The 144,179-nt window shown below is 46.6% G+C and overlaps 1 protein-coding gene across 1 annotated transcript; it reads right to left on the bottom strand.

Moving 5' to 3' along the window:
- Nucleotides 1–43,084: 43,084 nt before the first annotated feature.
- Nucleotides 43,085–116,743, bottom strand: mc2r (melanocortin 2 receptor; the record flags this gene model as incomplete). The annotated part of the gene is made up of 3 exons (XM_080501267.1): nucleotides 43,085–43,622; nucleotides 87,073–87,418; nucleotides 116,680–116,743. 3 exons carry the CDS (start codon nucleotides 116,741–116,743, stop codon nucleotides 43,085–43,087), a joined length of 948 nt encoding a protein of 315 aa, XP_080357393.1.
- Nucleotides 116,744–144,179: the final 27,436 nt, after the last annotated feature.

Consider the following 144,179-nt stretch of genomic DNA (forward strand, 5'->3'; position numbering starts at 1 on the left):
TCCAGACACATCTCTGCTACACTGATGGATTTGAAATAAAACTTTTTTCAGTATTCATCAAAAGAGACAAATGAAGCATTTGTACCGTTTGTGTGCACGAGCAGATCTGTAACACTAAATCCAAGCTGATGCAAACATGAAGAAAACTGTGTTAAATGGAGGTTTTTCTATCTGTTCCGTGTAGTATTTGCTGTAATTGTGAGATCAAAAACAAAAGTGGGCGAACACACACGCTTTTTGTGCGAACCAGCAATTGTGTAAACTTGGTGTCCGTAGAGATTGTTTTAGTGAAGCGGAGCGCCACATCTCATACATGTCTGTGCTCTCATGCAAACAGGCTCATTGTTTTTGACTGTGAAGTGCTCAGTTCTTGTTCCCACGGAAACGGCAGCAGAAAATGCAGCATGTGACGTGACTCTGGACCGAAGCTCAGCCCGTGTTCGTACTGCTAAATGCATGCTAATGTGTAATGTGCAGCGAGGCGCAGGTCGTGCCAACCTGTGAAGACATTTCAATGTTAGCTCCTGCCGTTATGTGTCTTCAGATAAAGATTTTTATTCAAACGTGTCTGAATAAAAGCAGATGGTACAACTTGAGTCAATTCAATTTTTATTTCTATTGTGCCAAACACAACACAATACAGAGAAAAAGCAATCAATCTCACATGAGCAGCAGGAGATGGTGGAAAGAATAATTGTCTTTTAACAGGAAGAAACCTGCAGAACCAGAAGCAGAGGAGGAGACATAAATACTGTTCCTGTTGGGGTTAGGAGAGAGAGAGAGAGAGAGAGAGAGAGAGAGAGAGAGAGAGAGAGAGTTACTTTTGGAAAAGATGGGCACATTTTCTTGAATATAAATTAAAAGCTTTATTTGTATTGTAGTTTTTATTCTTAAAAAAAAATAAATCAGTGTTCGACACCTGATTGGTTACTGAGTTTTGATTCAGTTCAACTTGAGAGAGAGACAGCAGACCCCGGTGATGCTCTATTCACTTTAATAGACAGATTCATTCACTCCAGACGGATGACATCTGGAGACTAAAGGTCGATTCATCCTCCATAAGAACAAGAAGAAAGTTCTTCACTGGCCTAACCCTAACCCTAGCAAAGTGGAGCAGAGAAGGGTAGAATTAAAACATGCAAGCTCTGGAAACAGATGGAACTAAATGTGCTAAGACTGGGAACTTTTTCACTAAAACTCGCTCACAGTTAGAAACAGCAAATGGAACAGGTAAGATGTTTAACTTTCCCTCCAAACCACTGTTCAATTTAATTATCAAGTCAATGAATTCTGAGGCGTTGTGGCATATTAAATGATACAATTACATCATTTAAATAATAGTATGATGCAATGCTACATAACTGGGGAATTTTTTTTTTTGGCTCCTCAGAAACAAGATTCAGCACCAAGCAGGTCTGATCACAGGATAGATCATATTATTATATTCAATATAATGAAGAGTAGGATGGAGACCCGCTCCATATGAGAAATGCCCTGAGATTCTCGATGCTCTACATTAATGAAACTGACCTGAACTTTGTGAAAAGGAGATTTGTGCTGAGAAGTTTAGTGTGAGAAGCAGAGACAGTGGTGATGAGGGGATTGTTTCTGTCACTATGGAGGAACAGCTGAGCTGTTGGAACAGTTTATGAACAATTATTCCTGAATATATGAGAACTTTTCCAACAGTGCATTTCATTGAAAACAGACGAGGGAGTACTTTAACCCATAAGAAACTTGAGGCATTCTTGCTCAAGAGCACTGAGGAAGGAATCCACATGTCTTTGGACAATGATAAACAAAGTGGCAGAGACCAGTGCACTGCTCAGGGTTTAATAATGTTCCAGGGTCGGTCATGTTTCTTTGAAAAACAGATGATAGTGTTATAAGAAAGTACAATTTTTTGTTTAAAAATTTTGAATCTAATCATTTGTTTTTGTAAAATGTTTAATGTTATTTTATTGTAATGTAATATTTAATGTTTTTAATGTTTGGATATCTGTATCTGTATCTGTTCAACCATCTAAATGATCTGTATCTGTAAGGCTAGAAGATCGGGGCGTGAGCATGCGCAGTGAGTGATTCCAGTGTGACGTAATCGAGTGCAATCCAATTTGTAAAGTAAACTTTTCTGACTACAGAAGGGGAATAAACAACAAACTAAACTAAACAAAGGGTAAATTAAGCTAAATTATAACACTGGAAGAGAACACAATAGAAGACCTTCAAGCATACTTGGACGACTGCTACGACCGTCTCGTCATGTCCAAGACGCCGCAGACCTCATCTTCGAAGAGGAGCTGTGCTGAAAGCTCTCCAACATATTTGTATGTGTATATACATATATAAATGTATATATATATACACATACAAATATCCCAGCGTTTATAGTGCGAGTTCAAGATGATTAAGACTATAATAACATTGCAAGCCATGTAAATATATCTACATATATATACAAAGTATATATTTTGTATGTATATACAAAATATATAGTGCGAGTTCAAGATGATTAACACTATAATAACATTGCAAGCCATGTAAATATATATATATATATATATATATATACAGTACAGACCAAACGTTTGGACACACCTTCTCATTCAATGAGTTTCCTTTCTTTTCATGACTATTGACATTGTAGATTGACACTGAAGGCATCAAAACTATGAATGTGGAAACATGTACTTAACAAAAAAGTGTAAAACAACTGAAAATACACCTATATTCTAGTTTCTTCAAAGTAGCCACCTTTTGCTCTGATTACTGCTTCGCACACACTCTGCATTCTCTTGATGAGCTTCAAGAGGTCGTCACCTGAAATGGTTTTCACTGCACAGGTTGAGCCCTGTCAGGTTTAATAAGTGGGATTTCTTGCCTTATTAATGGGGTTGGGACCATAAGTTGTGTTGTGCAGAAGTCAGGTGGACACACAGCTGATAGTCCCACTGAAGAGACTGTTAGAATTTGTATTATGGCAAGAAAAAAGCAGCTAAGTAAAGAAAAACGAGTGGCCATCATTACTTTAAGAAATGAAGGTCAGTCAGTCCGAAAAATTGTGAAAACTGTGAAAGTGTCCCCAAGTGCAGTCGCAAAAACCATCAAGTGCTACAAAGAAAGTGGCTCACATGAGGACCGGTCCAGGAAAGAAGACCAAGAGTCACCTCTGCTGCGGAGGATCAGTTCATCAGTCACCAGCCTCAGAAATGGCAGGTTAACAGCAACTCAGATTAGAGAGCAGGTCAAAGCCACACAGAGTTCTAGCAGCAGACACGTCTCTAGAACAACTGTTAAGAGGAGACTGTGTGAATCAGGCCTTCATGGTAGAATAGCTGCTAGGAAACCACTGCTAAGGACAGGCAACAAGCAGAAGAGACTTGTTTGGGCTAAAGAACACAAGGAATGGACATTAGACCAGTGGAAATCTGTGCTTTGGTCTGATGAGTCCAAATTAGAGATCTTTGGTTCCAACCACCGTGTCTTTGTGCGACGCAGAAAAGGTGAACGATGGACTCTACATGCCTGGTTCCCACCGTGAAGCATGGAGGGGGAGGTGTGATGGTGTGGGGGGGCTTTGCTGGTCACACTGTTGGGGATTTATTCAAAAGTGAAGGCCTGCTGAACCAGCATGGCGCCACAGCATCTTGCAGCGGCATGCTATTCCATCCAGTTTGCCTTTAGTTGGACCATCATTTATTGTTCAACAGGACAATGACCTCAAACACCTCCAGGCTGTGTCAGGGCTATTTGACCAAGAAGGAGGGTGATGGGGTGCTGCGCCAGATGACCTGGCCTCCACAGGCACCGGACCTGAACCCAATCCAGATGTTTGGGCTGAGCTGGACCGGACCTGAACCCAATCCAGATGTTTGGGCTGAGCTGGACTGCAGAGTGAAGGCAAAAGGGCCAACAAGTGCTGAGCATCTCTGGGAACTCCTTCAAGACTGTTGGAAGACCGTTTCAGGTGACGACCTCTTGAAGCTCATCAAGAGAATGCAGAGTGTGAAGCAGTGATCAGAGCAAAAGGTGGCTACTTTGAAGAACCTAGAATATAAGACATATTTTCAGTTGTTTTCCACTTTTTTGTTAAGTATATAACTCCACATGTGTTAATTCATAGTTTTGATGCCTTCAGTGTGAATCTACAATTTTCATTGTCATGAAAATAAAGAAAACTCTTTGAATGAGAAGGTGTGTCCAAACTTTTGGTCTGTACTGTATATATATATATATATATATATATATATATATATATATATATATATATATATATATATATATATATATATATATATATATATACACATACATGAAAAGGATGTGGGCTGAATGGTTACTTCGAAACCCACAGTCACAGTTGACCGCGAAACAACTAGTAGCTCAGTGTTCCAACATCCACAAACTGTGAATGCAGCAGTTAGAGTGATCCCTACCACAACAATCACTGAAACCAATGAGCTGATATACACTTCAGCAGCAGTGATCCTAGAGATGCTTGGCTATAAGAGCAACCATGGGAGCCATGAGAAACAACACCCACCATGGAAAAGACGGCTGGAGGCTAAGATCAAGGCAACACGGAAAGAAGTGAGTCAAGAGGCCCAGAGAGGTGCAATGAAAAGACCGTTACCCAAGAGGTACACCCAGATGCCCATACCTGAAGCACTCGAAACTGCCAAACAAAGACTCCAAGCCTTGGCCAGCCGCCTAAAGAAGTACACGAAAGACATTGAAGCCAGGCGAATAAACAGGCTGTTCGCAACGCAACCTGCGAAAGTGTACGCTCAGGGCAGGGTACTAACAGCAGAGTAGACCCACCAAGGCTGGAAACTGAAAGGTACTGGAAGAGCATATGGGAGAAGGAGGCAGCACATAACTTTGGTGCTCAATGGCTGGTGTCTCTGAGGGAGGAGCACAGCAACATCCCTGAACAGAATCCAGTTACCATCACAGCGGCAGACATCCAAGAAAGAGTCTCAGGTATGAAAATCTGGACAGCACCAGGCCCTGACATGATCCAGGCCTACTGGCTAAAGAAACTCACAGCTCTCCATGAGCGCCTGGCAGCACAAATGAACCAGCTGCTCAGAGATGGGACTCACCCAGAATGGCTAACCGAAGGGCGAACAATCCTGATCCTGAAGGATCCCACCAAAGGTGCAATAACCTGCCTCTCCACAACATGGAAGCTCATGTCAGGCATCATCGCGGCTAAGATAAGCGGGCACATGGATCAATACATGAGCAAAGCACAGAAGGGCATTGATAGAGATACCAGAGGAGCCAAACACCAGCTCCTAGTTGACAGAACAGTCGCCCAAGACTGCAGGTCCCGTAATACCAACCTGTGCACTGCCTGGACTGATTACAAGAAAGCCTACGACTCAATGCCACACACATGGATCACTGAATGCTTGGAGCTGTACAACATCAACAGGATTCTAAGAGCGAGTGTTGCAAACTCGATGAGGTTGTGGAAAACCACCCTCGAGGCCAATGGTAAGCCACTTGCACAGTGTCCATCAAATGTGGCATACACCAAGGTGATCCTCTGTCCCCACTGCTGTTCTGCATAGGTCTGACCCCCCTAAGCCAAATAATCAACAAGACTGGCTACGGATACCGCCTCAGGAACGGGGCCACGATCAGTCACCTCCTCTACATGGATGACATCAAGCTGTACGCCAAGAGCGAACGGGACATAGACTCCCTGATCCACACCACCAGGATCTACAGCAATGACATTGGGATGTCATTCGGGCTTGAGAAATGTAGTAGGATGGTGACAAAGCGAGGCAAGGTAGTCCACACTGAAGGGCTCTCACTCCCAGAAGGAACAATAGCAGACATTGAGGACAGTTACAAGTACCTGAGAATACCACAGGCAAATGGAAACCTTGAACAGGCAACAAGGAAAGCGGCAACGGCCAAATACCTCCAGCGAGTGAGGCAAGTCCTAAGAAGCCAGGTCAATGGCAAGAACAAGTCCAGGGCAATAAACAGCTACGCCCTGCCAGTGATCAGGTACCCTGCGGGTATAATAAGGTGGCCAAAGGAAGAGATACAGACCACAGATGTTAAAACACGAAAGCTCCTTACCATGCATGGTGGGTTCCATCCCAAATCCAGCACCTTGAGACTGTATGCTAGCCGTAAGGAAGGAGGCCGAGGACTAGTGAGCGTGAGAGCCACTATCCAGGATGAAACATCCAAGCTCCGTATGTACATCAAGGACAGGGCTCCAACGGATGACATACTCATAGAAGGTCTCAGACAATGGCGAGATGAAGAGGTGCTGGAAGAGAGACCATCATGGGAGGACAAGCCCCTACATGGGATGTACCACCGGAACTTAACTGAAGTGGCTGATCTCAAGAAGTCCTACCAATGGCTAGAGAGGGCTGGCCTACAGCACAGAGGCCCTCATCCTGGCTGCACAGGAGCAGGCTCTGAGCACCAGAGCCATAGAAGCCCAGATCTACCACACCAGACAAGACCCAAGGTGTAGACTGTGCAAAGAGGCACCTGAGACAATCCAGCGCAGAACTGCAGGGTGCAAGATGCTGGCTGGGAAAGCATACATGGAACTCCATAACCAAGTGGCTGGCATAGTGTACCGACACATCTGTGCGGAGTATGGTCTGGAAACCCCAAGGTCACAGTGGGAGACCCCCCCAAAGGTGGTGGAGAATGACCGAGCCAAGATCCTGTGGGACTTCCAGATACAGACAGACAGGATGGTAATGGAGAACCAAGCAGATATTGTGATGGTTGATAAAGGGCAGAGGAAAGCCGTGGTGGTGGATGTAGCAATACCAAGTGATGGAACATCAGAAAGAAGAAGTACCAGGGGCTCAGAGAGGAGCTGGAGAGGCTTGGAACGTGAAGGTGACAGTAGTGCCCTCGGGGCAGGAACCCCCAAACTGGAGGAGTGGCTACAGCAGATCCCTGGAACAACCTCTGGTAGAGGACCAGGACCCTCAAGCTCCCAGGCCTCTGTTAGAGAACCTGGACCCTCAAGCTCCCAGGCCTCTGGTAGAGGACCAGGACCCTCAAGCTCCCAGGCCTCTGGTAGAGGACCAGGACCCTCAAGCTCCCAGGCCTCTGGTAGAGGACCAGGACCCCCAAGCTCCAATGCCTCTGGTAGAGGACCAGGACCCTCAAGCTCCCAGGCCTCTGGTAGAGGACCAGGACCCTCAAGCTCCCAGGCCTCTGGTAGAGGACCAGGACCCTCAAGCTCCCAGGCCTCTGGTAGAGGACCAGGACCCCCAAGCTCCAATGCCTCTGGTAGAGGACCAGGACCCTCAAGCTCCCAGGCCTCTGGTAGAGGACCAGGACCCTCAAGCTCCCAGGCCTCTGGTAGAGGACCCCAGCTTGGAATAGAAAAACAGGCCCGCGGAGGGAGAGAGGGGAATTTTGGAATTGGGATTTATATATATATATATATATATATCGCCATTGTCTGAGACTTTCGTTGAGTATGTCATCCGTTGGAGCCCTGTCCTTGATGTACGTATGGAGCTTGGATGTTTCATCCTGGATAGTGGCTCTCACGCTCACTAGTCCTCGGCCTCCTTCCTTACGGCTAGCATACAGTCTCAAGGTGCTGGATTTGGGATGGAACCCACCATGCATGGTGAGGAGCTTTCGTGTTTTACGTGTTTCACCTTGTTCTCTTCCTATATATATATATATATATATATATATATATATTTACCCTTGTTAGTGCTAAACATTTTCCGTTTGTCATGAGATTAAACCAGCCTGAGCAACAACAGAGCAAAACCAAAATAATCACAACAATGATAACAAAAGCAAAAACAAAAGGACATAATATAAAGAACAAAAAAAAGAAAAGAAGAAGAAAGAAAAAAAAAACCCAACATGATTTAATAATTGGCAGAACAAAAGCAGAAAATAAGAAAAATCAGCAGCAAATCTCGTCAATGAGGAGTGGAAGTGTGTGTGTGGGGGTGTGAGTGTGTGTGTGTGTGTGTGTGTGTGTGTGTGTGTGTGTGTGTGGTTTGTCCTCTGGATGTGAATGGAACTGTTGTGGGGGGGCCCGCAGCACCACCCCGGGGGCCGAGGCCACCAGGGCCGGACGCTGCCACTCCGGCACCCAGCAGCCCACCGGATCCAGGGAGGCCCCGACAAACCCCCCCGGAGAGCCACGCCCCGACAACCCCCCCGGAGAGTCACGCCCCGACAAACCCCCCCGGAGAGCCACGCCCCGACCCTGATGGCACCAGACGGAGCGCGCAGAGAGGACCCCCCCCCCCCAGGCCAGAGGGGCCCACAAGAGAAGGATAAAGGGTGCAGAGAGGACCCCCCCAGGCCAGAGGGGCCCACAAGAGAAGGATAAAGGGTGCAGAGAGGACCCCCCCCAGGCCAGAGGGGCCCACAAGAGAAGGATAAAGGTTGCAGAGAGGACCCCCCCAGGCCAGAGGGGCCCACAAGAGAAGGATAAAGGTTGCAGAGAGGACCCCCCCAGGCCAGAGGGGCCCACAAGAGAAGGAAAAAGAGTGCAGAGAGGACCCCCCCAGGCCAGAGGGGCCCACAAGAGAAGGATAAAGGTTGCAGAGAGGACCCCCCCAGGCCAGAGGGGCCCACAAGAGAAGGAAAAAGAGTGCAGAGAGGACCCCCCCAGGCCAGAGGGGCCCACAAGAGAAGGATAAAGGGCGCAGAGCCCCGGGCCCCGACCAGAGCCGCCAAGCCGGGACCGGCCAGTGACGCGGTCCCAGGCCACGCGGGCAGGGCCCCCCCCCCGACCCCGGCAGCGGTGCCCGCCGCAACTCCAGGGGCCAACCCCCCCCCCCCCCCCCCCCAACCCCTGCGGGACCGAGAGGGCCCCAGCCGCCGAGCCCCAGACCAGGAAGAGCGAAGGCCCAGCCAGGCCCGGCCGGAGGTCAGCCACCCTCCAACCCCCAGGAGCCCCAATGCACATTCCCACACACATACATTTATTTGGTTGGGAGGGGGCCCCACTCCCCAGGCCACCAGCCAGGCTCCCACCAGGCCACTACGAGATCTCATCCTCCACCAATCCAACTGTGAATAGGGAGGGAGAACGTTAAAAACATGCGCATGCACGCACACACAGAGACACACACAAATGCATGCACACATACACACTTATTACCAGAGACACACACACCTTCCACAGGACATCACACACTGATCTCACCACAATTCCCTCACACACACTCAGCTGGTTAGAACTCCAAGCAGAGAGGCGTAGCTATATTAATCAACAATAAAAAACAGTTCTCTCATAAAGATACAATCACAGACCCAGAGGGAAGATTTATAATTCTTCATATCTCTCTTCAGAACATAGAAATGTGTATCACAAACATCTATGGCCCAAATGTTGATGACCCCTCCTTCTATCACAACTTCTTCACCAGCCTCTCAACACACTCTGACAAAACAGTGCTAGTTGGAGGAGACCTCAACATCGCCCTCAGTCCACAATGGACAGAGTTAGTAAAGCACAAACACCAGACACTGGGACTCACCAGATAGAATCCAGCAGTACATGAGTGACTGATCTTTGTGACGCTTGGCGCACCTCTCATCCTACTCTTAAAGAGTACACCTTGTACTCAGCAGTGCACCAGTCCAATTCACACTTAGATTACTTTCTGGTGAGTAAATCAGTGATCAAAGACACCTCGGACACACAGATTCACCCCGTCACTACCAGTGACCGTGACCTGTCACTATGACGTCACTACCAGTGACCATGACCTGTCACTATGACGTCACTACCAGTGACCGTGACCTGTCACTATGACGTCACTACCAGTGACCATGACCTGTCACTATGACATCACTACCAGTGACCATGACCTGTCACTATGACGTCACTACCAGTGACCATGACCTGTCACTATGACGTCACTACCAGTGACCGTGACCTGTCACTATGACATCACTACCAGTGACCGTGACCTGTCACTATGACGTCACTACCAGTGACCGTGACCTGTCACTATGACGTCACTATCAGTGACCATGACCTGTCACTATGACGTCACTACCAGTGACCGTGACCTGTCACTATGACGTCACTACCAGTGACCGTGACCTGTCACTATGACGTCCACTATCAGTGACCGTGACCTGTCACTATGACGTCACTAATAGAACAATCACCCTCCTAGTAGACAATGGAGATTTAACCCTTCACTGCTCAAGGATCTAGACTTCCTCACATTCTTTAATCAAACAATGGACACTCTTTTTAGAAACAAACGACCTGCCTGGTGTTTCTCCTGGTGTCTTCTGGGAGACGCTAAAGCTGTCATGAGAGGAAGGATCATTTCTTACTCCTCATACAAAACCAAAAAGGAAAAACTAAAGGAAAAAGAACTAGAAGATCAAATCAAGACTATAGAGACAGCTCATGCTGCTTCCAATGACGACGCTTATTAACGGAGTTAAAGAGATTAAAAATGGATTTTAATGAAATAATTGAACATAAAACACAATTTCAACTACAGAGATTACGCTGGGAGAACTTTGAACATGGAAATAAATCCAGCAAACTCTTAGCCAATCAGTTAAAATGAAATAAAGAAAAATGTACAATCCCCTCAGTTAAAACTCAAAATGGTGAAATCACTTGTGACCCTCAGGAAATAAATACTACTTTCAGAGTATTTTATAAAAAACTTTACTCTTCATAAATTGACCTTCACAATCTGAACGAGAGACTTTCTGAACAGTTGACCTCCAAAATTAAAAGACGAACAGATCCAAGGCCTGGAAGCTTCTGTATCAGTAGAAGAACTGCATGAAGCTCTCAAGCTCCAGGACCTGATGGTAAAGCTCCAGGACCTGACGGTAAAGCTCCAGGACCTGACGGTAAAGCTCCAGGACCTGACGGTAAAGCTCCAGGACCTGACGGATACACTACTGAATTGTACAAAGAATTTTGGCCTTTAAGATAAGATAAGATGAGATAAGATAAGATAAGATAAGATACTTTACTCTCACCAATCTATTTTAGAACAGTTGATGAGATTAAAGAATCTTTATCTCTCCTCCACATATGAACTGTGCAAATATCAATCTTCTTCTTAAACAAGATAAAGATCTTTCACTACATCTAGCTATCGCCCAATATCACTAATCAATGTACATCTTAAAATAATCAGTAAAACATTAGCAAGCAGAATAGAAAAAATTACACCCCACTAACAACACACAGAATAATTAATCTTATAGACCACTCCACTAACCACACACACAGATTAATTAATCTTATAGACCACTCCACTAACAACACACAGAATAATTAATCTTATAGACCACTCCACTAACAACACACACAGATTAATTAATCTTATAGACCACTCCACTAACAACACACACAGATTAATTAATCTTATAGACCACTCCACTAACAACACACACAGATTAATTAATCTTATAGACCACTCCACTAACAACACACACAGATTCATTAATTTTATAGACCACTCCACTAACAACACATGCAGATTCATTAATCTTATAGACCACTCCACTAACAACACACACAGATTCATTAATCTTATAGACCACTCCACTAACAACACACACAGATTCATTAATTTTATAGACCACTCCACTAACAACACATGCAGATTAATTAATTTTATAGACCACTACACTAACAACTGTTAAAATGCCGACGGGATGAATGTTTTGACCTGTAGATAGTGGAAAGTTACTGAGTGCATTATGGGAATTGAAGTCTTTTTCTGTCTGTGTGAAGGTTTACCAATAGGAAACTAGTCTGCTCAGTGACGGAGATTACGTCACTGACGCCCCCTCTATCGGCGGCCAATGGGAAGAGGGGAGAGAGCGAAGCGCGGGTTTAACTTCTGCTTGCAGCAGAAGACGCTCTCTCTTACTTTTTCCTCCTTGTGCTGTGCTGACCTGTTTCATCCTTGGCTGTTTTCCTTCGCGTTTATCGGCTAAGTATAAGACAAATCTTTGTTAGCCAGTATTTCTGTCTTTTGTAATAAATTACTGTTGATCCATTTTCAAGGTTTGTAGTACTCTGACTTACTGTTTTTTTCTCCTTCTTCCCGGGAGATCAGTCCTCTCCTGCGTGCGAGGGAACACAGACAGGACAAATTGGCGTCACGAACAGGATTTTCAACTAAAGGGAAGAAAGGACGCATTAGTCTTTTGAACGACAGCTTTCGAACCGACGTGCTGTGGAGCCATCCCGGGAATATTGGAAAAAGGTGAGCAGTTTCCTGTTTCACCGAATAACTGCCCATTGGATACGATAAAATTGGCTCTGTAGCACGTGGTGTTAAAGGCCGTTCGATAGTCGCTAAATTATAGAATAAACGGTAAAAAATAAATTATAGAATAAACTGTAAAAAATATATTAGAGTTTAAAAACTTGAGAGTGGATTATACAGTTTTTTATATCCCAGGTGCCTGGGGCACGCTGAAGGAAAAAGTACTTAAAAGTGTTTTTTCGAAGCCTGGGGCTTGAGGTCAGGGACCTTGGGATCTATAAGTCCGAAACAAAAAACCGTACTGGGTACGTTAAATAGAGATTTTAAAGTCTCATACAATAATTAAAAAGTTCGGGGAACTTTAAACAAGATTCTGAAGAATTCAATAGTCTTAAGTTCAAGAAGAAACTATAAAAAAAAGGTCTGGGACCTGCCAAGTTTGGAGTTGTATTACTGGCAAACTTGGTCCGCGTCTGGGACGCGATAGTTTAGGAGGCGCTGATTAAGTAAACTGCAGTTATTTTTAATTTTTTAATTTTTTAATTTTTTAAAATTTTTAAATTTAAAAAAAAAAAAAATAAAATTCTCTTTCTTCTTCTCTTCTCTCTTCTTCATATTTTATTAACATAAAGGGATTGTGTGGGGAGGTTCGTGTGTGTCTTGCACCAGGCTCATGTCCTGAAAACACACATTTCTGTGGGGATATTGTGGGTTGGTATAGTTCTGTCGTTGTTTTATCAACAGTAGAAAAAGTAGTATCCAATCTGAGGTTAACTCCCAGGGTTACGGCGCATAGTGATTTCTGATCCTATGTAGAAGATTCCGTTTCCGGATTGATACTACCGGCATTGACCTCTACTGGCGAAGGCAATGAAGTGTGGCAATATATTTTTGTGTGATACAAAGTGGTGATTAGAAACAGAATCATGGCCACATTTAGTGCAACATGGGAGGAAGTGAAGAAATTCCTGTACTCTCCAGATAACGTACAGAGACCAGAAACTCTCAAACTCAGATTAAAACAATTTGAGAAAGCAGAGAAGAAACAGCCATGGTGGCCGACAACAGATGACACAGGACCATTCTTGGGTAGATTCAAAATACAGTTAAACGCTGAACAAGCAGCTCTGACTCATTACAGACTGCAAATTGAAAAGGAACTTGTTAAAAAGTCAATATTTTCAAAAGAAGGCAAATACATTGAGAAAACGAATGTATCTTCTGTCCGCAAATCAGTCCTGTTGTCGATCACAGAGGCCATGGCTAGAGTAGAAGGAGCTCACACCGATGAGGAGCCTCCACATAGTCAGACGCCCGTATATAAGGGTCCGTCTTTTCGAGAACCTTCCACAAAAGAAAAGGAAGCGTTTTCTGGTTCTGCACAAGCGTCAACCCTCACTGCACTGCCGCCACCTTATCAGACATCCACACCTCACTCTGACAAGTCAAAATTTTCCCCTAACAATCCATTTTTGATCTCATCGACACCTCCCCCAACTCAAAGCCTTTATCCAGTGATTGCATTTGATGGGCAAATAAATGGTCAAGGGAAAATTAAAATTACTCCCTCAGATGACGAAGATGAACTACTAGGTGGTGCCAAACCACCTCAAAATAGGCAGAGAGCATCTGACACTTTTTTCAAACCTGAACATTTCACACACAAACGTGAACAGTTTGAAGACAGGTCGTTAGGAGACGATTGCAAAAACGATGACGGAGAGTTAACTGGATCAGTGACAGAAACACAGGGCAGACTCAAAAACTATGGACTTGACTACTTAAAAAGACTGCAGTCTGACTATTCTGACATTTTAACGGACTTGGAGAGAGTTGAGCAGGCATTACATACATCTGGTCTGAAGGAGTTTGAAGCTCATGCTTTAGCACAAGAAAAGGCTCAGTTGAATGAATGTAGTCGCAGCCAGTGGAATAGAATCATGATTGAAGAAAGGAGACAAAAGGCAGAAAGTGAGAGAAAATATGCAGGAAATAGGGGTGTGGCAAGTGATCAGAGAAGTGGTAGCTGTGATGACAGGAGAGTAAGATCAGAGTGCGGTTCCCCTCTGCTGAGAGGAGCAGAAGGTGGAAGTGATCCAGGAAAAGGTTCTTTTTCCAGAGGTTTTGGATCAGGACTGTGGTCAGTTACTCCTGTGACAGGAAGTGATGATGTGACAGTGAAGATGGAAGTGACAGGTATACAGACTAGGCCTGCAGATCATCCGGTGGCTACACGCACACGTCTACAGACAAAACAACAGGCATACAATTCAAGTGACATAAATCAAGATGGAGGATGGGAGACACGCAGTAAAGACGGTACGGAGGTGGAAGAAGTAGTAACTAATGTCCTTCCTCTACTCCCCTCCACACCTGGTGACCCGCCAAAGTTTAAACCTTACTCAGAGGCTGACGTGTCAGGACTTTTGTTACGCTTACCGTCTATTATGCATGGAGGCGTGGCGTGGTGTAAGAAATTAATGGACATCACATCAGGGACTAGCTTGGCTATGGGTGATATAAGGGCTTTGTTGGCTCGAGCAGGTGTGACATCTTCAGTGCTGAATGACATAGAAGTGGCAGCAGGAAGCGCTGGTTCTCCTCACCACGCTCCACTTGTCCACCATAGAGGAAACCTGTTTCAGGAGGTTAGGGAAAGGTTTCCAACACAGTGGTCTCAAGCAGCAGTTGCTAAATTACCACTAGGGGAAAAAGAATCAGGATTGGTTTATTTACAGAGAGTTGTTGATGAATGGGAAACTGTGACAGGTGAAATTCCTCAAGGTGATCCCTCTAGGGCCTCTGTTATTTTTTTCAGACAAGCAGTGTTGTCCGGATTGCCAGCTTCTGTTGCAGAAAAGTTGAGAGATGAAGTCACAACTTTGAGTGCGTCACATGTGCACTTTTCTGCCTCATTAACACATGCCATAGATAGATACAGAGAGAAGACAGCTAAGACGACAGAAGCTACAGCTTCCGCTACTAACATGTTGTTGCAACTTCAGTTGAAGGAGGCTCAGGCTAAGGCTTTAGAGCCCAAACAGGGGAAAGTAAAACAGGTTGTTCAGGCAGTTCAGCCTCAGGAGCCATTTTCTCAGCCGGGTTCACAAAACCCATTTGGAGCTATGGCAATGCAACCAGTGAGCTATCAACAACAACTGCCCTACCAGAATAGGCTTCGACAGAGAGGTGGTTTTCGTGGTCGTGGTAGAGGAAAGAGAGGTCCACGTGATGATAGTGATGATTGTTTTATTTGTGGACAACCAGGACATTGGGCTCGCAACTGCCTTCAGGCGCCTGCTGAACATCAGCCTTATGTGTCTCAACCCTCTGGCCCATGGGCTGGTGGCTCGTTTCATTCCCGTAATCAGCAACAGGGATCCCTGGTACCTCATGTGGCTCCGGCACCACTGATGGCTCCGCAGTATTCACAACAACATCCACAATAGGGATGCCCGCCCCTGACAGTGGAACCACGTATGATTTTGACAGTAGGAGGTAAACAAGTGGAAGCTTTGGTAGACACAGGTGCAGGGCTTTCAACATTACCCTCTGATGTAGCACCTGCTCCTTCTTCTGTTACAGTCTCTGTGGTGGGGGTGTCGGGACAGAAACAATTGTTACCACTGTCAAAGGAAACTGTAGTTTCATGTAATGGACAAAAATTGACTCATGCATTTTTGATTACTGATTCGTGTCCCCGCCCGCTTTGTGGAAGAGATTTGCTTGTTAAGTTAAAAGCTTTGATTTCTTGTTCCGCTGATGGGATTATTGTGACTTTGCCAAACGGTACAGTGGTGAATACAACAAGTCCAGATGTGGACTGCTCCCTGTATGCGTTGCATCCGTTTGCTGTACCTGATGAATCAGCTGATCCCGCCCACATTTATTGGTTGTTGTTGGAACCTGAGACACCATCTACTTTGGGACTTATGCATTTTTTCTATCAATGGAAACCATGGATTGATGCGTGTGGACAATATGTGCCTCCTCCTGACCCATCTCATGTTACACTCTATTATTGTCGGGACTCTGATGAAACGTATCAGGAGCGATGGGACGTTTGTTCCTCCTCCATTGATTCGATTGTACATATGTCAGACATAATAGTGGGACCGGAAGGAGTTGCCGCAGTTGCTAATTTGTCACCTTCTCAGCTTACCTGGTACATGATGTCAGATACATCTGTGCCTCATTGCTCGTTGGCAGTAGGTGTAAAAAGCGAGGCAAAAAATTTGGGACCAATGTGTAGAAAAGCAGTAGCAGCAGTTGACTTGGTACCTACACAGATTTCATGTGTACATTATTCTCCATCACTTATGTACTATAAAATCATAGGCTCAAATACCAACACAGTAACACCTGCAGACACAGATTTGGAAAGGTTTCATGGTCAGGAGAAAACAGATCATCCATCAAGTGAACACATGTTATCTACTTTGCCTGACAGTTTGTGGTCAACACATTCATTTGATGTGGGTGTACTTAACGTTCCTCCTGTGCAGTTATCATTTTCCCAACCACACATTTACAAACCTCAGTACCACATGAAACCAGAAGCAGCAACTGGAATTAAAGACACTATTGAAGGATTGAAAAATGCAGGAGTATTGATTCCAACATATTCTAAATCCAATACGCCGTTACTCCCTGTAAAGAAACCAGATGGCTCATATCGTTTGGTACATGATCTCAGGGATATTAATGCCATATGTTCCACTCCATTGGAACCAGTGCCAAACCCCCTTGTGATTCTTAACATGCTCAAGCCAGAACATGTTTGGTTTTCAGTTATTGATTTGGCTAACGGATTTTTTACTGTACCTTTACATGACAACAGCAGAGATATTTTCGCATTTACCTTTGAAGGATGTAAATACACATATACTCGTTTACCTCAGGGTATGATGAATTCACCAGGCATCTTCAATTCATTGCTTAAATCTTCTTTGGAAGATGTCCCACTGCCAGAAGGAGTGGAAGTTGTACAGTATGTTGATGACATTTTGATCGCGGCTCAAACGCCGGTTGCTTGTTTGCAAGCAACTCACTCCATTTTAGAGCGTCTCGCTCATCATGGATACAAAGTTTCCAAAAAGAAATTGCAATGTTGTCGTCAGTCAGTAACATTTCTTGGACGACAACTGACTCCGTTAGGACGCAGTTTGACAACAGCACAGGTCTCCTCCTTGCTCCAGCTTGCTAAGCCTCAGACAGTTCAGGAAATGATGTCATTGCTTGGACTTTTCAATTTCCATCGATCACATGTTCCAGACTTTGTTACTCTTACTGACCCACTTAGACAACTCATGGCTACTGCAGGCTACAATGATTTAAAAGCACCACTAATTTGGACGACGGAAGCTGAATTAGCTTTCATACAAACAAAAACAGCGGTTGGCCAAAGTGCATCTTTGGCAACCCCAGACTACTGTAAACCATTCTACCTAGAAGTTGTTGAACAAAACGGTGTTATTAACGCAGTTTTGTTTCAACAGAGAGGGAATGGTAAGGCTGTAAATGACAGAGCGATTCTTTGTTATTATAGCGCAAAACTTGACACCACAGAGAAATCTCAACCTCCATGCACTAGAGCAGTTGCGGCTATTGCTAAGGCTATTGTTAAAACAGCACACATAGTCATGTGTCATTCATTGACCATTCTGTCAGATCATGGAGTAATTGCATACATAGACTCAACAGCATTCTCTATGACAGCCTTACGCACACAAAGATTGAGAAAAACTATTCTGCAACCACACATAACATTCCAAGCCCCAGATGATCTTGCAGTGTCAGGAGTGAGATCGTTTCCCATACATGATTGTGCCCCGCGAGTTGAGAGAGATGTAAAGTTCAGGCTAGACTTGAAAACAGAACCACTCTTAGGGGACAGAAGAGTTTTGTATGTGGATGGGTGTTGTCATAGGGACATGATGAAAGGAATGTTAAAAGCAGGTTTTGCGGTTGTGGAAAGAGAAGGAAGAGATTGGAAAACAGTAGTTGCTGAAAGTTTAGATGATGAAGAAAGAATGTCAGCACAGAGAGCAGAATTGAAAGCAGTGTGTAAAGCATTAGAACTACTAGAAGGTCAGAGAGGAGAAGTTGTAACTGATTCAATGTATGTTTTTGGACTATGCACCAGGGAACTGACTAAGATGGCAAGAGTTGACTGGAAAACGACATCAGGGACACCATGTAAACATTCAGACTTGGTACAGAGACTTGCATATGCTATTGTTGGGATTTATGGTTGGTAATTAGCATAAATAATTACTGTAAGTAATGGATTACTGAAAGTAATGGATTACTAAAAGTAATTTAGGAAAAATTGGAATTACTAATGAAGTAAACGGTTAGTTACTCACCAGCAACTCCTAGAGTAATTGAGTAATTACTCAAAAGTTAATAAATTATCAAAAATAATTTATTAATAAAAATTATTAATTTGCATAAATTGGTTATTTATCAAATAATAATTAAATCGGGGCACCACCAGCTAAGCTGGAAATAGCTAATACCAAATTTCAGTCTCGTTTGTCAAAAAGGGTTATTTAAGTAAAGTTAATATTTCTGTGTAAATATAACAATATTAAATAACAAGGAAGGTGTGAGCTTCGAGCACAGACTGTTACAAACCAGTGAATTGTCAACAATAAATACACAATGATAACCAAGAATCGATCAATTCAGTTAAAATGCGTTTATTAACAAAAAGTATTTATTCAAAAATAATTCATAAATTATTTATTAAAACAACACAATTAAGTAATAAACAATCAAACACGAAGATCTAATCTATTAAACAGCAAACACTATATACAAAGAAAGAGGGTGTGTGTGTATGTGTGTGTGTATGTGTGTGAGTGTGTGTGAGTGAATGTGTGGAAGCCTGAGTGGGATGTAATGACCACGAACGTCCACCAGGTGGCGGCAGGCGTTGGAGGGTCAGTGTGTGTGGGTGTAATGACCTCGAACGGACACTAGATGGCGGCAGGCGTCTAGTTCGAGGCAGTAACCGGAACGACCACTAGGGGCGCGGCGGCGCACGGAGGGAGAATGCAATGACTCGACTTGTCCACAGAGTGGCGGTCTTTCAAGAGATTGCAATCACCAACGCGGCCACCAGAGGCGCTTGGTGCACTCGTTCTGGACAGCGTGACGTCACTGTGCTCGTGCACGGCTCGTGAGCCTGCTCGGAGCGCGCCTGGGGGCTCGTGGCTGAGAAATCCCAGGGACAGTGAACTACACACGGTCACAGAAGCGGGTGCAGCAGCGCGCGGCTGCTTTTACGCGATCGTTTATGAGGAGGAGAGGAAAAATGAAAAGGAGGGAGGGAGAAGGGCAGTGGACAGAATTTGTCTAGCTGCACAGTCCCGCGGTGTGTAACTATGGAGCTGTACACACCAGTCCAGAAATGGTCTGTACAGGTTGAGAGAGAGAGCGAGAGAGAGAGAATGTTCGCGTGGATGTAAATCCAACGCGCAGACACAGATTGGTGGAAACAGGGATCGGCGTCCCTGACTTCAACACAATAATAAACACACAGCAATATTACAGTCACGTTATTCTCATTGCCTGCCCAGACTCTAAGCCTTACTCAGTTTGATGAGGGTGAACGTGCTGCCGGCGGCCGGGGAAAGTGCGTTGATTTCCCGGCTGGAGATTGTTTTTCTCTCTGGCGTCCCAGGGAAAACAAGCTCAAATGGTCTGTGGACAGGAAAAGTCCACAGGACGATCCGAGGAGGATCAAGCGCTTATTTTGAGGAGGGGGAGAAGAAGCGGCTTCAGGTCTGCAGGCGGGAGGGCGGTGCGGTGGCAGCTGCACACTCGGACTCCGGTGAAGAAGAAAAAAAAGGAAAAAGGGAAAAGTAGAAGTAGTTCCACGGTGGTTGTCGGCTCGTCCGGCCGGGTGTGGAACTCCGGGCCCGGTCAGCGGGCACACGTGGCACTTCGTCTCCGTGCGAAACGGATGCGTCCGTCTTTACGCAGGTTTCAACATTGGAGAGGCAGAAATCACCCCGGCGGGGGTGTTTTATACCTCTTGTTGTGGTTTCGTGTTACCGGTCGGCTCTGGGTCATGTGGACCAATCCTGACGGAGGGCCCGCCCTGGACATTCCAGCTGGTGAGGGGGAGCTCTCGTGCGCCCCCTGCCGTTGGCCTCTAGTATTGCACCTTGGAAGGGGGGGTCCAGGGGGTGATCACGTGACCAATGGCAGACTTTTTCAGTTGTAGGCATGTGGTCCTTTGTTCTCAAAACGTGGTCTCCCCTCCCCCTTCCATGAGGTTGAGCGGCCCCCAACATCCCCCCTTTGGTCCGAAGAGTGGGATGCGGATCTCAGGCTTTGGAGCAAACCTGGGCCGAAACGTCGATGAGTCTGTGAATGTCCCAATGTCCTGTGGAACACAAGGCCATTTTCTGTCCAACAGTTCATACATGAGGTTATTGTCCGAGCAGGGCAAGGCTAGTCTGGGCAGGGTAAGGCTAGTCTGGGCAGACCTACTATTCCTGTTCTAACTATCTAAGCCTTCATACATTTCATTTCTTACAAGTGCATCACCAGTGAACATGAAAGAGGTAGGAAAGGGCAGGAAAGTTGAAGAACAGGAGGGAGATGGGTTAGTAGGCAGCTCGAGGACAAGTTTACAAAAGCGGAGGTACCGGATACAAGGAGTAGAGTCTGACCTGTAAACTGTGGATGTGGTTGCACCAGTGAGCAAGTGTCCAAAAGCCACCAGCCGTCTGGGGCTTTTGGTGCACCTGCTCCGGTGAGGAGTGAGAGTGAAGTGTGGTGTGTGGAGGTGCACGTGTGTGTTCCCTTCCAATACCCCAACTTTCACTACAGAGGCTTAAAACTGTACACATTATTTCTGTTAATAATGGCTAAGTTTTGAAGAAATCACAACTCTTGGCTCTGTGGTTTCACAGAGGTTAAAATAGCACTGCCGAGACTGTCAGATGTATCTGTGAAGGTTGTATAACCGTGGTGGTGTTAGTCTTGAGAAATTGCTCAACCCGGGTTAGTGGAGCTAAGTAAGGTGGTTCTACCTGTACTGAAGCTGCTAACGGAGGAGCTAATCTCCCTTCGATCTCGTGTGAGATTTCTGACTATACACAGGGGTTATTTCTCCTAAACAATACTTGACTGGTCTAAGGCACGCTAAGTGGTGTTAACAGAGCTGGATATGAGTTTACAGTGACTATATTTCCCTGAACGGTTCAACTCAAGCTTTGTAACTGCTCATGTTGTCTAAGGAGGCAGGGTTAGATTTCTGATGGTGTCAGGGGTTAGTACATGCACCTGCTGGGAGCTGAGCATGCTGGCACTAAACCCTACTGATTAAAATCTGTTCTGCTCCTGGAATGGAGGTTCTCCCCCCCTCGCTAGGGGAGGAGTTAACCTTACTCCGAGGGAGTAAATCGATTGAGTGGCTCTGCGATGCAGGCCGTGACAACACTGACCTCTTCTGGCTGGTCCAGAAGGTGCAGTGTAAGGTCATTTCTCTACCAGTCATTCTTTGGAGGGAGTGGAACCTGTGGAGTGGTGTATGGTGGACCGATTGGTCACCAACACCCGTTGGAGGCTCACGTCTCCATCTGCACCACCGCTGTTGCCATACCGGAGTATGTGGGTGGTGCTGTGGTTGACTCGGTCAACCTGGGAAAATGACTAGGAGTGGTATGGTGAATGGAGGTTGGCCTCCATTACCAAAATGTCGTACAGGGCAACCATGACACTGCGTGTGGCATGTGTGCCTGTCTGAGTCGACCAAAGATGGGAAGCTCCAATGGGTGAACGCTTGGTTCAGAAGGAGGGCAGCAGCCGGAATGGCTGTGTCAAGATGGAGGCTCCCAAGTTGTGACACGTTAGTCGGGCTCTGAGGTTTTGACTGGCGTGAACTCTCCCTGCTGGGGGTTCAGTCCCATCAGCGCCACCTATGAGCCCAATGAATTCAACTTTGGTGTGGCATCCCAAACTATGCTGAGAGCAAGTTTGGTTCACGCTACCAGAAGTTGATAAAGGACGTGTCGTGTCTCGGCTAAATGTTCCTCACAGGTACAGTGACGCATGAGGAAGTCATCCACATAGATGAGATTGCCGTGAGCAGCAATGTTACTCATCATGGTGTGGGGAAGGATGGTAGACACCGATGGTGGGTCTAAGTAGCCGAAGTGGCACCGGTTCCAGGCGGACTGGCGGTTGCCAAAGGAAAAAACTAGCTGATACTGGTTAGCGGGGACCACCTTTGTGGTTCCGCGCCGCTTTACCACGTATACAGCTAGAAAGAGTATGTACTGGTGTACAGAAGATTGTGGTGCCTCGAGGTCAGTGGGGACGCACGCCGGAGGGAGGTCTGTGACCCCCCTTTCGTGCGAGACCCGCGCGAAGATCGTGTGATAATCGCGGAAGACCTCAATGAATGCATCTCCTCGTTTCTGCTGTGTAAAGCGCTAGCTTTAGCAGGGTGTGGCTCGGTCTTTGACTCGAAACCTGAATAAGGTTCTTCTGGTACAGACGCGGTCTGTTCACCTGAAGTGTCTGTATTCTCTGGTTGAGTCATCGGAGCCTGCACAACCAGGTCACCTTCAGTGCTCGGTTTTGTTCCATGGAGAACCTGTTTGAGGTTGACATGGTGAGCGCTGGTGATGGTTTTGGTTGTGGGAATGAGGAGAGCGGTGTCATGCGTGTCGTCACTGGTGAGGGACGACAGCAGGTTGTCAGTGAGAGGCACCATCAGTTCAAGATTGTGAAATGAACTGTCAGTTGACATCTCTAAAGGTGGAAATGCGGTCACTTTAATCTGACTGTGTGTCAGATTGTGGACCCGCGGGTTGGCTGAACGATTGTTCAGCTCCAGAAGAGATGTGTCACAGATCACCGGGTCGGGATCTGGACAGCGAGTCAAGGAGGCACATGAACCAGGGACCTTGGTTAAGGTCTGAAGTGACAATGCTGAAAGTGAGCGGTGGCTCGGAACTTTGAGCAGGCCGGCGTCGGTGGCCGATCTCTCGGACCAGCGCGCCAAAGGTGCCTCCGGAACCGAGGTTCCATCCATGTGTGCACCCCCCACGGTGTGGTGGGCGTGCAAAGAAGTACTCATGTAGAAAGAAGAACTCACGTCCTTCAGTGACAAGAGTAAAGAGTGGTGTGCTTGAACTGGATCTCGGCTCGTCACCTGCGGCGGATGCTGACTGTCAGGGAGCCTTGAAGTGGATTGGCTGGGGTCAAACTCTGGGAGAGACCCAAGTATTGGTAGGGGACCTCTAGACTGGATGGCATCGACTCTGCTGTTGAAAGCTTGATGGCCTGGTTCAGGGCCAAGGGGAGTCGGGCTGGTGACTTGGGACCACAGGCGCCATTGGTTGCAGTCCATCAGCACAGCCAGTCGGTTTAAGAGGTCCTGACCAATAAGCAGTTCCTCTGTGTTCAGGTCAGTGACATAGATGGGATGTGTCACCGACATGTCCTGGAAAGTTATGTCGACCCAGACACGTTTAGTGATGGGAGACACGTCCTGAGTGAAGCTTCTGATGTTTATGCTACACTCTTCCACCTGAAGTGGCTTTCCTAGGGCACGCATGGTTCTAGCAACCTGCGTGAAGGTGGCTGAACACATGAGGGTGATTCCTGACCCAGTATCAAGCAGGGCGAGGGTGTCTACACCCCCTACCATCACTGAAGTGTATACGCGGTTGGCAGTGCCATTGCGTACAAGATCACCCAAGAATGTCAAAGGGGGCTCCTCTATTGGTTCTGAGGGCCTCTTTGACCTCCTGGATCTCCTCCTCCTCCTCCTGACAAAGCAAACTTTGTGTGCGGAGGGGAGAGGCGACCGGCCTAGTCATGTGGTCAGGGGCCGGGAGTCCGGTTCCTCAGGGGAGCCGGGTTCCTTCTGACCAGGCGGGTTCAGGTCCTGCATCACCTCCTTGAGGCAGGTTTTGATCCACTGTGGGACGTCTGCGTCCCAGTGGTTTTGGGTCTGACCTCGGCCGTGAGACTTACCTCTCCGCTGGGAGTGGTGAGGTCTCGGTCTGCCTGATCTCTTACCTCTGTGCCGTTGTCCAACTCGTGGTCGAGGCTGTGGACATCTAACGGGTCCCCCATCCGCAGCAGGTGTGGGGGAGGGGACCTCGTGACCTACAGGTGACAGGTTCGTGTTTCCGGTCGCCTGCGTTCTCAGGACGCCTGCGTCACCATCATGGTTTTCACCTGAACTGTGACGCAGCTCCCACACCATCTGCGCGTGTTTGCGGAGGTCTTTCATGGTGGGGTTTGTAGTCCTGCAGAACAGAGCGACATCAAACCGCACACTGTTGTGGAGGTTGTTAATGAAGAGCGACTTTAAAGTCTGGTCTTCATCCAACCCCGGTGCACTGCGGCCTTGGAAGTAGGCGGCCCTAAGGCGCCTATAGTACTCTCTGGGAGGCTCCGCCTCCTTCTGAGTAATGGCAAGTGCACCAAAGGTTGCAGAGGCAGGATCATTGTACAGAGAATACTCTTCCCTAAGTGCATGACAGAGGGATGAGTAATGGTCTCTGATGGCAGGTGGGAGGGATTCCATGTAAACATGGACGCTCCTGGACGTCGTCTTCCAGAGAAGCTTCAGCTTCTCACGTGACGAAGGATGAGGCAGGTCGAGGAGGCAGCGTTCAACCTCCCGGAGGTAGTCCTCTATACTAACCTCCCGGTTGTTTGGGTTGAACTGCTCTATGTCCTCTGCAAGGGACTCAAGTTGGCGGGTCCGAAGACCACGTTCCCTTGGGGGACCGGAATGGTCCGAGTCATCTGAGCTGGACCCCCCTGGTTCTCTCCGGTGGAGAGAGTGAGGGTCATGATGACCAAGAGGGTCTCCAGTGAGTGGAGGACCAAAGCTGATAGCACGGTGAGGTGCTGCAGAATAACTCCTTTCATTCTCCTGGGCAGGAGTGAAAGAGCTGTGAGAGCGCATTGTGGTGCGGCTAAGCACCGGTGGATGTGTGTCAGAGCACACCGGGACCCTGCGGTCCTTAAAGTGAAAAGCTGGGGGGACTGGGTGTCGGTTCAGTGGGATGCAGTCAACTCCCACAACACTGGGCAGGTGTCTTGTGCCACGCCCCCCTGGCTGTGTGTCAAGCCCCCCCCTCGCCATGGCTGCGGGGAAGCTTGATGCAGTCTGTCCCCCTGACGGGACAGCTCCAAGTCTACACTCACCTGTGGTGGGCGGTCCACCTGACTGGACCACCTCAGGATTGTAGAGACCTGGAGGAGGCTGTCCACCTGACTGGACAGCTTCAAGAATGCGCATAACTGGGGTAATTTGTCCACCTAAGTGGACATTTTCCAGACTGCGGAGATGTGCTGCATCTCTGCTGAGAGCTGCACCAGGTTTTACCCCAATGTGGTTTGGCTCATTGTGCTGAGAGCCATAACCTGACTCATTGTCTGACGAATCATCAGATGATGCGTCTGTTTTGACTTCTTTCGCAGAAGTTCGGGTTAGTAACCCAATAGGTTCCGTATAAGGAGCCTGATGGTCCCTGGCCTGGATCTCCTGTCGCAGGCGGGAGTTCTCCAGCTTCAGCTGGGCACTGTTAATCCTCAGCTGCGAACTGTAAAGTTGCAGCTGGGAGAGCTGCTCTTGAGCTTCCAGAGCTTGCAGCTCGGCCTTGCGCTGGTAGAGCAGTGCAATGTGGCCTAACACATCCGGAATGGTGAGCTCTACCTGACCAACCGGGTTCCTCACATAGCTTAACAGCTGCCTGATCTCTGCTTCACAGGTCTCTAAGCTGTAGCTGTTGAGGTTTCTTCTCTCCTGTGTGGAGAGGCATAGGAGCCCAGCGACCACAGTCTGCAGGGCTGGGTCATGTGGCTCCCGAGGAGTCTCTGCTCCGAGCACGCAGTGTCTCTGACTACTCATGGTAGGAGTCACGCGAAAGCTGTGTTTTGAAAAGTGCCAAAATGTTGTTAATGCACAGGTGATGGTTACACCTGTAGCTTACAACTCTAATGGTTGCTAATTGCTCTAACTGTAACCTCTCTCAAGTTAACAGGGTGGAGTTAGCACCTTGGGTGAGCAATAGCGGGTTAGTGTACATTTATCTCTGACAGAAATAAAAGAATGCATGAAAATGCAAGAAAAAGAAGGCTTTACCACTTCACAAACACAATTGACTTTGCTTAGCAGTGCTGTAACGTGTTCTTCGAAAAACTAAGTTCTGAGAAAAACAAAGTTATCGGTTGTAAAACTAAACAGACAATTCTGGATAAATTATGCAGATATTGTGACAATACTGGCTTTAAAACAGCCTCACACGGGGCACCATTATGTTGGGATTTATGGTTGGTAATTAGCATAAATAATTACTGTAAGTAATGGATTACTGAAAGTAATGGATTACTAAAAGTAATTTAGGAAAAATTGGAATTACTAATGAAGTAAACGGTTAGTTACTCACCAGCAACTCCTAGAGTAATTGAGTAATTACTCAAAAGTTAATAAATTATCAAAAATAATTTATTAATAAAAATTATTAATTTGCATAAATTGGTTATTTATCAAATAATAATTAAATCGGGGCACCACCAGCTAAGCTGGAAATAGCTAATACCAAATTTCAGTCTCGTTTGTCAAAAAGGGTTATTTAAGTAAAGTTAATATTTCTGTGTAAATATAACAATATTAAATAACAAGGAAGGTGTGAGCTTCGAGCACAGACTGTTACAAACCAGTGAATTGTCAACAATAAATACACAATGATAACCAAGAATCGATCAATTCAGTTAAAATGCGTTTATTAACAAAAAGTATTTATTCAAAAATAATTCATAAATTATTTATTAAAACAACACAATTAAGTAATAAACAATCAAACACGAAGATCTAATCTATTAAACAGCAAACACTATATACAAAGAAAGAGGGTGTGTGTGTATGTGTGTGTGTATGTGTGTGAGTGTGTGTGAGTGAATGTGTGGAAGCCTGAGTGGGATGTAATGACCACGAACGTCCACCAGGTGGCGGCAGGCGTTGGAGGGTCAGTGTGTGTGGGTGTAATGACCTCGAACGGACACTAGATGGCGGCAGGCGTCTAGTTCGAGGCAGTAACCGGAACGACCACTAGGGGCGCGGCGGCGCACGGAGGGAGAATGCAATGACTCGACTTGTCCACAGAGTGGCGGTCTTTCAAGAGATTGCAATCACCAACGCGGCCACCAGAGGCGCTTGGTGCACTCGTTCTGGACAGCGTGACGTCACTGTGCTCGTGCACGGCTCGTGAGCCTGCTCGGAGCGCGCCTGGGGGCTCGTGGCTGAGAAATCCCAGGGACAGTGAACTACACACGGTCACAGAAGCGGGTGCAGCAGCGCGCGGCTGCTTTTACGCGATCGTTTATGAGGAGGAGAGGAAAAATGAAAAGGAGGGAGGGAGAAGGGCAGTGGACAGAATTTGTCTAGCTGCACAGTCCCGCGGTGTGTAACTATGGAGCTGTACACACCAGTCCAGAAATGGTCTGTACAGGTTGAGAGAGAGAGCGAGAGAGAGAGAATGTTCGCGTGGATGTAAATCCAACGCGCAGACACAGATTGGTGGAAACAGGGATCGGCGTCCCTGACTTCAACACAATAATAAACACACAGCAATATTACAGTCACGTTATTCTCATTGCCTGCCCAGACTCTAAGCCTTACTCAGTTTGATGAGGGTGAACGTGCTGCCGGCGGCCGGGGAAAGTGCGTTGATTTCCCGGCTGGAGATTGTTTTTCTCTCTGGCGTCCCAGGGAAAACAAGCTCAAATGGTCTGTGGACAGGAAAAGTCCACAGGACGATCCGAGGAGGATCAAGCGCTTATTTTGAGGAGGGGGAGAAGAAGCGGCTTCAGGTCTGCAGGCGGGAGGGCGGTGCGGTGGCAGCTGCACACTCGGACTCCGGTGAAGAAGAAAAAAAAGGAAAAAGGGAAAAGTAGAAGTAGTTCCACGGTGGTTGTCGGCTCGTCCGGCCGGGTGTGGAACTCCGGGCCCGGTCAGCGGGCACACGTGGCACTTCGTCTCCGTGCGAAACGGATGCGTCCGTCTTTACGCAGGTTTCAACATTGGAGAGGCAGAAATCACCCCGGCGGGGGTGTTTTATACCTCTTGTTGTGGTTTCGTGTTACCGGTCGGCTCTGGGTCATGTGGACCAATCCTGACGGAGGGCCCGCCCTGGACATTCCAGCTGGTGAGGGGGAGCTCTCGTGCGCCCCCTGCCGTTGGCCTCTAGTATTGCACCTTGGAAGGGGGGGTCCAGGGGGTGATCACGTGACCAATGGCAGACTTTTTCAGTTGTAGGCATGTGGTCCTTTGTTCTCAAAACGTGGTCTCCCCTCCCCCTTCCATGAGGTTGAGCGGCCCCCAACACTATTATGTTGCCTTTGGAGCTCGCAGTAAGAAAATGCGCAGCTCATACAGGAAAAACAGATGAGGACTCATTAGGCAATGATGCAGCCGATGTCGCTGCCAAAAGTGCAGCAGGTTTTGCACCTCATGATGTTTTGTTGGCAATGACAGAACAGACAGAAGACATTGATTTGGATAAACAAACTGATGAGAGACAGACTCAGACAATGACCCAAGGTGACCTTAGAATACTCCAAGAGAGGGCGTCGCCATGGGAAAGATCAGTGTGGCTGGAAAAGGAAGCAGTCGCAGAAGCCGACGGCATTTGGAGAACTCCCGAAGGTAAAGTTGTTCTCCCTCTAGAAATTGCCCATAGAGTAATTATGGAGGCTCATGGGAAGACGCATGTAAATAAAGATACAACAATGACAAGACTTTCACCCTGGTTTTTACCATATTTGAAAGAAAAAGTGCAAGAAATTTTATCTCAATGCCAGATATGTGGGAAAATGAATGTAAAACCAGGCTTTAAAACATCTCCAGGTATATTTCCTCTCCCAGAAGGGCCAGGCCACACATTAGTGATTGATTACACAGATATGGGAAAAGAATATAGAGTGAAAGGAATGAGGTATATGCTGGTGATGGTGGATGTATTCTCTGGCTGGGTGAGTGCATATCCCACAGCCAAGGAAACAGCTGCAGAAGTGATACAAAAGCTTATCACTAATTATGTGCCAGTTCATGGTTTGCCAAAAGTGATTAGATCAGATAATGGAACACATTTTAAAAACCATGACTTGAAAAAAGTGGAAGAACATTTTGGAATCAAACATAAATATGGCTCAGTTTATCATCCTCAGAGTCAAGGTTTGGTTGAAAGAGCTAACGGCATTTTAAAACAGAAACTTGCTAAAGTAATTACAGGCACAAATCTGACCTGGCTGGAAGCTCTTCCCATTGTTCTTCATGATATGAGAAACACACCACAAGCAGGACGAGGTGGGTTGACTCCGTTCCAGTTACACACAGGGCGTGGCTATCGTCTTCCGGCCGGAGACATACCACAGCCCGACGCGCATGCTTCACTACCGGTGTTTAGTCCTGAATACTGGACTGTACTAACAGACGCTGTCCAGTTTTGTGCTGCTTGCAGGAATCCCGGTCCGCTGCCCAAAGGTGCTGATACCAGAGATCTCAACTGGGTGTGGGTGAAAAGGTTCAGACGCCACTGGCTGAATCCAAGGTGGTACGGCCCTTTCCAGGTGACGGAGAAGACATCACACGCCGTGAGGGTCGAAGGACATCGAGGGTGGTTCCATCTTCATCACTGCGCCAAGGCAGATCCACCAGAGAGAGAGATCATCGTTCCTGACAACGACTGGGAATCCGACGACCAGGAGGGGCCAAGTGACAACGAAGGAGCATCCTACGCAGAATCGGCACCAGGAGGAAATCATCGCGACGACACCGACGACGGAAGAGCCCCAGGGGTGCAATACACAACCCCTGTTATTTAGAGAAAACATTGTTAGGTTCAAGCCGGTCAGGAGATCGCAAAACATTGCACAACACGAAGGATCAAAGGAGCAGCACTGATATAGAAAGACGGAAAGAATTAAACAAGAATTCATCTTCACAGAAGAACAGAGGATGAAGTGGCTGAAAAAACTGTTAGAAGGTTCTGGTCATAGCCAGAGGTCCAGTATGTGTGGATCATGGAAATGTTTATATAGATTAATACTTGCATTACTAATTGTCTTAACACCCTGGTTTCTGTACATGTCGCCGCCCACTCATCCCGCAGGTAAAGGTATTAGTTCTCTAACGAATGTGAAGCAGGTAAACACACTTACATCAGCTACACTAATAAGAACTAAAAGACGAGTCACAAATGACCTTTGTAGTAGAAATAGTGGTGGGGAGTACCATCTCACTATTCCACAAATATTCCTGCCCATAAATAGGATCACCACTATAGCCATCCAACCCACTCAATTACGTTTTATGGGACAATTGGGACGACACAGTAGACGTTGGTATATGACAAATACTGGACTAATGGGGGCAAGGGGAAACCTGGTAGCAGACGATGTGGGTGCAGATTGGCGGAGTCGGACAACCACTACATATGCTAGGTATCATAGGTCGATTATCACGCTAAAATCACCAACTTCAAATAGTGAATCAATAGAGATTAAGGTAGATTTAACTAACAACCGTACTATTTTCCCCCCTGGTTTCCCTAAAGGTGATTTTGGAGTGTGTTGGGACTTCCTCCTATGGGAATTGAGAGATAAGGGAGATGTACCTTTCCCAATAAAATTGTGTGATTACCTCTGCCAAAATAAAATAGGAGTTAAAGCTTGGATGTCTCCAGCAGCAAAAAATGTAGGAATTAGGACCATTAATCAAGTTAAAGAAGTAGATGAATATTTCAAAATAACAACAGGAATTTCAGGTGATGAAAATAATTGGTTGCTAATGGCAGAGCAGGCTGCTAAAATCTCTCAGGACACAATTAAAGGTTCATGTTTGGTGTGTATGCATGCTCGACCTCTACTTAAGGTAGTGCCGGCTCCAGTAAACTCAAATTGTATAGTCAACTTAATGAATCAAACTATACCTAGTAAAACTTGTAAGAAATGGGATGAAACTTTTCCCATAACTACAATGTCTAAACTTAAACCCCTATTTCATAGCATAGTGGCTAAACAAAACTTCACCTGTATTAAAGTAATTGCTGACAAAGTTGAACACGAATTAGGAGCACTTGATTCAACTTGGTGTGAAAAAACACTTCAAGTTCCCGTTGATTTCACGCCATTAGCTAGGTCAGATGTATGGTGGTGGTGTGGATCAAATAAAATTTATGATGGACTCCCAAGACAGGCTAGAGGTTTATGTGCATTTGTAACTTTAATAATTCCAGTAAAAGTCCTGCCTTTAAACGTAGATCAAATTTCTACTCTAATACAACGCACTGAGGTGCACCAAAAAGTCATTTTTAAACGTCACAAAAGAGATTGGAGAGGACAATCAGATCCGACTTATATAGATGCGATAGGAGTGCCTGATGAATACAAATTAGTCGATAAAGTAGCAGCAGGTTTTGAAAACCTACCAATTATCTCAGCGTTTTTCCCGGTAACACCTAATAAAAATGTAGACAGGATTAATTATATTCATTATAATGTACAACGTTTAGGCAATTGGACAGAAATGGGTTTTGCAGCCGTCCATGAACAGCTTCAAGCAACCTCAACTATGGCATTCCAAACCCGCATAGCTGTAGACATGCTCCTGGCGGAGAAAGGAGGAGTATGTGTTATGTTTGGTGATAAGTGTTGTACTTTCATACCTAATAACACAGCAGCAGATGGCACCTTAACTAGGGCTTTAGAAGGTTTGCGTACACTCAATAAAAAGATGAAAGATCATTCAGGAGTTGATACCTCCATGTGGGACGGTTTGGCTGACATGTTTGGTAATTACAAAGCTTTGGTAATGTCTGTGTTGATTTCTATTGCAGTGTTCACAGCTATTCTGACTGTTTGTGGTTGTTGTTGCATTCCATGTATTAGAGCGCTCCTTACTCGTTTGATTAATACTGCCATCTCCCCTGACAAACGGGATGTGGTAAACATGGCATTGTTAACTTCCACAGGTGAACCAGGTCATTTTGATCCGGAAGAAGAAATTGATCTGTTCCTTTTTAATGATCATTTGTGAAGTGGGATTAGCCCACTCCAAGAGAGGGACTGTTAAAATTCCCTCTTTTCCCTGGATGCGGTGCTAAACCGACCCAGTGGTGTAAAATAAGATCTTGTTTGAGATAAATAAATGATGTTAGTGATGTGATAGAAGCACATCAAGAGAGGGATTTATAAAAAACGTACTAAGGCCAAAGATAGGATGTTTTGTTTTCAGAGATTTCTACTGTATATGTGTTCTGCAGATATTGATTGTTTTTACTTATAGGTATTTCAAAGGGTTATGATGTTTGCATGACCTCTGAACTGTGATATTTGTTGTGTTGATTTATAAAAACTGTTAAAATGCCGACGGGATGAATGTTTTGACCTGTAGATAGTGGAAAGTTACTGAGTGCATTATGGGAATTGAAGTCTTTTTCTGTCTGTGTGAAGGTTTACCAATAGGAAACTAGTCTGCTCAGTGACGGAGATTACGTCACTGACGCCCCCTCTATCGGCGGCCAATGGGAAGAGGGGAGAGAGCGAAGCGCGGGTTTAACTTCTGCTTGCAGCAGAAGACGCTCTCTCTTACTTTTTCCTCCTTGTGCTGTGCTGACCTGTTTCATCCTTGGCTGTTTTCCTTCGCGTTTATCGGCTAAGTATAAGACAAATCTTTGTTAGCCAGTATTTCTGTCTTTTGTAATAAATTACTGTTGATCCATTTTCAAGGTTTGTAGTACTCTGACTTACTGTTTTTTTCTCCTTCTTCCCGGGAGATCAGTCCTCTCCTGCGTGCGAGGGAACACAGACAGGACACAACACACACAGATTAATTCATTTTATAGACCACTCCACTAACCACACACAGATTAATTAATCTTATAGACCACTCCACTAACAACACACTAAGATCAATTAATTTTATAGACCACTCCACTAACAACACACACAGATTAATTAATCTTATAGACCACTCCACTAACAACACACACAGATTAATTAATTTTATAGACCACTCCACTAACAACACACACAGATTAATTAATTTTATAGACCACTCCACTAACAACACTCACAGATTAATTAATCTTGTAGACCACTCCACTAACAACACACACAGATTAATTAATTTTATAGACCACTCCACTAACAACATACACAGATTAATTAATCTTGTAGACCACTCCACTAACAACACACGCAGATTAATTAATCTTATAGACCACTCCACTAACAACACACAGATTAATTAATCGTATAGTCCACTCCACTAACAACACACACAGATTAATTAATCTTATAGACCACTCCACTAACAACACACACAGATTAATTAATCTTATAGACCACTCCACTAACAACACACACAGATTAATTAATCTTATAGACCACTCCACTAACAACACACGCAGATTAATTAATCTTATAGACCACTCCACTAACAACACACAGATTAATTAATCTTATAGACCACTCCACTAACAACACACGCAGATTAATTAATCTTATAGACCACTCCACTAACAACACACGCAGATTAATTAATCTTATAGACCACTCCACTAACAACACACACAGATTAATTAATCTTATAGACCACTCCACTAACAACACACACAGATTAATTAATCTTATAGACCACTCCACTGACAACACACACAGATTAATTAATCTTATAGACCACTCCACTAACAACACACGCAGATTAATTAATCTTATAGACCACTCCACTAACAACACACACAGATTAATTAATCTTATAGACCACTGCCTCCACAATAAACAAAACCTCCTGAGATGCAGAAAAAGCTTTTGATAGGGTAAATTGGAAATTTCTACTCGCTACACTATGGAAATTTGGATTTGAACAAAATGACCTCTCCTGGATTAAAACATTGTACACCTCACCCAGTGCCTGTGTTAAAACAAATGATCAAACTTCCTCAAGGTTCAATCTCGAGAGAGGTACCAGGCAGGGGTGTCCACTCTCACCATCTCTCTTTGTAATTTTTATTGAACCATTAGCAGCAGCTGTTAGACAGAACAATAACATAAAAGTAATACGAACAGCAAATGTAACCCATAAAATATGCCTTTATGCAGATGATGTATTACTTTTCTTACAAAACGCACAGACCTCTCTTCCAGAAACAATAGAGTTAATAGACAGATTCTCTGCAATTTCAGAATATTCTATAAATTGGAATAAATCAGTTGTCTTGCCTATGAACTCTATTTTTCAGCACACATCAAATACCCCACTAAAACCAGGGAACATCAAATACCTCGGCATTAATATCTCAGCCAAACTGTCAGACTTGGTGCACTTAAACTACACCCCCCTTATTAAAACAATAGAAGAGGACCTCACTCGGTGGAGGACACTTCCTATATCACTTATGGGGAGAGTAGCAACAATTAAAATGAGGGTCCTGCCTAAAATTAACTACATCTTTTCAATGATTCCAACAAAACCACCAAAAACATACTTTAATAAATTGGATTCCCATATCTCAAAATTCTTATGGAAAAATAAACCATCACGTATAAGTTTAAAAACACTGCAGAACACCAAGGACCAAGGTGGCTTAGAACTTCCAAACTTCTATAATTATTATCTGGCCAATAAATGACTTTATGTTGTAAAATGGATTAATCAGAAACTTAGATGAAGGCTGGCTGGACATTGAAAAAACCTTCTGTGAAGATCTCCACATCAGAGACCTTCCTTTCTTCAGTCCTGTCATCAAAAAACACAACTGCTTTAAAAGCATCAATATAAACAATCTCTGACAGCTTGGTGGGAATTTCTTCAAACGAATGGATCGTCACTCATTCCCTGCAAACTCACACCTTCTGGAACAATCCTGACATCCTGCAAAGGAAGAAACCAAGAAACTTCACAAGATGGCAGAACAAGGGAAGAAGAACCTTGGAACACCTTCTCTTCAATAACTCTTTTATTCCATTTAATGATCTAATAGAAACTTATGGTATCAGTCAAAACAATTATCTGGAACATCTCCAGCTCCAGTCAATAATACAAACAAAGTTCAAACTAGAAGAGATGAACCTAAACTGACCTCAGACAAACCTCCTGAAGATCTCAGCTCCAAAACCACTTTCTAAAATCCTTTAATCCTGTCATGTTCCAATACCACAATATCCCTTCAAGCTCCAAATGGGAAGAAGATGTCAACATCAACACAGACCCAACGCTTTGGTCACTAATCTGTACAAACACATTCACAATGAGCAGAAACACCAATATACAGCTCAGACAATACAAGGTCCTTCACTAGTTCATTACAGGACAAAGATGTTCAAGATGCTCTCACTTCCTCTAACATATGTTCTAACTGCACAGCTGATCTCCTTGATACCTGTCTACACTGTGATCTCCCTGATACCTGTCTACACTGTGATCTCCTTGATACCTGTCTACACTGTGATCTCCATGATACCTGTCTACACTGTGATCTCCTTGATACCTGTCTACACTGTGATCTCCTTGATACATGTCTACACTGTGATCTCCCTGATACCTGTCTACACTGTGATCTCCTTGATACCTGTCTACACTGTGATCTCCCTGATACCTGTCGACACTGTGATCTCCTTGATACCTGCCTACACTGTGATCTCCCTGATACCTGTCTACACTGTGATCTCCTTTAAACCTGTCTACACTGTGATCTCCTTGATACCTGTCTACACTGTGATCTCACTGATACCTGTCTACACTGTGATCTCCCTGATGCCTGTCTACACTGTGATCTCCTTGATACCTGTCTACACTGCCATCTCCCTGATACCTGTCTACACTGTGATCTCCCTGATACCTGTCTACACTGTGATATCCATGATACATGTCTACACTGTGATCTCCCTGATGCCTGTCTACACTGTGATATCCTTGATACCTGTCTACACTGTCATCTCCCTGATACCTGTCTACACTGTGATCTCCCTGATACCTGTCTACACTGTGATCTCCTTGATACCTGTCTACACTGTCATCTCCCTGATACCTGTCTACACTGTGATCTCCCTGATACCTGTCTACACTGTGATCTCCTTGATACCTGTCTACACTGTGATCTCCCTGATACCTGTCTACACTGTGATCTCCTTTAAACCTGTCTACACTGTGATCTCCTTTAAACCTGTCTACACTGTGATCTCCTTGATACCTGTCTACACTGTGATCTCACTGATACCTGTCTACACTGTGATCTCCCTGATGCCTGTCTACACTGTGATCTCCTTGATACCTGTCTACACTGCCATCTCCCTGATACCTGTCTACACTGTGATCTCCCTGATACCTGTCTACACTGTGATCTCCCTGATACCTGTCTACACTGTGATATCCATGATACATGTCTACACTGTGATCTCCCTGATGCCTGTCTACACTGTGATATCCATGATACATGTCTACACTGTGATCTCCCTGATGCCTGTCTACACTGTGATCTCCTTGATACCTGTCTACACTGTGATCTCCTTGATACCTGTCTACACTGTGATCTCCCTGATACCTGTCTACACTGTGATCTCCTTGATACCTGTCTACACTGTGATCTCCCTGATACCTGTCTACACTGTGATCTCCTTGATACCTGTCTACACTGTGATCTCCTTGATACCTGTCTACACTGTGATCTCCCTGATACCTGTCTACACTGTGATCTCCTTGATACCTGTCTACACTGTGATATCCCTGATACCTGTCTACACTGTGATCTCCTTGATACCTGTCTACACTGTGATCTCCCTGATACCTGTCTACACTGTGATCTCCTTGATACCTGTCGACACTGTGATCTCCTTGATACCTGTCTACACTGTGATCTCCCTGATACCTATCTACACTGTGATCTCCTTGATACCTGTCTACTATGTGATCTCCCTGATACCTGTCTACACTGTGATCTCCTTGATACCTGTCTACACTGTGATCTCCCTGATACCTGTCTACACTGTGATCTCCTTGATACCTGTCTACACTGTGATCTCCTTGATACCTGTCTACACTGTGATCTCCCTGATACCTGTCTACACTGTGATCTCCTTGATACCTGTCTACACTGTGATATCCCTGATACCTGTCTACACTGTGATCTCCTTGATACCTGTCTACACTGTGATCTCCTTGATACCTCCCTACACACACTCTGGCAGTGTACACCAGTCCAAACATTCCAACAAAAGGTCTATGAAGACTTATCGTTATACCTGGACCCCCCCCCCCCCCCACCCCCCTCATTCCAGTTTCACCTGCACTTTGCCTGTTAGACGATCTCACAGAAATTAAAGGAGAGACAAACGAGTCCTTCACACTCCTGGTCTCCTGAAGCGTCGTAAAGAAGGCGATCCTCATGAACTGGGAATCCAAACATAATCTGAATATAAAGTTATTTAAAAACTCCTAGACCACATCACATTAGAGAGAATTTCTGCTTGTAGGAAAAATCAATTGGTACAATTTGAGTTGACGTGGTCCCCAATAATTAAATACACCATGTAGCCCTGTGGGGGGGTTGTTCAACCTTGGGGCTCTTGGGGCCATCTGTGGCTGGGGCGTTGTGGCTTGGGTGGTTGGCGGCCCTGCGGTCTGGGGGGGTGCTGGCATCTATCCTGGGGAGTGGCGGCCTGGCCTGGGGGGCACTGGGGAGGTTGTATGGGGGAGGGTCTGCTCTTGGTTGGGGGTGGTTCTTCTGGGCATCGGGCCCGGCTGGGCTGCCTGGCCGTCGCGAGCGGGTGTGGGGCTTCGGGGTCTTGGTGCCCTCTTTCTGGTGGGGGTGCCCACTGCGGCGCTGGGGGTGGGTCCTCTCGCCACCTCCCTTCCCCCGCTGGGGCAGGGTTGGCCCCAACTGCCGTGCTCCGGGTCTGGCTCGCTCCCGGATCTGGGGGGATGGGGGACAGTGGGGCTCCGGGTTTGGATGGACCCCTTTTTATTCACGGTTGGATTGGTGGAAGATGAGATCCCGTAGTGGCCTGGCTGGTGGCCTGGGGAGTGGGGGGCACCCCCCTCCCCACCAAATAAATGTATGTGTGTGTGTACGTGTGTCTGTGTGTGTATGCGTATGCTTGGGTATGGGTGTCTGTGTGGGTTGGGATTAGGTGATGGGGATGGGGGGGGGGGGGGGCATTGGGGCTCCTGGGGGTTGGAGGGTGGCTGTCCTCCGGCCGGGCCTGGCTGGGCCTTCGCTCTTCCTGGTCTGGGGGGGACCTGGTCTGGGGCTCGGCGGCTGGGGCCCTCTCTGTGCCGCTGGGGTTGGGGGGGTGGTGGGGGGATGGCCCCCGGTGGTGCGGCGGGCTCCGCTGCCGGGGTCGGGGGGGCTCCCTGCCCACGTGGCCTGGGGGCGCTGCACTGGCCGGTCCCGGCTTGGCAGCTCGGGTTGGGGCCCGGGGCTCTGCGCCCTTTATCCTTCTCCTGTGGGCCCCTCTGGCCTGGGGGGGTCCTCTCTGCACTCTTTTTCCTTCTCTTGTGGGCCCCTCTGGCCTGGGGGTGGGGGGGGGGGGGTCCTCTCTGCACTCTTTATCCTTCTCTTGTGGGCCCCTCTGGCCTGGGGGGGTCCTCTCTGCACCCTTTATCCTTCTCTTGTGGGCCCCTCTGGCCTGGGGGGGTCCTCTCTGCACCCTTTAACCTTCTCTTGTGGGCCCCTCTGGCCTGGGGGGGGGGGGGGGGGGTCCTCGGTGCACCCTTTATCCTTCTCTTGTGGGCCCCTGTGGCCTGGGGGGGTCCTCTCTGCACCCTTTAACCTTCTCTTGTGGGCCCCTCTGGCCTGGGGGGGGGGTCCTCTCTGCACTCTCCATCTGGTGCCTCCCGGGTTGGGGCGTGGCTCTCCGGGGGGGTTTGTCGGGGCCTCCCTGGATCCGGTGGGCCGCTGGGTGCCGGAGTGGCGGCGTCCGGCCCTGGTGGCCTCGGCCCCCAGGGTGGTACTGCGGGCCCCCCCACAACAGTTCCATTCACATCCAGAGGACAAACCACACACACACACACACGCACACACACACACACACACACACACACACACACACACACACACACACACACACACACACACACATATATATATGTAGCACTAACAAGGGTATTGTATGTATTGTAGCACGCAGGAACAGGAGTCGAAGGCGGCGTGTCAAAAGACAGTGCCGACGTTGGCAGTTTTATTTACATAAAGCCAGGTAGTAATCATCAGGAACAGAATGTGACTCGTTACTCTGCGGTTGCTAACTCACTAGCCACATTTGCTTGTGCACCAGTATAAACCGTCCCACTGGAACCAATCTACGTAACACAGGTTCCACGGGTGAATTATGTAACACCCACTACACAAAACCCCCCCCCAGAATTCACCCATAATCAAAGTCATTGTGTCGGAAGGGGATGATAACCCGACCCAAGTAGGTATGGACAGCAGGGGCCAAGGGGGGAACTGGGGCAACAGGCACAGCAGGACTGACCACGGAACCAGGCGGCAAGAGCGCTGACACAGTGGCAGGGAGTCCAGCCAGAGTAGGGGAAACAGTCACTGGGGGACGACCACGGTGTGGGGCCCGGGCCAATTCCACCGACCTGGAAATGTCCACATGAGCGGGCTGAACCCGATCCAGGGAAGTGGACGTAACAGCCCGCGGTGGGCGTCGTGGCGGATGAACACGAACCCCGCCGAGCGCAGGTCGGGGGACACCTGAGGAACCGGGGTACCGTGCTGTGATGTGGGGAGAGGTGCAAACGATCCGACGACCTCCTGCAGAGAAGACCGCTGCCCGGCTACAGACCATGGTGTCGTGGCGTCGGGGATGAACTCCCCAGGTACTCTCAGCACCTGGCCATAGACGAGCTCGGCGGACGACGACTGCAGGTCGTCCTTCGGGGCCGTCCTGAGGCCAGGCATTACCCAGGGGAGTTTGTCCACCCAGTTGCCATCCTTCAGGCTTGCACGTAGGGCCGCCTTCTTGGAGCGGTGGAAACGCTCACACAACCCATTCGCCTGGGGGTGATATGCGGTAGTGCAGTGTAGCTTTACCCCCAACTCCCTGGCGACGGCGTTCCAGATCTCCGAGGTAAACTGTGCACCCCGGTCGGAGGACAGGCCTGAAGGGGTCCCGAAGCGTGTGACCCACGTCCCGATAGACGCCCAGGCCCCGTCGGCAGACGATGTGGAGGCGAGGAGCACCGCTTCCGGCCAGCGGGTCGTTCTATCCACCATTGTGAGGAGATAGGTGAAACCGTGCGAGGGGGGAAGCGGCCCTACCAGGTCAACGTTGACGTGGTCAAACCTCCTCTCAGGAACAGCAAACGTCTCCAGGGGGGCCTTCGTGTGGCGGTGCACCTTTTGCGCGTTGACAGGCCACACATAAGTCAACCCAGGACCACACATCCTTCTTCAACCCCCTCCAGACGAACTTCTGAGCAATCCAACCTAGCAGAGGCTTTTCTGCCGGGATGGGAGAGACTGTGTATAGCCTCGAACGCGGCCCGCTGCCAACTGACAGGGACCAGTGGCCTTGGCTGGCCGGTAGAGAGGTCACACCACAACTTAACCCCCGAGCCGCCGACTGCGACTTCCTCCAGGTGCAGTCCAGTGTCCGCCTCTTTCAGTGACTGAACCTCAGGGTCGGAGGCTTGCTCCGCGCTCATACTTGCGTAGTCGAGACCCAGCTGCACCGTACTAACGATCGCTCTGGAAAGACAATCCGCGACCACGTTGTACTTGCCGGTGATGTGGCGGATGTCAGTGGTGTACTCGGAGATGAACGACAGCTGGCGCCACTGCATGAGTCCCACAGCTTGTTAACATGTCGGTAGGTGGCTTTACATGATGTCCCTGAACACATCACTCAAAGAGGTCAGCTCCTGCTATTAAAACTGGACCAACACGGCAGCCCCGACACAAACTTTCTCTTTTATCACTGAAAGTGTTTTGGGTTTTGAGTTTTTTTGGGTTTTGTTTTTTTGTTTCTGAAAATATTTGAAGTGAGAAATAAGCTGTGGAATTGAAAAGTTAAAACGTTGCTTCACAAAAGTATGCCTGCCATAAGTGAGCGTGGCCTGAGAGTTCGACAGTTTTTTCACGGAGTATAAACTCTCCTGCTGAAAAAGCTTTTTTTTCAGCTGGCTGACGTCAAAGCTAAAATTTTCTTCAGGTCCTTTATGGGTTCTTATGGGAGTCTGCAGGGTCCTTCAGACCACAAACTTCCAGGCTGTGGTCAAAGTATTACCATCTTGTCAGCTGTGTTCATCTCACTACAAGCATACATATTAAAATCAAGCATGTTGTGTTGCAAACAGGTTCTGCAAAATGTGAAAATATGATGAAGAAATGCTATTTTGGGATTTTAAAGGATTATAGGAGATTACATGGAAGACATGACACCCCAGGAGTGAAGGGTGGGACGTGTTTTTATTGACATGTCTCTTCATATTTGATTCACAACGTGACAATAAAGGTCTCAGTTGAATTGTTGAAATATGTAAGCTGCATTTAATCTTTTTTTATGTTCAGTAACAGCAACATCAGTATTTGACTGTGGGAAATAACTCGAAATATCCTCAATGCAAAGTCAAGGACACAGCGAGTCTCATCCTCCACTCCCTGTTCATAGTACTGTCAGGTTTGTGTTTCATTTCTTTACTCATACAGGGATGGCTGATGGTGGCAACTTCACACAGACTGGCACTTTAAACCAGGTCAAACGCAAGGCCCGTAGGGCAAAACCAGACTCCAATTCATGCCACCAAACCATGAAACAAATGTAAAAAATGTCAAAGAAAACATAGATTTTTAATGAATTGAAGTACATTTCTCAATATAAGCATACAGAACACAACACTGAGACCTGAGCTGAGATATTGGTGATGCTGCCATGATAGCTAGTTACCTCACTGCCCTCAAACTAGCCTCAAAGCTGTGTTGTCAGGCTGTAAAAACATGTGTAATGCAACAGTTATAACAGGTATATAAGTTATATAAATATTATATTGTATTTTATGGAAGCCACATTTTCATACATTTTCAACCGTTTCTGTACCTATCAATTTCGTCAACAATATTGACATTTCATCTCTTTTAATAATGTTGTCTCTTTTTTTAAGTCGTTTTACATGCCCCCCTTGATGCTTGCTTTAATTAGTTTTGCAGATTTACCAAAATATAAATTTCATGGAGCACAGAAATCTGTATAGCCTCATTGAGTTTATTGGGTAATGTTTATCCGCTTGGAAAGATAGCCCAAAATAGAGCCAGTATATTAATCAGCTTTAAAGACTAAAACAAATAAGGCAAAAATCGAGAAAAATTGGGTTAAAAGTAACAAAGAGGTATTGTGTCGAAAAGAGCTCAACCCCCTTTTTTTAAAGAAGATTTACAAGATTAATAAAAGATAGAAAAAATGAATACAGCTCAACTAAAGTGTTTAAAAATGTTAAGAAGAAACCAAAGAAGAAAAGCCCACAACCACAAACGACCTTTTCTGGTAGAGAGAGAAAAAAGTTTAAACCTTTAATAAGGTAAAATAACTGAAATGGCTAAAACAGGAAAATCAACAAATTAAAAAATCAAATCATGACAAAGCTAAAAGATCAAAATAATTGTATTTCAGAAATGTGGATCCATACCTGTGTTACCTTCGCTTTTAATGTCCAGATGAACTGTATCTGGTGAAAAGTGGTCAAGTCACCTCTTTGGTGGTAAACTTGCCTTCTTGGTAGTAAAGTCATCTCTTTGGTAGTAAAGCTGCCACTTTGGTGCTCGAGGTTGCAGACCTGAGTTCTAGGAGCAGAGCATCTTCCTGAAGGTGTGCCGAAGCTCGGCGCTGCGGAAGGCGTAGATGGCGGGGTCGAGGAGGGCGTGGCTCATCAGCAGCACCACGTGCAGCTGGAACAGCGAGCGGTAGCACTCGCAGTACGGGTTCATGGGGCACAACATGATGATGATGAGGTGGAGGAAGAATGGCGCCCAGCACACCAAGAACACCCCAAACAGGATGGTGAGCGTCAGGGCGCCCCGTGCGTTCCCGCCCCACCTCCACTGGGGATGGCACTTGCCCCCGCCACCGGCGCGGAGGGCCACAATCCTCCTGGTGTGGATGTGTGCCAGCATGAACATGTACCCATAGAGGAAGCAGATAATCACCAGGGAGACGATGAAGAAGACGACAAAGAGAATCATGATGAAGCTGAACTCGAAGAACCTCACCATCAGCACGGCCGACACGCTGCAGGTGGTCCAGATGACCCCCAGGATGGCGCCCGTACGCCGCATTGTCATGATGTTGTGGTATCGCAGTGCATGGAAGATGGTGATGTAGCTGCAGGGTGAACACATCAACTTGTTATTGACAGCGAGGAAACGTCTGAAAACGTCAAAAAAACTTTTCACTAAATCAACTAACAATCAAATGTTAGAAAAAATTTCCAAAATGTAATAACTTTTTCATTTCATTTTGTAATAAAGCCGCATTTTGTAACAAGAAGGCCGTTGCTGGGCTAATCCCCCGCCGGAGGGCTTTATATTTTCTCACAAAGCCAGCTCTAAGGCAGCACACTTGGTACACTAGAGGGTGTTCCATGGGTCCTAGTAGATCATTATGTAGAATCTGAAAGGTCTTCTTCATAAGCTATGTCAAAATACGTCTCCAGAGCCCAAAAGGTGTTTTTATGCACTTAGTGACCCTGTGACCTGATATGCAAATGAGGTCATGGTCACCATGGTGCCCCTTCTCCCCAGGTGGAGTGTCCATGTGTGAAGTTTGGTGACCGTGGGCCCAGGAACTGCTGAGAAATGAGGAGAAATGTTTATATGAAAATACATGTATTGCGCAACCACGACGAGCAAACTTCAGACCCTACCAATCTTCAAGGTCAAGGTCAGGTCACTTGGTGTACTGGAGGTTATCCCTGGAGTGTGTATCATGTGTGTATAAAATTTCAGAGGCCTAGCTCAAAAACCTAGGCCTCCAGAGCCCAAAATGTGTTTTTAAGCACTTCGTGACCCTGTGACCTACTTAATATGCAAATTAGGTCAAGGTCACCATAGTATCCCTTCCCCCTCTGAGATGTATCCACATGTGAAGTTTGGTCACTGTGGGCCCAGGGGTTGCCGAGATATAGGTAGAAACGTTTGAACGGACGGATATACGGAAGTACGGACGAACGGACGGAGACTGTTTCAAGATCCCCCTTCGGGGCCTATCAGCCAGGGCGGGGGATAATAAACTGCCCCAACGCATTTTGTAATAAATTTTGCCGCATTATGTAATAAGTTATTACATTTTGAGAAGATTATTACAAAATGCACTTGCAACTCTTTTATTCTCTAGGAAATGTAATAACATGGTGCATTACGTAATAACAATTCTAAAGCTTCACGGATACGGACAGGACCCGAGTGCAGGACTCTGGAAACAGGCTGGGTTCAATCAAGTCTTTTATTTGATGACAGCACAGACCGATGAATCGCAGGTTGCTCCTTGACATGAGGAGCACAGCAGACTTGACTCCAATGACTGGACAGACCGGACGAGACATGGACGACTAACACTGGACCGGACGGACGGGACATCGATAACAAACAAACCAACACTGAACAAACACAGACAGGACATATATAGAGCAGGGTGATTACAGGAAGTGGCCACAGGTGAGGTGCTGGACCGCCTAGACCTATGGCCCGCCCACTCTTAAAGGAGACCTCAACCTACACCCTGACAAAAGCATTGTTTATTTGTTTGTTAATTGTATTTTATTTTACTTTAAAGTATTTGTAAAAGTTAGGTCTATTATTAGTATCACTGTATTAGCCTAGTAGCAGTACTTAGCAATTACTATCAGTACACTATCCAAAGGTTGCATTAACAGAGAATATTCTGTAAATTCCAGATTTTTTTTATTGGATACCAAAACCACATCAAGAATAGTTATAAACATCCAACAAACCTTATTATGCTTCTTATAATACAGAACAAAACTCTGGGTATCAAAATGTAATCCATTCGTAAACATTAACATATGCACATACAAAATAGAAACGCCGATGAATAGGTAAAGAACAGCTTTATTTATGCATTTATAGAACCTTTCAACAACAATAAATGCAACCAACACATGCAGGCTTGCGGCCAATTTAAAATAATAATGAACCAATGACTCCCATACTCCCCCCTTGAACTGCAACCTTATCATGGTGGGGGAGGTTGAGCACCCGAATGACCCTCGGAGCTCTGTTGCCGGGGGGGCTTGCCCCCCCAGTAGGGTCTCCCAAGGCAAACAGGTCCGAGGCGATGGGTCAGACTAAAAGCAGTTCACAAGACCCCATGGACACACTCACGAGGAACAAGGTGACGTCGCCCGGTTTGGTGCAGCCGGGGCCACACCCTGGAGCCAGGCCCGGGGTGGAGGCTCGCACGCGAGCGCCTGGTGGCCGCGTTCTTGCCCGCGGGACTCGGCCGGGCTCAGCCCGAAGGGACGACGCGGGCCCCTCCTCCTCATCCTCCTGTGGACCCACCACCTACAGAGGCTGCCGTAGGGGTCGGGTGCAGTGTGGATTGGGTGGCAGTCGACGGCAGGGGCCTCGACGACCCGATCCCCGGACATGGACTCTGGTTTTTGGGACATGGAATGTGACCTCGCTGGGGGGGAAGGAGCCCGAGCTTGTGAGGGAGGCTGAGAGATACCGTCTAGATATAGTCGGGCTCGCCTCCACTCACAGCTTGGACTCTGGAACCCAGCTCCTCGACAGGGGCTGGATACTCCACTTCTCTGGAGTTGCCCGCGGTGTAAGGTGGCGGGCTGGAGTGGGCTTGCTTATTGCCCCACAGCTCAGCTGCCATGTGTTGGAGTTCACCCCGGTGAACGAGAGGGTTGCGTCCCTACGCCTACAAGTAGGGGACAGGTCTCTGACTGTTGTCTCGGCCTATGCACCGAACAGCAGTTCAGAGAACCCAACCTTCTTGGAGTCCCTGGGAGGGGTGCTGGATAGTGCCCCAACTGGGGACTCCATTGTTCTCCTGGGGGACTTCAACGCCCACGTGGGCAATGACAGCGAGACCTGGAAGGGGGTGATTGGGAGGAACGGCCTCCCCGATCTGAACCCGAGTGGTGTTCTGTTATTGGACTTCTGTGCTAGTCACAGTTTGACGATAACGAACACCATGTTCGAGCACAGGGGTGTCCATAAGTGCACGTGGCACCAGGACACCCTAGGCCGGAGGTCAATGATAGACTTTGTGGTCGTGTCATCTGATCTCTGGCCGTGTGTCTTGGACACTCGGGTAAAGAGAGGGGCAGAGCTGTCAACTGATCACCACCTGATGGTGAGTTGGATGCGCTGGACTGGGAGGAGGCCGGATAGACTCAGCAGGCCCAAACGTGTTATGAGGGTCTGTTGGGAACACCTGACCGAGCCCTCCGTCCGCACAGTTTTCAACTCCCACCTCCAGGAGAGCTTCTCACAGATCCCGAGGGAGGTTGGAGACATTGAGTCCGAGTGGACCATGTTCTCCACTTCCATTGTTGAAGCTGCTGCTCGGAGCTGTGGCCGCAGGGTCTCTGGCGCCTGTCGTGGCGGCAATCCCCGAACCCGGTGGTGGCAACCGGAAGTAAGGGATGCCGTCAAGCTGAAGAAGGAGTCCTACCGGGCACTGTTAGCTCATAGGACTCCCGAGGCAATCGACAGGTACCGGCAGGCCAAGCGAGCTGCAGCCTGGACCGTGGTGGAGGCAAAAACTCGGGTCTGGGAGGAGTTCGGAGAGGCCATGGAGGAGGACTTTCGGTCGGTCTCGAGGAAATTCTGGCAAACCGTCCGGCGCCTCAGGCGGGGGAAGCAGTTCTCCACCAACACTGTTTACAGTGGAAGTGGGGAGCTGTTGACCTCAACTGGGGACATTGTTGGGCGGTGGAAGGAATACTTCGAGGACCTCCTCAATCCCACCAACACGTCTTCCATTGAGGAAGCAGAGGCTGGGTTCTCAGAGGTGGACTCGTCCATTTCCCAAGCTGAAGTCACCGAGGTTGTTGTAAAGCTCCTCGGTGGCAAGGCACCGGGAGTGGATGAGATTCGCCCAGAGTTCCTTAAGTCTCTGGATGTGCAGGGACTGTCGTGGCTGACTCGTCTCTGCAACATCGCGTGGCGGGCGGGGACAGTACCTCTGGACTGGCAGACCGGGGTGGTGGTCCCTCTCTTTAAGAAGGGGGATCGGAGGGTGTGTTCCAACTACAGAGGGATCACACTCCTCAGCCTCCCCGGGAAAGTCTATTCCAGGGTACTGGAGAGGAGGGTCCGGCCGTTAGTCGAACCTCGGATTCAAGAGGAACAATGCGGTTTTTGTCCTGGTCGTGGAACACTGGACCAGCTCTATACCCTCTACCAGGTGCTTGAGGGTTCGTGGGAGTTCGCCCAACCAGTCCACATGTGTTTTGTGGATCTGGAGAAGGCGTTCGACCGCGTCCCCCGAGATGTCCTGTGGGGGGTGCTCCGGGAGTACGGAGTCCGGGGTCCCTTGTTGAGGGCTGTTCGGTCCTTGTATTCCCGGAGCAGGAGTCTGGTTCGCATTGCCGGCAGTAAGTCGGACCTGTTTCCTGTGCACGTTGGCCTCCGGCAGGGGAGTCCTTTATCACCGGTTCTGTTCATCACATATATGGACAGAATTTCTAGGCACAGCCGGGGGCCGGAGGGGGTCCGGCTTGGGGACCACAGAATCTCATCTCTGCTATTTGCGGATGATGTGGTTCTGTTGGCCCCATCAAGCCTGGATCTCCAGCGTGCACTGACACGGTTCGCAGCTGAGTGTGAAGCAGCTGGGATGAGGATCAGCACCTCTTAATCCGAGGCCATGGTTCTCGACCGGAAAAAGGTGGCTTGCCCCCTCCAGGTCGGTGGAGTGCCCTTGTCCCAAGTGGAGGAGTTTAAGTATCTTGGGGTCTTGTTCACGAGTGGGGGAAAGATGGAGCGTGAGATCGACAGGCGGATCGGTGCAGCGTCTGCAGTTATGCGGACGTTGTATCGGTCCGTCGTGGTGAAGAAGGAGCTGAGCCAAAAAGCGAAGCTCTCGATTTACCGGTCGATCTTCGTTCCTACCCTCACCTATGGTCATGAACTATGGGTCATGACCGAAAGAACGAGATCCCGGATACAAGCGGCTGAAATGAGCTTCCTCCGTAGGGTGGCTGGGCGTACCCTTAGAGATAGGGTGAGGAGCTCAGTCACCAGGGAGGAGCTCGGAGTAGAGCCGCTGCTCCTCCACATCGAGAGGAGCCAGCTGAGGTGGCTCGGGCATCTATTTCGGATGCCCCCCGGACGTCTCCCGATGGAAGTTGTTCCGGGCATGTCCCTCCGGTAGGAGGCCTCGGGGCAGACCCAGGACACGCTGGAGGGACTATGTCTCTCGGCTGGCCTGGGAACGCCTTGGGGTGCCACCGGAGGAGCTGGAGGAAGTGTCTGGGGTGAGGGAAGTCTGGGCAACTCTGCTCGGACTGCTGCCTCCGCGACCCGGCCCCGGATAAAGCGGTAGCCAATGGATGGATGGATGGATGAACCAATGAATATAAGTTCTACCTTAAACAACGTAAGTGTCTTCTGCTTGTTTAGAGAGCGGCTATGACCAGCAAATTTCTCCACTAAGATTAATTTTAAACAAATATGAAATTGCCTCAAAAGGCTAAACAAACAACAAAATTTCTATTTCCAAAATATATCCGTAATTTCAAATTATCCATGTCTAATATGTCTAATTACCAGCCAAGCCATAAACCACTTGGAATGTTTCCCAAACAGCTCCTTGAGTTTTAATGCCACACCACCAAAGAGCCCTGCTGCTTTGTACAACCTTTGTACACTAATTGTGTGCTTTCCAACGACGTCCAACCCAAGGCTTTGGCTTAATGTTTCCCTTAGATAGATTGATGGATGGAATCGATCTGCAATGTCTTTAAAATGTTGAGACACTCTGTTAAACGTCCCAAGCATTGACATGTCATCCTCAAGGGTCATTTTGATAATAGACTGAAACATTTCAGTTGGTAGGACAGGCTGAACAGGGGGTGTAGTCAGAACAGGGTCCTCAGGCTCATCAGGCTGGATAGGTGGGTCAAACTCATCTGGTGAGTCAGGCATCCAAAACATGCTCTATAAATGGTGTGACTGGTCCCTCCAAACTCAGATAATGTTCTCCATGCCCCTCTGCCACATGACCAAGTACTAGCACTGGATTGTTGTGACAATATATGTTTGACTCTGATACAATAGTTGAGACATTGATTCCCAGAGAGGAAATTACAAAAAACTGGACCTGGAAAATTTCAGATGCTCTTTGCAATGTAATGTGGTCACCATAGGTTCCAGTTCGGGCCATTCTTTCCAAGTATCCATCGCAGTCATTGCCCTCGACAAAGTTGAACAAGAGTGTTCCATTTCCATTGTATGGATAATTCCTGAGGTCTTGGACAATTTCATCTCTTAAGCTTTCTGGTGATCTAAATATTCCAAGGGTGGATAGCTGGTCAGCCATGGCTGCAAACTGACAATTTCCATCTGGGTCAGGGTCATAGCGAATGCTTAACTCCATGGACATAAATTCCTCTAGTCTGTCTGTGTGTGTGTACTGAAACAAAAGTGGGTTTAGGCCTCTCTTTGATGGTGCTGTCTTGGGTTTTTTAGAGTGTATCTTTTTTCGCAGCCGGGTAGCACTAGTTATATCCGACACGAAGAACCATTTTTGTGTTTGTCGGAGGGTCTTTGGGTCCCTAAAACTCACTTTGTATTTTGAGAGCTTTCGATTTTTTTTCACAATTGTACCACGCCTTACGTGATACTTCTTGGAGACTCGATGGGCACCATCCCTCATTCTGACCAAAACAGCATCCTTAACATTGTAGTGTTGTGATAGGTTTTGTTTGAATGCACGCTTGATCATTAGTTTAGCACAGTGCTCAGAGGCCTTCCGTGCCATTCTTCTCACCCTTTTTCGTTTAGTATCACATTTTTCTCCATGTCTCAAGGATGGTAAAGTTGAATGTTGATTCCTCACAGACTCCTTACAAACAGAAGATGGAGAACCTCATAAAGGATGCCTTATGCTGTTGCTTTTTCTTCCATAGTATACTTCAAATGGAGACCTCCAGCCTAAAACTTCTTTAAGATCCTCATTTAGCAGTCTTGAAATATACAGGTAGGTGCTTGACCCAGTTAACTCCGTTCCGTTGAAATTTCACCAGATCATATATGATCTTCTTTCTTAGCCACCTATGTGTCCTCTCAATCTTTCCTTGGCTTTGTGGATGATATGCTGAACTTTCAATTATTTTCACTTGCAGAGATGTCATTAGAATTTTCACTGCCCCTTTAAACTCAGTCCCTTTGTCATGTTGCAACACTTTGGGTGGTCCATGTTCACGATAAATCTTGTTAAGGTGTTTGGCAATTTCAACACTACTTTTTCTTTTCAATGGTTTCAGCCACATGTAACGACTGAACACATCCATCACTGTGAGAATGTAACGGTATAAAGCCTGACCACAACTCATTTTCATTTTTCCCATGTCCAATAGGTCAATTTGGTGTCGATCTTGCACTTCTTTGGCTTGAATGGTCATCAAAGGGGGCTTATTCAGAAACTTTGCAATTTGAAGTTGGTACCACTCAGTTTTGTTCAAGATTTCCTGCACCTTTCGTTCACTTATGCCACTATGATGCATTTTCAGTCGTTTGCTCAACTTTCTTGCTCCAGAACCCTTAGTATCATCGAGACCCTTTTTAACAACACAATCAACATTAGACTGTAGTTTTTTAACAACACAATCAACATTAGACTGTAGTTTTTTAACAACACAATCAACATTAGACTGTAGCCGGCTTGCCGGCACACAGCAGTGTCTGCCCATCCTCACTGAGAGAATAGACCCCTTGATTTCTCCAGAGAGAGAGACACCAAGGCATTTTGTTGAATTCTTGTGCGTTCAGAAACTGGAACATGAAACTCTCCTCTCAACTTGCGAACTATGACAATGTACATTTCCTCGGTCATTGCTTGCTTTTGTCCATGGCCTACAATGAGCCCCAGCAGGGTGCAGGTCAGGGTTAGAATTAGCAGACCTACAAGGGGGACAAAAGAGGGAAAATGTTTAACTCCCAAAACTAAACTGCATTTTGTGCCTTTTTTTTTGGCACTTTTATTTTATTTGTGGAATTTCATTTCAAGTACTAAAATATTTTATCTTGAATTAATATTTAAGAAGATATTTTAATTATTACAATTTTGATAACCCACCACCACCTGCGGCATCACAGTAATTCAAATTGCTTTATGAATGTTGATCTTATGTTATAGCCCGAGATTTGTCTCAATAAAGGATTCTATCATTAAAGAGGACGCTGCTTTTGTAGGAATACTGAAAAACAAGGTTTTAACAAATTTATTGTTTTCACACCTGTTTAACATTTTTAGCCTTTTAATAGCTATTTCAATGCTTACTATTTATGACTGAGTTAACCCTTTGGCCGCCAAATATATTACAAAAATGTATGAAATATTAATATACATTTTCCAAAAGGCTGTAACTTGAAACTGGTAAGAGATAAAATTATGCTGTAAATGAGATAAACTGTAACCACAAGCCTACGTTTGTGATGGGAGTAAATTTACCAATCTAATTTGCATATTAGGACATTCATTGTGATCTGGGATGTGTTGTTTAAATGATCACTTTATTTTTTGAGCAGTGTACTATTGTGTGTGTGTGTGTGTGTGTGTGTGTGTGTGTGTGTGTGTGTGTGTGTGTGTGTGTGTGTGTGTGTGTGTAGTTTTTTGCACATGCACAGTTTTCCTTCAAATGTGTTATTACCTGTCGGTCATTAAAAGTTATTAACTTTTAATATGTACTTAGAGGCATGGATTTCAGTTTTACTTTACAAACTGTTTTTAATGCAGTGAGCAAAACTTGGACAATGCAGGTTTAAATTCAGTCATATAATTTCTTATCAAGGGCAAAACATCTACATAACTTTAGATCAACTGCAAAATGTCTTTATACTTCCATATATTCAATTACACAGATAATATTTGACACAGTTTTTTCATACCTGGCATCATGTTGAACTCTGTTGGCTGTCTCAATTAAGCATGCAAGCAGTGCATGATCTTTGTAGACCTGATGCAGCAGCCAATCAGATTACAGCCCGCCCTCCCCTCCCTGGCTGAGTGACAGACCATGTAGAGCTTTGAATTTGGCCACAAGTTATTGGCCTATATAATTCAAAACGTGTACTGTCATACATAGATTTATTGGGCTACATAGCTCTCAGGGAAATTGCATAAAAAACAACAAAAAGTCACTCTTGTATAAATTCATTGTTTAACAAACAACAATAATTGGTATTATTACATAATGCACCATGTTATTACATTTCCTTGAAGTTGCAAGTGCATTTTGTAATAATCTTCTCAAAATGTAATAACTTATTACATAATGTGGCAGTTTATTACAAAATGAAATGAAAAAGTTATTACATTTTGGACGTTTATTACAAAATGCACCGTTATTACAAAATGCGGCTCAACAAGGTTTCCTGTGAAAATGCATTGTTTCAGAAATGTTTACTCAAACTATTTACTACAGCCATGGTGTGAGACAGAGCTCGAGCATTTCTACCTTGGGAGTTGTATTCTCAGTGACTCGGAGCACCGTTGTCATGTAAATACTCCCAAAATGCAATGAAGATTTTCTCTTTTTTCTTGAAAATCTTGTCACGTGAATGAGGCCTTGATGGTAAAAAGTATGGATGAGCGAGTACACCACTATCTGTATCTATATCTGTTCAACCATCTAAATGATCTGTATCTGTACTCTGAGTGGGCGTGGTTCAAGTGAAACTGGGTGGGGCTTAAATCTGTACATTATTTTAAGTCTGAAATTGATATGATTGATCAGAAGTTGCTTTATTTATTGTTTATTTGAAAATTATTTACAGAACAGCCTCAGAATTGAGAGCCAATGTTTATATATATAAAAAAACTAGATACTATATACTATATACGGTATTTAAAGCTTAATTTGTAATATTATATTTATTTTTATGAACAGCCATATACAATAAACATTAATATAGGCTACTTTGTGTGTTCAGCTATATGTGTGTATGTGTGTAAGTGGTCTGTAAGACTGTTTATTTTGTAATGATGTGTGTGAACCTGGTGATTCATGTAAACATCCAGAGGTGCAAACAGGAAACAATTTGTCAGCCTTGTTCACTGTATTCTTCTCAAAAGCACCGCGTTCAGTATGAGCAAAGTTTCCAACTGACTTTACACCAGCAGCCAAACTAAGAGCAAGCAGACGGTAAAAAAAACCCACAAAAAAAAACAAAATCCCAGACCGGAGTGGAGACAGTTTCCGATGCCACACGAGACGTTTTCAGCTCTGTCTCGTCAAATGCACCACGTACGTTACGAAACAAGTTCACCAAGTAACTTTAAATATCATACAAACCGAAACAGAGGCGAGCTGAAGAAAACCTGAGGTGTACTGAAGTAAGCAACACTCACTCTCTGTGTATGTGCAAGCTGCTGCAGTGATGTGTGTAGGGAGGAGCAGGCGATATGTGTGACTGGCCAATCACAGAGCGTGAAGACACTCAGTTACCAAATGAGGATTTCCCTTCAACACAAGCATGGATATGGACGAATTTTTCTCCTATCATGCTTGTAGTCATCAAAAATGCTTTATCCATACCGGCTACTCGTCTGAAACGAGTATCTGGCTCATCCCTAGTAAAAAGAATGAACCACATTATTGTGAGTTGCCCATTTATCTGTCTGTCTGCCTCTATCTAAGTTACTAATCATCTAATGTCTTCTGTAAACAAATCCATGTTTGGATATTTCCTGACTTCATTTGAGTAACTTGTCAATACATGTGACTAATCTAAATCTAAATAACTGTGATGTTGGATTTCAGCTCTTCTGTCACCACATTGTCTCGCATGTCCGGATGTGAACTGAGCAGCTGCTCATGATAATTGATAAAAACATGGTGTTAGTGTGATGATTTATGACCGAACATGCAGAAACCACTGCAGTGTACATTTAGCTGTACAGCCATAAATTACTGCCCAGTTTGCCAAATACTCCTTGTTCAGAAGGCCTGATCATTTGAATTTAAAGCGGAGGATCATTTATCACAGAGGCCAAAATAGGCAGACGAACACTTCAAAAGAGGCAGTTCAGCAGCTTGAAACTCCACTACGGCCTCACCTCCTCCACTATCTTCCTCTTCGTTGAAATGGAAGCTCTGGGGTACATCCCAAAAGTCCCTCCTGTCTCATATATCGACTTTTCCTTCACACCAGAAGTGTTTTGTGTAGCAGCCATGATAATAAATAAGTAAAGGATAGGAAGCTCAGTGCTTCCTTAAGAGCCTCCTTTAGCAAAGAAACCTCTGATGCATCCTTTACCAAAGGAGACCGGCTCCTGCTGCCCCACAATTCCTTGCGGTGACAACATTTAAAGGGACCCGCTCATCGAAGCGTTCAAGGAAAATCACGATGTCAGAAACCAAAGCAATAATCTGCATTGAACAACTTTAAATGATTGAAAACCCAAATGTGCTTGTTATAGTCCATTTTGGTAAACTTGTAGTTCTTTCCCTGCCACGGCAGACGTCATTAACTTACACATTATTATGACTGCCACACGTGATTACCTTTCACTAACTCCTTTAGGAAGCCTCCTATCGCCTTTCACTAACTCCTTTAGGAAGCCTCCTAACACCTTTCCTTAACTCCTTTAGGAAGCCTCCTAACACCTTTCCTTAACTCCTTTAGGAAGCCTCCTATCGCCTTTCACTAACTCCTTTAGGAAGCCTCCTATCGCCTTTCACTAACTCCTTTAGGAAGCCTCCTATCGCCTTTCACTAACTCCTTTAGGAAGCCTCCTATCGCCTTTCACTAACTCCTTTAGGAAGCCTCCTATCGCCTTTCACTAACTCCTTTAGGAAGCCTCCTATCGCCTTTCACTAACTCCTTTAGGAAGCCTCCTATCGCCTTTCACTAACTCCTTTAGGAAGCCTCCTAACACCTTTCACTAACTCCTTTAGGAAGCCTCCTATCGCCTTTCACTAACTCCTTTAGGAAGCCTCCTATCGCCTTTCACTAACTCCTTTAGGAAGCCTTCTATCGCCTTTCAATAACTCCTTTAGGAAGCCTCCTAACACCTTTCCTTAACTCCTTTAGGAAGCCTCCTATCGCCTTTCACTAACTCCTTTAGGAAGCCTCCTATCGCCTTTCACTAACTCCTTTAGGAAGCCTCCTAACACCTTTCCTTAACTCCTTTAGGAAGCCTCCTATCGCCTTTCACTAACTCCTTTAGGAAGCCTCCTATCGCCTTTCACTAACTCCTTTAGGAAGCCTCCTAACACCTTTCCTTAACTCCTTTAGGAAGCCTCCTATCGCCTTTCACTAACTCCTTTAGGAAGCCTCCTAACACCTTTCACTAACTCCTTTAGGAAGCCTCCTATCGCCTTTCACTAACTCCTTTAGGAAGCCTCCTATCGCCTTTCACTAACTCCTTTAGGAAGCCTCCTAACACCTTTCCTTAACTCCTTTAGGAAGCCTCCTATCGCCTTTCACTAACTCCTTTAGGAAGCCTCCTATCGCCTTTCACTAACTCCTTTAGGAAGCCTCCTAACACCTTTCCTTAACTCCTTTAGGAAGCCTCCTAACACCTTTCCTTAACTCCTTTAGGAAGCCTCCTATCGCCTTTCACTAACTCCTTTAGGAAGACTCCTAACAACTTTCCTTAACTCCTTTAGGAAGCCTCCTATCGCCTTTCACTAACTCCTTTAGGAAGCCTCCTATCGCCTTTCACTAACTCCTTTAGGAAGCCTCCTAACACCTTTCCTTAACTCCTTTAGGAAGCCTCCTAACACCTTTCCTTAACTCCTTTAGGAAGCCTCCTATCGCCTTTCACTAACTCCTTTAGGAAACCTCCGAACACCTTTCACTAACTACTTTAGGAAGCCTCCTATCGCCTTTCACTAACTCCTTTAGGAAGCCTCCTAACACCTTTCCTTAACTCCTTTAGGAAGCTTCCTATCGCCTTTCACTAACTCCTTTAGGAAGCCTCCTAACAACTTTCCTTAACTCTTTTAGGAAGCCTCCTATCGCCTTTCACTAACTCCTTTAGGATGCCTCCTAACACCTTTCCTTAACTCCTTTAGGAAGCCTACTAACACCTTTCCTTAACTCCTTTAGGAAGCCTCCTATCGCCTTTCACTAACTCCTTTAGGAAGCCTCCTAACAACTTTCCTTAACTCCTTTAGGAAGCCTCCTATCGCCTTTCACTAACTCCTTTAGGAAGCCTCCTAACACCTTTCCTTAACTCCTTTAGGAAGCCTCCTATCGCCTTTCACTAACTCCTTTAGGAAGCCTCCTAACACCATTCACTAACTCCTTTACGAAGCCTCCTAACACCTATCCTTAACTCCTTTAGGAAGCCTCCTATCGCCTTTCACTAACTCCTTTAGGAAGCCTCCTAGCAACTTTCCTTAACTCCTTTAGGAAGCCTCCTATCGCCTTTCACTAACTCCTTTAGGAAGCCTCCTATCGCCTTTCACTAACTCCTTTAGGAAGCCTCCTAACACCTTTCCTTAACTCCTTTAGGAAGCTTCCTATCGCCTTTCACTAACTCCTTTAGGAAGACTCCTAACAACTTTCCTTAACTCCTTTAGGAAGCCTCCTATCGCCTTTCACTAACTCCTTTAGGAAGCCTCCTAACACCTTTCCTTAACTCCTTTAGGAAGCCTCATATCGCATTTCACTAACTCCTTTAGGAAGCCTCCTAACATCTTTCTTTAACTCCTTTAGGAAGCCTCCTAACACCTTTCACTAACTCCTTTAGGAAGCCTCCTATCGCCTTTCACTAACTCCTTTAGGAAGCCTCCTAACACCTTTCCTTAACTCCTTTAGGAAGCCTCCTATCGCCTTTCACTAACTCCTTTAGGAAGCCTCCTAACACCTTTCCTTAACTCCTTTAGGAAGCCTCCTATCGCCTTTCACTAACTCCTTTAGGAAGCCTCCTAACACCATTCACTAACTCCTTTACGAAGCCTCCTAACACCTATCCTTAACTCCTTTAGGAAGCCTCCTATCGCCTTTCACTAACTCCTTTAGGAAGCCTCCTAGCAACTTTCCTTAACTCCTTTAGGAAGCCTCCTATCGCCTTTCACTAACTCCTTTAGGAAGCCTCCTAACACCTTTCCTTAACTCCTTTAGGAAGCTTCCTATTGCCTTTCACTAACTCCTTTAGGAAGCCTCCTAACACCTTTCCTTAACTCCTTTAGGAAGCTTCCTATCGCCTTTCACTAACTCCTTTAGGAAGACTCCTAACAACTTTCCTTAACTCCTTTAGGAAGCCTCCTATCGCCTTTCACTAACTCCTTTAGGAAGCCTCCTAACACCTTTCCTTAACTCCTTTAGGAAGCCTCATATCGCATTTCACTAACTCCTTTAGGAAGCCTCCTAACATCTTTCTTTAACTCCTTTAGGAAGCCTCCTAACACCTTTCACTAACTCCTTTAGGAAGCCTCCTATCGCCTTTCACTAACTCCTTTAGGAAGCCTCCTAACACCTTTCCTTAACTCCTTTAGGAAGCCTCCTATCGCCTTTCACTAACTCCTTTTGGAAGCCTTCTATCACCTTTCCTTAACTCCTTTAGGAAGCATCATAGCATTTTCCTTAACTCCTTTAAGAAGCCTCCTAACACCTTTCCTTAACTCCTTTAGGAATCCTCCTAACACCTTTCCTTAACTCCTTTAGGAAGCGTCCTATCACCTTTCCTTAACTCCTTTAGGAAGCCTCGTAACACCTCTCCTTAACTCCTTTAGGAAGCCTCCTAACACCTTTCACTAACTCCTTTAGGAAGCCTCCAAACACCTTTCCTTTACTCCTTTAGGAAGCATCATAGCATTTTCCTTAACTCCTTTAAGAAGCCTCCTAACACCTTTCCTTAACTCCTTTAGGAAGCCTCCTAACACCTTTCCTTAACTCCTTTAGGAAGCCTCCTAACACCTTTCCTTAACTCCTTTAGGAAGCCTCCTATCGCCTTTCACTAACTCCTTTAGGAAACCTCCGAACACCTTTCACTAACTACTTTAGGAAGCCTCCTATCGCCTTTCACTAACTCCTTTAGGAAGCCTCCTAACACCTTTCCTTAACTCCTTTAGGAAGCTTCCTATCGCCTTTCCTTAACTCCTTTAGGAAGCCTCTTTACACCATTCACTAACTCATTTAGGAAGCCTCCTATCACCTTTCCTTAACTCCTTTAGGAAGCCTCCTAACACCTTTCACTAACTCATTTAGGAAGCCTCCTATCACCTTTCCTTAACTCCTTTAGGAAGCCTCGTAACATTTTTCCTTAACTCCTTTAGGAAGCCTCCTAACACCTTTCCTTTACTCCTTTAGGAAGCCTCCTATCACCTTTCCTTAACTCCTTTAGGAAGCATCATAGCATTTTCCTTAACTCCTTTAGGAAGCCTCGTAACACCTCTCCTTAACTCCTTTAGGAAGCCTCCTAACACCTTTCCTTTACTCCTTTAGGAAGCATCATAGCATTTTCCTTAACTCCTTTAAGAAGCCTCCTAACACCTTTCCTTAACTCCTTTAGGAAGCCTCCTAACACCTTTCCTTTACTCCTTTAGGAAGCCTCCTAACACCTTTCACTAACTCCTTTAGGAAGCCTCCGAACCTCGGAACCTTTCACTAACTCCTTTTTGAAGCCTCCTATCTCCTTTCCTTAACTCCTTTAGGAAGCCTCCTAACACCTTTCCGTAACTCCTTTAGAAGGCCTCCTATCACCTTTCCTTAACTCTTTTAGGAAGTCTCCTAACACCTCTCCTTAACTCCATTAGGAAGCCTCCAAACACCTGTCCTTAACTCCTTTAGGAAGCCTCCGAACACCTTTCACTAACTCCTTTAGGAAGCCTCCTATCACCTTTCCTTAACTCCTTTAGGAAGTCTCCTAACACCTTTCCTTTACTCCTTTAGGAAGCCTCCTAACACCTTTCACTATCTCCTTTAGGAAGCCTCCTAACACCTTTCCTTAACTCCTTTAGGAAGCCTCATAAAAACCTTTCACTATCTCCTTTAGGAAGCCTCCTAACACCTTTCCTTAACTCCTTTAGGAAGCCTCCTATCACCTTTCCTTAACTCCTTTAGAAAGCCTCATAACATTTTCCTTAACTCCTTTAAGAAGCCTCCTAACACCTTTCCTTAACTCCTTTAGGAAGCCTCCAAACATCTTTCCTTAACTCCTTTAGGAAGCCTCCTAACACCTTTCCTTAACTCCTTTAGGAAGCCTCCGAACCTCGGAACCTTTCACTAACTCCTTTTGGAAGCCTCCTATCTCCTTTCCTTAACTCCTTTAGGAAGCCTCCTAACACCTTTCCGTAACTCCTCTAGAAAGCTTCCTATCACCTTTCCTTAACTCCTTTAAGAAGCCTCCTAACACCTTTCCTTAACTCCTTTAGGAATCCTCCTAACACCTTTCCTTAACTCCTTTAGGAAGCCTCCTATCACCTTTCCTTTACTCCTTTAGGAAGCATCATAGCATTTTCCTTAACTCCTTTAAGAAGCCTCCTAACACCTTTCCTTAACTCCTTTAAGAAGCCTCCTAACACCTTTCCTTAACTCCTTTAGGAATCCTCCTAACACCTTTCCTTAACTCCTTTAGGAAGCCTCCTATCACCTTTCCTTTACTCCTTTAGGAAACATCATAGCATTTTCCTTAACTCCTTTAAGAAGCCTCCTAACACCTTTCCTTAACTCCTTTAGGAAGCCTCCTAAGACCTTTCCTTAACTCCTTTAGGAAGCCTCCTAAAACATCTCCTTAACTCCTTTAGGAAGCCTCCTATCACTTTCCTTAACTCCTTTAGGAAGCCTCCTATCACCTTTCCTTAACTCCTTTTGGAAGCCTCCTAACACCTTTCACTAACTCCTTTTGGAAGCCTCCTATCACCTTTCCTTTACTCCTTTAGGAAGCCTCCTAACACCTTTCCTTAACTCCTTTAGGAAGCCTCCAAACATCTTTCCTTAACTCCTTTAGGAAGCCTCCTAACACCTTTCCTTAACTCCTTTAGGAAGCCTCCGAACCTCGGAACCTTTCACTAACTCCTTTTGGAAGCCTCCTATCTCCTTTCCTTAACTCCTTTAGGAAGCCTCCTAACACCTTTCCGTAACTCCTTTAGAAAGCCTCCTATCACCTTTCCTTAACTCCTTTAAGAAGCCTCCTAACACCTTTCCTTAACTCCTTTAGGAATCCTCCTAACACCTTTCCTTAACTCCTTTATGAAGCGTCCTATCACCTTTCCTTAACTCCTTTAGGAAGCCTCGTAACACCTCTCCTTAACTCCTTTAGGAAGCCTCCTAACACCTTTCCGTAACTCCTTTAGAAAGCCTCCTATCACCTTTCCTTAACTCTTTTAGGAAGCCTCCGAACACCTCTCCTTAACTCCTTTTGGAAGCCTCCTATCTCCTTTCCTTAACTCCTTTAGGAAGCCTCCTAACACCTTTCCATAACTCCTTTAGAAGGCCTCCTATTACCTTTCCTTAACTCTTTTAGGAAGCCTCCTAACACCTCTCCTTAACTCCATTAAGAAGCCTCCTAACACCTGTCCTTAACTCCTTTAGGAAGCCTCCTAACACCTTTCACTAACTCCTTTAGGAAGCCTCCTAACACCTTTCCTTAACTCCTTTAGGAATGCTCCTAACACCTTTCCTTTACTCCTTTAGGAAGCCTCCTATCACCTTTTCTTTACTCCTTTAGGAAGCATCATAGCATTTTCCTTAACTCCTTTAAGAAGCCTCCTAACACCTTTCCTTAACTCCTTTAGGAAGCCTCCTAACACCTTTCACTAACTCCTTTAGGAAGCCTCCTAAGACCTTTCCTTAACACCTTTAGGAAGCCTCCTAAAACATCTCCTTAACTCCTTTAGGAAGCCTCCTATCACTTTCCTTAACTCCTTTAGGAAGCCTCCTATCACCTTTCCTTAACTCCTTTTGGAAGCCTCCTAACACCTTTCCTTAACTCCTTTAGGAAGACTCCTAACACCTTTCACTAACTCCTTTTGGAAGCCTTCTATCACCTTTCCTTAACTCCTTTAGGAAGCATCATAGCATTTTCCTTAACTCCTTTAAGAAGCCTCCTAACACCTTTCCGTAACTCCTTTAGAAGGACTCCTATTACCTTTCCTTAACTCTTTTAGGAAGCCTCCTAACACCTCTCCTTAACTCCATTAGGAAGCCTCCTAACACCTGTCCTTAACTCCTTTAGGAAGCCTCCGAACACCTTTCACTAACTCCTTTAGGAAGCCTCCTATCACCTTTCCTTAACTCCTTTAGGAAGCCTCCTAACACCTTTCCTTTACTCCTTTAGGAAGCCTCCTAACACATTTCATTATCTCCTTTAGGAAGCCTTCTAACACCTTTCCTTAACTCCTTTAGGAAGCCTCATAAAAACCTTTCACTATCTCCTTTAGGAAGCCTCCTAACACCTTTCCTTAACTCCTTTAGGAAGCCTCCTATCACCTTTCCTTAACTCCTTTAGAAATCCTCATAACATTTTCCTTAACTCCTTTAAGAAGCCTCCTAACACCTTTCCTTAACTCCTTTAGGAAGCCTCCAAACACCTTTCCTTAACTCCTTTAGGAAGCCTCCTAACACCTTTCCTTAACTCCTTTAGGAAGCCTCCGAACCTCGGAACCTTTCACTAACTCCTTTTGGAAGCCTCCTATCTCCTTTCCCTAACTCCTTTAGGAAGCCTCCTAACACCTTTCCATAACTCCTTTAGGAAGCCTCCGAACCTCGGAACCTTTCACTAACTCCTTTTGGAAGCCTCCTATCTCCTTTCCTTAACTCCTTTAGGAAGCCTCCTAACACCTTTCCGTAACTCCTTTTAGAAAGCCTCCTATCACCTTTCCTTAACTCTTTTAGGAAGCCTCCAAACACCTCTCCTTAACTCCTTTAGGAAGCCTCCTCAGACCTTTCACTAACTCCTTTAGGAAGCCTCCTAACACCTTTCCTTAACTCCTTTAGGAAGCCTCCTAACACCTTTCCTTAACTCCTTTAGGAAGCCTCCTAACACCTTTCCTTAACTCCTTTAGGAAGCCTCATAACATTTTCCTTAACTCCTTTAGGAAGCCTCCTAACACCTTTCACTAACTCCTTTAGGATGCCTCCTAACACCTTTCCTTAACTCCTTTAGGAAGCCTCCTAACACCTTTCACTATATCCTTTAGGAAGCCTCCTAACACCTTTCCTTAACTCCTTTAGGAAGCCTCTTAATACCATTCACTAACTCATTTAGTAAGCCTCCTATCACCTTTCCTTAACTCCTTTAGGAAGCCTCCTAACACCGTTCACTAACTCATTTAGGAAGCCTCCTATCACCTTTCCTTAACTCCTTTAGGAAGCCTCATAAAAACCTTTCACTATCTCCTTTAGGAAGCCTCCTAACACCTTTCCTTAACTCCTTTAGGAAGCCTCCTATCACCTTTCCTTAACTCCTTTAGAAAGCCTCATAACATTTTCCTTAACTCCTTTAAGAAGCCTCCTAACACCTTTCCTTAACTCCTTTAGGAAGCCTCCAAACATCTTTCCTTAACTCCTTTAGGAAGCCTCCTAACACCTTTCCTTAACTCCTTTAGGAAGCCTCCGAACCTCGGAACCTTTCACTAACTCCTTTTGGAAGCCTCCTATCTCCTTTCCTTAACTCCTTTAGGAAGCCTCCTAACACCTTTCCGTAACTCCTCTAGAAAGCTTCCTATCACCTTTCCTTAACTCCTTTAAGAAGCCTCCTAACACCTTTCCTTAACTCCTTTAGGAATCCTCCTAACACCTTTCCTTAACTCCTTTAGGAAGCCTCCTATCACCTTTCCTTTACTCCTTTAGGAAGCATCATAGCATTTTCCTTAACTCCTTTAAGAAGCCTCCTAACACCTTTCCTTAACTCCTTTAAGAAGCCTCCTAACACCTTTCCTTAACTCCTTTAGGAATCCTCCTAACACCTTTCCTTAACTCCTTTAGGAAGCCTCCTATCACCTTTCCTTTACTCCTTTAGGAAACATCATAGCATTTTCCTTAACTCCTTTAAGAAGCCTCCTAACACCTTTCCTTAACTCCTTTAGGAAGCCTCCTAAGACCTTTCCTTAACTCCTTTAGGAAGCCTCCTAAAACATCTCCTTAACTCCTTTAGGAAGCCTCCTATCACTTTCCTTAACTCCTTTAGGAAGCCTCCTATCACCTTTCCTTAACTCCTTTTGGAAGCCTCCTAACACCTTTCACTAACTCCTTTTGGAAGCCTCCTATCACCTTTCCTTTACTCCTTTAGGAAGCCTCCTAACACCTTTCCTTAACTCCTTTAGGAAGCCTCCAAACATCTTTCCTTAACTCCTTTAGGAAGCCTCCTAACACCTTTCCTTAACTCCTTTAGGAAGCCTCCGAACCTCGGAACCTTTCACTAACTCCTTTTGGAAGCCTCCTATCTCCTTTCCTTAACTCCTTTAGGAAGCCTCCTAACACCTTTCCGTAACTCCTTTAGAAAGCCTCCTATCACCTTTCCTTAACTCCTTTAAGAAGCCTCCTAACACCTTTCCTTAACTCCTTTAGGAATCCTCCTAACACCTTTCCTTAACTCCTTTATGAAGCGTCCTATCACCTTTCCTTAACTCCTTTAGGAAGCCTCGTAACACCTCTCCTTAACTCCTTTAGGAAGCCTCCTAACACCTTTCCGTAACTCCTTTAGAAAGCCTCCTATCACCTTTCCTTAACTCTTTTAGGAAGCCTCCGAACACCTCTCCTTAACTCCTTTTGGAAGCCTCCTATCTCCTTTCCTTAACTCCTTTAGGAAGCCTCCTAACACCTTTCCATAACTCCTTTAGAAGGCCTCCTATTACCTTTCCTTAACTCTTTTAGGAAGCCTCCTAACACCTCTCCTTAACTCCATTAAGAAGCCTCCTAACACCTGTCCTTAACTCCTTTAGGAAGCCTCCTAACACCTTTCACTAACTCCTTTAGGAAGCCTCCTAACACCTTTCCTTAACTCCTTTAGGAATGCTCCTAACACCTTTCCTTTACTCCTTTAGGAAGCCTCCTATCACCTTTTCTTTACTCCTTTAGGAAGCATCATAGCATTTTCCTTAACTCCTTTAAGAAGCCTCCTAACACCTTTCCTTAACTCCTTTAGGAAGCCTCCTAACACCTTTCACTAACTCCTTTAGGAAGCCTCCTAAGACCTTTCCTTAACTCCTTTAGGAAGCCTCCTAAAACATCTCCTTAACTCCTTTAGGAAGCCTCCTATCACTTTCCTTAACTCCTTTAGGAAGCCTCCTATCACCTTTCCTTAACTCCTTTTGGAAGCCTCCTAACACCTTTCCTTAACTCCTTTAGGAAGACTCCTAACACCTTTCACTAACTCCTTTTGGAAGCCTTCTATCACCTTTCCTTAACTCCTTTAGGAAGCATCATAGCATTTTCCTTAACTCCTTTAAGAAGCCTCCTAACACCTTTCCGTAACTCCTTTAGAAGGACTCCTATTACCTTTCCTTAACTCTTTTAGGAAGCCTCCTAACACCTCTCCTTAACTCCATTAGGAAGCCTCCTAACACCTGTCCTTAACTCCTTTAGGAAGCCTCCGAACACCTTTCACTAACTCCTTTAGGAAGCCTCCTATCACCTTTCCTTAACTCCTTTAGGAAGCCTCCTAACACCTTTCCTTTACTCCTTTAGGAAGCCTCCTAACACATTTCATTATCTCCTTTAGGAAGCCTTCTAACACCTTTCCTTAACTCCTTTAGGAAGCCTCATAAAAACCTTTCACTATCTCCTTTAGGAAGCCTCCTAACACCTTTCCTTAACTCCTTTAGGAAGCCTCCTATCACCTTTCCTTAACTCCTTTAGAAATCCTCATAACATTTTCCTTAACTCCTTTAAGAAGCCTCCTAACACCTTTCCTTAACTCCTTTAGGAAGCCTCCAAACACCTTTCCTTAACTCCTTTAGGAAGCCTCCTAACACCTTTCCTTAACTCCTTTAGGAAGCCTCCGAACCTCGGAACCTTTCACTAACTCCTTTTGGAAGCCTCCTATCTCCTTTCCCTAACTCCTTTAGGAAGCCTCCTAACACCTTTCCATAACTCCTTTAGGAAGCCTCCGAACCTCGGAACCTTTCACTAACTCCTTTTGGAAGCCTCCTATCTCCTTTCCTTAACTCCTTTAGGAAGCCTCCTAACACCTTTCCGTAACTCCTTTTAGAAAGCCTCCTATCACCTTTCCTTAACTCTTTTAGGAAGCCTCCAAACACCTCTCCTTAACTCCTTTAGGAAGCCTCCTCAGACCTTTCACTAACTCCTTTAGGAAGCCTCCTAACACCTTTCCTTAACTCCTTTAGGAAGCCTCCTAACACCTTTCCTTAACTCCTTTAGGAAGCCTCCTAACACCTTTCCTTAACTCCTTTAGGAAGCCTCATAACATTTTCCTTAACTCCTTTAGGAAGCCTCCTAACACCTTTCACTAACTCCTTTAGGATGCCTCCTAACACCTTTCCTTAACTCCTTTAGGAAGCCTCCTAACACCTTTCACTATATCCTTTAGGAAGCCTCCTAACACCTTTCCTTAACTCCTTTAGGAAGCCTCTTAATACCATTCACTAACTCATTTAGTAAGCCTCCTATCACCTTTCCTTAACTCCTTTAGGAAGCCTCCTAACACCGTTCACTAACTCATTTAGGAAGCCTCCTATCACCTTTCCTTAACTCCTTTAGGAAGCCTCGTAACATTTTTCCTTAACTCCTTTAGGAAGCCTCCTAACACCTTTCCTTTACTCCTTTAGGAAGCCTCCTATCACCTTTCCTTAACTCCTTTAGGAAGCATCATAGCATTTTCCTTAACTCCTTTAAGAAGCCTCCTAACACCTTTCCTTAACTCCTTTAGGAATCCTCCTAACACCTTTCCTTAACTCCTTTATGAAGCGTCCTATCACCTTTCCTTAACTCCTTTAGGAAGCCTCGTAACACCTCTCCTTAACTCCTTTAGGAAGCCTCCTAACACCTTTCCTTTACTCCTTTAGGAAGCATCATAGCATTTTCCTTAACTCCTTTAAGAAGCCTCCTAACACCTTTCCTTAACTCCTTTAGGAAGCCTCCTAACACCTTTCACTAACTCCTTTAGGAAGCCTCCAAACACCTTTCCTTAACTCCTTTAGGAAGCCTCCTAACACCTTTCCTTAACTCCTTTAGGAAGCCTCCGAACCTCGGAACCTTTCACTAACTCCTTTTGGAAGCCTCCTATCTCCTTTCCTTAACTCCTTTAGGAAGCCTCCTAACACCTTTCCGTAACTCCTTTAGAAGGCCTCCTATCACCTTTCCTTAACTCTTTTAGGAAGCCTCCTAACACCTCTCCTTAACTCCATTAGGAAGCCTCCTAACACCTGTCCTTAACTCCTTTAGGAAGCCTCCGAACACCTTTCACTAACTCCTTTAGGAAGCCTCCTATCACCTTTCCTTAACTCCTTTAGGAAGCCTCCTAACACCTTTCCTTTACTCCTTTAGGAAGCCTCCTAACACCTTTCACAATCTCCTTTAGGAAGCCTCCTAACACCTTTCCTTAACTCCTTTAGGAAGCCTCATAAAAACCTTTCACTATCTCCTTTAGGAAGCCTCCTAACACCTTTCCTTAACTCCTTTAGGAAGCCTCCTATCACCTTTCCTTAACTCCTTTAGAAAGCCTCATAACATTTTCCTTAACTCCTTTAAGAAGCCTCCTAACACCTTTCCTTAACTCCTTTAGGAAGCCTCCTAACACCTTTCACTAACTCCTTTAGGAAGCCTCCTAAGACCTTTCCCTAACTCCTTTAGGAAGCCTCCTAAAACATCTCCTTAACTCCTTTAGGAATCCTCCTAACACCTTTCCTTAACTCCTTTAGGAAGCCTCCTAACACCTTTCCTTTACTCCTTTAGGAAGCCTCCTATCACCTTTCCTTTACTCCTTTAGGAAGCATCATAGCATTTTCCTTAACTCCTTTAAGAAGCCTCCTAACACCTTTCCTTAACTCCTTTAGGAAGCCTCCTAAAACATCTCCTTAACTCCTTTAGGAAGCCTCCTATCACTTTCCTTAACTCCTTTAGGAAGCCTCCTATCACCTTTCCTTAACTCCTTTTGGAAGCCTCCTAACACCTTTCCTTAACTCCTTTAGGAAGCCTCCTAACACCTTTCACTAACTCCTTTTGGAAGCCTCCTATCACCTTTCCTTTACTCCTTTAGGAAGCCTCCTAACACCTTTCCTTATCTCCTTTAGGAAGCCTCCAAACATCTTTCCTTAACTCCTTTAGGAAGCCTCCTAACACCTTTCCTTAACTCCTTTAGGAAGCCTCCTATCACCTTTCCTTAACTCCTTTAGGAAGCCTCATAACATTTTCCTTAACTCCTTTAGGAAGCCTCTTAACACCATTCACTAACTCATTTAGTAAGCCTCCTATCACCTTTCCTTAACTCCTTTAGGAAGCCTCCTAACACCTTTCACTAACTCCTTTAGGAAGCCTCCAAACACCTTTCCTTAACTCCTTTAGGAAGCCTCCTAACACCTTTCCTTAACTCCTTTAGGAAGCCTCTTAACACCATTCACTAACTCATTTAGTAAGCCTCCTATCACCTTTCCTTAACTCCTTTAGGAAGCCTCCTAACACCTTTCACTAACTCCTTTAGGAAGCCTCCAAACACCTTTCCTTAACTCCTTTAGGAAGCCTCCTAACACCTTTCCTTAACTCCTTTAGGAAGCCTCCGAACCTCGGAACCTTTCACTAACTCCTTTTGGAAGCCTCCTATCTCCTTTCCTTAACTCCTTTAGGAAGCCTCCTAACACCTTTCCGTAACTCCTTTAGAAGGCCTCCTATCACCTTTCCTTAACTCTTTTAGGAAGCCTCCTAACACCTCTCCTTAACTCCATTAGGAAGCCTCCTAACACCTGTCCTTAACTCCTTTAGGAAGCCTCCGAACACCTTTCACTAACTCCTTTAGGAAGCCTCCTATCACCTTTCCTTAACTCCTTTAGGAAGCCTCCTAACACCTTTCCTTTACTCCTTTAGGAAGCCTCCTAACACCTTTCACAATCTCCTTTAGGAAGCCTCCTAACACCTTTCCTTAACTCCTTTAGGAAGCCTCATAAAAACCTTTCACTATCTCCTTTAGGAAGCCTCCTAACACCTTTCCTTAACTCCTTTAGGAAGCCTCCTATCACCTTTCCTTAACTCCTTTAGAAAGCCTCATAACATTTTCCTTAACTCCTTTAAGAAGCCTCCTAACACCTTTCCTTAACTCCTTTAGGAAGCCTCCTAACACCTTTCACTAACTCCTTTAGGAAGCCTCCTAAGACCTTTCCCTAACTCCTTTAGGAAGCCTCCTAAAACATCTCCTTAACTCCTTTAGGAATCCTACTAACACCTTTCCTTAACTCCTTTAGGAAGCCTCCTAACACCTTTCCTTTACTCCTTTAGGAAGCCTCCTATCACCTTTCCTTTACTCCTTTAGGAAGCATCATAGCATTTTCCTTAACTCCTTTAAGAAGCCTCCTAACACCTTTCCTTAACTCCTTTAGGAAGCCTCCTAAAACATCTCCTTAACTCCTTTAGGAAGCCTCCTATCACTTTCCTTAACTCCTTTAGGAAGCCTCCTATCACCTTTCCTTAACTCCTTTTGGAAGCCTCCTAACACCTTTCCTTAACTCCTTTAGGAAGCCTCCTAACACCTTTCACTAACTCCTTTTGGAAGCCTCCTATCACCTTTCCTTTACTCCTTTAGGAAGCCTCCTAACACCTTTCCTTATCTCCTTTAGGAAGCCTCCAAACATCTTTCCTTAACTCCTTTAGGAAGCCTCCTAACACCTTTCCTTAACTCCTTTAGGAAGCCTCCTATCACCTTTCCTTAACTCCTTTAGAAAGCCTCCAAACACCTTTCCTTTACTCCTTTAGGAAGCCTCCTAACACCTTTCCTTAACTCCTTTAGGAAGCCTCCGAACCTCGGAACCTTTCACTAACTCCTTTTGGAAGCCTCCTATCTCCTTTCCTTAACTCCTTTAGGAAGCCTCCTAACACCTTTCCGTAACTCCTTTAGAAGGCCTCCTATCACCTTTCCTTAACTCTTTTAGGAAGCCTCCTAACACCTCTCCTTAACTCCATTAGGAAGCCTCCTAACACCTTTCACTATCTCCTTTAGGAAGCCTCCTAACACCTTTCCTTAACTCCTTTAGGAAGCCTCATAAAAACCTTTCACTATCTCCTTTAGGAAGCCTCCTAACACCTTTCCTTAACTCCTTTAGGAAGCCTCATAACATTTTCCTTAACTCCTTTAAGAAGCCTCCTAACACCTTTCCTTAACTCCTTTAGGAAGCCTCCTAACACCTTTCACTAACTCCTTTAGGAAGCCTCCTAAGACCTTTCCCTAACTCCTTTAGGAAGCCTCCTAAAACATCTCCTTAACTCCTTTAGGAATCCTCCTAACACCTTTCCTTAACTCCTTTAGGAAGCCTCCTAACACCTTTCCTTTACTCCTTTAGGAAGCCTCCTATCACCTTTCCTTTACTCCTTTAGGAAGCATCATAGCATTTTCCTTAACTCCTTTAAGAAGCCTCCTAACACCTTTCCTTAACTCCTTTAGGAAGCCTCCTAAGACCTTTCCTTAACTCCTTTAGGAAGCCTCCTAAAACATCTCCTTAACTCCTTTAGGAAGCCTCCTATCACTTTCCTTAACTCCTTTAGGAAGCCTCCTATCACCTTTCCTTAACTCCTTTTGGAAGCCTCCTAACACCTTTCCTTAACTCCTTTAGGAAGCCTCCTAACACCTTTCACTAACTCCTTTTGGAAGCCTCCTATCACCTTTCCTTTACTCCTTTAGGAAGCCTCCTAACACCTTTCCTTAACTCCTTTAGGAAGCCTCCAAACATATTTCCTTAACTCCTTTAGGAAGCCTCCTAACACCTTTCCTTAACTCCTTTAGGAAGCCTCCTATCACCTTTCCTTAACTCCTTTAGAAAGCCTCCAAACACCTTTCCTTTACTCCTTTAGGAAGCCTCCTAACACCTTTCACTAACTCCTTTAGGAAGCCTCCCATCACCTTTCCGTAACTCCTTTAGGAAGCCTCCTATCACCTTTCCTTAACTCCTATAGGAAGCCTCCTAAAACATCTCCTTAACTCCTTTAGAAAGCCTCCTATCACCTTTCCTTAACTCCTTTAGAAAGCCTCCAAACACCTTTCCTTTACTCCTTTAGGAAGCCTCCTAACACCTTTCACTAACTCCTTTAGGAAGCCTCCCATCACCTTTCCTTAACTCCTTTAGGAAGCCTCCTAACACCTCTCCTTAACTCCTTTAGGAAGCCTCCTATCACCTTTCCTTAACTCCTTTAGGAAGCCTCATAACATTTTCCTTAACTCCTTTAGGAAGCCTCCTAACACCTTTCACTAACTCCTTTAGGAAGCATCCTAACACCTTTCCTTAACTCCTTTAGGAAGTCTCCTAACACCTCTCCTCAACTCCTTTAGGAAGCCTCCTAACACCTTTCCTTAACTCCTTTATGAATCCTCCAATCACCTTTACTTAACTCCTTTAGGAAGCCTCCTATCACCTTTCCTTAACTCCTTTAGGAAGCCTTCAATCACCTTTCCTTAACTCCTTTAGGAAGCCTCATAACATTTTCCTTAACTCCTTTAGGAAGCCTCCTAACACCTTTCACTAACTCCTTTAGGAAGCCTCCTAAGACCTTTCCTTAACTCCTTTAGGAAGCCTCCTAAAACATCTACTTAACTCCTTTAGGAAGCCTCCTAACACCTTTCCTTAACTCCTTTAGGAAGCCTCCTAACACCTTTCACTAACTCCTTTAGGAAACCTCCTAACACCTTTCCTTAACTCCTTTAGGAAGCCTCCTAACACCTTTCACTAACTACTTTAGGAAGCCTCCTATCACCTTTCCTTAACTCCTTTAGGAAGCCTCCTAACACCTTTCCTTAACTCCTTTAGGAATCCTCCGAACACCTTTCACTAACTCCTTTAGGAAGCCTCCTAACACCTTTCCCAACTCCTTTAGGAAGCCTCCTAACACCTTTCCTTAACTCCTTTAGGAAGCCTCCTATCACCTTTCCTTAACTCCTTTAGAAAGCCTCATAACATTTTCCTTAACTCCTTTAAGAAGCCTCCTAACACCTTTCCTTAACTCCTTTAGGAAGCCTCCTAACACCTTTCACTAACTCCTTTAGGAAGCCTCCTAAGACCTTTCCCTAACTCCTTTAGGAAGCCTCCTAAAACATCTCCTTAACTCCTTTAGGAATCCTCCTAACACCTTTCCTTAACTCCTTTAGGAAGCCTCCTAACACCTTTCCTTTACTCCTTTAGGAAGCCTCCTATCACCTTTCCTTTACTCCTTTAGGAAGCATCATAGCATTTTCCTTAACTCCTTTAAGAAGCCTCCTAACACCTTTCCTTAACTCCTTTAGGAAGCCTCCTAAAACATCTCCTTAACTCCTTTAGGAAGCCTCCTATCACTTTCCTTAACTCCTTTAGGAAGCCTACTATCACCTTTCCTTAACTCCTTTTGGAAGCCTCCTAACACCTTTCCTTAACTCCTTTAGGAAGCCTCCTAACACCTTTCACTAACTCCTTTTGGAAGCCTCCTATCACCTTTCCTTTACTCCTTTAGGAAGCCTCCTAACACCTTTCCTTATCTCCTTTAGGAAGCCTCCAAACATCTTTCCTTAACTCCTTTAGGAAGCCTCCTAACACCTTTCCTTAACTCCTTTAGGAAGCCTCCTATCACCTTTCCTTAACTCCTTTAGAAAGCCTCCAAACACCTTTCCTTTACTCCTTTAGGAAGCCTCCTAACACCTTTCCTTAACTCCTTTAGGAAGCCTCCGAACCTCGGAACCTTTCACTAACTCCTTTTGGAAGCCTCCTATCTCCTTTCCTTAACTCCTTTAGGAAGCCTCCTAACACCTTTCCGTAACTCCTTTAGAAGGCCTCCTATCACCTTTCCTTAACTCTTTTAGGAAGCCTCCTAACACCTCTCCTTAACTCCATTAGGAAGCCTCCTAACACCTTTCACTATCTCCTTTAGGAAGCCTCCTAACACCTTTCCTTAACTCCTTTAGGAAGCCTCATAAAAACCTTTCACTATCTCCTTTAGGAAGCCTCCTAACACCTTTCCTTAACTCCTTTAGGAAGCCTCATAACATTTTCCTTAACTCCTTTAAGAAGCCTCCTAACACCTTTCCTTAACTCCTTTAGGAAGCCTCCTAACACCTTTCACTAACTCCTTTAGGAAGCCTCCTAAGACCTTTCCCTAACTCCTTTAGGAAGCCTCCTAAAACATCTCCTTAACTCCTTTAGGAATCCTCCTAACACCTTTCCTTAACTCCTTTAGGAAGCCTCCTAACACCTTTCCTTTACTCCTTTAGGAAGCCTCCTATCACCTTTCCTTTACTCCTTTAGGAAGCATCATAGCATTTTCCTTAACTCCTTTAAGAAGCCTCCTAACACCTTTCCTTAACTCCTTTAGGAAGCCTCCTAAGACCTTTCCTTAACTCCTTTAGGAAGCCTCCTAAAACATCTCCTTAACTCCTTTAGGAAGCCTCCTATCACTTTCCTTAACTCCTTTAGGAAGCCTCCTATCACCTTTCCTTAACTCCTTTTGGAAGCCTCCTAACACCTTTCCTTAACTCCTTTAGGAAGCCTCCTAACACCTTTCACTAACTCCTTTTGGAAGCCTCCTATCACCTTTCCTTTACTCCTTTAGGAAGCCTCCTAACACCTTTCCTTAACTCCTTTAGGAAGCCTCCAAACATATTTCCTTAACTCCTTTAGGAAGCCTCCTAACACCTTTCCTTAACTCCTTTAGGAAGCCTCCTATCACCTTTCCTTAACTCCTTTAGAAAGCCTCCAAACACCTTTCCTTTACTCCTTTAGGAAGCCTCCTAACACCTTTCACTAACTCCTTTAGGAAGCCTCCCATCACCTTTCCGTAACTCCTTTAGGAAGCCTCCTATCACCTTTCCTTAACTCCTATAGGAAGCCTCCTAAAACATCTCCTTAACTCCTTTAGAAAGCCTCCTATCACCTTTCCTTAACTCCTTTAGAAAGCCTCCAAACACCTTTCCTTTACTCCTTTAGGAAGCCTCCTAACACCTTTCACTAACTCCTTTAGGAAGCCTCCCATCACCTTTCCTTAACTCCTTTAGGAAGCCTCCTAACACCTCTCCTTAACTCCTTTAGGAAGCCTCCTATCACCTTTCCTTAACTCCTTTAGGAAGCCTCATAACATTTTCCTTAACTCCTTTAGGAAGCCTCCTAACACCTTTCACTAACTCCTTTAGGAAGCATCCTAACACCTTTCCTTAACTCCTTTAGGAAGTCTCCTAACACCTCTCCTCAACTCCTTTAGGAAGCCTCCTAACACCTTTCCTTAACTCCTTTATGAATCCTCCAATCACCTTTACTTAACTCCTTTAGGAAGCCTCCTATCACCTTTCCTTAACTCCTTTAGGAAGCCTTCAATCACCTTTCCTTAACTCCTTTAGGAAGCCTCATAACATTTTCCTTAACTCCTTTAGGAAGCCTCCTAACACCTTTCACTAACTCCTTTAGGAAGCCTCCTAAGACCTTTCCTTAACTCCTTTAGGAAGCCTCCTAAAACATCTACTTAACTCCTTTAGGAAGCCTCCTAACACCTTTCCTTAACTCCTTTAGGAAGCCTCCTAACACCTTTCACTAACTCCTTTAGGAAACCTCCTAACACCTTTCCTTAACTCCTTTAGGAAGCCTCCTAACACCTTTCACTAACTACTTTAGGAAGCCTCCTATCACCTTTCCTTAACTCCTTTAGGAAGCCTCCTAACACCTTTCCTTAACTCCTTTAGGAAGCCTCCGAACACCTTTCACTAACTCCTTTAGGAAGCCTCCTAACACCTTTCCCAACTCCTTTAGGAAGCCTCCTATCACCTTTCCTTAACTCCTTTAGGAAGCCTCCTAAAACATCTCCTTAACTCCTTTAGAAAGCCTCCTATCACCTTTCCTTAACTCCTTTAGAAAGCCTCGAAACACCTTTCCTTAACTCCTTTAGGAAGCCTCATAAAAACCTTTCACTATCTCCTTTAGGAAGCCTCCTAACACCTTTCCTTAACTCCTTTAGGAAGCCTCATAACATTTTCCTTAACTCCTTTAAGAAGCCTCCTAACACCTTTCCTTAACTCCTTTAGGAAGCCTCCTAACACCTTTCACTAACTCCTTTAGGAAGCCTCCTAAGACCTTTCCCTAACTCCTTTAGGAAGCCTCCTAAAACATCTCCTTAACTCCTTTAGGAATCCTCCTAACACCTTTCCTTAACTCCTTTAGGAAGCCTCCTAACACCTTTCCTTTACTCCTTTAGGAAGCCTCCTATCACCTTTCCTTTACTCCTTTAGGAAGCATCATAGCATTTTCCTTAACTCCTTTAAGAAGCCTCCTAACACCTTTCCTTAACTCCTTTAGGAAGCCTCCTAAGACCTTTCCTTAACTCCTTTAGGAAGCCTCCTAAAACATCTCCTTAACTCCTTTAGGAAGCCTCCTATCACTTTCCTTAACTCCTTTAGGAAGCCTCCTATCACCTTTCCTTTACTCCTTTAGGAAGCCTCCTAACACCTTTCCTTAACTCCTTTAGGAAGCCTCCAAACATATTTCCTTAACTCCTTTAGGAAGCCTCCTAACACCTTTCCTTAACTCCTTTAGGAAGCCTCCTATCACCTTTCCTTAACTCCTTTAGAAAGCCTCCAAACACCTTTCCTTTACTCCTTTAGGAAGCCTCCTAACACCTTTCACTAACTCCTTTAGGAAGCCTCCCATCACCTTTCCGTAACTCCTTTAGGAAGCCTCCTATCACCTTTCCTTAACTCCTTTAGGAATCCTCCTAACACCTTTCCTTAACTCCTTTAGGAAGCCTCCTAACACCTTTCCTTAACTCCTTTTGGAAGCCTCCTAACACCTTTCCTTTACTCCTTTACAGAAGCCTCCTAACACCTTTCCTTAACTCCTTTAGGAAGCATCCTAACACCTTTCCTTAACTCCTTTAGGAAGCCTCCTAACACCTCTCCTTAACTCCTTTAGGAAGCCTCCTAACACCTTTCCTTAACTCCTTTATGAATCCTCCAATCACCTTTCCTTAACTCCTTTTTGAAGCCTCCTATCACCTTTCCTTAACTCCTTTAGGAAGCCTTCAATCACCTTTCCTTAACTCCTTTAGGAAGCCTCATAACATTTTCCTTAACTCCTTTAGGAAGCCTCCTAACACCTTTCACTAACTCCTTTAGGAAGCCTCCTAAGACCTTTCCTTAACTCCTTTAGGAAGCCTCCTAAAACATCTCCTTAACTCCTTTAGGAAGCCTCCTAACACCTTTCCTTAACTCCTTTAGGAAGCCTCCTAACACCTTTCACTAACTCCTTTAGGAAACCTCCTAACACCTTTCCTTAACTCCTTTAGGAAGCCTCCTAACACCTTTCACTAACTACTTTAGGAAGCCTCCTATCACCTTTCCTTAACTGCTTTAGGAAGCCTCCTAACACCTTTCCTTAACTCCTTTAGGAAGCCTCCGAACACCTTTCACTAACTCCTTTAGGAAGCCTCCTAACACCTTTCCCAACTCCTTTAGGAAGCCTCCTAACACCTCTCCTTAACTCCATTAGGAAGCCTCCTAACACCTTTCACTAACTACTTTAGGAAGCCTCCTATCACCTTTCCTTAACTCCTTTAGGAAGCCTCCTAACACCTTTCCTTAACTCCTTTAGGAAGCCTCCTATCGCCTTTCACTAACTCCTTTAGGAAGCCTCCTATCACCTTTCCTTTACTCCTTTAGGAAGCATCATAGCATTTTCCTTAACTCCTTTAAGAAGCCTCCTAACACCTTTCCTTAACTCCTTTAGGAAGCCTCCTAAGACCTTTCCTTAACTCCTTTAGGAAGCCTCCTAAAACATCTCCTTAACTCCTTTAGGAAGCCTCCTATCACTTTCCTTAACTCCTTTAGGAAGCCTCCTATCACCTTTCCTTAACTCCTTTTGGAAGCCTCCTAACACCTTTCCTTTACTCCTTTAGGAAGCCTCCTAACACCTTTCCTTAACTCCTTTAGGAAGCCTCCGAACCTCGGAACCTTTCACTAACTCCTTTTGGAAGCCTCCTATCTCCTTTCCTTAACTCCTTTAGGAAGCCTCCTATCTCCTTTCCTTAACTCCTTTAGGAAGCCTCCTAACACCTTTCCGTAACTCCTTTAGAAAGCCTCCTATCACCTTTCCTTAACTCTTTTAGGAAACCTCCTAACACCTTTCCTTAACTCCTTTAGGAAGCCTCCTAACACCTTTCACTAACTACTTTAGGAAGCCTCCTATCACCTTTCCTTAACTCCTTTAGGAAGCCTCCTAACACCTTTCCTTAACTCCTTTAGGAAGCCTCCGAACACCTTTCACTAACTCCTTTAGGAAGCCTCCTAACACCTTTCCCAACTCCTTTAGGAAGCCTCCTAACACCTCTCCTTAACTCCATTAGGAAGCCTCCTAACACCTTTCACTAACTACTTTAGGAAGCCTCCTATCACCTTAACTTAACTCCTTTAGGAAGCCTCCTAACACCTTTCCTTAACTCCTTTAGGAAGCCTCCTATCGCCTTTCACTAACTCCTTTAGGAAGCCTCCTATCACCTTTCCTTTACTCCTTTAGGAAGCATCATAGCATTTTCCTTAACTCCTTTAAGAAGCCTCCTAACACCTTTCCTTAACTCCTTTAGGAAGCCTCCTAAGACCTTTCCTTAACTCCTTTAGGAAGCCTCCTAAAACATCTCCTTAACTCCTTTAGGAAGCCTCCTATCACTTTCCTTAACTCCTTTAGGAAGCCTCCTATCACCTTTCCTTAACTCCTTTTGGAAGCCTCCTAACACCTTTCCTTAACTCCTTTAGGAAGCCTCCTAACACCTTTCACTAACTCCTTTTGGAAGCCTCCTATCACCTTTCCTTTACTCCTTTAGGAAGCCTCCTAACACCTTTCCTTAACTCCTTTAGGAAGCCTCCGAACCTCGGAACCTTTCACTAACTCCTTTTGGAAGCCTCCTATCTCCTTTCCTTAACTCCTTTAGGAAGCCTCCTAACACCTTTCCGTAACTCCTTTAGAAAGCCTCCTATCACCTTTCCTTAACTCTTTTAGGAAGCCTCCTAACACCTCTCCTTAACTCCATTAGGAAGCCTCCTAACACCTTTCCTTAACTCCTTTAGGAAGCATCCAAACACCTTTCCTTTACTCCTTTAGGAAGCCTCCAAACACCTTTCACTAACTCCTTTAGGAAGCCTCCTATCACCTTTCCTTAACTCCTTTAGGACGCCTCCTAAAACATCTCCTTAACTCCTTTAGGAAGCCTCCCATCACCTTTCCTTAACTCCTTTAGGAAGCCTCCTAACACCTCTCCTTAACTCCTTTAGGAAGCCTTCTTTCACCTTTCCTTAACTCCTTTAGGAAGCCTCATAACATTTTCCTTAACTCCTTTAGGAAGCCTCCTAACACCTTTCACTAACTCCTTTAGGAAGCATCCTAACACCTTTCCTTAACTCCTTTAGGAAGCCTCCTAACACCTCTCCTTAACTCCTTTAGGAAGCCTCCTAACACCTTTCCTTAACTCCTTTATGAATCCTCCAATCACCTTTCCTTAACTCCTTTAGGAAGCCTCCTATCACCTTTCCTTAACTCCTTTAGGAAGCCTTCAATCACCTTTCCTTAACTCCTTTAGGAAGCCTCATAACATTTTCCTTAACTCCTTTAGGAAGCCTCCTAACACCTTTCCTTAACTCCTTTAGGAAGCCTCCTAACACCTTTCACTAACTCCTTTAGGAAGCCTCCTAACACCTTTCCTTAACTCCTTTAGGAAGCCTCCTAACACCTTTCCTTAACTCCTTTAGGAAGCCTCCTAACACCTTTCCTTAACTCCTTTAGGAAGCCTCCTAAGACCTTTCCTTAACTCCTTTAGGAAGCCTCCTAAAACATCTCCTTAACTCCTTTAGGAAGCCTCCTATCACTTTCCTTAACTCCTTTAGGAAGCCTCCTATCACCTTTCCTTAACTCCTTTTGGAAGCCTCCTAACACCTTTCCTTAACTCCTTTAGGAAGCCTCCTAACACCTTTCACTAACTCCTTTTGGAAGCCTCCTATCACCTTTCCTTTACTCCTTTAGGAAGCCTCCTAACACCTTTCCTTAACTCCTTTAGGAAGCCTCCGAACCTCGGAACCTTTCACTAACTCCTTTTGGAAGCCTCCTATCTCCTTTCCTTAACTCCTTTAGGAAGCCTCCTAACACCTTTCCGTAACTCCTTTAGAAAACCTCCTATCACCTTTCCTTAACTCTTTTAGGAAGCCTCCTAACACCTCTCCTTAACTCCATTAGGAAGCCTCCTAACACCTTTCCTTAACTCCTTTAGGAAGCATCCAAACACCTTTCCTTTACTCCTTTAGGAAGCCTCCAAACACCTTTCACTAACTCCTTTAGGAAGCCTCCTATCACCTTTCCTTAACTCCTTTAGGACGCCTCCTAAAACATCTCCTTAACTCCTTTAGGAAGCCTCCCATCACCTTTCCTTAACTCCTTTAGGAAGCCTCCTAACACCTCTCCTTAACTCCTTTAGGAAGCCTTCTTTCACCTTTCCTTAACTCCTTTAGGAAGCCTCATAACATTTTCCTTAACTCCTTTAGGAAGCCTCCTAACACCTTTCACTAACTCCTTTAGGAAGCATCCTAACACCTTTCCTTAACTCCTTTAGGAAGCCTCCTAACACCTCTCCTTAACTCCTTTAGGAAGCCTCCTAACACCTTTCCTTAACTCCTTTATGAATCCTCCAATCACCTTTCCTTAACTCCTTTAGGAAGCCTCCTATCACCTTTCCTTAACTCCTTTAGGAAGCCTTCAATCACCTTTCCTTAACTCCTTTAGGAAGCCTCATAACATTTTCCTTAACTCCTTTAGGAAGCCTCCTAACACCTTTCCTTAACTCCTTTAGGAAGCCTCCTAACACCTTTCACTAACTCCTTTAGGAAGCCTCCTAACACCTTTCCTTAACTCCTTTAGGAAGCCTCCTAACACCTTTCCTTAACTCCTTTAGGAAGCCTCCTAACACCTTTCCTTAACTCCTTTAGGAAGCCTCCTATCGCCTTTCCCTAACTCCTTTAGGAAGCCTCCTAACACCTTTCACTAACTCCTTTAGGAAGCCTCCTAACACCTTTCCTTAACTCCTTTAGGAAGCCTCCTAACACCTTTCCTTAACTCCTTTAGGAAGCCTCCTATCGCCTTTCCCTAACTCCTTTAGGAAGCCTCCTAACACCTTTCACTAACTCCTTTAGTAAGCCTCCAAACACCTTTCACTAACTCCTTTAGGAAGCCTCCTATCACCTTTCCTTAACTCCTTTAGGAAGCCTCCTAACACCTCTCCTTAAATCCTTTAGGAAGCCTCCTAACACCTTTCACTAACTCCTTTAGGAAGCCTCCTAAGACCTTTCCTTAACTCCTTTAGGAAGCCTCCAAAAACATCTCCTTAACTCCTTTAGGAAGCCTCCTAACACCTTTCCTTAACTCCTTTAGGAAGCCTCCTAACACCTTTCACTAATTCCTTTAGGAAACCTCCTAACACCTTTTCTTAACTCCTTTAGGAAGCCTCCTAACACCTTTCACTAACTACTTTAGGAAGCCTCCTATCACCTTTCCTTAACTCCTTTAGGAAGCGTCCTAACACCTTTCCTTAACTCCTTTAGGAAGCCTCCTAACACCTTTCCTTAACTCCTTTAGGAAGCCTCCTATCGCCTTTCACTAACTCCTTTAGGAAGCCTCCTAACACCTTTCCTTAACTCCTTTAGGAAGCCTCCTAACACTTTTCCTTAATTCCTTTAGGAAGCCTCGCAACATTTTTCCTTAACTCCTTTAGGAAGCCTCCTAACACCTTTCCTTAACTCCTTTAGGAAGCCTCCTATCGCCTTTCACTAACTCCTTTAGGAAACCTCCTAACACCTTTCCTTAACTCCGTTAGGAAGTCTCCTATCGCCATTCACTAACTCCTTTAGGAAGCCTCCTAACACCTTTCCTTAACTCCTTTAGGAAGCCTCCTAACACCTCTCCTTAACTCCATTTGGAAGCCTCCTAACACCTTTCACTAACTCCTTTAGGAAGCCTCCTAACACCTTTCACTAACTCCTTTAGGAAGCCTCCTAACACCTTTCCTTAACTCCTTTAGGAAGCCTCCTAACACCTTTCACTAACTCCTTTAGGAAACCTCCTAACACCTTTCCTTAACTCCTTTAGGAAGCCTCCTAACACCTCTCCTTAACTCAATTAGGAAGCCTCCTAACACCTTTCACTAACTACTTTAGCAAGCCTCCTATGACCTTTCCTTAACTCCTTTAGGAAGCCTCCTAACACATTTCCTTAACTCCTTTAGGAAGCCTCCGAACACCTTTCACTAACTCCTTTTGGAAGCCTCCTATCTCCTTTCCTTAACTCCTTTAGGAAGCCTCCTAACACCTCTCCTTAAATCCTTTAGGAAGCCTCCTAAGACCTTTCCTTAACTCCTTTAGGAAGCCTCCTAAAACATCTCCTTAACTCCTTTAGGAAGCCTCCTAACACCTTTCCTTAACTCCTTTAGGAAGCCTCCTAACACCTTTCCTTAACTCCTTTAGGAAGCCTCCTAACACCTTTCACTAAATCCTTTAGGAAGCCTCCAAACACCTTTCACTAGCTCCTTTAGGAAGCCTCCTAACACCTTTCACTAACTCCTTTAGGAAGCCTCCTAACACCTTTCCTTAATTCCTTTAGGAAGCCTCCTAACACCTTTCACTAACTCCTTTAGGAAGCCTCATAACATTTTCCTTAACTCCTTTAGGAAGCCTCCTAACACCTTTCCTTAACTCCTTTAGGAAGCCTCCTAACACCTTTCACTAACTCCTTTAGGAAGCCTCCTAACACCTTTCCTTAACTCCTTTAGGAAGCCTCCTAACACCTTTCACTAACTCCTTTAGGAAGCCTCCTAACACCTTTCCCAACTCCTTTAGGAAGCCTCCTAACACCTTTCCTTAACTCTTTTAGGAAGCCTCCTAACACCTCTCCTTAACTCCTTTAGGAAGCCTCCTAACACTTTTCCTTAATTAGGGACCTCGCCAACGGGTGGGCCCTAGGCCCAGCCAACGGCAGGTCTCTTTTGGATTTCGTCGTCGCCAAAAGTGCGGGCCCTCCGAACCCCCTAAACACGCTCAAAAACTCACCAAATTTGGGAGACTCGTCAAAAGTGTGGCACTCCACAATCTCACGTCAAAAAATTCCCAAAAAATCCAAAAATGGCTCTCTAGCGCCACCTAGAAAATTGCAATCGCCCGCCACGGTCCGTAGGAATGTCGTAGAGAAATGTCGCGAATACGAAATTTATTCGTCTACTCGACCCCTACGACTCACGTGCTCTAACTTTTGACCTAACTCCAACAGGAAGCCGGCTATTTGCCTTTCAATGTAAGGTGTTCGCCCAAAAAAGGGAAAAAAAGGCCGAAACGGAAAATTTAACTCCTCATAGGGCGAAGGTCGCATCGGTTCAATTGAGATATACAAAAATAGAGGAGATTGTTTACTACTGAACTCTAGAGGGAAATTTTCTTACCTAGTCCAGTTTAATTTTTATTAGCCGTCCAAGCTCCCCACCCCCTAATCGCCTTTTTGGCTCCTGTCATCCATTAACATGGGGAAACCGAAATTTCTCCCCCAAAATCAACGATTTTAAAGTCCCCGAACTACTCTTAACTGTTTGCAAACCGTGACTCTCAGCCACAAACCGAGGGCATCGCCACGCCCACGAGACCCTGCCGAACAAGAGGATGTAACATATGTGGGGAAAATTCCAAAACAAGTCCCCAGAATGACGAGTTAAAGCGACACAGTAACATTTTTCTCGTCCGAAATCTTAACACTATAGCGGATGGAACCAAATCTGCCGTTCCTGCCAAACAGCGCCCCCTGGTGTCCAAAGTTTACCTCTGACTGCTTCCAAACCCAGACAGTATTAAAGAGGACAAAAATTCCTACAAAAGTATGGTATTTTTGTCCAAATACTCCCCCGATAAGTATAGATTAAGAGCAGTTGTTCGCAAAATCTTCTAATATAATCCTCCCTGTCTCACACTCTGACGTCAGAGTGTCCGCGCTCGCCGCAGCTGTGAAATTCTCCACTGTGATTGGTCAGTGCATCACTCCATATATGGGCAGCTTCCTGTAGCTTCAGGCTCATCACTGCTGTGTGATTGACAGCCTGTCATATCCTGCAGTTTGACCTGAGAGTGACCTCACCAGTCATTCTCAGGTCAGGTTACTCTCATGTGACCGGACCTCACTCTCATGTCTCATGTTCTCCTGTCATGAGGACATGCAAAACCTGTACGAGGTCTGGCCTGAGACATGTAATTCATGTCGGTGAAAGTTTGTGAAAAACCTTCATTGATGCATCATTCACACCTTCGTTCACGCCGACAAAGGCCGGGCCTCCTAGGCCCGGCACTCCACCAGGTCAGTCTCATGTCCCACACTGACCTCCGTAGGAGGCCTGGCCTGAGGCCATATAATTCATGTCGGTGGAAGTTTTTGAAAAACCTTTATTGTTCCATAAGTGCAGTGTCATTCACACTAGAATTGAAGTAAGACCAGATTTGGGATCGGGGCAACCTGGGGAGTACCACACTGAGATTTTCAGGTGTATCCGCTAGCTTGCGGCATAGCATGCCCATTAGCATGCTAGTAAACATTGTTCGATTGAGCTGAAATTTGGTAGGTTGCCTAATGGGGGTGCTGCGGTCACACATCACTAGCTAATTAGCTGGTTCCGACGCCGTTTTTTCAAAATAAAAGTACTAATTTTTTTTTTTTTTTTTTTTTGCTTAAATAATATTTTTTTTAATTAACCGTTCATAGCCACCCCCCCGACGGGCAGTCTCGAGGTCCCGACCAATGCTGCTTGCAGCTTTAATTCCTTTAGGAAGCCTCGCAACATTTTTCCTTAACTCCTTTAGGAAGCCTCCTAACACCTCTCCTTAACTCCTTTAGGAATCCTCCTAACACCTTTCCTTAACTCCTTGAGGAATCCTCCTAACACCTTTCCTTAACTCCTTTAGGAAGCCTCCTAACACCTTTCCTTAACTCCTTTAGGAAGCCTCCTATCGCCTTTCACTAACTCCTTTAGGAAGCCTCCTAACACTTTTCGTTAACTCCTTTAGGAAGCTTCGTAACATTTTTCCTTTACTGCTTTAGGAAGCCTCCTAACACCTTTCCTTAACTCTTTTAGGAAGCCTCCTAACACCTCTCCTTAACTCCTTTAGGAATCCTCCTAACACCTTTTCTTAACTCCTTTAGGAAGCCTCCTAACACCTTTCCTTAACTCCTTTAGGAAGCCTCCTATCGCCTTTCACTAACTCCTTTAGGAAGCCTCTTAACACTTTTCCTTAACTCCTTTAGGAAGCCTCCTAACACTTTTCCTTAACTCCTTTAGGAAGCCTCCTAACACTTTTCCTTAACTCCTTTAGGAAGCCTCCTAACACTTTTCCTGAACTCCTTTAGGAAGCCTCCTAACACTTTTCCTTAACTCCTTTAGGAAGCCTCCTAACACCTTTCCTTAACTCTTTTAGGAAGCCTCCTAACACCTCTCCTTAACTCCTTTAGGAATCCTCCTAACACCTTTCCTTAACTCCTTTAGGAAGCCTCCTAACACTTTTCCTTAACTCCTTTAGGAATCCTCCTAACACCTTTCCTTAACTCCTTTAGGAATCCTCCTAACACCTTTCCTTAACTCCTTTAGGAAGCCTCCTAACACTTTTCCTTAACTCCTTTAGGAAGCCTCCTAACACTTTTCCTTAACTCCTTTAGGAAGCCTCCTAACACTTTTCCTTAACTCCTTTAGGAAGCCTCCTATCACCTTTCCTTAACTCCTTTAGGAAGCCTCCTAACACCTTTCCTTAACTCCTTTAGGAAGCCTCCGAACACCTTTCACTAACTCCTTTAGGAAGCCTCCTAACACCTTTCCCAACTCCTTTAGGAAGCCTCCTAACACCTCTCCTTAACTCCATTAGGAAGCCTCCTAACACCTTTCACTAACTACTTTAGGAAGCCTCCTATCACCTTTCCTTAACTCCTTTAGGAAGCCTCCTAACACCTTTCCTTAACTCCTTTAGGAAGCCTCCTATCGCCTTTCACTAACTCCTTTAGGAAGCCTCCTAACACCTTTCCTTAACTCCTTTAGGAAGCCTCCTAACACTTTTCCTTAATTCCTTTAGGAAGCCTCGCAACATTTTTCCTTAACTCCTTTAGGAAGCCTCCTAACACCTTTCCTTAACTCCTTTAGGAAGCCTCCTATCGCCTTTCACTAACTCCTTTAGGAAACCTCCTAACACCTTTCCTTAACTCCGTTAGGAAGTCTCCTATCGCCTTTCACTAACTCCTTTAGGAAGCCTCCTAACACCTTTCCTTAACTCCTTTAGGAAGCCTCCTAACACCTCTCCTTAACTCCATTTGGAAGCCTCCTAACACCTTTCACTAACTCCTTTAGGAAGCCTCCTAACACCTTTCACTAACTCCTTTAGGAAGCCTCCTAACACCTTTCCTTAACTCCTTTAGGAAGCCTCCTAACACCTTTCACTAACTCCTTTAGGAAACCTCCTAACACCTTTCCTTAACTCCTTTAGGAAGCCTCCTAACACCTCTCCTTAACTCAATTAGGAAGCCTCCTAACACCTTTCACTAACTACTTTAGCAAGCCTCCTATCACCTTTCCTTAACTCCTTTAGGAAGCCTCCTAACACATTTCCTTAACTCCTTTAGGAAGCCTCCGAACACCTTTCACTAACTCCTTTTGGAAGCCCCCTATCTCCTTTCCTTAACTCCTTTAGGAAGCCTCCTAACACCTCTCCTTAAATCCTTTAGGAAGCCTCCTAAGACCTTTCCTTAACTCCTTTAGGAAGCCTCCTAAAACATCTCCTTAACTCCTTTAGGAAGCCTCCTAACACCTTTCCTTAACTCCTTTAGGAAGCCTCCTAACACCTTTCCTTAACTCCTTTAGGAAGCCTCCTAACACCTTTCACTAAATCCTTTAGGAAGCCTCCAAACACCTTTCACTAGCTCCTTTAGGAAGCCTCCTAACACCTTTCACTAACTCCTTTAGGAAGCCTCCTAACACCTTTCCTTAATTCCTTTAGGAAGCCTCCTAACACCTTTCACTAACTCCTTTAGGAAGCCTCATAACATTTTCCTTAACTCCTTTAGGAAGCCTCCTAACACCTTTCCTTAACTCCTTTAGGAAGCCTCCTAACACCTTTCACTAACTCCTTTAGGAAGCCTCCTAACACCTTTCCTTAACTCCTTTAGGAAGCCTCCTAACACCTTTCACTAACTCCTTTAGGAAGCCTCCTAACACCTTTCCTTAACTCTTTTAGGAAGCCTCCTAACACCTCTCCTTAACTCCTTTAGGAAGCCTCCTAACACTTTTCCTTAATTCCTTTAGGAAGCCTCGCAACATTTTTCCTTAACTCCTTTAGGAAGCCTCCTAACACCTTTTCTTAACTCCTTTAGGAAGCCTCCTAACACCTTTCCTTAACTCCTTTAGGAAGCCTCCTATCGCCTTTCACTAAGGCGATAGGAGGCTAAAACATCTCCTTAACTCCTTTAGGAAGCCTCCTAACACCTTTCCTTAACTCCTTTAGGAAGCCTCCTAACACCTTTCCTTAACTCCTTTAGGAAGCCTCCTAACACCTTTCACTAAATCCTTTAGGAAGCCTCCAAACACCTTTCACTAGCTCCTTTAGGAAGCCTCCTAACACCTTTCACTAACTCCTTTAGGAAGCCTCCTAACACCTTTCCTTAATTCCTTTAGGAAGCCTCCTAACACCTTTCACTAACTCCTTTAGGAAGCCTCATAACATTTTCCTTAACTCCTTTAGGAAGCCTCCTAACACCTTTCCTTAACTCCTTTAGGAATCCTCCTAACACCTTTCCTTAACTCCTTTAGGAAGCCTCCTAACCCTTTTCCTTAACCCAGTGACATCATCCAGGGGTTATCCACAGAGAAGGAGAGAGGAGGGACTTTTCGGACGTACCCCTGGAATCCTCGTTTTCGGTGGATTTATGGAATCTGTCTTGGGCCTCATTTACACATTTTCATGTGAAAACAGAAAACTTTCAAAAGGTTTTTGGTGTACGTTTACACAACAACAGTGCTCAGAGTTCCTAAAAACACAACTTTTAGAAAATGCTCTGAATCCATCTGCATGGAAACGGGGAAAACACAACTTTTCCTGAAACACTGCTACTGCGTATGCACACGGAGAATGTAGTAAAGAGTTCTTCTGAACATGCGAGCAGATGGACTTGGGATTCCTGGGACTCGGTAGTTTCAATGTTGAGTCATCGTAACAACAATCCATCTGGGTGGTCTGTCCATACGAATGTCCGTGTTCTCACTATTGTTAACATGTACACTGTATTGTTCTGGGTGGGTGTGTGGCATCATTACAGAAACAAACTCCAGAGCCAACTTGTGGCCTGGCAATGCCAGCTATATCATTATATCATTTTCAGTGTTTCTGCTATTTCAAATGGACATTGTTTTCAAAATGTTGCTGTGTAAACACAAGTGATGAGTTTTCACTCGTGGAAGCGGGGCCTGGAGGTCTGTATATCTACCGGTCCATGGCGATGGCCAGGAAGCTGAAGATGGAGCCCACAAACGACATGCACAGCAGGGAGTCCATCACATCGTCCAGCTTGGTCTCAGAGGAACCTTCCTTCGTCAGCTGTCCGACGTCGGCGAACGCGATCATCAGGTTCTCCCAGGTCTTGGTGAGGCTTGCAATGGTGTTGAAAGCAGCCAGGCTGCAGATGAAGCAGTACATGGGCGAGTGGAGGTTTCTGTTCCAGATCACAGCCACTACCACCAGGAGGTTCTCCGCCAGACTGACAACTCCCATGGTGAAGAAGACGGGGAATGGCACCCTCACCTCAGGACAGTCTGACTGGTTCAACGACGACACTGCGACAAGAAATATCTCTTTAATGGCAACAAGACGAAAAGTAACCCCAGCAAAAGCAAGCATTCAACTGAAACATGTGGATTAAAATAAATGGTACAGTTAAAGTGGAATCAGTCTTCTTTACTTCCTTAATAAGGTTGGGAAACACTTTAAAATAAAAATGTTTTATTAATTAATTTAAAAAAAAAAAATAATAATAATAATAATATATATATATATATATATATATATTTACAAATCTTTATAGAACTTCTCTTCAAATTAAAAATCATTTTTAATAAAAATTCATTTAAAAATTATTTTAATCCTTAATTTTTTTATGCTTAAGGCAGACCTAGATGTTGTTAAAGTCCCACCTTGTTACTAATATATGCTATTATATATTACATCGCATACTTTTGTATAATTTAAAATGTACAGTAGTGTCAACAACAGCTATAATATCCCAACTCAGTGGATGGATGGATGGATGGATGAATAGATGGATGGATGGATGAATAGATGGATGGATGGATGGTCATTTTAGTTATTTTTGAGCAGTTATTTGGACACCCTGATAATATGGAGTTATAATAGTCTACTCTCAAAGTAATAAACGCGTAGATTAATTATTCGGCATCATTCTGAATTAGCATGTTTCTAATTTTGGAAACATTGCGTAGGTTAAAAAAAAGCAGTCCTGCAGATTTGTTTAATGTGAGTTAAAGGATAAATCCTGGTCAAAAATAACTCCCAGGTTCCTCACAGTAGTACTGGAGGTCAAAGTAATACCATCCAGTGTGACTACATCTATAGATAATTTGTTTCGCAGATGTTTTGGCCCAAATATAATAATTTTAATGTTATCTGCGCTCAGGAGCAGGGAATTACAGCTCATCCAATCCTTTATATCTTCAAGACGAGCTTCTAGTTTAGAAAGTTGGTTATTATTGTCAGGTTTCATAGATAAACAGATTTGTGTGTCATCTGCTTAACAATGGAAGTTAATGGACTGTTCTTTTTAATGATATTCCCTACAGGAAGCGTATATAAAGTAAAAAGTATAGGACCTAAGACAGAACCCTGTGGAACTCCATGTTTAACCTCAGTGTGGAGTTATCGTCAACATGAATGAAGTGGAACCTGTCTGGTGAATATAATCGGAACCAATTGAGTGCAGTACCTTTAAGCCTGATGATGTTCTAGCCTCTGATCCACAAACTGGATGCATTGAAGGTCATGCCAGACATAACTCACACACACACTCTCTCAAGTAGTATTCTGGACTTTGTGGACACATTTCCATCAACAGACCAAGAAATATACAAATCATTTTCCAGATTGGCCTGTGTTCAGTGTGTTCCAGGTAATCTCTCCTGCTGAGACCAGGAGGGAAATCTCAAACATCACAGACCGGGTTCAGCTGTTTGTTATCCAGCGCCTGTGTTCAGCCCTCAGGATCTGATGGCTTTTAGTCGTCTATATTTATTATTATTACCAACCAGGAAACTGTCACACCAAATACTCAGACTCTCTTAAGTGGATTGGGCTCACGCTCGCTCCCTCTCAGGACCGTGTGACAAGACGAGTGCTATCTTAGAACCGCAGGGCAAGAAAGAAGCCAGAGCTGGAAACTGTCAGCGGAACAGGAACTGCATCAAACTGGGTCACACTAACATGCGATCGCTAGATTGGCTCGATTGGTCGGAGTGGCATATTTTAGGGGATGCCTGGGTGAAGAAGAAGAGCATCCAACCCAACATGGATGCGGTTTAATCAAAGCAATGCTTCAGGTTTTTTGAAAACTGAGGAAACCCCACTTTCTGTCATGCTTTATGGCAGAACATACAGTAGAAAAACCAGCCTGTTTTCACCGCAGGCTGGTGGCTAGCTCACAGCTCGTTGATGACCTCCTGTCATGGCACCACATCGGTCTTTCTTGCAGTATTCACAGAAAGAGCAGAAAATCAATGAGTCACAGAGTTTCCAGGGAGCCGGTTGTTCTTCTGGAGATTACCATGATCGCAGTTACTGGCCTTTAGAAATCCAAACCCAGTGTGGTTTCTTTGTTAGTGAGGAAAGTCTCTTTACTTGATATTTATCTGTCGAAATACAGTAATGCGACATGATTTACAAGCCCAACAAACTCTTTTCTCTTCAGTGAACATGCAATGTGATTTGACCAGGAGAATTACATCTATATATTCTCCAATAGGTAAATTTATCCAGAGTCCAACAGGTCATTTAGTTTCATGTTTTGTAATAAGACTCTTTGCAATTTTCATGGTCTGCAGAGATAAGATGATTATAATAATTATTTAATGAATTCCAAATCCATGTGATCCCTCTTTGCACTGGCAATCCCAAAACAATCTCACCACTTTGTATTGGAAATGCTTTCAGTCTGACATAGCTTAGCAACTCAATAAACCCTTTTCTTGCCTTCATTCAATTTATTAATTCAACAGTAGCAACAAACAATTCAAATAGAATTTATTAAACCATGTTCCATTAAGTTCAATGTAACAAAAAAGTGGTGTTATTAAGAACATCATGAGCTTGCTGGTGTTTGGCTTTATCGAGAACAAGGCGACCATATATGGTCCCAAAAAACCTGCACTGCATGTCTGTGAGCAAGACCCTCAGATCCCCCCAGCTCCCCTTGAGTGCTGCTCTGTGTGGCTGAACTGATGGATCAATTCGGTATGGATTTCCCCTCGGGATTAAATACAGTGCTATCAAATAAAATACATATTTTCTCATTTGTTCTTGTTTTTGCTTAAAAACTATAATACAATTCTTAAGAGATAATGACAACTACCATAATGGCATTGTTTAAAGTTTCCAAAAATTGCTGCGTAAACTTTGTTTTTCATAATGAAAACTACACACATGTGCACATAAAGAACAATGCACTATAAACGAGCATTTATATGGACAGATGACCAAGTTGGATTGTTATTATGCTGACCCTCAATTCTAAAACTACCAAGTCACAGGAGAATGTGGACTGGGAGTCATGACACTCTCTACACGTAAAACTATTCACTACAACTGTGGTGCATAGTAGCAGTGTTTCAGAAAAGTTGCCTTTTGAGTGGCTCCAAGTATCATTTTTGTATAAAAGGTGTCTGATTATCCAACAGATGAACAAGATGCCACAGATGTCATTGTTTTGAGTTGAACAAGAGCCGCTTCAGTCAGAAGCGGTCAGGATAAATTGAATGTCATTTGCTTGTCTGTTTGCTTTTGGGCATCAGAAATTAGTTTTTCTCCAATAAATCAGAGCGCTTGTGGTCAACTAAGGGCCTCGTAGGCCATCATCCTGAATGTTTTAGCTCCCTCCCTGCTTCAGTGCCTCAATCTAATGATGATGTCACCATCAAGCTTGTAAAATCACCAGATAATGAGCCCCTTGTTGTATTCAAGTGTGATGTAGTTGTGAGACAGCTAAAACATGCAGGATGCAGCCCCCAAGGTGGAGGGATGAGCACTTGGGATGAGCCAGATACTCCGGTAAGGACAATGCATTTTTGACGAGTACGAGCATAACGAGTAAAACTCGTCAATATCCATGTTCGTGCTGAAGGAAAATCCTCATTTGGTAACTGAGTGTCTTCACGCTGTGTGATTGGCCAGTCACACACAGAGCCCGCCCCTCTGACACACACATTTCTACCGGCAGCTCAGAGAGTGACTGTTGCACTCAGTACACCTCAGGTTTTCTTCAGCTCGCTTCTGTTTCCGTTTGTATGGTATTTAAAGTTACTTGGTGAACTTGTTTCGTAACGTATGCAGTGCATTTGATAAGACAGAGCTGAAAATGGCTCATGTCACGTCGGACACTGCCTCCACTCCAGTCACATTTTTTTTTTTTAATGAGTACCACTGAATTATAGGAACACTGCAGTCACCCTTAAAGTAATTTTTTTCATCTTTGTTTCTTTGGGTGAATGATTCAGTCACGTTATTTGATATTACTGCTTCTACTTTAGACAAGCAACAGAAAACGATGCTGACAGGAGTTCACTGTTAATTAAAAAAATATATTTCATTACAGGAGAATGTGCTGTAAATGTCAGTGTAATGTTTTAATTAGCTCAGTGCGAATGCTGTTAGGTGAAAAGACCAGCAGTCAAAATCTGAAGAAAATATTTGCTGAAGAGACAATCACACTGTTTTCTTTACAAATGTTTCTTCAGTTTCCCTGGGTAGACATTATGTGAGCAGAGTAGAAATGAGCTGCTCTGACTTTTTTTCTTTGTTTAATTTTTTTCTTCTGTCAACTACTTGACATGCTAATGCTAATGACTAAACATTCAGACCAAACAGACAAGAGTTTTAAAAATGATTTAATGGTCGACTACACCTTCATAATGAAATAACTGCAACACAAGGGAGCTTCTAGATGAGTCATATAATGTATAGCGAACATGGTACAAACAAGTGTGTGTAATATTAGCATGGGTTTCAATAGGGATGTATATGGTACGTATAAAACAATGTTCATGAGTACGAGCATGGTACGAGTAAAACTTGTCCATATCCATGCTTGTGTTGAAGGGAAATCCTCATTTGGTAACTGAGTGTCTTCACGCTCTGTGATTGGCCAGTCACACATATCGCCTGCTCCTCCCTACACACATCACTGCAGCAGCTTGCACACACACAGAGAGTGAGTGTTGCTTACTTCAGTACACCTCAGGTTTTCTTCAGCTCGCCTCTGTTTCGGTTTGTATGATATTTAAAGTTACTTGGTGAACTTGTTTCGTAACGTACGTGGTGCATTTGACGAGACAGAGCTGAAAACAGCTCATGTCGCGTCGGACACTGCCTCCACTCTGGTTGCGTTTTTGTTTTTTACCGTCTGCTTGCTCTTAGTTTGGCTGCTGGTGTAAAGTCAGTTGGAAACTTTGCTCGTACTGAACGTGGTGCTTTTGAGAAGAATACAGTGAACAAGGCTGACAAATTGTTTCCTGTTTGCACCTCTGGATGTTTACATGAATCACCTGGTTCACACACATCATTACAAAATAAACTGTCTTACAGACCACTTACACACATACACACAAAGTAGTCTATATGTTTATTGTGTATTGTAAAAATAAATATTACAAATTGAGCTTTATATGCTGTATATAGTACATCGTTTTTTTAATGTATATACAACATTGAATCTCAATTCTGAGGCTGTTCTGTAAATAGTTTGCAAATAAACAATAAATAAAGCAACTTCTGATCAATCCATATCAATTTTAAACTTAAAATAATGTACAGATTTAAGCACCACCCAGTTTCACTTGAACCACACCCACTTCCAGTTTAGGCCATGCCCACTCCGAGTTCAGATAAAGATACAGATAATTTAGATGGTTCAACAGATACAGATACAGATAGTGGTGTACTTGCGCATCCCTAGTTTTCAATTAACTCATACTGATATTAATTTCCCAAATGCTGATCATCAGCTTCGGTATATGCTCATACAATAAATAAATTATTACATTGATAACATTTGTCATGGTAAAAGGTAGCACATGTAACTTCTCACTTCTTTGAAATGCTAATGCTAGTCAAGCAGAGGAGGTGATAATTAGCAGTTATCATCAAACAGCAAAAGTTTGAAATTGATTTAATGGTAAATTATACAGTACATATGACAAAATAAGTCTTATTTGATTTTAGAATGATTCTATTCTCTTCACTGCTAATGCTAGTCAGTTAGCTTGTGTTCTAGTAGCCAAAGGCAATGTTTTCAAGTGACAATGGAAGACTTTCATAGAGTTTTGGAATCCATTTACATGTGTTGGGTCCACTCAACCTCATGGAGGGGGGAGGGGGGACCACGTTTTGAGAACAAAGGACCACATGCCTACAACTGAAAAAGTCCCATTGGTCATGTGATCCCCCCGGGACACCCCCCCCCCCCCCCCCCCCCCCTTCAAGGTGCAATACTGGAGGCCAACGGCAGGGGGCGCACGAGAGCTCCCTCACCAACTGGAATGTCCAGGGCGGGCCCTCCTTCAGGATTGGTCCACATGACCCAGAGCCCACCGGAAACACGACACCATAACAAAAGGTATAAAAAACCCCCGCGGGGGTATTTCTTCCTCTCCAATGTTGAAACCTGCGTAAAGACAGACGCATCCGTTTCGCACAGAGACGAAGTGCCACGTGTGCCCGCTGACCGGGCCCGGAGTTCCACACCGGGCCGGACGAGCCGAGAACCACCGTGGAACTACTTCTACTTTTCCCTTTTTCCTTTTTTTTCCTTCTTCACCGGAGTCCGAGTGTGCAGCTGGCAGCGCACCGTCCTCCCGCATGCAGACCTGAAGCCGCTTCTTCTCCCCTCCTCACAAGAAGCGCTTGATCCTCCTCGGATCATCCTGTGGACTTTTCCCTGTCCACAGACCATTTTAGCTTGTTTACCTGGGACGCCAGAGAAAACAAACTCGCAGCCGGGAAATCAACGGATTTTCACCGACCGCCGGCAGCACGTTCACCCTCGTCAAACTGAGTAAGGCTTAGAGTCTGGGCAGGCAATGAGAATAACGTGACTGTAATATTGCTGTGTGTTTATTATTGTGTTGAAGTCAGGGACGCCGATCCCTGTTTCCAACCCATCTGTGTCTGCGCGTTGGATTTACATCCACGCGAACCTCCTCTCTCTCTCTCTCTCTCTCTCTCTCTCTCTCTCTCTCTCTCTCTCTCTCTCTCTCTCTCTCTCTCTCTCTCTCTCAATCTGCACAGATCATTTCTGGACTACTGTGCAGTCCAAGACAGTGTGCAGAGCTAGATCAATCTTGTCCACTGCCCTTTCTCCCCCTCCTTCCTCTCCTTTCTCTCTTTTCCTCTCCCTCACTAAACAATCGCGTAAAAGCAGCCACGGCTGTTTCTCCATGCGCTTCTGTGACCGTGTGTAGTTCACTGTCCCTGGGATTTCTCAGACACGAGCCCCCAGGCGCGCTCCAAGCAGGCTCACGAGCCGTGCACGAGCACAGTGATGTCACGCCGTCCAGAAAGAGGGCGCTGAGCGCCTCTGGTGGCCGCGTTGGTGATTGCAATCTCTTGAAAGACCGCCACTCGGTGGACAAGTCGAGTCATTGCATTCTCCCTCCGTGCGCCGCCGCGCCCCTAGTGGTCGTTCCGGTTACTGCCTCGAACCAGACGCCTGCCGCCATCTAGTGTCTGTTCGAGGTCATTACACCCACTGACACTGACCCTCCAACGCCTGCCGCCACCTGGTGGACGTTCGTGGTCATTACACCCCACTCAGGCTTCCACACACCCACACATTCACTCACTCACACACACACACACACACACACACACACACACACACACACACACATACACACACACACACACACACACACACACACCCTCTTTCTTTGTACATAGTGTTTGCTGTTTAATAGATTAGATCTTCATGTTTGATTGTTTATTACTTAATTGTGTTGTTTTAATAAATGATTTATGAATTATTTTTGAATAAATACTTTTTGTTAATAAATGCATTTTAACTGAATTGATCGATTCTTGATAATCATTGTGTATTTATTGTTGACAATTCACTGGTTTGTAACAGTCTGTGCTCGAATCTCACACCTTCCTTGTTATTTAATATTGTTATATTTACACAGAAATATTAACTTTACTTAAATAACCCTTTTTGACAAACGAGACTGAAATTTGGTATTAGCTATTTCCAGCCTAGCTGGTGGTGCCCCGATTTAATTATTATTTGATAAATAACCAATTTATGCAAATTAATAATTTTTCATTAGTAAATTATTTTTGATAATTTATTAACTTTTGAGTTAAACTCAATTACTCTAGGAGTTGCTGATGAGTAACTAACGTTTACTTCATTAGTAATTCCAATTTTTTCTAAATTACTTTCAGTAATCCATTACTTACAGTAATTATTTATGCTAATAACCAACCATAAATCCCAACACATGACAATTTTGCTAGGATTCACTGAAATCACAACTTTTTGCAAATGGCCCCCCAAGACAAAACATTTTGAAAACATTTTTCTAAAATTCTGCTACTGCGCATGTGCACTTAAAGTCCTAGTGAAATGAAAATTTGACCTCCAAAACACTCTGGCTGTCGCTTCTAGGGACATTTTTTATGACAACTGGTCCAAGGGTAAAATGTTACAACATGGCAATCTGCGAGAAAATAGCCGATAAACAGCGCTAGTTTCGCTGCTCGGTGAACCGCTTCTGACCAGTCCGGAAGTAGCAGACGATAATAGCATGACATCACAAGTAGGAGACACGCTGGGCCCAAGTTGTGTTTACATTATGGAGGATCAGAGTTTTGACCACGAAGAGGCTGAATTTAACCATATTTCATCATCATGGTCATTTCAAACCCAGTGATTGATGAAGAAGACACAGAAGGTGGTTCTGCCATCGGTGACCCCGTCTGGAACATGTTTGAGGAAGCAGAAGACGCTTCGTCCTCCATTCGTCCTCGTCTCCTCGCCTCAGCAGTTTTCACCTTTGAGGCTTTGAGGCTCCTGACTTTTGGCAGAACGACCGGCTTCCTGGATCCAACATGTCCAAGAGCTAGAAGACTGTGGAATCACCGAAGATGAGTCCAGGTATTACTTGATGGTCGCAGCCTGAGACCAGCAGTCCACTCGTCAGGCCATGAAGCTGTCTGTCCCTCACCGCTCTCAAGCTGCTCCTGCTCTGGAGGACAGACTGTCTGCTGAGAGGGAGGACAGACTGTCTGCTGCTGAGAGGGAGGACAGACTGTCTGCTGAGAGGGAGGACAGACTGACACTGAGAGGAAGGACAGACTGTCTGCCGCTGAGAGGGAGGACAGACTGTCTGCTGAGAGGGAGGACAGACTGACACTGAGAGGGAGGACAGACTGTCTGTCGCTGAGAGGGAGGACAGACTGTCTGCTGAGAGGGAGGACAGACTGCCTGCTGAGAGGGAGGACAGACTGTCTGTCAGCCCTGCCTGGTTTGGGAGACGACTCGGCTGTGGACCTGGTGGACAATATGCTGTCGCTGCTGGTCCAGACCAGGGTGGATTCCTTGTCCCTCACATTTTCCTGCACCAGCTACTGCAGCCTTGACTACAGTAACTCCTGGTGTTTAGTCTTGACTACAGTAACTCTGGTGTTTAGTCTTGACTACAGTAACTCCTGGTGTTTAGTCTTGACTACAGTAACTCTGGTGTTTAGCCTTGACTACAGTAACTCCTGGTGTTTAGTCTTGACTACAGTAACTCCTGGTGTTTAGTCTTGACTACAGTAACTCCTGGTGTTTAGTCTTGACTACAGTAACTCTGGTGTTTAGTCTTGTCTACAGTAGCCCCTGGTGTTTAGTCTTGACTACAGTAACTCCTGGTGTTTAGTCTTGACTACAGTAACTCTGGTGTTTAGTCTTGTCTACAGTAGCTCCTGGTGTTTAGTCTTGACTACAGTAACTCCTGGTGTTTAGTCTTGACTACAGTAACTCCTGGTGTTTAGTCTTGTCTACAGTAGCTCCTGGTGTTTAGTCTTGACTACAGTAACTCCTGGTGTTTAGTCTTGACTACAGTAACTCCTGGTGTTTAGTCTTGACTACAGTAACTCTGGTGTTTAGTCTTGTCTACAGTAGCTCCTGGTGTTTAGTCTTGACTACAGTAACTCCTGGTGTTTAGGCTTGACTACAGTAACTCCTGGTGTTTAGTCTTGTCTACAGTAGCTCCTGGTGTTTAGTCTTGACTACAGTAACTCTGGTGTTTAGTCTTGTCTACAGTAGCTCCTGGTGTTTAGTCTTGACTACAGTAACTCCTGGTGTTTAGTCTTGACTACAGTAACTTCTGGTGTTTAGTCTTGACTACAGTAACTCTGGTGTTTAGCCTTGACTACAGTAACTCCTGGTGTTTAGTCTTGACTACAGTAACTCTGGTGTTTAGTCTTGTCTACAGTAGCTCCTGGTGTTTAGTCTTGACTACAGTAACTCCTGGTGTTTAGTCTTGACTACAGTAACTCCTGGTGTTTAGTCTTGACTACAGTAACTCTGGTGTTTAGTCTTGTCTACAGTAGCTCCTGGTGTTTAGTCTTGACTACAGTAACTCCTGGTGTTTAGTCTTGACTACAGTAACTCTGGTGTTTAGTCTTGACTACAGTAACTCTGGTGTTTAGCCTTGACTACAGTAACTCCTGGTGTTTAGTCTTGACTACAGTAACTCTGGTGTTTAGCCTTGACTACAGTAACTCTGGTGTTTAGTCTTGACTACAGTAACTCCTGGTGTTTAGTCTTGACTACAGTAACTCCTGGTGTTTAGTCTTGACTACAGTAACTCTGGTGTTTAGTCTTGACTACAGTAACTCTGGTGTTTAGTCTTGACTACAGTAACTCCTGGTGTTTAGTCTTGACTACAGTAACTCTGGTGTTTAGCCTTGACTACAGTAACTCCTGGTGTTTAGTCTTGACTACAGTAACTCTGGTGTTTAGTCTTGTCTACAGTAGCTCCTGGTGTTTAGTCTTGACTACAGTAACTCCTGGTGTTTAGTCTTGACTACAGTAACTCCTGGTGTTTAGTCTTGTCTACAGTAGCTCCTGGTGTTTAGTCTTGACTACAGTAACTCCTGGTGTTTAGTCTTGACTACAGTAACTCCTGGTGTTTAGTCTTGACTACAGTAACTCTGGTGTTTAGTCTTGTCTACAGTAGCTCCTGGTGTTTAGTCTTGACTACAGTAACTCCTGGTGTTTAGTCTTGACTACAGTAACTCCTGGTGTTTAGTCTTGACTACAGTAACTCTGGTGTTTAGCCTTGACTACAGTAACTCCTGGTGTTTAGTCTTGACTACAGTAACTCTGGTGTTTAGTCTTGTCTACAGTAGCTCCTGGTGTTTAGTCTTGACTACAGTAACTCCTGGTGTTTAGTCTTGACTACAGTAACTCTGGTGTTTAGTCTTGTCTACAGTAGCTCCTGGTGTTTAGTCTTGACTACAGTAACTCCTGGTGTTTAGTCTTGACTACAGTAACTCTGGTGTTTAGTCTTGACTACAGTAACTCTGGTGTTTAGCCTTGACTACAGTAACTCCTGGTGTTTAGTCTTGACTACAGTAACTCTGGTGTTTAGTCTTGACTACAGTAACTCCTGGTGTTTAGTCTTGACTACAGTAACTCTGGTGTTTAGTCTTGACTACAGTAACTCCTGGTGTTTAGTCTTGACTACAGTAACTCTGGTATTTAGTCTTGACTACAGTAACTCTGGTGTTTAGTCTTGACTACAGTAACTCCTGGTGTTTAGTCTTGACTACAGTAACTCTGGTGTTTAGCCTTGACTACAGTAACTCCTGGTGTTTAGTCTTGACTACAGTAACTGGTGTTTAGTCTTGACTACAGTAACTCCTGGTGTTTAGCCTTGACTACAGTAACTCTGGTGTTTAGTCTTGACAACAGTAACTCCTGGTGTTTCGCCTTGACTACAGTAACTCCTGGTGTTTAGTCTTGACTACAGTAACTCCTGGTGTTTCGCCTTGACTACAGTAACTCCTGGTGTTTAGTCTTGACTACAGTAACTCTGGTGTTTAGCCTTGACTACAGTAACTCCTGGTGTTTAGTCTTGACTACAGTAACTCTGGTGTTTAGTCTTGACTACAGTAACTCCTGGTATTTAGTCTTGACTACAGTAACTCCAGGTGTTTAGTCTTGACTACAGTAACTCTGGTGTTTAGTCTTGACTACAGTAACTCCTGGTGTTTAGTCTTGACTACAGTAACTCTGGTGTTTAGTCTTGACTACAGTAACTCCTGGTGTTAAGTCTTGACTACAGTAACTCTGGTGTTTAGTCTTGACTACAGTAACTCTGGTGTTTAGTCTTGACTACAGTAACTCTGGTGTTTAGCCTTGACTACAGTAACTCCTGGTGTTTAGTCTTGACTACAGTAACTCTGGTGATTAGTCTTGACTACAGTAACTCTGGTGTTTAGCCTTGACTACAGTAACTCCTGGTGTTTAGTCTTGACTACAGTAACTCTGGTGTTTAGTCTTGACTACAGTAGCTCCTGGTGTTTAGTCTTGACTACAGTAACTCCAGGTGTTTAGTCTTGACTACAGTAACTCTGGTGTTTAGTCTTGACTACAGTAACTCCTTATGTTTAGTCTTGACTACTGTAACTCCTGGTGTTTAGTCTTGACTACAGTAACTCCTTATGTTTAGTCTTGACTACTGTAACTCCTGGTGTTTAGTCTTGACTACAGTAACTCTTGGTGTTTAGTCTTGACTACAGTAACTCTGGTGTTTAGTCTTGACTACAGTAACTCTGGTGTTTAGTCTTGGCTACAGTAACTCTGGTGTTTAGTCTTGACTACAGTAACTCTGGTGTTTAGTCTTGACTACAGTAACTCCTGGTGTTTAGCCTTGACTACAGTAACTCCTGGTGTTTAATCTTGACTACAGTAACTCCTGGTGTTTAGTCTTGACTACAGTAACTGGTGTTTAGTCTTGACTACAGTAACTCCTGGTGTTTAGTCTTGACTACAGTAACTCTGGTATTTAGTCTTGACTACAGTAACTCTGGTGTTTAGTCTTGACTACAGTAACTCCTGGTGTTTAGTCTTGACTACAGTAACTGGTGTTTAGTCTTGACTACAGTAACTCTGGTGTTTAGTCTTGACTACAGTAACTCCTGGTGTTTAGTCTTGACTACAGTAACTGGTGTTTAGTCTTGACTACAGTAAGTCTGGTGTTTAGCCGAGGGGCACTCCTACGTTTTGGATGTTGTGCTGTTTTGTTTTGGGTTTTTGGCGGTTGCGAAATAAAATAAAATTCAACTCAATTCATTTCAAACTTTATTTGTATAGCCCTTTACAATAACCCAGTGGTGCCCAAAGTGCTTTACAACAAAGCTTTAAAAACAATACATTAAGAAATAAATACAAGAATAATACATGAAAACAATAAATAAAACACAGGTGCTGACTGGGTGGAGCGACGGTGCTGCAGGTTGGTGAAGTTTCCAGAGACTCATAAAACAGAGCAAACAGAGTAAAATAAAATGCACTGCCCTAGACAGAGTTAAAAGCCAACTTAAAAAAATGAGTTTTGAGCTTTGATTTAAAAAGGCCGAGATCAGTGTTGGTGCAAATATCGGGGGGCAGTTTGTTCCACAGTCTGGGAGCAGCAACAGCAAGAGAGCGTCACCCCACTGTTTATATCTCCACCTTGGAATGTCTAGAAGAAGCTGACCTGAAGAACCAGGGCCCTGCCAGGGTACGAGAGTTAAAATATCAGACAAGTAAGAAGAACCAGGGCCCTGCCAGGGTCACTAGAGTTAAAATATCAGACAGGTAAGAAGAACCAGGGCCCTGCCAGGGTACGAGAGTTAAAATATCAGACAGATAAGAAGAACCAGGGCCCTGCCAGGGTACGAGAGTTAAAATATCAGACAGGTAAGAAGAACCAGGGCCCTGCCAGGGTACGAGAGTTAAAATATCAGACAGGTAAGAAGAACCAGGGCCCTGCCAGGGTCACTAGAGTTAAAATATCAGACAGGTAAGAAGAACCAGGGCCCTGCCAGGGTCACTAGAGTTAAAATATCAGACAGGTAAGAAGAACCAGGGCCCTGCCAGGGTCACTAGAGTTAAAATATCAGACAAGTAAGAAGAACCAGGGCTCTGCCAGGGTCACTAGAGTTAAAATATCAGACAGGTAAGAAGAACCAGGGCCCTGCCAGGGTCACTAGAGTTAAAATATCAGACAGGTAAGAAGAACCAGGGCCCTGCCAGGGTCACTAGAGTTAAAATATCAGACAGGTAAGAAGAACCAGGGCCCTGCCAGGGTCACTAGAGTTAAAATATCAGACAAGTAAGAAGAACCAGGGCCCTGCCAGGGTACGAGAGTTAAAATATCAGACAGGTAAGAAGAACCAGGGCCCTGCCAGGGTCACTAGAGTTAAAATATCAGACAAGTAAGAAGAACCAGGGCCCTCCAGGGTCACTAGAGTTAAAATATCAGACAAGTAAGAAGAACCAGGGCCCTGCCAGGGTCACTAGAGTTAAAATATCAGACAGGTAAGAAGAACCAGGGCCCTCCAGGGTCACTAGAGTTAAAATATCAGACAAGTAAGAAGAACCAGGGCCCTCCAGGGTCACTAGAGTTAAAATATCAGACAGGTAAGAAGAACCAGGGCCCTGCCAGGGTACGAGAGTTAAAATATCAGACAGGTATGAAGAACCAGGGCCCTGCCAGGGTCACTAGAGTTAAAATATCAGACAGGTAAGAAGAACCAGGGCCCTGCCAGGGTACGAGAGTTAAAATATCAGACAGGTAAGAAGAACCAGGGCCCTGCCAGGGTCACTAGAGTTAAAATATCAGACAAGTAAGAAGAACCAGGGCCCTCCAGGGTCACTAGAGTTAAAATATCAGACAGGTAAGAAGAACCAGGGCCCTGCCAGGGTCACTAGAGTTAAAATATCAGACAAGTAAGAAGAACCAGGGCCCTCCAGGGTCACTAGAGTTAAAATATCAGACAAGTAAGAAGAACCAGGGCCCTGCCAGGGTACGAGAGTTAAAATATCAGACAGGTAAGAAGAACCAGGGCCCTCCAGGGTCACTAGAGTTAAAATATCAGACAAGTAAGAAGAACCAGGGCCCTCCAGGGTCACTAGAGTTAAAATATCAGACAGGTAAGAAGAACCAGGGCCCTGCCAGGGTACGAGAGTTAAAATATCAGACAGGTATGAAGAACCAGGGCCCTGCCAGGGTACGAGAGTTAAAATATCAGACAAGTAAGAAGAACCAGGGCCCTGCCAGGGTACGAGAGTTAAAATATCAGACAAGTAAGAAGAACCAGGACATTGATGCCATTAAAAACAAACAACAGAAGTTTAACATCGATTCTGAAAGGAACTGGAAGCCAGTGGAGAGACAACAGCACAGGGGGAATGTGTTCACGTCTGGATGAGTTTGTTAGAAATCTGGCAGCGGCATTCTGCACTAGTTGAAGACGTGAAATGGAAGACTGGCTGAGGCCCACATAAAGACTGGCTGAGGCCCACATAAAGACTGGCTGAGGTCAACATAAAGACTGGCTGAGGCCGACATAAAGACTGGCTGAGGCTGACATAAAGACTGGCTGAGGCCCACATAAAGACTGGCTGAGGCCCACATAAAGACTGGCTGAGGCCTACATAAAGACTGGCTGAGGCCCACATAAAGACTGGCTGAGGCCCACATAAAGACTGGCTGAGGCCGACATAAAGACCGGCTGAGGTCAACATAAAGACCGGCTGAGGCCGACATAAAGACCGGCTGAGGCCCACATAAAGACTGGCTGAGGCCCACATAAAGACTGGCTGAGGCCCACATAAAGACTGGCTGAGGCCCACATAAAGACTGGCTGAGGCCCACATAAAGACTGGCTGAGGTCAACATAAAGACCGGCTGAGGCCGACATAAAGACTTGCTGAGGCCCACATAAAGACCGGCTGAGGCCGACATAAAGACTTGCTGAGGCCCACATAAAGACTGGCTGAGGCCAACATAAAGGACCTTACAGTCCAGTCTGGAGCTAATAAAAGAGGTATGGCCTTCTCAAGATCCTGTTGATTCAGGAACGGCTTCACTTTGGCCAGGAGACGGAGCTGATAAAAACTGGCTTTGACCACAGAACTAATCTGTTTATCAAATTTAAGCCCATTATCAAACGTTACCCCAAGATTTGTAACAAGTGGTTTAAAATAGGGGGCCAGAACACCAGAGTGTGTTTTAAAAACATTTGCCATAGGTGATGTGCCAAACAAGATGCATTCTGTTTTTGTGTCATTTAAATGCAGAAAGTTCTGCGCTAACCACTGCTTCACATCAGTAAAACAATCCATTAGCCTTGTAAGAGCAGTGCTTTCGTTGGGTCTTATGGGTAAATATATCTGCAGGTCATCTGCATAGAGGTGGAAGGACAGATTGTGTTTTCTTATAATTGATCCCAGAGGTAGCAGATACAAGGAAAATAGAACAGGGCCGAGAACAGATCCCTGTGGCACCCCACAAGGGAGAGATGCACGTGAAGAGCAGAGGTCACCAATCATTACAGAGAAGCTCCTGTTTGCCAAGTATGACCTAAAGCATTGGAGGGCGGTGCCACGGATGCCAGCATACTGCTCTGGGCGAGATAGAAGGACTGCATGGTCGACTGTATCAAAGGCTGCTGTGAGGTCCAACACAGCGGGGTTCCCAGCATCCAAGGACAAGGCAATGTCGTTATGCACCCTTAGTAGTGCTGACTCAGTGCTATGTCTGGATCTAAAGCCAGATTGGAACTTGTCAATAGCACAATTTGGCTCTAAAAATGTCTGTAATTGGATAAAAACAACTTTTTCTAAGACCTTAGAAATAAAAGACAAATGGGAAACAGGCCTGAAATTGGACAGCACAGAGGGGTCAAGGTGCGGTTTTCTAAAGAGGGGCCTAACCACAGCATGTTTGAAGGCAGCTGGGACAGACGCTGAACTAAGGCAAGTGTTTATAAGAACAAGCAGACTTGGCCCAACAGAATTAAAAACCTCCTTCAAAAATGTTGTTGGAATTATATCTAAGGGACAGTTAGTGGGTTTCATGCCATGAACCACCTTAGTGAAAGACGGCAAAGAGATTGTCTCAAACTGCTGGAAAACAGCAGGTTGCATAGAAGGAGGGGACGTCCCTAAGGTATTACTGATAGTCTGCCTGACTGAAGCCACTTTGTCAGTAAAAAAGGCTAAAAACTCTTCACAGGTTGCGGTGGAGGCATCAGACAAGACAGTGGGGCGAGGGTTAATAACAGAGTCAATAGTGGTAAACAACACTCTTGGCTGATGAGAACTGTTGGCTATAATGGAGGACAGAGATTTGGACTTAGCCTCCTTGAGAGATCTCTGGTAAGCAACCAAACTATCCCTCAACCAGCCGAGAGATTCATGCAGTTTGTCCTTTTTCCACCGTCGTTCAGCCTGTCTACATTGCTGTCTGAGCAGACGGGTGTGATGGTTCAGCCTGTCTGCATTGCTGTCTGAGCAGACGGGTGTGATCGTTCAGCCTGTCTACATTGCTGTCTGAGCAGACGGGTGTGATCGTTCAACCTGTCTGCATTGCTGTCTGAGCAGACGGGTGTGATCGTTCAGCCAGGGATCTGTCTTGGTTTTGGTGTGTTTTTGCCGAAACGGTGCAACAGAGTCCAGAATTGCAGAACATGTTGAAAAAAAGTTGGACAGCAGGCCATCAGGACAAGAAGGAGAGACCAGCCTCCTGTCAGCATGTAGATGAGAGTCACTGAAGGCAGCGGCAAACTCTCCAGCCGTCGATGAGGTGAAGATACGGCGTCTGCGAGCTGGAGAAACAGGCTGATTGGTAGGTGGGGGGGCAGCAAAGTCAAAAACAATGGGGAAGTGATCCGAGATCGCTGTATCCACTATTTCTCTGAGGGAAACTGAAAGTCCATGAGAGATGACAAGGTCAAGGGTGTGCCCGTGCTCATGTGTTGGTGCACTTATGGACTGAGTGAGACCAAAGGAGTCCAGGAGGCCTTTAAACTCATTAGCCTGCTGATTTGCTGCACAACAAACATGAATATTAAAGTCTCCACAGAGCAATAATTTCTCACATTTTGATATAAAATCAGACAAGAACTCAGAGAACTCTTGAATAAAGTCCTTATTATATTTGGGAGGGCGATAGACTGTGGCACACAACACGGGGCAGGCGAAGTCGATCACAAACAGTTGCAGTTCGAAGCTGGAAAAATTACTAGCTGTTATCATTGGGCATCTGAAGCTCTCCTTAAATATTGCAGCAAGACCGCCGCCACGACCAGCAGCTCGCGGGGTGCTAAAGAAGGAACAGCCGGGGGGGCGGAGCTCGGAGAAGGCGCCTGGTTTCACCTGGTTTCAACCAGGTCTCTGTCAGCAGGAGGAAATCCAGGTCATGTGTTGTAAAACAGTCGTTTAAGATAAATGACTTATTTGTGAGAGATCTGGAATTAATCAGCGCCATATGAGTTGAGCATCGGTCAGTCTGGAGAGAGAAGCGGGTGAGCGAGCGGAGATTCCCCGGCACACCGCCCCGCTGGGAGGTCCGTACAGGCCGACAACACGGGAGCAGCTCCCCGGTGTCCCCGAGAACCGGCCGGAGCCACCGGCGTCTGTACTCCGCGGAACTCCGCAGATCGTAGTCCCGATAATCCGTGGAGGATCCAGCTCGTAGGCAAAAGGGCTCGGGACGGGAAGAAGCCAGGGAGGATTTCAGCCTGTTGAGGATTCCTCCTCGTTTTCCGCGTCTTCTGCGGCGACCGTTGCGGGGTATCCAGCAGGAGAGACGCCATAGATGTGGCGGTATGGACGCCAGGAAAGGCAGAGGCATTTTTGAATAGTCATCAGAGCCGCGGATTGTCAGTTTTCCCAGAGACTCGCGAATATTAAGAAGTGTCAGGCAATCGTACACCTGCAGCGATGACACACTCCACAAGGCAGACAGCAGACATAACAGCAACACACTTAGCAGAGGGAGACGGCCAGCCCAACACAGAGGCGCCATCTTGGAAAATCTTCAGTGCAGAAGACACTTCTACCTTCAGAAGACACTTCTAGACAGGTCTACCTTCAGCTCCAGCATGTCCTTCATCCTGCCACATTGGATATTGTTTTTCCCTCCTCCTTTTCATCTCTCTGGTCTCTTCCAGGCTCAATCTTTCATCAAGGCTCATAAAACGCCGACTATAACTTCACAACACTGTAAAAACTTCGATATTTAAGACGGGAAACAATGTTAGCCAATATGAATGCCACACAACAGATTGAGATCTTGTCCAACTCTTGACGTCCCGCATAGGCTCCGCCCACAATGGCCACGAAGAAGAAGGATTCCCTCAATTTCGTCGGCTGGAGATTCAGAATTCAAATAACTTTGTTATGTAACAACAGTGGTGGGGCAGAGTCGGAGAAACCTTTCAAGTAGAACCCTAACTATCGATTTTTGCATAATAGGGTGTTACATTTCCCTAGGCCTTTAAGGGACAATATGAACAGTGTTTGCCTCTGTTGTGTCATGACTACCAGTCCAGCTTGTCCTGAGACTTGTTAGTTTTATAGTTGACAGTCACTGTAATAACCCAACTTGGTCGTCTGTCCATACAAATGTCTGTGTTCTCCAATTGTTAATGTTGATTGTAAGTATTGTTCTCTGAGCACGTGGATGTGCTTCATGACAAAAATATCTAACAACACCAACTCATTGCTGGCATTGTAACAACCTCCTTCTCATCGTTTCTGTCGTTGATGTGTAGAAGGACTTTGTTTGCAACACATTGTTGTCAGCCTTTTCTGACACAAAAAGGTAAAAACAATGCAATTTAAAGAAATGTAGATGAACAAATCTCATCTCCATCAGAAAAAAGGACTTTGGGTCAGCAGCAAGCCACTAAATGTATTTTTAAACTGAACTGCAGGTAAAAGTAATTACAATTATAAAACTGAAATCTCCTCTTGAAGAGAGGTCCTTTTTTGTGTGATTCAGAGGAGATGCTGAATCTTTGCAGAACATCTTTCTAAGAGGATTATTAAATATGAAGGCAGCAGGGGAAAGCTAGACAATGCCATGATGCATCTCTCTGCCCCTGAGCAACAATTTTGCTTTTGTATTGGTCCAAAGTAGCTCCTGCCATGTTTTCCACTGCAAAAACGTGATGAATGAGCTCCAGCAAGACACAAAAAAAATAAAATAAAAATGGGCCCAGAGACAAGAAGCTTTTTATAAGGTCTGCTCTTAATGCCCTGTGAGCTGCTCACAGCCTCACAGGGATTTATTGATGGCATAATGAGCCAGTGGAATTATCTCTACTGCAGCCATAAACAGTTAAAATAATGTTTTTTGTTGGTTTGTGTGGCCAATAGTCAGAAGCCATTAAACGGAGGGTCAGATGAACGCAGGCACATATTGCATTCAACATTAAATTGATTCCATGGTCTGGCGAGGCCCTTCTGTTGGGGATCAATCACGTTAGTCCTGTGATTTTCTGATATGTAACACTTAAACATCCAATCATGTTCCCCCTCATAGAGCTCTGCCTCTGAACTGAGTCTCACAGTCCACTCTAATCACAGTTTTATTATATCTACACTGACGCCTTCTACTCGGGGGATAACTGTGCATGTGCTGCTAGATCAACACTAAGCAGTGTGGATTTCTTTGAAGTTTCTCTCTAAGACAGTCTGTGAATGTCCCTTTCTTTGCTGGTTGTAACCAAACATGATCAATCACTGGATACGCCTTCGAGAAATGGACTGAACATATCACTGAGGGTTAAAGGACATTAGAAAGAACAAGGCGACAGACATCGCCTCTGATGTTATGTCATTGTTGGGTTTGTATGATTCCTCAGGAAAAGGCGGTTAAGTGTTGCACTTTATCAACCTCCACTCAGATACAGATACTGATGCACATTGTGCTTGAAATCTGTGGTTTTGTGTTGAGCAGTGAGACCATTTCACGAACAGCTCATGTGCAAACACAGACTGACAGTGTCTCGAAGGCAGACTACCTGCACCTGATGCAACCATCAAGGCGACAACTGAAGGCAAACTATACTGGAAGTAAGACTCAACGGAACGGGTTTCCCTGTTTCCACACTGGCTCTGGTTGCACATGAAGTTTCATGTAAAACACATTGTCACGCCCCACTCCTCAGAGGCCTCCTAGGGGCGTGGCTGGGTGTTCTCCCTCTCTTGTCTCTCCTCCCCTTTTGGTTGCAGGCTGTGTTTAAGGAAGTGGAGCTGCTGAGGGATTAATCTCCTGATTCAGTTCAGCTGCGACGACCGGGTGGAGCTCGTTGTCTCCTGATCAGCTACACCTCTTAAACGGTGCTGGACTCCACTCGGCGCTGGATCCTAACACTCCCTGAGTTAGTAGACCTGCGTGTGCGTTGTCCCAGTTTAGTCTTCTACTAACGTCGTTTCCTTTGCTTCCCCTTTGAAGACTCGCCAGCCTCAGCTTCCTTGGTTCCTGAACCACTGTGACCAGATCTAACTCTTGCCCCAGTAGCTCCTGCCTCAGCTAGCCGCCTTGACCTCCTGCCTCCGGAGCCTGCAGCACCTTCAGTTCATGCTTGTTAAAAGAATAAACTCTTCCAAGCGTACTCATCTGTCTCCCGCTGGTTTCTCCGCACCTGAGCCTCTGAAGTCCCACCGTAACACACATCCTTTTGGCATTTTTGTTCCAGAAAAGTTTCACATTCATATGGCAATGTGTTGAAAAGGATTACACAAATATGGTGGAAATTGTGTAGTTTGCATGCCAGGCCACAAGTCGGTGCTGTTGTAATGAAACCACAAACGCATGCAGAGAACATCCATCCATCCTCTATCCTGCTTATCCAGTTTAGGGTCACAGGAGCCAATCCCATCGATGACAGGTTGCCAGTCTGTGTCAGGACACACGCACACACACACACACGCACACACACACACACACACACACACACAAAACATGCAAATTCCACACATAAAGGCAATGTTGGGAAGGTTCAATTTCTACATAAAGTAGTTCAAGGTTCAGTTCACAGATCTTAAAGGACCCATATTGTCTATATTTCATGTTTCACAGTCCATCCTATGCTCATGTGGAATAATAATCTGGGTGATGCAGTATACAACACTCAAAACTTGTGAAATTATAGCTATTTGTTGAATTGAGCTGATGTCACCTCTCATGAAACGGGTGGTTCTCAGCTCCTCTGCCCCCCCGCCTGCATGGAGACTGCAGCCCAGCTCACAGCCCGCATTCTCCTCTCTGCGTCATGTTAGTCTTTTATTGTGGGAATAGCAGCAGGTTTCCGGATGAGCTTCTGAGTAAGTCCAGTTTCAAAGTACCCGTAGTCCCAGAAGCAGTCTTTGGTGAAGTACGTGTTGCTCGCAAACAAACAGATTCTTTCGCCGTGAGGCGAGAGCGCCGAGCATTGCGTTAACATGTGGCCCATGCAAAGAATAATACAGTATGAATATAACCAATGTACACAGACATTCGAGTGGACAGATGTCAACGTTGGATTGTTATTGTGGTCACTGTCAAAATAAAACTACCAAGTTCCAGGAGAATGTGGACTGGGAGTCATAACACTCTGGAGGAAGCGTTGTTATTGTCCAACTATTTATCATGGCTGTGGTGCATCCACAGTAGCAGTGTTTCTGCTGTCTACAAGGAGCCTGAGCATTTTCAGAAAGTCAGTTTCCCAGGTTACCATGGAGCTGGAGTTGAAGCATTTTCAAAAAGGGAGTCGTTTTTGAAAAGTTGTATGTTCAGTTGCTCTGAGCAGCGGTGTCGTGTGAACAGACAACCAAAATGCTACAAAATGTTTACGTTGTCACTTAAAAAGATTGTTGTGTAAATGGTATCTATTTTGTCCAGCTCTGCCCTCGGCCTCCCCTCGTCTTGTGTTTCACTGGTATCACTGTGTCAGAATATTTGATAAGGCTGCCTTTGGCTGGAGAAGGAACCTTGATGGTTGATTGGTGTGACCGTGGATCAGTGTGACAGCTGCTCAGCCTCAGAGACCGATTGATGGCCTTCTTAAACTAGTGGTGGGCGGATCGATCCAAATATCGATAATATCGATACCCAGATTGTTATCGAGATCAAATGATACCAGTGGAATGAGATCGATACTTCGTGTCAGGTTCTCGATGCTTGCATGCTGCATGCTCTGAGCACAGCTGAGCATGTCACTTGGCTCCTCCCCCTCCCCCTCTCCCTCTCCTGTTTTCATTTACAGCTTCACCTGAGTCAGGTGGCAGGCAGCAGCACACTGGAGATAGTGGAAGAATGGCAGAGCCTGACAGGAAGAGCAGTGCGGTGTGGCTCTATTTTCAAACTGAAAATGAAACAACGGCAAGTTGTGTCATTTGCAAATCATTTGTACGACACAGTGGTAACAAATCTAATTTATTCAAGCACATGAAAATTCATCCCAATGAAAATGAGTCCTTCACACTCCTGGTCTCCTGAAGCGTCGTAAAGAAGGCGATGCTCATGAACTGGGAATCCAAACATAATCTGAATATAAAGTTATTTAAAAACTCCTAGACCACATCACATTGGAGAGAATTTCTGCTTGTAGGAAAAATCAGTTGGTACAATTTGAGTTGACGTGGTCCCCAATAATTAAATACACCATGTAGCCCTGTGGGGGGGTGGTAGTTCTGCCTCGGGGCTCTTGGGGCCCCGTGGCTGGGGCGTTGTGGCTTGGGTGGTTGGCGGCCCTGCGGTCTGGGGGGGTGCTGGCATCTATCCTGGGGAGTGGCGGCCTGGCCTGGGGGGTGCCGGGGGTGGGTGTGGGGGGGGTCAGCTCTGGGTAGGGGGTGGTTCTGCTGGGGTGGGGTGGGGGTGCTGGGAGTTGGGCCCCGGCCGGGCTGCCGGCCGGGGCGGGCGGGTGTGGGGCTTCGGGGCCTTGGGGGCTGGGTGCCCTCCCGGTCCTGGTGGGGGTGCCCGCTGCGGCGCCGGGGGTGGGTCCTCCCTCCGCCTCCCTCCCCTCGCTGGGGCGGGGGTGGCCCCTTCTGCTGAGCTCCGGGTCTGGCTCACCCCTGGATCAGGGGGAGACGGAGGGCAGTGGGGCTCCGGGTTTGGATGGACAGCTGACTGGAGATGACCCCCGGGGGGGTTTATATGGGACAGGGGCCGGGGATGTGTGTGTGTGTGTGTGTGTGTGTGTGTGTGTGTGGGGGGGGGGGGGGGGGGAGGTATACGAGTGTGGATAGGTCTGCACGGGTAGGTGTGTGTAAGTGTCTACGTGTGTTTGTGTGTGTGGGGGGACGGTGAATGTGAGCGTAGGTGTGTGTACGTGTGGGGGTGTGTAATAAATATATAAGCATGGGTGTGTGTATGTGTATGTGAGCATGTGAGGGTGGGGGGGGGGGGGTCTACGCTCCCTAGCCACTGGCCTCCGGCCGGGCTCGTGCTGGGCCATGCAGGTCTTAGACTCTGCTCTTCGGCCGTCGGGTGGGGTGGGGGGGTGCTTCCTGTCCGGGTCCTCTTGTGGTGCCTCGTCGGAGTGGGTGTTAGTCCCCGTGTTCCAGGCCGGCCACTTCGGGGTGGGGCGGGATGGCGCGGGGGGTCCAGCTGGGCTAAGTCCTAGCGACGGGGGGACCTTCTCCCTCTACCTCACCTCACCTCATTCAACAATAGGGGCCAGTGGACGGGGCCTAGGGTGGGGGGTCCAGGTCACTTAACTGTGGTCTGCCCCTCCCCCGACTTTGCGCCGCCCACAATTTTAACTACACTTAGTCACGCAGGGTCTTAAGGGGATCAGCTGGCTTTCAGGGCAGCGGTAGAACGCCCCCCCCCCCCTCTTCAAAACTCAAATACACACATCCACATGCACCCAACACCCCACAGGGTGGAGGGGGGGGTGGGGGCTCCCCCCAGCACCTCCTGCTGTGGTCCCGCCATGTTCCGGGGTGAGTGCGGCTGGAGTACGGGGGGCACGCTCGCTCGGGCGTGGCACCTCCGGGGGGGCTGGGTAGTGGTTCTCCCTCCCTATTCACAGTTGGACTGGTGGAGGACGAGATCCCGTAGTGGCCTGGTGGGGGCCTGGCTGGCGGCCTGGGGAGTGGGGGGCACCCCCCCCTCCCAACCAAATAAATGTATGTATGTATGTCTGTATATATGTAGATATGCATGTCTGTGTGTGTATGTGTATGCTTGGTGTGTGTATCTGTGTGGGTGTGTATGTATGTCTGTGTGTGTGTATGTGTATGCTTGGGTATGGGTGTGTGGGTGGGCTGGGATTAGGTGATGGGGCGGGGGGGAGGGGGGGGCATTGGGGCTCCTGGGGGTTGGAGGGAGGCTGTTCTCCGGCCGGGCCTGGCTGGGCCTTCGCTCTTCCTGGTCTGGGGGGGGAGCTGGTCTGGGGCTCGGCGGCTGGGGCCTTCTGTGTCCCGCTGGGGTTGGGGGGGGTTGGTGGGGGGATGGCCCCCGGTGGTGCGGCGGGCTCCACTGTCGGGGCCGGGGGGGCTCCGTGCCCGCGGGGCCCGTGGCCCGGGGCTCTGCGCCCTTTATCCTTCTCCTGTGGGCCCCTTTGGCCTGGGGGGGGTCCTCTCTGCGCGCTCCGTCTGGTGCCTTCCGGGTCGGGGCGTGGCTCTCCGGGGGGGTTGTCAGGGCGTGGCTCTCCGGGGGGGTTGTTGGGGCGTGGCTCTCCGGGGTGGTTTGTCGGGGCCTCCTTGGATCCGGTGGGTCGCTGGGTGCCGGAGTGGTGGCGTCCGGCCCTGGTGGCCTTGGGCCCCGGGGTGGTGCTGCGGGCCCCCCCACAACAGTTCCATTCACATCCAGAGGACACGTGGGCAATGACAGTGAGACCTGGAAGGGGGTGATTGGGAGGAACTGCCTATCCGATCTGAACCCGAGCGGTGTTCTGTTATTGGACTTCTGTGCCAGTCACAGCTTGTCCATAACGAACACCATGTTGGAGCACAGGGGTGTCCATAAGTGCACGTGGCACCAGGACACCCTAGGCCGGAGGTCAATGATAGACTTTGTGGTCGTGTCATCTGATCTCCGGCCGCGTTTCTTGGACACTCGGGTAAAGAGAGGGGCAGAGCTGTCAACTGATCACCACCTGGTGGTGAGTTGGATGCGCTGGACCAGGAGGAGGCCGGATAGACTCGGCAGGCCCAAACGTGTTATGAGGGTCTGCTGGGAACATCTGGCCGAGCCCTCCGTCCACCCAGTCTTCAACTCCCACCTCCGGGAGAGCTTCTCACAGATCCCGAGGGAGGCTGGAGACATTGAGTCCGAGTGGACCATGTTCTCCACTTCCATTGTCAAAGCTGCTGCTTGGAGCTGTGGCCGCAGGGTCTCTGGCGCCTGTCGTGGCGGCAATCCCCGAACCCGGTGGTGGAAACCGGAAGTAAGGGACTGAAGAAGGAGTCCTATCGGGCATTGTTAGCTCATAGGACTCCCGAGGCAATCGACAGGTACCGGCAGGCCAAGCGAGCTGCAGCCCGGGCTGTGGTGGAGGCAAAAACTCGGGTCTGGGAGGAGTTCGGAGAGGCCATGGAGGAGGACTTTCGGTCGGCCTCGAGGAGATTCTGGCAAACCGTCCGGCGCCTCAGGCGGGGGAAGCAGTTCTCCACCAACACTGTTTACAGTGGAAGTGGGGAGCTGTTGACCTCAACTGGGGATATCGTTGGGCGGTGGAAGGAATACTTCGAGGACCTCCTCAATCCCACCACCACGTCTTCCGTTGAGGAAGCAGAGGCTGGGTTCTCAGAGGTGGACTCGTCCATTTCCCAAGCTGAAGTCACAGAGGTTGTTGTGAAGCTCCTCGGTGGCAAGGCACCGGGAGTGGATGAGATTCGCCCAGAGTTCCTTAAGTCTCTGGATGTGCAGGGACTGTCGTGGCTGACTCGTCTCTGCAACATCGCGTGGCGGGCGGGGACAGTACCTCTGGACTGGCAGACCGGGGTGGTGGTCCCTCTCTTCAAGAAGGGGGATCGGAGGGTGTGTTCCAACTACAGAGGGATCACACTCCTCAGCCTCCCCGGGAAAGTCTATTCCAGGGTACTGGAGAGGAGGGTCTGGCCGTTAGTCGAACCTCGGATCCAAGAGGAACAATGCGGTTTTCGTCCTGGTGGTGGAACACTGGACCAGCTCTATACCCTCCACCAGGTTCTCCTGATGGTGGAACACTGGACCAGCTCTATACCCTCCACCAGGTTCTCCTGATGGTGGAACACTGGACCAGCTCTATACCCTCCAGCAGGTGCTCCTGATGGTGGAACACTGGACCAGCTCTAAACCCTCCACCAGGTTCTCCTGATGGTGGAACACTGGACCAGCTCTATACCCTCCACCAGGTTCTCCTGATGGTGGAACACTGGACCAGCTCTATACCCTCCACCAGGTTCTCCTGATGGTGGAACACTGGACCAGCTCTATACCCTCCAGCAGGTGCTCCTGATGGTGGAACACTGGACCAGCTCTAAACCCTCCACCAGGTTCTCCTGATGGTGGAACACTGGACCAGCTCTATACCCTCCACCAGGTTCTCCTGATGGTGGAACACTGGACCAGCTCTATACCCTCTACCAGGTGCTTGAGGGTTCGTGGGAGTTCGCCCAACCAGTCCACATGTGTTTTTTGGATCTGGAGAAGGTGTTCGACCGCGTCCCCCGAGATGTCCTGTGGGGGGTGCTCCGGGAGTATGGAGTCCGGGGTCCCTTGTTGAGGGCTGTTCGGTCTTTGTATTCTCGGAGTAGGAGTCTGGTTCACATTGCCGGCAGTAAGTCAGACCTGTTCCCAGTGCACGTTGGCCTCCGGCAGGGGTGTCCTTTATCACCGGTTCTGTTCATCATATATATGGACAGAATTTCTAGGCACAGCCGGGGGCCAGAGAGGGTCCAGTTTGGGGACCACAGAATCTCATCTCTGCTATTTGCGGATGATGTAGTTCTGTTGGCCCCATCAAACCTGGACCTTCAGCGTGCACTGACACGGTTCACAGCCGAGTGTGAAGCAGCTGGGATGAGGATCAACACCTCTAAATCCGAGGCCATGGTTCTCCACCAGAAAAAGGTGTCTTGCCCCCTCCAGGTCGGTGGAGTGCCCTTGTCACAGGTGGAGGAGTTTAAGTATCTTGGGGTCTTGTTCACGAGTGGGGGAAAGATGGAGCGTGAGATCGACAGGCGGATCGGTGCAGCGTCTGCAGTCATGCGGACGTTGTATCGGTCCGTCGTGGTGAAGAAGGAGCTGAGCCAAAAAGTAAAGCTCTCGATTTACCGGTCGATCTTCGTTCCTACCCTCACCTATGGTCATGAACTATGGGTCATGACGAAAGAACGAGATCCCAGATACAAGCGACTGAAATGACCTTCCTCCGTAGGGTGGCTGGGCGTACCCTTAGAGATAGGGTGAGGAGCTCAGTCACCCTTAGAGATAGGGTGAGGAGCTCAGTCACCCTTAGAGATAGGGGGAGGAGCTCAGTCACCCTTAGAGATAGGGGGAGGAGCTCAGCCACCCGGGAGGAGCTCGGAGTAGAGCCGCTGCTCCTCCACATCCAGAGGAGCAGATGAGGAGGCTCAGGCACCTGTCTCAGATTCCCCCCGGACGCCTCCCTAGGGAGGTGTTCCATCATGTCCCTCCGGTAGGAGGCCTCGGGGCAGACCCAGGACACACTGGAGGGACTATGTCACTCGGCTGGCCTGGGAACACCTTGGGGTGCCACCTGAGGAGCTGGAGGAAGTGTCTGGGGTGAGGGAAGTCTGGGCAACTCTGCTCAGACTGCTGCCTCCGTGACCCGGTCCCGGATAAGCGGTAGTCAATGGATGGATGGAAGTAAAAAAAAAAGATTTATAACAGCAAAACAAAATCAAACATTTGAAAATGTCAATGAATGCACTCAGTACTTGGTTGGGAATCCTTTTGCACGGATGACTGCATCAATGCGGCGTGGCATGGAAGCAATCAACCTGTGGCATTGCTGAGGTGTGATGATGCCCAGGATGCTTCAATAGTGGCCTTTCGCTCATTTGCATTATTGGGTCTGGTGTCTTTCAGCTTCTTCTTCACAATACCCCACAAATTCTCTCTGGGGTTCAGGTCAGGGGAGTTGGCAGGCCAATGGAGGACAGTAATGCCATGGTCAGTACACCAGGCACTGTGGGCAGGTGCCAGATCATGCTGGACAATGAAATAATCATCTCCATAGAGCTTTTCAACAGATGGAAGCATGTAGTGCTCTAAAATCTCTTGGTACACAGCTGCATTGACTCTGGACTTGATGAAACACAGTGGACCAACACCAGCAGCTGACACGGCTCCCCAAACCATTGCTGACTGTGGGAACTTCACACTGGATTTCAAGCTCCTCTCCAGCCTTCCTCCAGACTCTAGCGCCTTGACTTCCACATGAAATACAAAACTTGCTTTCGTCTGAAAGCAGGACTCTGGACCACTCTGCAACTGTCCAGTGCTTCTTTTCCAGAGCCCAAGTCAGACGATTCTTCCGTTGTCTTGATTTCAGGAGTGGCTTGACCATGGGAATACGGCTATTGGAGCCCATTTCCCGGACACGTCTGTGAACGGTGGCTTTTGATACCTGGACTCCAGCTTCAGTCCACTGTCTCTGAAGCTCCCCCAAATTCTGGAAGCGGCTCTGCTTCACAATGCTGTTAAGGCTGCGGTCCTCTCTCTTGGCTTCCTGCCACATTTCCTCCTTCCAACACACTTTTTGTGAATGTGCTTTGAAACTGCCCTCTGTGAACAGCCTGCTGTTTTAGAAATGTCTTTTTGTGTCTTACCCTCCTGATGGAGGGTGTCAATGATGGTCCTCTGGACAGCAGTCAGGTCAGCAGTCTTCTCCATACTTGTGATTTAGTTTACTGAACCAAGCTGAGTGTTTTTAAAGGCTCAGGGAAACCCTTGCAGGTGTTTCCAGTTAATTAGATGATTCAAGTGATTAGTTAAATGGCCTGCTACTATACTTTTTCAAAATATTCTAATATTTTGAGATAGGATATTTGAGTTTTCTTAAGCTGTATGCCATAATCAGCAATATTAAAACAACAAAAGGCTTGCTATATTTCAGTTGATGTGTAATGAATCCAGAATGTATGACATTTTCATGTTTTTAGTTGCATTCCAGAAAATAAAGGACTTTATCACAATATTCTAATTTTCTGAGACAGTCCTGTAATACATTTTACCAATTGAAACATGTTATTTATACATTTATACTATATTTTGAACACTGTAAATATTAATACTACTATAAAAATCCCCCTCTGTATTTCTATGTTTATATATACATATATATTTTTCTAATTATCAATGAGTATAAACAAAGTCTCTTGTAACTATCAAAACTGTATTTGTATTCAGTATTTGTGCAATGTTGAGCTGCTGTGAATTTTCCCATGTACGATTAATAAGGTCCAATCTTATCTGATTTCAAATTAATTAATTTACTGGAATATACACTGAATATAATATGACTTGGATTTCCATCCATCCATCCATTCATTTTCTGCCGCTTATCCAGGCCGGGTGGTGGAGGCAGCAGTCTGAGCAGAGTTGCCCAGACTTCCCTCACCCCAGACTCTTCCTCCAGCTCTTCTGGTGGCACCCCAAGGTGTTCCCAGGCCATAGAGAGACATAGTCCCTCCAGCGTGTCCTGGGTCTGCCCTGAGACCTCCTACCAGAGGGACATGATGGAACACCTCCCTACGGAGGCGTCCATCTGAAATTGGTGCCAGAGCCACCTCAGCTGCTCCTCTGGATGTGGAGGAGCAGCGGCTCTACTCCGAGCTCCTCCCTGGTGGCTGAGCTCCTCCCCCTATCTCTAAGGGTGACTGAGCTCCTCACCCTATCTCTAAGGGTGACTGAGCTCCTCCCCCTATCTCTAAGGGTGACTGAGCTCCTCACCCTATCTCTAAGGGTGACTGAGCTCCTCACCCTATCTCTAAGGGTACACCCAGCCACCCTACGGAGGAAGCTCATTTCAGCCGCTTGTATCTGGGATCTCGTTCTTTCGGTCATGACCCATAGTTCATGACCATAGGTGAGGGTAGGAACGAAGATTGACTGGTAAATCGAGAGCTTTACTTTTTGGCTCAGCTCCTTCTTCACCACGACGGACCGATACAACGTCCGCATAACTGCAGACGCTGCACCGATCCGCCTGTCGATCTCACGCTCCATCTTCCCCCCACTCGTGAACAAGACCCCAAGATACTTGAACTCCTCCACCTGTGACAAGGGTACTCCACCGACCTGGAGGGGGCAAGACACCTTTTTCCGGTCGAGAACCATGGCCTCGGATTTAGAGGTGCTGATCTTCATCCCAGCTGCTTCACACTCGGCTGTGAACCGTGTCAGTGCACGCTGAAGGTCCAGGTTTGATGGGGCCAACAGAACCACATCATCCGCAAATAGCAGAGACGAGATCCTGTGGTCCCCAAACTGGACCCCCTCCGGCCCCCGGCTGCGCCTAGAGATTCTGTCCATATACAGGTACTTCTCAAAAAATGTGCATTTTGTGATGAAGTTCATTATTTTCCATAATGTAATGATAAAAATTAGACTTTCATATATTTTAGATTCATTACACACAACTGAAGTAGTTCAAGCCTTTTATTGATTTAATATAGATGATTTTGGCAAAAAAGTAAAGAAAAACCAAAAATCCCCATCTCAAAAAATTTGCATCAACGAATTAACTCTAAACACCTGCAAAATATTCCTGAGGCTTTTAAAACCTCCCAGCTGTTTCATTACTCAAAACCGCAATCATGGGTAAGACTGCCGACCTGACTGCTGTCCAGAAGGCCATCATTGACACCCTCAAGCAAGAGGGGAAGACACAAAAAGACATTTCTGAGCGAATAGGCTGTTCCCAGAGTGCTGTATCAAGGCACCTCAGTGGGAAGTCTGTGGGAAGAGAAAAGTGTTGCAGAAAACGCTGCACAACCAGTAGAGGTGAAGAGGGAAGATTGTGGAGAAGGACCGATTCCAGACCTTGGGGGACCTGCGGAAGCAGTGGACTGAGTCTGGAGTGGAAACATCCAGAGCCACCGTGCACAGGCGTGTGCAGGAAATGGGCTACAGGTGCCGCATTCCCCAGGTCAAGCCACTTTTGAACAAGAAACAGCGGCAGAAGCGCCTGACCTGGGCTACAGAGAAGCAGCACTGGACTGTTGCTCAGTGGGCCAAAGTACTTTTTTCGGATGAAAGCAAATTTTGCATGTCATTCAGAAATAAAGGTTCCAGAGTCTGGAGGAAGACTGGGGAGAAGTCCAGTGTCAAGTACCCACAGTCAGTGATGGTCTGGGGGGCCATGTCAGCTGCTGGTGTTGGTCCACTTGGTTTTATCAAGGGCAGGGTCAATGCAGCTAGCTATCAGGAGATTCTGGAGCACTTCATGCTTCCATCTGCTGAAAAGCTTTATGGAGATGAAGAGTTCCTTTTTCAGCATGACCTGGCACCTGCTCACAGTGCCAAATCCACTGGCCAATGGTTTACTGACCATGGTATTACTGTGCTGGATTGGCCCGCCAACTCTCCTGACCTGAACCCCATTGAGAATATGTGGGATATTGTGAAGAGGAAGTTGAGAGACACCAGACCCAACACTGTGGATGAGCTTAAGGCCGCTATCAAAGCATCCTGGGCCTCCAGAACACCTGAGCAGTGCCACCGGCTGATTGGCTCCATGCCACGCTGCAGTGAAGCAGTCATTCCCCACCAAGTATTGAATGCATAACTGAACATAATTATTTGAAGGTTGACTTTTTTTTGTATTAAAAACACTTTTCTTTTATTGGTCAGATGAAATATGCAAATTTTTTGAGATGGGGATTTTTGGTTTTTCTTTACTTTTTTGCCAAAATCATCTATATTAAATCAATAAAAGGCTTGAACTACTTCACTTGTGTGTAATGAATCTAAAATATATGAAAGTCTAATTTTTATCATTACATTATGGAAAATAATGAACTTTATCACAATATGCAAATTTTTTGAGAAGTACCTGTATATGATGAACAGAATCGGTGATAAAGGACACCCCTGCTGGAGGCCAACGTGCACTGGGAACAGGTCCGACTTACTGCCGGCAATGTGAACCAGACTCCTGCTCCAGGTATACAAGGACCGAACAGCCCTCAATAAGGGACCCCGGACTCCATACTCCCAGAGTACCCCCCCACAGGATGTCCCAAGGGACGCGGTCAAACACCTTCTCCAGATCCACAAAACACATGTGGACTGGTTGGGCGAACTCCCGTGAACCCTCAAGCACCTGGTGGAGGGTATAGAGCTGGTCCAGTGTTCCACCATCAGGAGAACCTGGTGGAGGGTATAGAGCTGGTCCAGTGTTCCACCATCAGGATGAAAACTGCATTGTTCCTCTTGGATCCAAGGTTCGACTAACGGCCGGACCCTCCTCTCCAGTTCCCTGGAATAGACTTTCCCGGGGAGGCTGAGGAGTGTGATCCCTCTGTAGTTGGAACACACCCTCTCATCCCCCTTCTTGAAGAGAGGGACCACCACCCCAGTCTGCCAGTCCAGAGGTTCTGTCCCTGCCCGCCACGCGATGTTGCAGAGACGAGTCAGCCACGACAGTCCCTGCACATCCAGAGACTTCAGCACAACCTCGGTGACTTCAGCTTGGGAAATGGACGAATCCACCTCTGAGAACCCAGCCTCTGCTTCCTCAACGGAAGACGTGGTGGTGGGATTGAGGAGGTCCTCGAAGTATTCCTTCCACCGCCCAACGATATCCCCAGTTGAGGTCAACAGCTCCCCACTTCCACTGTAAACAGTGTTGGTGGAGAACTGCTTCCCCCGCCTGAGGCGCCGGACGGTTTGCCAGAATCTCCTCAAGGCCGACCGAAAGTCCTCCTCCATGGCCTCTCTGAACTCCTCCCAGACCCGAGTTTTTGCCTCCACCACAGCCCGGGCTGCAGCTCGCTTGGCTGCCTCGGGAGTCCTATGAGCTAACAATGCTCGGTAGGACTCCTTCTTCAGCTTGACGGCATCCCTTACTTCCGGTTTCCACCACCAGGTTTGGGGATTGCCGCCACGACAGGTGCCAGAGACCCTGCGGCCACAGCTCCGAGCAGCAGCTTCAACAATGGAAGTGGAGAACATGGTCCACTCGGACTCAATGTCTCCAACCTCCCTCGGGATCTGTGAGAAGCTCTCCCGGAGGTGGGAGTTGAAAGCTGCACGGACGGAGGGCTCGGCCAGATGTTCCCAGCAGACCCTCATAACACGTTTGGGCCTGCCGAGTCTATCCGGCCTCCTCCCAGTCCAGCGCATCCAACCAGGTGGTGATCAGTTGACAGCTCTGCCCTTCTCTTTACCCGAGTGTCCAAGACACGCGGCCGGAGATCAGATGACACGACCACAAAGTCTATCATTGACCTCCGGCCTAGGGTGTCCTGGTGCCACGTGCACTTATGGACACCCCTGTGCTCCAACATGGTGTTCGTTATGGACAAGCTGTGACTAGCACAGAAGTCCAATACCAGAACACCACTCGGGTTCGGATCGGGGAGGCCGTTCCTCCCAATCACCCCCTTCCAAGTCTCGCTGTCATTGCCCACGTGGGCGTTGAAGTCCCCCAGGAGAACAATGGAGTCCCCAGTTGGGGCACTATCCAGCACCCCTCCCAGGGACTCCAAGAAGGTTGGGTACTCTGAGCTGCTGTTCGGTGCATAGGCCGAGACAACGGTCAGAGACCTGTCCCCTACTTGAAGGCGTAGGGACACAACCCTCTCGTTCACCGGGGTGAACTCCAACACATGGCGGCTGAGCTGTGGGGCAATAAGCAAGCCCACTCCAGCCCGCCGCCTTACACCGCGGGCAACTCCAGAGAAGTGGAGTAACCAGCCCCTGTCGAGGAGCTGGGATCCAGAGTCCAAGCTGTGTTTGGAGGTGAGCCCGACTATATCTAGACGGTATCTCTCAGCCTCCCTCACAAGCTCGGGCTCCTTCCCCCCCAGCGAGGTCACATTCCATGTCCCAAAAGCCAGAGTCTGTGTCCGGGGATCGGGTCGTCGAGGCCCCTGCCGTCGACTGCCACCCAATCCACACTGCACCCGACCCCTACGGCAGCCTCTGTAGGTGGTGGGTCCACAGGAGGATGAGGAGGAGGGGCCCGCATCGTACCTTCGGGCTGAGCACGGCCGGGTCCCGCGGGCAAGAACCCAGCCACCAGGCGCTCGCCTTCAAGCCTCCACCCCGGGCCTGGCTCCAGGGTGGGGCTCCAGGATGTAGCCCCGGCTGCGCCAAACCGAGCGACGTCTCTGCTCTCCGGTGACTTTGATTTGATTGAATATATTACCCTGTAGTGTTAACTGTAAAAGGTATTCTGTAGGATTACTATATTTAAACCACAAGTCAATTTACCAAATACTTATATACTAATACTAATGTTTATTTTATTGTGTTCCTTAGCCGATTCTCCAAGATTAGAGGCAACGACAAGAAGCGTGGCAGAAATTATTGTGAAAGACTTGCTTTTTTTCTACACTTTCTTCATTGAATAAAAAAATCCAGACATTCCAATGTGTGGGAAAAAATTGATTTCTTACTGTTTGAACAAACATTTTTATTGTGATAAAGTATTTTCTGTTTATCTATAAACTCCAATTCTGTTCTAGGTTTTAACTAATCGATAAATCGATAAGATAGTTAAGATGGCGGCGCGTGAACACGCAGCGGCTCCTCTCTCTCCCGTCGAATCGGCATTTTTGTGTTTTTTGTGTTATGCACACATGTGCACATGCTCGTCCCTGTTGTCCTCGCTACACCTGAGACGCACCTACTCCCGTGAGGTTCTGCTCAACATCAGCAGGACCACTTTCAGAGAACCTAAACCAGCTGACGTGGAAGAGCTACGCGACTGCGGTCTGCTCCGGGAGCCGGCTCATCCACCGACCCCCACTCCTGCATCCAGCCCACAGTGGAGGCGCCACAGGCGGTGCATGAGGAAGCAGAAGAGGGGGAAGAGCGGAGGTATCCGAGCTAGGCTAGCGGCTAGCCCTCACCGGCCGACCATCCCTACCATCACGCTGGCCAACGTTCGCTCTCTGGACAACAAAATGGACTATATCAGACTTCTCCGCACAACTTCCAAGAGCGTGAGTGACTGTTGCGTTCTTGTGTTTGTGGAAACATGGCTGAATGACGGCGTACCGGACTGCGCTATCCAGCTAGCCCGGCTAACATGCTACCGGGCAGACAGAGCGCTTGTCGAGGGGGGGAAGACTCGCGGCGGGGGACTCTGTGTTTACATCAGTGACGCTGCGGTGGTCTGTAAACATTGCTCATCACTGGTGGAGCTTATGGTTTTTAAATGCTGGCCATTCTACCTGCCGAGGGAATTTAGTGCCATACTGCTGGTGGCAATTTACATCCCGCCTGGCTCCAACAACAACAGGAGTGAGGCACTGAATGAACTCCACCAGCACATCAGTGAGCAGCAGACAGCCCACCCAGATGCTTTCCTCATCCTGGCTGGGGATTTTAACCACGCCAACCCCAAAAGTGTGTTTCCACAACTCCATGGACACATCAACTTTCCAACACGGGGAAACAATATCCTGGACAATGTCTACACCACACACAGAGGAGCCTACAAAGCCCTCCCCCTCCCCCACCTCGGAGCCTCAGACCACTCCACTGTCATACTAATGCCAGCTCACAGGCCTCTAGTTAAAGTCATCAAACCAGTCAAAAAGCAGGTTCAGGTGTGGCCGGAGGGGTCGTCAGAGGCACTCCAGGACTGCTTCTCCACCACTGACATGTTCAGACAGGCAGCCACCTACAACAACACCACAGACCTCCAGGAGTACACAGACACCGTCACTTCCTACATGAGGAAGTGCATGGAAGACGTCACGTTCAAAAAAACCATATCCATCCGGGCCAACCAGAAGCCATGGTTTACAGGAGAGGTCCACAGGCTCCTGAGGGCTCGGAACGCTGCCTTCAAAGCTGGCGACGAGACGGGCCTGAGGTTAGCCCGGGCCAACCTGACACGTGGCATCAGGTTAGCCAAGAGACAGTACTCCAGGAGGATCGCCGACCACTTCAGTGACAGCAGAGACACCAGGAACCTGTGGCGGGGGATACAGACCATCACAGACTACAAGCCCTCTCCACAGACCTGTAACAACTCCTCCTCTCTGCCTGACCAGCTGAACCACTTCTTGGCTCGCTTTGAGGCAGACAACAACACCCCGGCACAGAAGACCCCACCACCTCCTGGCGACCAGGTGCTGACGTTATCCCCGGACAGCGTGAGGCGATCCCTCAGAGGGACCAACGCACGCAAAGCCCCGAGTCCCGACAACATCCCTGGTCCTGTCCTGAGAGACTGTGCCGAGGAGCTGACAGATGTCTTCACATCCCTGGTGGTGTCCTGAGAGACTGTGCCGAGGAGCTGACAGATGTCTTCACATCCCTGGTGGTGTCCTGAGAGACTGTGCCGAGGAGCTGACAGATGTCTTCACATCCCTGGTGGTGTCCTGAGAGACTGTGCCGAGGAGCTGACAGATGTCTTCACATCCCTGGTGGTGTCCTGAGAGACTGTGCCGAGGAGCTGACAGATGTCTTCACATCCCTGGTGGTGTCCTGAGAGACTGTGCCGAGGAGCTCTCAGATGTCTTCACATCCCTGGTGGTGTCCTGAGAGACTGTGCCGAGGAGCTCACTGATGTCTTCACATCCCTGGTGGTGTCCTGAGAGACTGTGCCGAGGAGCTCACTGATGTCTTCACTGACATCTTCAACACCTCACTGAGCCAGGCTGTTGTCCCCACGTGCCTCAAAGCCACCACCATCATCCCGGCCCCCCACCTGCCACAATGACTATCGCCCGTTCGCACTCACCCCCATCATCATGAAGTGCTTCCACGGCTAGTCATGCAACATATCAAGTCTGCCCCCCCCCCCCCCCCCGGACCCTTTCCAGTTTGCATATCGGTCCAACCATCTCCACTGCCCTCCACTCAGCCCCCACCCACCTGGAGACCAGAGACTCCTATGTCAGAATGCTGTTCATTGACTTCAGCTCAGCATTCAACACCATCATCCCTCAGCAGCTCAGTCAGCGGGGGCTCCACCCCTCCCTGTGGAACTGGCTGCTGGACTTCCTGACTGGGAGACCACAGGCAGTTCCAGTTGGCAGCAACACCTCCAGCACCATCATGCTCAACAAAGGGGCCCCCCAGGGGTGTGTGCTGAGCCCCCTCCTCTTCACTCTGCTGACCCACGACTGTTCACCATCATCCAGCTCCAACCTCTTCATCACACAACTGTGGTGGGTCTCATCAACAACGATGAGGAGACCGCCTACAGGGACGAGGTGAGCCACCTGGCCATGTGGTGCAAGGACAACAACCTCCGCCTGAATGTGGAGAAGACGAAGGACATTGTCGTGGACTTCAGACGACGACACTCCCAGCATGCTCCACTGACCATCGACGGTGCTGCGGTGGAGCAGGTCAGCAGCACCAAGTTCCTGGGAGTGCACATCTCTGAAGACCTGTCCTGGAGCAACAACACAGCATCATTGGCCAAGAAAGCCCCCCAGCGCCTGGACTGCCTCCGCAAGCTAAGGAGAGCAAGAGCCCCTCCCCCATCATACACACCTTCTACAGAGGCACCATGGAGAGCCAGAGCCCCTCCCCCATCATACACACCTTCTACAGAGGCACCATGGAGAGCAAGAGCCCCTCCCCCATCATGCTCTTCCTCCAGAGGCACCATGGAGAGCCAGAGCCCCTCCCCCATCATGCTCTTCCTACAGAGGCACCATGGAGAGCCAGAGCCCCTCCCCCATCATGCTCTTCCTCCAGAGTCACCATCGAGAGCCTCCTCTCCAGCTGCATCACCGTGTGGTACGGCGCCTGCACCGCATCCTGCCGCAAGACTCTGCAGCGCATCGTGAGGATCATTGGTGTCTCTCTCCCCCCTGCAGGACATATACAACACCCGCAGAGCCATCAGGATGGCAGGTGACCCCACTCACCCCTCCCACAGCCTCTTCAGCCTGCTGCCGTCGGGGAGGAGACTTCAGAGTCTCCGAGCCAAAACCAGCAGCTCAAAGACACCAGGCAGTCAGGAGACTCAACTCCCTCCCTGCTCTGCCCCCCCTCCCCCCTCTGCCTCTGCCCCCTGCCACAGCCACCCTTACTCTCCCCCTCCCCTCTGGCACCTGACATTATGCCCCCCCCCCCACTGAACGAACATTCTACCTCAGTTGTACATGCCACTTTACTGTTTATATGTTTATAAGGTGTATAGATTTTTAAGTCTTTATATTGTTCTCCTAATATATTATTAAGCTGTGCACTGTGGGTCTGAGAGGACCAGAATTTCATCTGGGCTGTATGTCATGCATATCGGCACATTTGACAAATAAAGTGTCACGGATCACGGACAGGACCCAAGTGCAGGACTCTGGAGGCAGGCTGGATTCAAACACGTCTTTTATTTCATGGTTGACAGCACTTGACTCAATCACTGGACAGGACAGATGAGACAAGGAAGACTAACAAACCAACAATGACTAAACACAGACAGGACATATATATAGGGCAGGGTGATGATTGGAAAGTGGCCACAGGTGCGGTGCTGGAGCGCCCAGACCTATGGCCCGCCCACTCTTAAAGGGGACCTCAGTCCAAGTTCCTGACTGTACCCCCCCCTCCACGACCGGCTCCAGACGGCCCAGGCATCTCAGGATGCTGCCTGTGGAAGTCCCGGATCATGTCTGGGTCCAAGATGTCCCTAGCAGGTACCCAGGCACGTTCCTCAGGGCCATAACCCTCCCAATCCACCAGGTATTGAAAACCCCGTCCACGCCGGCGAGCTGCCAGGAGCCGCCTGACTGAAAAGACCTCCTCACCCTCCACAATACGGGGGGGAGGAGGGGCTCTTGAGGAGGGCACCAGGGGGCTTTCCCGGGCAGGCTTAACCTTCGACACATGAAAGGTGGGGTGGACGCGAAGCGAGCGGGGCAAACGAAGGCGGACTGCAGAGGGACCAACCAGCTTCACTATAGGATAAGGTCCAATAAACCTTGACGCCAGCTTCTTCGTGTCTGAACGGATAGGCAGGTCCCGGGTGGAGAGCCACACACGCTGACCAACATCGTACGTTGGTGCGGGAACCCGGCGCCGGTCTGCAAACCGCTTGCGCTCAGCAGAACACTGCAAGAGCTTCTCTCTGGCCTTGAGCCAAGCGCGCTTGCATCGCCGCACCAACGCCAGAGCTGACGGGACACTAACCTCCGACTCCAGGGCTGGGAACAGAGGAGGTTGGTACCCATACACACACTCAAAGGGAGACAGCCCAGTGGATGAACAGGGAAGGGAATTGTGCGCGTATTCCACCCAGACTAACTGCCTGTACCAAGCAGCTGGGCTGTCAGAGACCAGACACCGAAGTATGGACCCCAGCTCCTGGTTCACCCTCTCCGTCTGGCCGTTAGACTCTGGGTGGTACCCGGACGAAAGGCTCACCGTAGTACCCAACAGCCTGCAAAACTCCCTCCAAAACCGAGACACGAACTGAGGCCCCCTGTCAGAGACAATGTCCCTTGGGAACCCGTGAAGACGGAACACCTGCGTGAGCATGACCTCTGCCAGCTCCTTGACCGATGGGAGTTTCGCTAGGGGCACGAAGTGGGCCATTTTGGAGAACCGGTCCACTACGGTGAGGATGGTGGTAAACCCTTCCGCGTCCGGGAGGCCAGTTACAAAATCTATTGACAGGTCTGCCCATGGTCGGGTGGGTACTGGGAGCGGCTGCAGCAGACCAGAGGGGCGAGACCGCGAGGTCTTGTTACGCGCACAGACAGGGCAAGCCCGGACATACTCCGGGACCTCCCTGTTCATTGCTGGCCACCAGAAGCGCTGTTTCACCACAAACATGGTGCGCTGAGTTCCTGGGTGACATGACAGCAGGTTAGTGTGGGCCCATTGAATAACACTAGACCGTACCGGGGGACACACAAACAGGCGATTAGGAAGACAACCTGGCGGCACCGTCACCCCCTCCAGAGCCCGCCGAACCTGCTCCTCAATCTCCCACGTCACCGCCCCCACCACACAGCTCGAAGGTAAAATTGGCGTGGGGGAACGAGGAGCAGGATCCGGCTCAAAGACCCGGGAAAGGGCATCAGGCTTCACATTCTTAGACCCCGGCCGATATGAAACCACAAAGTCAAACCTGGTGAAGAACAGAGCCCACCGAGCTTGTCGAGAATTTAGTCTCTTGGCTGACTTGATGTATTCGAGGTTCCTATGGTCGGTCCATACCACAAACGGGTGCTCTGCGCCCTCCAGATAGTGTCTCCACTCCTCCAGCGCAGCCTTGATGGCCAGGAGCTCGCGATTGCCAATGTCATAGTTCTCCTCAGCCGGGGTCAGCCGCCTGGAAAAAAAGGCACAAGGGTGCAGCTTCCCATCCTCACTGCTGTGTTGAGAGAGCACTGCCCCGACCCCGACATCTGACGCGATCCAACTGAATCCCCTGATAAACCGCCGGTAGAAGTTAGCAAACCCCAAAAAACGGAGCAGTTGTTTGCGGTTACCCGGGGTTGGCCAATCAGCTACAGCCCTGACCTTCTCTCTGTCCATCTCCACCCTCCCCTCTGAGATGACGTGTCTGAGAAAAGAAACTGTGGGAGCATGAAAAACACATTTCTCGGCTTTGACAAACAAGTTGTTGCTCAGAAGACGCTCCAAAACAAAACGAACATGACTGACATGACTGGCTAGATCTGACGAAAAAATCAAAATGTCATCGAGGTACACAAACAGAAACTTATTCAATGCGTCTCTCAGCACGTCATTGACTAGACCTTGGAAAACTGCGGGAGCATTACATAACCTGAAAGGCATCACCAAATACTCGTAGTGGCCAGAAGGTGTGTTAAACGCCGTCTTCCACTCGTCCCCTTGCCTAATCCGGACCAGGTGGTATGCATTGCGCAAGTCCAGCTTAGTAAAGAGCTTGGCTCCCTGCAGGCGTTCAAAGGCCGAAGTCATGAGAGGTAGTGGGTAGCGGTTCTTAACGGTTATCGCATTGAGGCCCCTATAATCAATGCACGGTCGAAGGGTCTTGTCCTTCTTGGCTACAAAGAAAAATCCCGCCCCTGCAGGGGAGGACGAGGGTCTGATTATCCCAGCCTCTAAGGCAGACTCAATATAATCCCTCATGGCCTGATTCTCGGGTTGTGACAGCGAGTAAATGCGACCCTTGGGAGGAGTGGTACCTGGCAATAAGTCAATGGCACAGTCATACGGACGATGCGGTGGCAGAGATGTTGCTTTCCCCTTATTGAACACCTCCTTTAGATCATGGTAGCAACTGGGAACTCGCTCGAGGTCCGGATACACAGGCACCTCCACAGCTGCTACCTTAACTCCCGACACTGACCGACCATGCTCGGAACAATCCCCTCCCCAACTCAAAATAACCCCCGACTCCCAGTCAATATGGGACTTGTGCAAACGTAACCAAGGGAGGCCCAGGATAACTGGGTAGGACGGACTTAAACCTAAATGAAACGAAATCTCCTCAAAATGGGAGGAACCAAACAATAACTGAACAGAAAGAGTCTTTTTATCAATAGAAAATATTTTGCATCCATCTAAAGCAAAAGCCTTTAAGGGCAATGATAACAGTTCAGTGGGGATCTTGTGTCTCTCAGCCCACTTAAGGTCCATAAAGTTCTCATCTGCACCAGAGTCAATGAAAACCTCAATGTCCAACGTATTGTCGGCATACCTCAGTTGAGCCGGCGTGAGTCTTCTTAAAGGCGCAGTGGAGGAGTTCTTAAGACTCACCGGGGCCCTCCTTAACCCAGGTGCGCCTGTCCCTTTAAGAGGACACGCTGCAGCTCTGTGCCCATGCTGACCACAGTACAGACACAGGCTGCTGGTCAGGCGCCGATGCCGCTCCTGCGTGGAGATGCTGGTGCGGCCAACCTGCATCGGCTCCTCCGGAAGCTGTACAGCACTCGGGACTTGCTCCTGCTGGTAGGCGGGGCGGAGAGGGGCGTGCTCCTCCCGTGCGTTCCTGGATTCTCCTCCCTGCTGGTCAGTCTGCCTCAGGCGATCACGGACCGTCAGACGATTCTCCATCTTGACCGCCAGGGCAATGAGGGAGTCCAAGTCGTCGGGGAGATCCACCAGGAAGAGCTGGTCGCGAACCGGGCTGGCCAGCCCGTAGAGGAAGGTGTCCCGCAGTGACGCATCGTTCCAGGTGCAGTCTGCGGAGAGAGTACGGAACTCAATCGCGTAGTCGATCACCGATCCTCTGCCTTGACGCAGCGCTGCCAGTGCTCGAGCCGCCTCCTGTCCACCGGGACGCCGGTCGAAGATCTTCGACAGCGCCTCTGCGAACTCGTCCACTGTGTCACACAGCCGGGATTGGCGGTTCCATTCAGCGGTGGCCCAAGCCTCCGCTCTGCCGGACAGGTGAGAGATGATGTACGCGACCCTCGACCTCTCTGTTGGAAATGCGCCCGGCTGCATTTCGAAGTGGACCAGGAAGGGTGGCGAATCCTCGGAGTCCCCCGAGAAGCGCGCTGGGCTTGAGAGCGGTGACGGCAGCATCACGGCGGGGGCAGCAGTAGCTGGCGGCACTGCGGCGGCAGCGGCAGCTGCTGGCACTGCGGCGGCAGCGGCAGCCCGAACCTCTGGGACCGAGAGGCGGGTGATGAGCTGCTGGAGGTGACCGGTGAGTTGGTTCAGGTGAATCTCCACTGACGTGTGTCGATGTGAAAGGTCGTGGAGACCCGCCGTTAAACCAGACAACTGCTCGTGGTGTTGAGTGAGCCGGTCTTCCTGCTGGCCAACTGCTCCTAGCAGCTGGTGACCAGAGTCCGCTGGGTCCATGATGGTTGGTTTGTACTGTCACGGATCACGGACAGGACCCAAGTGCAGGACTCTGGCGGCAGGCTGGATTCAAACAAGTCTTTTATTTCATGGTTGACAGCACTTGACTCAATCACTGGACAGGACAGATGAGACAAGGAAGACTAACAAACCAACAATGACTAAACACAGACAGGACATATATAGAGGGCAGGGTGATGATTGGAAAGTGGCCACAGGTGCGGTGCTGGAGCGCCCAGACCTATGGCCCGCCCACTCTTAAAGGGGACCTCAGTCCAAGTTCCTGACATAAAGCTGACTTTGACTTTGACTTTGACTTTGAAATCAAAGGAAGTATCTTAAAAAAAAAAAAGTAAAGGTCATGAAAATGTACCCAGATTTATCAGTTTATGATGCATTAACCTTGAATATTAAAAGGTATTGGTTTCAGATCTATATCGGCGAACTGGCCCTGTATTTACTTGGTATCGGATCAATACCCAATCTTGGAGTATCGCACACCACTACCATCAAGCAAGGATTCACCTGTGATGTTTGTTTGAGTAAATATGCAAAGGATAGTTAAATAGTTATCACACACTTAAAATAATTCAGGGTTCATTTCATTTGGTGTGTTCCAGAATTTGAGATGAAACACATGTTCCTAAGTGAAACCCATATATGATGTAAAAACCTAGAATTTTAAAGTTGTGCAAGTCACCCATTATACTTCAAATGTTTTAATGGGCACAGTGATACACAGCCTGATAAGTTCTTCTCATGCTGTATTTTAGGGTTCATTGACGAGCCAGTCTTCAAGCAGTGCTGCAGCAGCGTCATTGGTTGAAAGGCCTGTGGAGAACAGTGGCTGGAGATCTCTGACCACTGTGCAAAATGTCAGGGGAACTCCGGCACAGCAATGTGTTTGAAGTTAAGGGACTGAACAAGAACATTTTCTGTGCTGAAATCCCTTTTTGACGAGCAACATTTTGCACTTAACACTCACAGAAAGCCATTGCGCATTTGGATTTAGTTTGACTGAAAATGTGGGTTAAAGTTGTTTTTCAGAGTTCATTGAGCATAAAGAAGTAAGTTAAAAATTTGATCAAAGTTTTTACTGACATTGTTATTTCACTTATTTTTCTTTACCAAACATCTACTGCCATCAGTTACCTGTTCCTTTCCCTGTTTCCATTCTGTAAGTTCACATAAAGCAAGTGGAATTTCACACATTGCACTGAGTTGTGGCGATTAGATAGAGCAAGGCCTCTTTGTATGGAGCAAAGTCATTATTTACTGCAATAGAGAACAAGTCTGAGATGTCTGAATGTCTCTCTGCAAACTGATTCTCAACTGTAAGTTTGTCCTGCTCAGTTGAAAATGGATCAACACCAAAAGTAGAAGGTGTGGCTAGTTGGGATCGCAGTTGTTTACTGTACAGGTTTTCTGTTCAACTAAATGAGGCAGCAACTCCTCTGGGATTTTCTTTGGGACAACCACTGCCAGCCAAGTTGTTTGGTATACCTTTACATGGAAAATAAAGAACGTATGGTTGATCTTGAAATATATTAATTGCTGATGTAGTTATTGTAATCTTCACTGTGCTGGTTTATTTCGCCTGGTATTCTGTGAGCGTTCCACGACTCTACCGCCCTGGTAAGACCAATCTGACATAACTGCTTTGACACACAGTATCTGACAAGGTCCATGTCTAATTCCTCTTGATCCACGAGTTGTAGAAGGGCTGTCTTCAAGGGGTTGTTGACACGGTTATTGACCTCAGGCCAGATTCATTCAATTGTATAATTCTAAAATCAGAAACACCAATTTGTCAGTTATTCTGGTGGAAGACATGGGTGGCATGGTTATGCAGAATTGCCACTGTAACTCTATAAATTGTGTTTACTCAGCAGTCATAACCTATGACCGGAGTTGAAAAAAAAACAGGTTATGGCCAAGGTTATGTCAAATGGCGTTTTCACTCCGAAAGTTGGAAAATATGGTAATAGTAAAGAAATTAATGTAATAAAAATTGACATACAGTTACCAGTAATGTATACAAGTAGAGAGTGCTGCTGAAGAAAGTCAGAGAAAGAGTGTGGAGCGCACAAGGAAGCTGGTGACTCATGTGAGAAATACAATCTTCTGGTACCAGATCCGCCTCACTGCGGATCTTAAGAGGTGGGAGCAATTAATTAGTTAATCACCTGCAGGGGTATCAGGGAGCAAGGATCCGGTCCTGACTGGCTCCTAGACTTCCTGACTGGCTCCTAGACTTCCTGTCTGGCTCCTAAACTTCCTGACTGGCTCCTAGACTTCCTGTCTGGCTCCTAGACTTCCTGACTGGCTCCTAGACCTCCTGACTGGCTCCTAGACTTCCTGACTGGCTCCTAGACTTCCTGACTGGCTCCTAGACTTCCTGACTGGCTCCTAGACCTCCTGACTGGCTCCTAGACTTCCTGACTGGCTCCTAGACTTCCTGACTGGCTCCTAGACTTCCTGACTGGCTCCTAGACCTCCTGACTGGCTCCTAGACTTCCTGACTGGCTCCTAGACTTCCTGACTGGCTCCTAGACTTCCTGACTGGCTCCTAGACCTCCTGACTGGCTCCTAGACTTCCTGTCTGGCTCCTAGACTTCCTGACTGGCTCCTAGACCTCCTGACTGGCTCCTAGACTTCCTGTCTGGCTCCTAGACTTCCTGACTGGCTCCTAGACTTCCTGTCTGGCTCCTAGACTTCCTGTCTGGCTCCTAGACCTCCTGACTGGCTCCTAGACTTCCTGACTGGCTCCTAGACTTCCTGTCTGGCTCCTAGACTTCCTGTCTGGCTCCTAGACCTCCTGACTGGCTCCTAGACTTCCTGACTGGCTCCTAGACCTCCTGACTGGCTCCTAGACTTCCTGACTGGCTCCTAGACCTCCTGACTGGCTCCTAGACTTCCTGACTGGCTCCTAGACCTCCTGACTGGCTCCTAGACTTCCTGACTGGCTCCTAGACCTCCTGACTGGCTCCTAGACTTCCTGACTGGCTCCTAGACCTCCTGACTGGCTCCTAGACTTCCTGTCTGGCTCCTAAACTTCCTGACTGGCTCCTAGACTTCCTGTCTGGCTCCTAGACTTCCTGTCTGGCTCCTAGACCTCCTGACTGGCTCCTAGACTTCCTGACTGGCTCCTAGACCTCCTGACTGGCTCCTAGACTTCCTGACTGGCTCCTAGACCTCCTGACTGGCTCCTAGACTTCCTGACTGGCTCCCAGACTTCCTGACTGGCTCCTAGACCTCCTGACTGGCTCCTAGACTTCCTGACTGGCTCCTAGACTTCCTGACTGGCTCCTAGACCTCCTGACTGGCTCCTAGACTTCCTGACTGGCTGCTAGACTTCCTGACTGGCTCCTAGACCTCCTGACTGGCTGCTAGACTTCCTGACTGGCTCCTAGACTTCCTGACTGGCTCCTAGACTTCCTGACTGGCAGGCCCCAGTCTGTCAGGATTGGAAACAGGACTTCAGCCAGCCTCCTCACCAACACTGTCCCCCCTCAGGGACGTGTCCTCAGCCCCGTCCTCTACACCTTGTTCACACATGACTGTGTCGCCTCCCACAAGGACAACATCATCCTGAAGTTGGCAGATGGCACCGCTGTGATCGGAGCATCACAGGGGAGGAGGAAGCGGCTTACAGGAGGGAGGTGCTGGTCTAGTGGCTTGGTGTGAGGACAACAACCTCTCCCTTAACACTGACAAGACAAAGGACATGATAGTGGACAGGAGGAAGGAGAGGAGACCTCACCGTCCACTGTCTATCCGGGAGCTCGAGGTGGAGAGGGTGAGCAGGGTGTCCACATCAGAGGACCTCACCTGGACACTCAACACCACACAGGAGGACCTCACCTGGACACTCAACACCACACAGGAGGACCTCACCTGGACACTCAACACCACACAGGACGACCTCACCTGGACACTCAACACCACACAGGATGACCTCACCTGGACACTCAACACCACACAGGAGGACCTCACCTGGACACTCAACACCACACAGGAGGACCTCACCTGGACACTCAACACCACACAGGAGGACCTCACCTGGACATTCAACACCACACAGGAGGACCTCACCTGGACACTCAACACCACACAGGAGGACCTCACCTGGACACTCAACACCACACAGGAGGACCTCACCTGGACACTCAACACCACACAGGAGGACCTCACCTGGACACTCAACACCACACAGGAGGACCTCACCTGGACACTCAACACCACACAGGAGGACCTCACCTGGACACTCAACACCACACAGGAGGACCTCACCTGGACACTCAACACCACATAGGAGGACCTCACCTGGACACTCAACACCACACAGGAGGACCTCACCTGGACACTCAACACCACACAGGACGACCTCACCTGGGCACTCAACACCACACAGGAGGACCTCACCTGGACACTCAACACCACATAGGAGGACCTCACCTGGACACTCAACACCACACAGGACGACCTCACCTGGACACTCAACACCACACAGGAGGACCTCACCTGGACACTCAACACCACATAGGAGGACCTCACCTGGACACTCAACACCGCACAGGAGGACCTCACCTGGACACTCAACACCGCACAGGAGGACCTCACCTGGACACTCAACACCACACAGGAGGACCTCACCTGGACACTCAACACCACACAGGAGGACCTCACCTGGACACTCAACACCACACAGGACGACCTCACCTGGACACTCAACACCACACAGGAGGACCTCACCTGGACACTCAACACCACATAGGAGGACCTCACCTGGACACTCAACACCACACAGGAGGACCTCACCTGGACACTCAACACCACACAGGAGGACCTCACCTGGACACTCAACACCACACAGGACGACCTCACCTGGACACTCAACACCACACAGGAGGACCTCACCTGGACACTCAACACCACACAGGAGGACTTCACCTGGACACTCAACACCACACAGGAGGACCTCACCTGGACACTCAACACCACACAGGACGACCTCACCTGGACACTCAACACCACACAGGAGGACTTCACCTGGACACTCAACACCACATAGGAGGACCTCACCTGGACACTCAACACCACACAGGAGGACTTCACCTGGACACTCAACACCACATCAGAGGACCTCACCTGGACACTCAACACCACACAGGTGGTCAAGAGGGCCCGACAACGGCTGTACTTCCTGAGGAGGCTGAAGACATTGGGCATGTCTCCCAGGATACTCAGGAACTTGTACAGTGTGGTTGAGACACCTTAACCAGCTGCATCACACCTGGTGCATCACACCTGGTACGTCAACACTACTGTGGCAGAGCGCAGTGGCCTGCAGAGAAGATCACCAGAACACCACTGCCTCTCTGCAGAGCCTCTACCAGCACAGGGTCCACAGTAGAGCTGCCCCACCCCCCATCCACAACACAGACTGTTCACCTTCTGCCCTTAGGCCGGAGGTTCAGAAGCGAATGGACTGAAAAACTCTTTCTTCCCCGTTGTCATCAGACTTTTGAACAGCTTCTGACATGTTTACATTTTGCACATCTCACTTTCTCACTAATATTTTTGCACTGCTCTGTTATTTTATTTTATTTTATTTTATTTTTTATATTTTATTCTCTTGTGCATATACTTATTTATATAGGTCGGCTTCAGGGTGAACGGCAAAATAAGAATTTCCTTCTCTGTGAAACCTGGCTTTTACTGGCGATATGACGAATAAAACACCTTGAACCTTGACAAAACACCTTGAATGGCGAGAGACCATGGAGGAAGCCTACGAGATCGCCATGAAGAATATGAGGAAAAGTGCGAGAAGGGGGCAGAAGAGTTACAATCAGCGTACATGGAGTTCCACGCTTGAGCCTGGTGATCATGTCTTGGTAAGAAACCTCACACCCAGAGGAGGCCCTGGGAAGCCAGGACCGCCTCATGCTGAGTCTGGAGGGTCTCCTTCTCATGCAGGACCATCTCATACTGAGTCTGGAGGGTCTCCTTCTCAAACAGCAGGGTTTTGTACTGCATCACTCTAATCTTCCCAAATGGACATGCCATCCAGTGCAGTGACGTCGCGAACTCCCAGTTCTCACTTGCATGTCCCGTTATGGAAGTACCAGCTGATCCGACACCACCCGCATCAGAACAGTACGCAGACATCCATTGGGCGGAGGTCTCAACTGACTCTGAAGAGTGGGCCACTCAGCAGAGAGTTCTTGGCGTCTGGTCCCCTTGGTTCCGAACCCAGTCCCCTCTCGCGCCTCCCGCGGATCCCATCCACTGCACACTCTACTACGACCGCAACGATGACCAGTGCTACTGGGAAGCTTTTCAACACATATAAAAGGTACACACATGACAGGAGATCTGCTGAACGGACCCCCGGGCGTGTGCTTCCTGGCCCTGCTCGGCGAGCCTCTCTCGGATTGGTATCGTATGAATGATCCACCTCCACCTATGCCAAAATGGTTGTGTAGAATAAACAATATAGATGCTATACGAAGCCATTTCAGCATCTGCATTGGGGTAATGGAGCAGGCCTGATCACCCTGTTGGTTATCACAATCCTGATTGTCTGAACTATTTTCTGGTGAGAAGCCAAAAGAAATAAATGATCCAAAACCCAGACAAACACAACTAACATTTGAAGGAAAGTTTAGAGTCACTGTGGACGTGATGGGACTCCAGTGTGAGTTCCTAACTTTCATAGTGAGTCATGTGGCTATTTCAACAAATCAAGAAAATACAGACAACCTTACAAGGGACTGATGACTATGTGACTACGTATGTGTTAAAACTAACAGAAACTTTGAGGAAATTTCATCTGCAGGTATCCAGGAGACTGCTGAAGCCTGGAGAGGAACCAACTGAACCACTTCACGTGGATGATGATGCATTAATCAAGTCTCTATCTGAGTTTTTGTTTCCCAGACAGAAAGCTCCATACCAGGTGCTGAACGTGACGAAAACCGCTCTGAAAAGGAGGGGAGAGCAGAGTGGGTACATGCGACACGGTGCTGCTCGTCACCCCAGACCAACTCGTCACTGACAGACCAAGCCGGCTCCGACCAACTTGAAGAAGGACGGAGAGCCTTCAAACCAGTAGTAGGATGGGGGTCCATCATCCTACTGCTGGCGTTCGGGATCCATGGTATCCTTTCCCTCGCTGTGGATGCAGGAGGATGTGCATTCACAGATTCAGACAGGTCGGCTGACCTGTTTACCAAAATGGATGAAGAGCCAAGACACATGAACTTTGATAATGGAGCGGCGAGTGCCTCGGCACTGAGCAGCGGTCCAGACGACGATGACGACGATGACGACGATGACGACGATGACGACGATGACGACGATGATGACGATCACTTCTCCAGCTCTGACAGGCTGGGGAGAAGGCCAAGATCAGTGAAGCAGGCTTTGTTTCACTGCAGCAATAACAGGTCTGCTGTAAATGACTGTTTTATAGCGTACCCCAAGTATGTTCACAGGAACAAGTTGTGGTGGGGTTCGCTGGATTCTGAACACTTCACAGTGGTGCAGACAACAAGGTCAAGAGTTGAAGTGACTCTGAATCTGGGGAATCTTCAGCGTCCGAGCCCATACAGGTTCTGGTGCTTCACAAGAGAGCAGTTGGAGGGAGATCCTAACTGCACTGCCTGGAAGGTTGTTTGACTGGTGTGGAGTGGGAGCTGCCTTAATGAAGGTCAAGAGGATTGTTACACACCAACATATCACATGCATGAGAGTCAAGATTTAATGTTACGGTTCTGTTGCGGGTCACACACATCCAGAGGTACGTGCGAGGAGAGTTTGCATTCAGGGTTCAGCTAACCTTAGCTCAAACAAACGGTTCACAGTACAGAGAGGGACAGGTGTGTCTTCCACAGGAACAGATATCCACACTGTTAGTAGATGCATTAATAAAATCACGTGCAGGAATCAAGTCAGTGTTTTCAGTAACAGTTAACATTAAGCATTGTGCCTCTCCGGTGTTTGAAAGTTCCACTTCGTTGAGAGACTGTTCCAGATATCATCCCCCGATTACTGTTCACGCTATGACTAATGTGTCTCGGTGTTTCAAGGTACAAGGACAGGTGCCAGGAGAAGGGGAGCATTTAGGAGTGAGCTGGTGTCTGGAGGTGATTGAGGTGCAGATGATGAAAGTGAAGCTGCCGGAAGAAGTTTACATGATCTGTGGTGAGAAAGCGTACAGGTGCGTTCCAACTGGGTTTTAGTGGAGTTTGCTATCTGGCTTATCTGATCCCAATGATCAGGAAAGTCGATACGGCAGAAGTTTTGGGATTGTATCACCCTTCACATCGACAGGTTCGGAGCTTGTCTACCGGTCAACAGGTGTTTGGAGTGATGCTTCCATTTTATGGTGTGTATGCTAATCAACAGGAGATCAAGGCGTTGAGTGGAGTGTTGGAGAGTCACATGAATGGTCCACCAGAGCGATTGCAGCGGGGAACAAGGCGTTGCAGGAGGTAAAATCAGTGGCGTTGGAGAATAGAATGGCGTTAGATTTGGTACTGGCAGCTCAGGGAGGTGTGTGTATGGTGATTGGGACTGAGTGCTGTGTTTATATTTCTGATGCAACGAGAGAGGTGATTGATTTAGTTCATGATACGGCTCACGGAATAGCGGAACTTCACGATTCACATGGTTTTGATTTTGGGAATTTTGGAGGCGTGTTTGGATCTTGGGGAACTGGACTGTGATTACAGGTGTGATTGCTTTAGAGATGATAATCATCTGCGGAGCTGCAACTGTAAGATTCATGTGCAGGAGAGTGACTAAAACCACATTTCAGGCAGTTCAGGTCGTGGCATCCCCTATGGTTGAAAAAGAAGAAGATTACAGGCTGAAGTGGATCGCAAATGACAAGGAGTGAGAAGATTTTAGTTATTAATCAGTAGTGAATAGATGAAGGTACTGTTGGTACTCTTAATTCGTCTCAATCGGGTCTAATCAATACAATACTCAAGTAGATGTAGGTACATTTTAATTAGACAATGATGATTGTGGGTGAAGAATAAAGATGATGCTCACCTTGTTTTGATAATCAATGACACTAATCAATATATACTCCATGCTCAAGATCTCAGGTAGTCAATATCACTGTATTTTGGGGTTTGGTGCACAACACAACCGAAAAGCAGGGACCTCAGTGGGAATGTGCCTTAAATATCTACTGTTTTCTTTGATGCTGTGATTTCCAATAAAGATTCATTATATTTCCTTATACAAAAACAAAAGGAAAACCCATTGCTGCTGCGGCATTGTTAAAAAGAGTTTATTACTTTGTATGTTTGATACCTTAATCAGTATTACTCCTGTACAGATTATGGATTGACATGTTTCAGATGATGGCACTGTGATATGTAAGTGTTACAACTGTATTGTCACTTTGATGATTTCAATGGACTCATGCATTACATTGTATGACTTTGTAACTTTGTACTCCGTTTCTCTGGGTCACATAGGTGCAGAGGGGAGCAGCTCTTTTACTCCTTTCCCGAATTGGCCGAGGGGAAGGTGAGGTTTGGGCTGGATCCTCGGCTCAAAGTCTCTAGGGTGCATTCTCCGTGACTTTCCAACTGATTTGGTAAACATCTGCACATTCTTATGTGTATAGTTGTGTTGGAAGGGCTGGTTTATGTACCTCGGAGGGGCTGCGAGTCAAGGGGGAGTTTGTGTGACCATTTAAATTCAAAGCAAAGTAAGAAAAATGAGATGCAACGAAGAGTGTGTTTTGCCGGAGCAAAATGTGATGTCATCATGAATGTTGTAAGTGTGAATGTGAATGCATTATTCCATCTTATATACTAAAGTCTCCATCTTGTATGTGTATTGGTAGTAGTGTTGATCTCACGATCAAAAAGGAGGGATTTGTTGTAGAATATCTAAGATGTGTTTGATCTTGGGCCTACGTAGTCACTGATATTTATGACATCTGCCAGGTCACTGCCACCCAGGCCGGTTACGTTGTTGTTAGATTTGAGCCCATTAATCAACGTTGTTTTTACTGGTGGTGCCAGCAACTGGCCTCGGAGGATGAGATTACAGGGAAACTACTTTATATACAAGGGGGAAGAGTTTGTCGGGGGGTTGGTCAGAATGTGCATGCCTGTGTGTGTGTGAAGACGTTTTGTGGAATGTGTCTTTGTCAGTCAGGTGTGGGAGCGCTCCGGCTTTACGTCTGAATAAATTCCACTCTAAGCATCTCACCCTGTGTCTCACTTCATCTTTCCAAACCTCCGGCCGTCACTGAAGAGCAGAAATGATCCACTACACACTCCACATGTCACTGTTTTCGTGTCGACTACAAAGATCTAGGCCCATTTGCATTGCATTGTCTTAGGGCCACTGATTGGACCCCAACTCACCGCTATGATTTGTTGCACTCACCTTCGTGTAGAGCATATCGCATCCTTGTACCCAAGGCACCTGCTCCTGCCACCTTGACACACCTCCTCTTACCCAGACATCATGGTCGAGAAACTACTGACGCTGAAGGGACAGACGGCTTGTTAAGTGACATGCCTTCATCTTTGTGGTCTTCTGTCCGACCGATGTGGGTCTGTGCTCCATACAACCAGTCACATTCTCGTATCATTCGGACCCAGTCTGGACTCCTCAGTATTCAATTCCGACTGAAGGCCGAAATGGCATTGCCGACACCATTCTTGGTTTGTTGTCGGCTGGAGTCTTAATTCCAACTCAATCGCACTCCCCCTGGAATGTGTATCCCATCCTGCCAGTTAAAAAATCAGACGGCAGATATCGTATGGTGCATGACCTACGTGCCATAAATGCAGTAGTGATGACCCCTGCCTTGTCAGTGCCCAATCCTTGCTCCTCCCTTTCCTCATTGACACCTGATCACAGATTTTTCACATGCATTGATCTGGCCAACGCCTTTTTCTGCCTACCACTCGACCTTTCGGTCCGCCCACTTTTTGCCTTTACTTGGCAAGGGGCTCACATACAATACACATACACCAGACTTCCACAATGATTTGTTCTCTCCCCTGGACTATATAATGCTGTTCTGCGGGCGTTGTTGGCTCCCCTTTACGTTCCTCAGGGTGTTCTGGTGGTCCAGTATGTTGATGATCTTCTCATTGCTGCTCCAACTGAATCAATATGTCTGTACATGACCAAGGAGCTGCTGCTCCACCTTCATTCTGTTGGACTGAAATGCTCCAGGGCGAAGGTTCAGTGTGCCCGTGCTCAGGTCTTGTTTCTGGGCCGTTTGATCTCTGCTTCTGGCACTGGTATGTCCTCCTCTCACCGTTCTACCATCCTCTCCCACCCCAGACCAAACACAGTCAAGGGAATGTTGAGCTTTTTGGGTTTAGCAAACTACTCCCGCTTTCACGTCCCAGACTACGCGGAACTTACCAAGCCCCTTCGGGCAATGGTTAATGACAAAGGTATGCGCCACCTACATCCAATCCAATCCAATCCACCTTTATTTATATAGCACATTTTAACAACAACGTGTTCCCAAAGTGCTGCACATGTGACTGCACATAAAAACAAAAACTAAACTAAACAGTCCAACACTAAAAAAACCTAAAATAAAAATAAAAACAGATTAAAAACTACAAACACATTAAAAAACTACAAATAAGAATACAACAATAAAAAAAAAAAAAAAAAAAAAAAAAATAGAAATATAAAAACGCTTAAAAGGCAATAAAAATAAATAAGAACAATAAAATAAATAAAGGACACAGGGGACCACACGACTCACGCGGTGTTAAAAGCCTGAGAATAAAAGTGGGTTTTAAGACGTGATTTAAAACAGTCTAAAGTGGGGGCAGAGCGTTCCACAGCTTAGGGCCGACAACAGAGAACGCTCTGTCCTCTCTGGTTTTACACTTCGTCTTTGGACCCACGAGCTGGAACTGGCCCTCAGACCTCAGAGCGCGCGGGGGTTGATACATTTTGATGAGCTCTGTAATGTACTGAGGGGCCAGTCCATTCAAAGCTTTAAAAACAAACAACATGCACAACTTGATTGGACTTTCAAAGGTGAACAAGCTTTCATCAACCTGAAACAGACACTGGCGCACGCTGCAGACCTGTGCGTTCCAGACTACTCCAAACCTTTCTACCTGGATGTTTCTGATAGAAGGTCAAGGTCAAGGTCAAATTTATTTATAGAGCACATTTACAAACAGCAGCCACTGCCCCAAAGTGCTGTACAGATCCTTAAAATAAAACAATCAGCATTTAATACAAATAGAAAAAAATAAAATCAACATGAGAAAAATGCTCAGCTCAGCTCGTGCCGAAGGCCAGTGCAAAAAAGTGAGTCTTCAGCGAGCGCTTGAAACTCTCCAAAGATGTTGCAGTTCTAATATGTAAAGGGAGAGAATTCCACAATTTAGGGCCGGCTACAGCGAAGGCTCGGCCCCCTCTGCTCTTACGCTTAGGCCTGGGATGGTCTAGAAGACACAGCGTTGCCGCTGTCTTATATCAGAAAAAGGGGGATGGTACAAGAGCAGTATGCATGTACAGTTCCACACCCCTTGAATTCTATGAACAGAGACATTCAACATGCGCGGCATTCACGTCTGCATTCACGAGACTCATTCAAAAAACAGCCCACGTGGTTCTTCATCACCCACTCAACATCAGGTGTGCGCACAGTACGGTACAATATGTCACCAGTGCAGCATTCACCATGACCGCAGCAAGACAAATAAAGATTGACTTAGTGCTGACGCAACCACACCTCACATTCATACACGAAGGAGCAAACATGGCTCAGGGACTAGCAGAAGGGGAGCCACATGACTGCGCAGCAAGATCTATACAACACAACAAGCTGAGAGACAAGTTGCAAGCTGAACCACTCACAACACCAACCATGACACTCTTCACAGATGGATGCTGTTTCAAAAGCTCCTCTGGATTGGTCTCCTCATATGCCGTTGTACAACAAGAACAGGGAGAACACATAACCATTGCATCAGGGCAGATAGAAGGAAAACAATCAGCACAAAGGGCTGAAATAATTGCACTCACGAAGGCATTGCAACATGCAGAGGGACAGAAAGTAAACATCTACACTGACTCAGCATACGCATGCACTGTGGTACATGTTACAATGGCGGAATGGTTGAGAACAGGCTTTCTGACAGCTACGCACCAACCCATCAAACATCAGAATGACTGATGTAGCTGTATCGAGCTCTTCTACTGCCGGACGAAGTGGCTGTCATGAAGTGTAAGGGACATTCAAACAAAGACGATTGGGTCTCAAAAGGAAATGATGTGGCTGACCAAGCTGCAAAAGCTGCAGCGGGATATGAGGTACAGATCACAGAACACATAAAGATGACGGCAGCAGAAG

This window comes from Blennius ocellaris, assembly GCF_963422515.1.
Source record: "Blennius ocellaris genome assembly, chromosome: 8".
NCBI classification, from domain to species: Eukaryota; Metazoa; Chordata; class Actinopteri; order Blenniiformes; family Blenniidae; genus Blennius; species Blennius ocellaris.